General features: G+C 43.0%; 2 protein-coding genes and 2 pseudogenes across 5 annotated transcripts in view; all 4 read right to left on the reverse strand.

Moving 5' to 3' along the window:
- Positions 1–2,759, reverse strand: part of TTC32 (tetratricopeptide repeat domain 32) — a 13,768-nt gene extending 11,009 nt beyond the window's left edge. Inside the window, exon 1 of one of the 3 annotated variants that reach the window (XM_077488826.1) lies at positions 2,680–2,759. Coding sequence is in view for 1 of the 3 variants with exons in the window: in XM_077488825.1 (XP_077344951.1) it covers positions 2,623–2,651 (29 nt within the window). In the remaining 2 variants the exon portion in view is untranslated. The other 2 variants (XM_077488825.1, XM_077488827.1) reach the window with 2 other exon arrangements.
- A 7,669-nt stretch (positions 2,760–10,428) lies between these two features.
- LOC143990620 (U2 spliceosomal RNA) lies at positions 10,429–10,561 on the reverse strand (annotated as a pseudogene).
- Positions 10,562–11,625: 1,064 nt separating this feature from the next.
- On the reverse strand, positions 11,626–121,392 carry WDR35 (WD repeat domain 35). Of its 2 annotated transcripts, none has more exons than XM_077488829.1 (29): positions 121,226–121,392; positions 112,971–113,088; positions 110,210–110,281; positions 101,599–101,691; positions 99,087–99,215; positions 96,810–96,943; positions 95,524–95,689; positions 93,662–93,807; positions 90,763–90,888; positions 90,112–90,297; positions 88,273–88,305; positions 87,196–87,219; positions 75,970–76,030; positions 63,767–63,911; positions 63,600–63,669; positions 59,656–59,709; positions 53,053–53,162; positions 51,348–51,558; positions 50,613–50,693; positions 44,604–44,740; positions 38,133–38,336; positions 36,106–36,252; positions 35,463–35,595; positions 33,040–33,150; positions 29,075–29,239; positions 17,954–18,094; positions 17,131–17,287; positions 14,995–15,235; positions 11,626–12,748 (listed from the first exon to the last, which is right to left on the reverse strand). In XM_077488829.1, the coding sequence occupies exons 1-29, from the start codon at positions 121,247–121,249 to the stop codon at positions 12,601–12,603; spliced, it is 3,567 nt and encodes a 1,188-aa protein (XP_077344955.1). In that variant the 5' UTR covers positions 121,250–121,392; the 3' UTR covers positions 11,626–12,600. The 2 variants fall into 2 exon arrangements, with proteins under 2 accessions (XP_077344955.1, XP_077344954.1); XM_077488828.1 differs by having other exon boundaries at positions 11,626–12,751; positions 121,226–121,391.
- On the reverse strand, positions 110,321–111,564 carry LOC143989957 (uncharacterized; annotated as a pseudogene).
- Positions 121,393–144,179: the final 22,787 nt, after the last annotated feature.

Genomic DNA, 144,179 nt, shown 5'->3' on the forward strand with positions numbered 1-144,179 from the left:
TAAATCTTCCATGGTAAGTACTGCCCATACCGGTGCAAAATAAACAATAGTGCTCTTATATAAACACCATGTGCCACATCAGGCTCCCAAAACCTTCACCCTTCAACACAAAGAAGTAAGGCATGTATTAACCAGACACTACAAACCCTCAGCTCCTTATTCTTAGTACACGCGGGCTGAATGCCAGGCGACATCAGCCGACACTCGTATGTCTCTGTCAGACATGCATGCTGGAAAAACAGCTCCCAAATAGAGCTCTCACCCAATGGCAGACAGCGCTGAAAGTAGTGTTCTGGTGGGCGGGGCCGCCCCCGTCAGAACAAAATAGCTTAGGATTGCTGTACTAACATTGGGTTGTTAGTGCAGCCACTCCAACCTGAGTGAACAGTTTTTTTTTCCTTCAACCTAAAAAACTGATAGTGTGTACCAGGCTTTGGGTTAGGGCCCCTTCAGCCTCCTGTCCACTGAGGTCTCTATTGGTGCACTTGCCAGTACCTCCAGGGGTGCGGTTCCTTTAGGATCCCGAAGCATCCATGCAGCCATTATGCACTGGTCTGTGGTGCCACTTGGGAAGCTAAACCAGGTTTCTTTGCTCATGTCTCTGCCTTTGGGTCGTTCTCAGAGCCCTACATTGCAAATAGCACTCAGAAGAAGCTCCTGGCACTGGAGGTACTCCGAGTGCAGCAAGAGAGACCCCTACTTTTTTCATGGTCTATGAAAACTTAAATAAAGAATTAATAAAATAAATAGGTAAAACCCATGCTATTTACAAAACTGAGTAGCTGAAGAGTTATTAAACCCACATATATAACAATCAGAACCATCTCGCTTTCTATTTAAAGTGTTTTTTAAATCAGAATTTTTTTTTTTAACCTTAGCCACTTGGCCTCCGGGAGATTTACCCCTTGACCCATGATCAGGCCATGTATTACTTTAATAGACAATTGTGCGATTGTGCAACATACCAAAAATAACATTTGTTCTCCCCCACAAATAGAGCTTTCTTTTGGTGGTATTTGATCACCTCTGTGATTTATTTTGACTATAAACAAAAAAGTGTGACAATTTTGAAAAAAAATTAAAAAACTATATTTTTTACTTTCTGCTATAAAACATATGCAATAAAAAAAATCAAGTTTCTTCATCAATTTAGGTTCTCCTACATATTTTTGGTAAAAAATACATGTATATTGATTGGTTTGCGCAAAAGTTATAGCGTCTACAAACTATGGGATAGATTTATTTATTATTATTTAATTTTTTTACTAGTAATGGCGGTGATCAGAAACTTATAGGGTGACTGCGACATTGCAGCAGACATTACACTGACACTTTTTGGTGATCAGTGCTAAAAAATAGGCACTGTCACTGTACTAATGACACTGACAGGAAAGGAGTTTACATCAGGGGCGATCAGTGTTAACTGTGTGCCTAGCCAGTGTTTTAGTACTGTGGGGGAGGTGCTTGTACTAGGGGAAGACATGGAACCATGTCCCTGCTTTGCAGAGATACAGGATCCAGGTCTTCCCTCCAGTCAGAATGGCGATCTGCCTTGTTTACATAGGCAGATCGCCATTCTGCCTGTGTGCAAGGTGATTGGCAGGTGCCAGTGGACATCCAGTCTGCAGTACCCACCGCTGAGCTCCTGCTGTGTCCGATCATAGTGGGAGAAACCTGCTGGTGGCGGGCATGCATGTGCCCTACCTGGAAGTGCCAACACACCTTTATTTATATGATCCAGTGTTCTGTCAACAGAGCAGTAATTGCATATGTCGACGACTGTTTTCACAGAACACCGACAGCGTATACACTGCTAACCAAGAACATGGCTGCCTCCAAGGCGGCGACAATTTTTTTTACTCCTTAGCCGATGTTCTGTCAAAACAGCCAACTCGTGTACCGTAGTGTATATGCTGCCGGGTATGTGACAGGCCCTCTTTATACCATATAAGTGACAGGTCCTCTTTATACCATATAAGTGACAGGTCCTATTTAAACCATATAAGTGACAGGTCCTCTTTAAACCATATAAGTGTCAGGTTCTCTTTAAACCATATAAGTGTCAGGTTCTCTTTAAACCATATAAGTGACAGGTCCTCTTTAAACCATATAAGTGACAGGTTCTCTTTAAACCATATAAGTGTCAGGTTCTCTTTAAACCATATAAGTGTCAGGTTCTCTTTAAACCATATAAGTGACAGGTCCTCTTTATACCATATAAGTGACAGGTCCTCTTTATACCATATAAGTGACAGGTCCTCTTTAAACCATCTAAATGTCAGTTCCTCTTTATACCATCGAAATGACAGTTCTCTTTATACCATATAAGTGCAGGTCCTTTTTATACCATATAAGTGACAGGTCCTATTTATACCATATAAGTGACAGGTCCTATTTATACCATATAAGTGACAGGTCCTCTTTATACCATATAAGGGAAAGGTCCTCTTCATGCCATAAAACATCCATTCCACACACTGGGGTGAATAGAGGAAGTGAAGGAAGAGACAAGCAGAGCCATTCCCAGGATCTGGTCTTCATACCCGGCAGCAGGAATCAGTGACAGTCGGATGAATACTATGAACACATTGTACAGGAAGTCCATACAACGTACACACATACCCCAGAGATCCCTTTACAATGGTATCCATGGAAACACACAGACCCCCCACAACTTACGCGACTATGCCCGACAGCGCAACCTCATGACGTAAATGGCTTCGGGAGGAGCACGCCTGACCACGTGGGAGGCGGGACTTTTAAAGAGACCGTGCATGTAGTGGAGAGACGCTCTCTTTCCATTGTAGTTATGATGATGAGCTGTAGGACTATGGGCTGTTATCCTTATGGAGGTACGAATAAAGAGAAATAAATATAAACAATACCAGTGTATATATATTATTTATTTGTGATAGTTATGTACTCGTTCCCAGACACATATGTGCTCCTCTATGGCCACTTGCAGTGACTTGTTTTCTGTGATGTAGTATATACCAGCTGTGTATACAGTGCGGCTCCATGTGTAAGAACCCTGAGAAGAAGAGAGCCCACCAATAATCAGATCCTGACACAGACCCCCACTAAGGTTTTCTTCACATCTATCTATGCTGGCAATGTGTGTGCTTTCCTGACACACACAAACCTGCTGCCCTTTATCAGAATTACCTTTTAAAGTGGTAGTATACCACACCGGTTTTTTATTTTTTTTAAACCCTCAATGTAAAGGGATAATGTGCTAGTATGCGTCACATACTAGCACATTACAAGATATTTAGAATGCCGCACTGTCAGCACTGACAACTTGACAAGTGCTTCCATCTTCACCCATCTTCCAGGTTTGTGGCCTTCAGCCATCTGATTGGCCACACCATGATGATGTCACTCCTGCACATGCACACGCCACACAGGACTCAGTGGCCGCGGTATGGATTCTGGAGGGATGGCACGGGTATATCGCCCCTTCAGAGCGCAGTGACATCATCAGCTGCATGCAGTGTGAATATCTCCTAAACCGTGAAGGAGATATTCATAGTACTTAGAGGTAAGCCTTATTATAGGTACACGTTTACAGAAAGGGTTTATTGCCACTTTAATTCTTAAAGTGGTTGTAAACCCTTACAAACCACATTGACCTACAGGTAAGCCTAGATTAAGGCTTACCTGTAGGTCCAAGCAATATCTCCTAAACCTATATGGTTTAGGAGATATTTGCCCGAAAACGAGCACCGCTGTCTACGGCGCATGCGCCGTAGACAGCGGCGCGCAGGTGCACTGGTTGCGGCAGTTCCAAAAATGGAGCTGCCGCATTTGACGACTCCCGTGTGCATGCGCGGGAGTGGCGGCTTCGCTGAATGACAGCGGCGGAGCTGCGAGACGCCACCAGCAAGATGGATGCGGCGGACTACAGGGGACAGCGCGACTTCGCTGGCTCCTGTGTCAGGTAAGTGACACATAATGGGCTACTATGCGATGCATAATAGTCCATTATGCTTTACCTTTGCAGGGAAAAAAAAGAGGAAGTAAACTCATCAGGGTTTACTTCCTCTTTAATGGCATCCATTTTGAGAACCGGTACCCAAAACTGAACTGCATATTCCAGGTGAGGTCTTACTAATGATTTGTACAGGGCCAAAATTATATCTCTCTCTCTGGAGTCCATACCTCTCTTAATAAGAGAAAGGACTTTGCTCGCTTTGGAAACTGCAGCTTGGCATTGCATGCTATTATTAGGCTTATAATAAGGGCCATCTTTAAATATTGTTTGGATCCTGGGAAAGCATTTTCTTTCCACCTCTGCATCCTCCGTCCACCTCTGTACTCCCCCCCGTCCACAGCTACATCTGTATCCTCTGTTCACAGCCACCTCTGTACCCCACCCCCCTTGTCCACAGCCACCTCCGTCCACCCCCCGTCCACCACCCCCCACCCCCCGTCCACAGCCACCTCCGTACCCCCCCCCCCCCCTTGTCCACAGCCACCTCCGTACACTCTCCCTGTCAACAGCCACCACTGTATGGTATCCTCTGTCCAAAGCCACCTCTGTACCCCACCCCTGTCCACAGCCACCTCTGTATCCCCCCCATCCACAGCCACCTCTGTATTAAGGTTGCCACATTTTCTTCAAGCCAAACCCAAACACTTTAGCAGCCTGGGACACCTTTGGGTGCACCCAGAAGAGTAGTAATGTGGTGCACATAGTGTGCCGCAGCCAACATTAATTGTGGTCAAATTGCTATTGCTGACATCATCAACCTGCATTCCAGTAATGCTGAACCTGCCCCTAGACAGCCGCCCACAGCTCCCAGATGGCAACAGACTTGTGTGCGACTATCTTGGTTACCTGGGAAGCCACAGCCCAGTCTGAATAAAGTGTCCAGGTTTCAGTCCGCCTGAAACCCGGACTCATGATTCAAAACCCATACTTTCCAGGGGAATCCCAGACAGGTGGCAACCCTACTCTATATCCTCTGTCCACAGCCACGTCTGTACCCCCCCCCCCCCCATCACCAGTCACCTCTTTAGCCCCCCATCCACAGCCTCCCTCCCTTTACAGTTCTCACTGCTTCACAAATCCACACCCTCCTTCTCACAGTTCTCACCCTCATAGCAATGCTGCACTGTTATGTGCGTGTGCGCTCTTTTACCAACACACACAGCGCAGTCCCCACTTATAAGATCTGTAGAATACAGCCAGAACACTTCACTCTGTTCTGTGCTGTCCTATAGAAGTCTGAGATGGGGGCAGGGGAGCAAGGAGAGCCACTCTGCCTCACTCCCTGTCAGGACAAGCCGACTCTTAGCCCTTGTACACACGGTCGGACATTCCGACAACCAAATCCGTTGGATTTTGTCCGAAACTGGTGTTGCATACACATGGTCGGACAAAGTTGTCGGAAAATCCAATTGTTCAGAACGTGTTGACGTTATTTCGTTACGACGGGACTACGTTCAGGCTAGTAGCCAATAGCTTTGGTCTAGAAATTTGATCGGAGCATGCGTGGCACGGATCGTGTTGTCGGAAAATGTTATAGCCCAGCTCTAAAACTTTGTTGGTCAGATATTCCGACGGAAACAGTCCGATGGAGCCCACACACGTTTGGATTATCCGACAACACGGTCCGATTGGACATTTTCCATCAGAATGTCCGACCCTGTGTACAAGGGCTTACACATACAGCGTGCAGCTGTGCTTCTCCCCTGTCAGTGTGTCTGTTCAGGTTACCTGGCCGGGATAGAAAACGGGGGAGTACAGTACAGCTGTATTTGTGACTGCTACACCGGGAGAATTATTTGAGGGGAGCACAGTCTTCAAGGGTAGCTGCTTTGGGGGCCCCTAACAATGACAGGGCCCTAGGCAGCTACCCCTTTTGCCCTGTGGTAAAAACAGCCCTTCTTATACCAAAACTCCCCAGATCCTGCTCCACCATTAATTCCCCCAGTTGTACTCCACCTTGTTTGTATAATGCAGTGATGGTGAACCTTGGCACCCCAGATGTTTTGGAACTACATTTCCCATGATGCTCATGCACTCTGCAGTGTAGTTGAGCATCATGGGAAATGTAGTTCCAAAACATCTGGGGTGCTGAGGTTCACCATCACTGGTATAATGCATGCGTATTCTTAGCCTCCAAGTCCCGTATTTATTGGCGTATAACACGTACTTTTTTTCCCCTTAAAATCTGGAAAATCATGGGTGCGTGTTGTACGCTAATCCTCCGCCGATTGTGAGGTCTTCTGCGGCTTGACAAGGCTGCAAATGACACTGACAAGGCTGCATTGGTGGGCATTTAAATATAAGTTTTTTTCCTTAAACTTCCCTCCTAAAAGTTTTTTTCCTTAAAATTCCCTCCTAAACTTGAGGTGTGTGTTATACGCCAATAAATGTGGTACATAAATTTACATTTATCAACATTAAACCTCATTTGCCACATAGTTGCCCAATTAGACAGAGCATTGAGGTTGGCTTGTAAATTGGAGACATCCTGTAAGGACGTTATTCCACTGCATAGCTTGGTGTCATCTGCAAAGACAGAAATGTTACTTTTGATCCCAGACCCAATATAATTTATAAAGATATTAAAAAGTAAGGGTCCCAGCACTGAACCTTGGGGTACACCACTGATAACCTTAGACCATTCACAGTATGAATCATTAACCACTACTCTCTGAATTCTGTCTTTTAGACAGTTTTCTATCCATTTACAAACTGATCTTTCCAAGCCTGTGGACTTTACCTTACACATTGAATTGTGTCAAATGCTTTTGCAAAATCCAAGTCCATGTCCACAGCCACTTTCCATTGTCCAAGGTTTTACTTACCTCCTCATAAAAAGAAATCAGGTTTGTCTTACAACTATTGTCTTTCGTGAATCCATGCTGTCTGTTGCTTAAAATATTTTCCAGCAAGAACTCATCTATGTGATCTTTTATTAAATTCTCCAGTATCTCCCCAAATATGGAAGTTAGTGTGCTTTCACACTGAGGCTTTGGGGGGCGTTGGCGGTAAAGTGCTGCTATTTTTAGCGGCGGTTTATCATCATTTTAGCTTTGTTATCCGCCCGCTAGCGGGTCAATTTTAACAAAGGGTTAAAAAAGGGTTAAAACCACCCGCAAAGCCCCGCTACAGTGGCACTTTGCCGGCAGTGATACCCATTGATTTCAATGGGCAGCGCTGCAAAGATGTTGCTTGTAGGACTTTTTTACCGCCCTGCAAGCGCACCACCACCGTGAGAGGAGAGGCTCCATAGCTGCCTCAATCATAACAACAGGTGATAAAGAATAAAATGTTTATTTGTGAATATATGACAATTGGTTACAACAATTTCTGTTTTGGTTAACGTTTTTAAAATAATATATAATACAATTGAATTACTTCTGATTTTGCACATAAAGATTTGTTTTCAAAATATTTTAAAACTACAGTTTAAAAATTGTACAATATAGTGCAATAGTAGGCTTTAATGGGCTATTGAACACATGAATCTCTCTGTTATTCATATTCTTTCACAATTCAGTTGAAAGTTCAGAAAACCTTGGTCTAGATCACCAGTGAGTAAAGATGACAAGTGAATTTTGAGTGCCTTTTCACATACTCTGTGCCACTGCAGTGCTTTAAAAGAGAATTGTGGGATTAAAAAAAAAAAAAACAATCATACTGAGGTGGATGCAGCATCGGTCTGATGCTGCATCTGTCCCCCGCCCCCTCTAAGACAGAGAACTGAGCAATCAAAGACCGCTGATCACTCAGTTCTCAGTCAGCAGTGACTTTCAGTTACTGACTCTCCTGCTCTGCCCCTCCAGCGCTGACTGGAGCACCGGGCTTTGCAGTGGGCGGGAGCAGCTAGCTCAGGTTTTCAGCAGCATGCTGAGAGGCTGAATCAGCTGCTGCTCAGGTATCTGAGTGGATCCTGACATTAAAGTCAAGATCCCTCTAGAGTCTGAACCAGCTGAATGACATCAGCTGACAGCAGGTCAGCTTTGGCTCTACTTCTCCTTTAATATGCATTTTTTTAGATCAGCTAGTCATTGCACACGGGCTGACCGCATATTGCACCGCTCCAGCAGAAGCCATCCTCCAGGAACATTACAGTGTAATACAGTATTGGGAGCCCTTCTGAACTGCATTGTTCTACATAATGCCAATCAGTTGGCCAATTCTGGGGTGTTACTGGAAGGAAACATGTCCCTGTGTCAGCGGTATGACTGGAAGGAAGAAAATATTTCCCTGTGGCAATGCTGTCACTGGAAGGAAAAAAGGTCATAGAATCCTTGGTGTCACTGTAAGGAAAAAAAATATTCCTGCATCAATGGTGTCACTGGAAGGAAAAATACATTACGTGGGCTGCCAATGCACTGCAATAGCCAAAAAAAAACAATGCATGCTTTATTGGGTGTTATGTTAATGCACCAACGTAAGAATGGGCCCTGAAGCAAAGCCACGATTTGCACATTCATGTCAAAGCAATAGGTTGGAATTAGTCCCCACCTCCTCAGCAGCATATACTTGCCTTTCCTTCACTTGCCACTCCACTTAATGCTAGGAGCCAAACAAAAATGCCCAGTACCCTGTGTATGTTATGACTTCATACTTGCATAGGATTTTGCTTTCATTCCTAGCAACTAAACAAGCAGTTGGGAGGGCAAAGACGTTAAGTATATGTATCTGTGGAGGTCTATTAACATAAGTGACACTCAGCTTGCAGATCGCAGCTTTGCTTTATTTGATTACAGGTAAAAAATTACATACAGGATCTCAACGCTTATGCATTTCTGCCCAGTGAGAGCCCATTAGTATACAGTGCTGTATCCCGGCAGTGGCATATGAACTTCCCGTCCCACTATCGGGAACAAAATCAAGTCAGGCTGAGCGAAGCTCAGTGCATTGGCTGGCAGGAGCCACGTCGCCTACCGCAAATCCACATGGAGTCTTATAACTGCATGGGGTACAGCAGTGGTGAGGTTTTGTCTACATGTGGAGGTCTGCATTACAGTGAACCTGTTCATGAATAGTAGTCCTCCATATATAGGGCAGATCTGTATGCTTCCACCCTCATCCAAACAAAGCAGCACTTACAGAACTTTGTGAGCACTGTTCCTCTCTTGGTAAGCTCTCTATGTGCCTAGTACAACAGATCTGTATATGAATTTAGTAAAGAAAATATGGAACAGCAGGCAAAAACTCAGATTACTTTCAAATAAACTGTACAAAAATAATACAAAAATGTGTTCTTGCCGAAATCCAGTATATGTTCCTTGTATAGTGCTTTGTATGTTTTTTTTTTTATTATGGTCAAGATAATCAAAACATATTTTTTGTCATGTAAATATGAAATATGACATATAATTTGTTAACCAGTTTACTTTTGTGTGTTGCTGTGAATGGCCTTCAATAACAGAAGTTAAACTACACCACTTTTTGATTGAAAAAGCCTATGGTGTGCAAAACAAACCCAAAAACTTCCACCCGGTGCCAAAAACAGTGGACACACATCAAGAGTGACACACAAAAACGTGCAACGGGTGTCTGCTGTCCTCCACAAGGAAGGACCTTACCCTGATCCCCTGGGGCGTTAGGCTCCAGACGGGGACTGAGGTACCAATACATGGCCCATCCAGCCAAAGCCGGACGACCACCTTTCTCCGGAAGGTCTGCCGAAACAGACCCACCCAGGTACTAGGGTAGGGGCTCCCCCGAAGGGAGACCCCCCAAAGAGAGGGCGAACCAAGCCAGAAGGCCTATGTCCACCCTCCCACAAGACTTTCAGGATAGGTCCGAGGACTGACACCCTACTCAAACGTGCAAGTGACAACACAAAACGTGACAAACCACACAAATAAAATAAATAAAAAGTGGGGAAAGGGATAGTGAAGAGGAGAGTGAAAAGGTGGCCATTGTGCAATACAATAGCCAGGCCCTCCGGCCAGGAATCAAAAATTCCTCTGGTCCTAGCCAAAAGGCCGGGCCCTAGAGGAAGGTGTGAAAAGTGTGTATACGGTGAAGTGTCCGTGGTGCCAGACTTCAAAGTGATAAATCACAGTGATAGTACGGCACCCCTGAACTGCCACTTCAGGGGCACATCACCATAGGCTTTTCAAAAGAAGCATCCCCGACCCCCCAGCCCAGACCACAGCAGCCCCCACTCCAGCCAGAAAGGCATGGAGATCCAGGAGCTTAGTGAGACCCTTTGCCATCAGGCCTCACCCTCGCTCCTATCACTCCTACCTAATTACATTCGGGAAGTACAGGCCGCCCCCCTGTTGGAAACAGGGGAACAAACATTCCCTCCCGAAAAACTGACTAGAGCTAAAGCTGCCCCAATCCAGGCCAGAAGGCCAGGGTCCCCTCCCCTGGCACCGACCAGTGGTTCTCCATCCCCATCAGAAGGCTTCCCTTTCGGCCTACGAACCGCTCCGGGTCACCTTTACACCAGCAGGTTTTGCATAGCAACCACCACCCCTGCTCCACCTCGCCGTAGAGCAGGGACGGAAGCAAGCGCCACCTCCTGGTAACTGATAAGAACAGATACTACACTTGATCTTAGCCAAAAGGCCGAGAAGTTAAACTACACCACTGAACTATTTAAAGCTGAGCTCCAGGTTTTAGTGAATTTTAAATAGTTTGTTTGGACCACGCTGGTCCAAACAAACTATCTACTTCACTAACAGATGCAGCAGCTGTGAGCACTGAACCTGTGTGTAGCCTCAGCTACATACAATATACAGCACTGTGTGCCAGCAATGGTATACAAACTTCCTGTCTCACTCCTGGAAATCGAGTGGGACTGAGCACTGCTTAGTCATTCATAGGAAGTTTTGTATTCCATGAATGAACAGAAAGCTTTCTCTGATTGGCTGCAGTGGGGATTGTGACATCATCTGCCCACCTCTCTTCCTCAGTCAATCAGAGGAAGCTTTGTATTTATTCATAGAATACAAAAGTCCCTGTAAATGGTTGAGCTGCGCTCAGCCTGACTTGATTTTGTTTCCAAAAGCGGAAAGGGAGGTTCACATGCTACTGCCAGGACACAGCACTGTATACTACTGAGGATTCATACAGTTTACATAGCACAGCCACTGTATCTGTTATTGAAGAAAAAAGTGCGTTTGGACCAAACTATTTAAAGTTCATTGATACCTGAAGCTCTGCTTTAAGAGCATGGATGGATCAGCTTCATCCTGCTGTGGTTATAGGACTCCAACTGGGTTTTTTGTTAGAATGAGACAGTTACAAAGTGATCACACAGTGCTGGGTTTTCTTTTTGAGCTGGCCATACATGGATCGAAATTTAGCTGGTTCAGCAGAGACTGACCTAACTTTGATCCATGTATGAGCAGGGAGGTTGTACAGAAGTTGATCGGCAGATTGACTTCTGTGAAATCACCCTGCCAGATTTCCCCTGCTCAATCAGAGCTGAAGACTATGACCTGCAATGCTGAACAGTGTATTCTAATGGTGAATTACCCCCCCCCCTCCCCCCCCCCCAAGCTGTCAAAATACAATAGCTCAGTGGGGAGCATTTCACTATTTACATGAAGTGTGTGGGTGGGGGAATCAAATTAGGTTTGAAGAAAAAAAAAAACGATCATCTATAGGCTGCTTTAAAAAGACCAGAATGCTCTCCAAAATAAGTGTCATTATTTGCTTCCCATATGAAATGTTTATTTGTAAAAGCAAAGATTTATACAAATAATGAAAAAAATTATACAAAACGGTTTATAAAATTGTAAAAGAAAAAAACAAAAAAATACAGTTTCCCTTGAAAGGACAAAGAGAACCCTTACTTAGTTACAGAACTATGGCAGTTAGCATAGAGATTCAGTAATCCTCTTCTGCAATCACAGCCATCATCAGCTTTACACAGCGAAACCCTCTGCCACCATTGCCAAGTCTTTCTTCACACCAACGGAGAACTCGTGGGGGAGATTTACTAAAACTGTAACAGATTCTGCTGCAGCTGTGCATAGTAACCAATCAGCTTCGCCTTCTAGGTTTTATTGTCAAACCTTTATTGAACGTGATGAAAATAGAAGCTGACTGGTTACTATGCACAGCTGCAGCAGAGTGTGTGTTCCAGTTTAGTAAATCTCCCCCATAGAGTGCAGTTAATGTGTAATGTCTGTACCAGGTGTTGGGGTACTCCAGCTGACTGATTTCTTAAGTAGCCCAAGTGCTCTTAAGGGATACGTTTGCCTTTTAGAATTTTACACCCATATTTAGGGTGTAAAATGTAACATATTCCAACACACCTCTCACCCCCTTTTTTTTTTTTTCCTTAAAAGGTGAACTTATCCTTTAAAAATACATTTTCTGTGCTTAAAACTTCACGTTGACATGCTCCTACAGTGTGTTATTTAGGCTTTCACTGTGTTTTTTTTTTCTCTGATTAAGAAACAATTAAAATGAAGTAACTGCCTAACCTAAAGAAAAAACTGTCATGTGAAAGTAATATAATAATAAATACGTATTAGGAATATTAATGTACATAGTAGGTATGTTTAAATTGACATCCCAGCGGACAACCTTCCTACAGTGATCAGGGGCAGACTATCAGCATATAGATTTTATTTATAATATATTTACACTGAAATGTCTCATACATTTTATGAAGTGGAGCTGTGGCAGAGAGGACAGAAGCTGTATGCAGCAATCTCTCGATCTTGAACGCCGTGCTTGCAAACGCTGCACATCCAGAACTGGTATTCTGTAATGGGTCTCCCTGAAGCAATGCATGTTGGCAATTTTCCTTCACTGCTGTAAGAAACAAACAAAATGACTTAAGAATTATTTATATAATAAATATCATAGTGCCTTAAAGATTACCTCTAAGTCTCCAAGGTAACTATGCTTTTGGTCGCATTAATTTAAAAAAGGGAGGATCAGAATCCCAAACCAGTTGTCGACTAGGCTCTTCTGCCTGAAGCTCATCCCCCAAACACCTAAAGGTTCATGTCCAAATACCCGGGCATACAATCATGGGACCAGCATCTACCAGATCAGGCCAGCAGTTTTACTGCTACAGGGCGGCACCTGTGCACTGATTCACATATACTGTATAAATGTGATGCAACACTTCCGGGAAGGGGGCACGCATGTGCGCCGCAAAGCTCCCCGCTTACGCTGTGAATGCACACAGCAGAAGCCGAACGGCAGATGCAGGGTACTCAATGTCCTCCAGCACCCACGATCCTTAGGCAGAGAGCCAGGATGATGATCTGCCTATGTAGGCAGATCATCATTCTGACAGGAGGAGAATGGATGGAGTTTACGTCCCTGCAAAGCAGGAAATAAATTAAATTTCTTGCCCTAGTGAAAGCACCACATGCAGTTTAGCAAAACACAGTTTTAGCTAGGCACAGTTAACCCTTTGATTGCCCCTGATATTAACCCTTTCCCAGCCAGAGTCATTAGTACAGTGATAGTGCATATTTTTTTTAAGCACTGATCACTGTATTAGTGTCACTGGTTCCCAAAAAGTGTAATCATATTTTGTTCTGTATATATGTTTGTTTATTAATACACCAGGAGGACATTGTTTAGCCCATTTGTACTTCCTGGTAATATTATGTACACTGTGTAATTTATGAATAAAAATTGTATATTATTGTGTCCATTTGTGTCCAGAGTTGATGGTCATTTAAAATCCCACCCATTCAGGGGGAAGCCTTTTTTTGATAAGTATATAGGGATTGGACCACTTCACCGTTATTTGACCCATTTTCAGTTCTTTTCTCGTTTAAAAAGTGTCAGAATGTCCGCTGCAATATCACAGTCCCGCTATAAGTCGCTGATCGCCACCATTACTAGTAAAAAAATAAAATAAAATAAAAATCCCATAATTTTTAGACGCTATAACTTTTACACAAACAAATCAATATATGATTGTTGTTTTTTTTTCTAATATGTAGCAGAATAAATAGTGGCTTAAATATATGAAGAAATTCGATTTTTTTTTGGATATGTTTTATAGCAGAAAGTAAAAAAATATAGCTTGGACCCTGAGGAGGGATCCCCCAGATGCGGATTGCAGGACTGGCCGGTGGTGGTCCCCCCCCCGCCTCTTTTTCTTTCCCCTCTGCTACTATACTCTTGACTATGATTTCTCCTTTGGTTCGGCCCCTCTGGGTATCTCACTATTCTCTTGATATAATTATTAAGAGAAAGGTATCAGAAAAGAAAAAGGAAAACAACTGTGCGGGATACGGAGACTTCCTAGCCCTCAAAATCAACGGCATGCACCACACTGTATGTGTTTGGACCATTGAGGCAAGAGATCCTGTATTTGGAGGATATCCAATGTCAATTCAATATTGTTGTGGTTTCTGTATCACCGTATTTAAATAAAGAATTGGAAAAATATATATATATTTTTTTCAAAATTGTCGATTTTGTTTTTTATAGCACAAAAAAAACACACACACAAAAAAAAAAAAAAAAAAAACACACGCAGAGGTGATCAAATACCACCAAAAGAAAGCTCTATTTGTGGGAAAAATTTGTGGGAACTGCACAATTGTCAGTTAAAGTAACAGTACTAGTATTGCAAAAAATAACCTGGTTATGAAGGGGGGGGGGGGGGTAAATGTTCCAGAGGTCAAGTGGTTAAGGCTAATTACTCCAGCATCCCCAACAGGCATGCTTGTCTTCAAAAAAAAGTGAAACTAGTGATTCCTGCGAGAATCCATAAAAACATATTTTGAGTTTCATGCTTGAGGTGATAGTAGCTGCATTAGTGCAGTTGCAACAAGAACAATTGAGTACTGATACCAAAAACTATATTAGTGCTGCTTGGACCTTGAAGAAGGGGGTACACCTCAAAATCTTTTCCTGAAAATTTTAATGTTAGTGCAAATAAAAAAATGTATCACAGGACAGTACTCAATTGTTCTTTTGGCATTTCATAAAATCAATAGGAAAAATGTTTGATAACCCGTTTCTAGTTTCTAAATTTGAACTATTCGTAGGATCCCTGTGTTGATATCACATGTCATACGAACCGTTCTGGGAGGACATCCGTCTCAGGATTCCGGCTATCTTTTGGACTGTGTTTGGTGAAGATTTCCAAGGCAAGGTCTTCATATTGCTGTCTTTGCTCAGGGCTCAAAGTCTCTAAGGATTCCAGTTTAATAAAGGCCTTGGAACAGGTACCAAATGCTCTGTTAGCACAGGCACAGAGCGCCAGCAAGGAATAGATCTCCACAGCAGGAATAATATCTTCATAATCTCTTAGGTATAAAGCTGGGAATCATAAAGACAAAAAGGTAAAACTTGTGTGCACCAAACAGACTCAACTCTGTTCCCAATATCCTATACCAGGGATATGCAATTAGCAGATCTCCAGCTGTTGCAAAACTACAAGTCCCATCATGCCTCTGACTCTGGGTGTCATGCTTGTGGCTGTCAATGTATTGCTATGCCTCATGGAACTTGTAGTTCAACAGCTGGAGGTCAGCTAATTGCATATGCCTGTCCTATACTGATGACAAAATGAAGACAATTGTTTAACCCCAAATTTTAAACTTTCTAGGTTTGTTCCCTACATTAATAAGAAGTAAAACCATTATTCCAGATATGTAGTAATCATAACTCCCAACTTTTTCGATGGGAACAAGGGATGATGAAAATGTATGTAGGCATAAGGCAACCCCCCTCCCCTTGCTATGCCCCCTTAAAAGAGATTTATAAAGAAAATATGATTAGCTAAACCCACATGCTTTTTTTTTTAACCACTACTATTCCTTTATTCTGGCTTTTGACATTTACAGATGCAGCAATTTATAAATTGGATTAAAGGTTTAGCACTGGGAAACACTTTTTGAAAGATAAATAGTGCATTTTAACCCTACAGATCAGACCAAAATTTGAAGAAAGGAGGGACATTGTTCCAAATCAGAGACAGTCCCTCAAAATCAGGGACAGTCCCTCAAAATCAGGGACAGTTGGGAGCTCAATAAGTAGCTAAAATTAGCACTTTAATGTGGGCCTGTTAAAATTCCTAAGTAAGTAAACTGCTATAAGGCTAGGTTCACACTATAGCGATGCGGGAACGCCGCAAATCCGCTGCGTTTTCCCGCATCGCATGACTCCCGCCGGCAGTTCACACTGCCCTATTGCGGACTGCTGGGAGTGTCAATGAAATCTTAATGACACCCCCAGATCCGTCCGCATATCGCAGTGCGATCTGCACACTCGCACAGGAATCGGATCGCATGGTGTGAACACCCATGCGATCCGATTCTGCTGCGGACCAAAAAAGGGTCCCGTGCGAGTTTGCTGCGGGAGCGATGCGAATTCAGCCATACTATCTGTATGGCTGAACTCGCATCGCTACAGAGATCCGATGTGATTTGCACTGCAGTGCGGTGCGAATCACATCCGGATCTCCCCCCGGCAGCAGTGTGAACCCAGCCTAAAGGAGCTATTATACTCACACAATGTGTCAGGGGTTCAAGAGTCTGACACTCTCAGAAGTGTTTAATGCTAAAAACACTGACAGAGGTTGCAGTGCTGAATTGAAGGATGATTGTCAAAAAGGTCCACCAGGGAGGGGAGATCTCTTCCATTGCAGGGACATTCTTTTAGGACTTTATCATGGAACTGACAGGGTCACTATAAATTACACAACAAATTAAAGTGATGCCACTTTTCTCCAAAGCATCATAAATAGCTACAGCTCCTTGTTCCTTTTTTTTTTTTCCCCCCAGACATTTTTTCATAACAGTTTGAACTTCCCATTCAACAAAAAGCCTTCTATATGAACCGATTGAGACCAAAAGTGCCAATTACTCCCATAATTGGTAATTCAGTTTTGGGTGAATGATGGTGGCCTTTATTAACTGAATTCTATATGGTTTAGTCAACTCAAGAAGACACATATCTTCATATGAATTCTTGGGGTCTACACAAGGAAATCTCTTTCCTATCTGCTGCATCTGCTTAATAGGGAAATAAGCTTGAATAGACACATTCACAGAATGGCAGCGGGATGAGGAACTCTAATTCCACTGCTCAAGTCAAAGAGATGCAAAAAGCAACTGGGTGCCTCAATCCGTGGCTATCCAAAAGTTAAACACACAGTAATCTAGATTGTTGAATAGCTTATCTGTAGTAAGAAATATCCAGTCCAGACTCACCTGTCCTCATGGCAGCATCTACATAGCCTTCATAGAGCTGCCTGTGAGCGAGCAGGAAGAAGTGATAGGCCTCAGCCCCTCTCCAGGCATTGTCAATTATCCGATTATCAGACAGGAGACTGTCTTCCTCTAACAGACCAGCCAGTGCCGATGTAGCCTGAAAAGCAGTAGGCAAAATTACATGGAACGCCCAGCATTATATGACTGGAATCTGCTTTAAAGCACAGCAAAAGAAACATACGATAACTGCAGTGCAGTCTTATGTTCATGAAATACCTAAATTTCAGTGTTCTGTTTTCCAAAGTGGATATTTTGTTGTTTGGCATAAACATAGAAAAGTAATACTGGAAAAAACAAGTGGTCCATCAAGGCTATGCCTTTTTGTTCTGTAATTTTTTTTTACCTTTGTGCCCGAGTTTAGATCTATGCTTGACCCAAACATCAATTACTCTTTTAATTCGCCGCTAGCGGCCGAAGAAAGGCACCCGAAAAGCTCCTGCAAAGTGCTTCGGCAGCGATGCCCATTCATTTCAATGGGCAGGGGTGATTTGGGAGCCCTAAACTGTTCCAAAGATGCTGCTTGCAGGACTTTTTCTAATGTCCTGCAAGCGCAGGGCTCCAATGTGAAAGCACTCGGCTCTCACACTGGGGAAGCGCCTGAAAAATGCCTCAGTGTGAAAAGGGTGTAAAACTTTCCACAATTTCTCAAAAAGTAAACCAATCTTGGTAACTGTGTTTTGTCATAGGAGTTTGCATTGCCTGAACTCCAGGTGTTTTAATTTTACCTTTTGCCATTAGTCTGAGCAAATCAGGATTATCATACCTCAGTCTGGTTTCCTTTCTGCTTTCCTTTCTGTGTTATCTTCACGTGTGTATGGTATTGCTCCACCAGTAATGCTGCCAGCACATACAGCTTCTTTACACGGAGCGGCTTTGTTCGTTTCTTGGCCTCTTCATCAGCAATCTGGAATACAACACAATAACAGTTACTGAACTACAAAGGATCACTGACAAGACCATTCATTGCTGATTTCCAGTAACCTCTATGACTGGGAAGATAATGTATTGAGAAGGTTGCTGCCTCTACACTCACATAATCCCATTTTACTAGAAGCATGTTGGTGATGCTTTGCAATCTATAAGTGGGTGAATCAAACCAAACTCAATATTTCTTGCTTGGAGTTTCCTTGCAAGTGTGGGGCTGCATTTCTGCAAATGGAGTTGGAGATTTGGTCAGGATCAATGGTGTCCTCAATGTTGAAAATACAGGCAGAGAATTATCCATCATGCCATACCATCAGGGAGGCGTGTGATTGGCTCCAATTGTATTCTGCAGCAGGATAATGACCCCAAACATGCAGCCAATGTCATTAAAGTGGATCTTCACTCCCCTAGTCAACACTGATTGTTTAAACACTTCAGCCCCGGAAGATTTGGCTGCTCAATGACCAGGCCATTTTTTTTCGATACGCACTGCGTTGCTTTAACAGACAATTGCGCGGTCGTGTGATGTTGTACCCAAACAAAATTGACATGCTTTTTTCCCCACAAATAGAGCTTTATTTTGGTGGTATTTGATCACCTCTGCGGTTTTTATATTTTGAGCTATAAGCAAAATAGCAACAATTTTGAAAAAAAAAAAACACATATTTTACTTTTTGCTATAATAAATATCACAAATAATAATAAAAAAAAAAACTAAAACACTAATTTTATTTCCTCAGTTTAGGCCAATATGTATTCTTCTACATATTTTTGGTAAAAAGAAAAATCGCAATAATCGCATATTGATTGGTTTGCGCAAAAGTTATAGTGTCTGCAAAATAAGGGTTATATTTATGGCATTTTTATCAATATATATATATATTTTTTTTCTTACTAGTAATGGCTGGTGATCTGTGATTTTTATTGGGACTGCGATATTGCGCACTTTTGACACATTTTTGAGACCATTGACAATTATACAGTGGTCAGTGGTATAAAAAATGTACTGATTACTGTATAAATGTCACTGGCAGGGAAGGGGTTTACACTAGGGGGCGATCAAGGGGTTAAATGTGTTCCCTAGGTGTGTTCTAAGTGTAGGGGAGATGGGACTGACTAGGGGAGGAGAGAGATCGGTGTTCATACTTAGTATGAACACACAATCTCTCTCCTCTTCCCTGAGAGAACCAGGATTTGTGTTTACACACACAGATCCCGGTTATCGCTCTGTCACAAGCGATCGCAGGTGCCTGACGGTCATCGCGGCCACCGGGCACTCACATCGGCTCCAGGCACATGCTGCGGGCGCTTCCTACAACGCCTTAAAGGGCCAACATACAGTTTTGGCAGTTCGCCCAGGGGAGCCAACCTGCCGCAGTGAAACTGTGGTGGCCAGTCAGGAACCGGTTAATTCTAAAGCTGCTATGAGTTGTAAATGGAGATAAAAAAAAAAAGTATATCATATTTACTTGTTTTAAACTTTTTTTTTTTTTTTTTCATTTCTTCAGTTACTTCCTGGTTTCTTACCTAGGCAAATTACTGTATTTATCGGCGTATAACACGCACATTCATTTTAAGAGGGAGGTTTCAGGGAAAAAATTGCATTGTAAGCAAGGAACTTTGAAGCAAAAAAAGTCTGTGTCCATCTGCAGCCTAACAGGTGCCATCAATGCCCATCTGCAGCCTCACAAGTGCCATCAATGCAGCCTCACCATTGCTATCAATGCAGTCTGATCAATGTCCATCTGCAGCCTAGAGGGGGCAGGGAGGGTGGTGGGATGAGCGCCGACAGATTGCATACCATGAGAATCTCCTATGATAGACAAAACACTGGTCCAATGGTGGCCCAGAAGAAGGGACTTCCTATTACAGAGGCCGCCAAGTAAACAAGAGATTCTCACTGTATGTAATCTGACCGCACTTGTCTCTGACCCTCCCTGTCCCCTCTGAGGCAGCTAAAATTGTAGTATTGGCGTATAACACGCACATGCTATTTGCACCCAATCTTCATGGTGAAAAAGTGAGTGTTATACACCAATAAATACAGTATGTCGTACATCCCAGTAGTCTTCACTGGAAGGGGGGGGGGGGGTTCTCAGCTTAGCACACTCTCCTGCTTGCATGCTTGAGCTAAGGGCAGGAGGATTCCAGGAAGTAAATCTTACATGAATCATTTTCCCTTACTCAACATGGCCACGGCCAGAACTGCTGGGGGGATTTCAAAGTGATTTCTCAACAAAATAAATTATAGAGACATGAATGGGTGGGGGAATTTGCTTTGAATATTAAAAATGAATTAAATAGTGTTTTGGTTTGGTGAAGATTTGCTTTAACAGCTATCTTCAGCATAAAGAAGAACAAGGAGTCCTGGAAGTGATGGTTTGGCCCCACAGAGCCCTGATCTCAACATCATGGAATCTGTCTGGGATTATATGAAGAGACAGAAGGATTTGAGATGGCCTACATCCACAGAAGATCTGTGGTTACTTCTCCAAGATGTTTGGAACAACCTACTTGCTGAGTTCCTTACAAAAATTGCATGCACGAGTACTATGTGTACCTAGGAGAATTGGATGGTGGTTTGAAGCCAAATGGTAGTCACAATAAATATTGATTTGATTTAGTTTTTTTTTCTGTAGTAAACTATTAAAATATAAATTTTTAAAAGCATTCCTACTTTACAGCATTTCATTATATATATATATATATATATATATATATATATATATATATATCACACACACACAGGATATAAAAAGTCTACACAAAATGTCAGATTTCTATGGTGAAAAAAAATGAGACAAAGATAAATAATTTCAGAACTTTTTCCGCCTGTAATGTGAAACCTATAAACTGTACAACTCAACTGAAGAAGTAAAAATAAAATAATGTGGTTGCATAAGTGTGCACACCCTTTATATAACTTGCGCCGTAGCTGTGTTCAGAATTACACAATGACATTCAAACTGATATTAAATAGGAGTTAGTACACACCTGCCATCATTTGGCATAAAAGGCATTAACCCCAAATAAAGCTCAGCTGTTCTAGTAGGTCTTTCCTAACATTTTGTAGTCGCATCCTACAGCAAAAGCCATGGTCCGCAGAGAGCTTCCAAAGCATCAGAGGGATCTCAAAAAAGGTATCAGTCCGGAGAAGGGTACAAAATAATTTCCAAGGCATCAGACATACCATGGAACACAGTGAAGACAGTCATCAAGTGGAGAAAATATGGCACAACAGTGACATTACCAAGAACTGGACATCCCGCCAAAAGGCTGAAAGCAACATTAAAGGAGCTGCAGGAATATCTGGCATGTACTGGCTGTGTGGTAAATGTGAGAAGAATCTCTTGTATTCTTCATATGTCTGGGCTATGGGGTGGAAGGATGTTTTGGGTGGCTTGAATATTTTTCTTAGCCCGGCCTGTGTTCAGGTTTGTTGAACTTTTTGGCCATAATTCCAAAAGATATGTTTGGCGCAAAAACAACACTGCACATCATCAAAAGAACACCCACAGTGAAGCATGGTGGTGGCAGCATCATGCTTTGGGGCTGCTTTTCTGCAGCTGGAACAGAGGCCTTAGTCAAGGTTGAGGGAATTATGAACAGTTCCAAATATCAGTCAATATTGGCACAAAACCTTCAGGCTTCTGCTAGGAAGCTGAACATGAAGAGGAACTTCATCTCTCAGCTTGACAACAACCTAAAGCATACATCCAAATCAACATAGTTACTGTACATAAATCGTGAGGTTTAAAAAAGACACAAGTCCATCCAGTCCAACCCGTGTGTGCATTTATGTTAATAATAAATTGTATATCCTTGTATGTTGTGGTCGTTAAGGTACCCATTTAGATGTTTGTTTCAATTATCAATGCTCCCCGCTGATACTACTGCTTGTGGAAGAGAATTCCACATCCTTACCGCTCTGACAGTAAAGAACTCTATGCATTTTGTGATTCAACCACTTTTCTTCTAATTCTAGTGAAAGGCCACATGTCTTTTTAAATTCCCTTTCACTAAAAAGGTTGTTCCCTATGCTAGGGTCACCAGTACGGTATTTGTACATCGATATCATATCCCCTCTCAAGCGAGGATAAGTTCAATGCTCGTAGTCTTTCCCAACAGCTGAGATCCACTAGTCCATTAATTAGGTTTTTTGCCCTTCTCTGGACTCTCTCCAGTTCCAGCACATCCCTTCTGAGGGCTGGTGCCCAGAACCAGACAGCATACTCCAGGTGTGACCGAACCAGAGTCTTGTATAGTGGTAAAATTATCGTTTTATCTCTGGAGTGAGTCTACTTTTTAATGCATGCCAATATTCTGTTTGCTTTGCTAAGCCCATTTACTAGGACCACCAGGTACTTTTCCATTCTAGATTCCCCCAGAGGTTCTCCCTATAGTGAGTGAATTGCATTCATATTTTTGGCACCCAAACGCATTATTTTACATTTTTCACCATTAAACCTCATTTCCCATGTAGTTGCCCACCCCATTAATTTCTTTAGGTCTTCTTGTAAGGTTTCCAAATCCTGTGTAGAAGTTATTGCCCTGCTTAACTTTGTATCATCTGAAAATACTGAAATTGAGCCATTTAGCCCATCCTCAAGGTCATTTATGAATAAATGAAACAAGATTGGTCCCAGAACAGAACCCTGGGGGACCCCACTTTCCACACCGGACCATTCAGAGTACTCCCCATTTATCACCACCCTCTGGACTCACCCCTGTAGTCAGTTTTCAATCCAGGTACTCACCCTATGGTCCATGCCTAAAGACCTTAGTTTGTACAGTAAACGCTTGTGGGGAACTGTATCAAATACCTTTGAAAAATCCAGATACACCACATCTACGGGCCTTCCTTTATCTAGAGGGCAGCTCACCTCCTCATAGAAGGTTAATAGATGGTCTAACAAGAATGATTCTTCATGGATTCATGCTGATTACTGCTAATGATACCGTTCTCATTACTGAAATCTTGTATATAGTCCCTTATCATCCCCTCCAAGAGCTTGCAGACTATTGATGTTAGGCTGACAGGCCTGTAGTTCCCAGGGATATATATCTGCCCTTTTTAAACAAAGGAATGGCTTCCCCGGAAAAAGTTTTGGAATGGCCCAGCCGGAGCCTCGTAATCTGACAGATTTGGAATGTTTTTGCAAAGAAGAATGGGCAAATATTGGCAAGTCAAGATGTGCCATTCTGATAGACTCATACACAAAAAGACTGAGTGCTGTAATAAAATCAAAAGGTGCTTCAACAAAGTATTAGTTTAAGGGTGTGCACACTTATGCAACCATGTTATTTTATTTTTACTTCCCTCCACCTAAAAGATTTCAGTTTGTTGTTCAACTGAGTTGTACAGTTTATAGGTCACATTTAGCCTAGGATCACACGACTGCGATGCGATGTACTGAGCATTTGATCCATTTTTTTTTCTTTAATTCTTTTTTTAGTTAAGGCTGCCTTTACACCCGTCTGCTCTAATTGCATTGAATTAAGACACTTCCTCCATTTAAAACACACCAAAACAGACTAAATATTGCAGCTGCGTCTTTTTTTCTGACATAGAGCCTAGGTTCACATTGATGCAATTTGACATGTCAAATCACATGCCGGATCGGTACGGGCTTTGCGGCTCCGCACTAATTCCCAAAAGTAGTTCCTGTACTACTTTTAGCGACTTCGGGAGGAGATCTGTGCAGGAACTCGCACAGATGTCTGTCAAATAGCCCCCTGAAGTCGAACTGCATGGCCGGGATACAATTGTGCGAGTTCAGCTAGGCCTGCATGATTTCTAACCCGCAGCAATGTGAACCTAGGCAGAACACTACAATGCAGATGCACTGTGGAAGTGCCTTGGGGTGTCAGCAAGTGTAAGGTGTGTTACAATGCAATGGTGTAAAGCCAGCCTAAGCCCTTGCACACACGGTCGGACATTCCGAAAACAAAATCCGTCAGATTTTTTCCAATGGATATTGTCTGAAACTGGTGTTGCATACACACGGTCGGACAAAGTTGTCGGAAAATCCGATCGTTCGGAACGTGATGACGTTAGTTCGTTGTGACGGCACTACGTTCAGGCTAGTAGCCAATAGCTTTGGTCTCGTAATTTGATCTGAGCATACGTGGCACTTTGTCCGATTGGAACTCTCTACAAACGATCGGACAAAGTCCGATCGGATCATGTTGTCGGAAAATTTGATATCCAGCTCTCAAACTTTGTTGGTCAGATATTCCAATGGAAAAAGTCCGATGTAGCCCACACACGGTCGGATTATGCCATGTGTACAGGGGCTAACATTTAAACCTGCACCAGAATTATTTCAGTTAGGCTCTAATCATTCGCTCTGGGAACTTTTTATCTGCAATGCTTTCACACATATGTGTATTTAGTTGTTTTTCTGCCTGAATGGCACCTCAACACACTTTGCTAAATGCACTCAAACAAATGTACCTGTGTGCATTATGGAACATTAGCAGCCCATTCAAAATAAAGAGGATGCCTTCATACAACACATGTACAGTAATGCAATGCATCAACAATGGTGTGAGGGGATCCTAAATGATGTTTCTTTTACTTGCCCGGATACACAATTCAGCGCTAATACACACTACATGCCAATTTTACCCTGAGCAGGAACTTTTATAGAGGTCACAAATACATATTCCAACAATACCTGTTTAGACAACCAAGGAACAATAAGGAAAGGTGCATGTATACCAAACCACCACTAGATGTCAGCACTTGTTAATTTTATGCTCAAAGTAGAATATGAAGCGTTCCTTTAGAATCTGGTTTGGAGAAACTAACAAGATCATTCACATTAAGAGCCCAGTCACACTACATGGATTGGGCTGTATTGATTAGTGCAAGCCTAATTGAATAACAAGCAAAAATCTATTGTTTTTAGTAGTCTCAGTTCACACTATCGCATTGTGTTGGTGCGCATTTCTTGAAAATGGAACCTGCTGCATTTGACTGTAGCAAAACATGGTACAACATGTTACAAAGCATCAGAGTGCATTGCAATGCATGTTAAGGAAAGAAAAACAATTTACGTTGTCTCCTGATGTGAACAAAATAGCCTGCACATCAATAAAACGCATATAAAAAATGTCAACTCACGTGCATTTCACTCGTATCAACACGAGCTACATGCAATGGACATGGTGTGAATCCACATGTGTAGAGACATGTGCTGATGTGCATACAGTATGCAGACTACTTTTGCTGACCTGTTTTGTAAAAAAACTAAATAGGATTTTTATACTAACCGTAAAATGTTTTACAAGTCCATTTGGGGACACGGGAAGTCTTTAAAGAAGAACTAAACTCTCCTATCCTTTACAGCCGAGGAAGCTGTCATCTTAGCCTCTGTTTGAGCTGCAGTTGCCATGTTGCTGCATGTGATCAGCTGTGAAGCCACACATTTAATGGCCTGACCTTTCAGTTAAAAGCTAACATAAGCCTCCTAGCAATTATGACAGTTCTCATTCAAGGAATGGATTTAACTGTTCTGGAAAATAGTTAAATCAGTGGGTTTAGTTCCGCCTTAGCCTTTGGGTTATACTGCCAGTAGCAGAATGTCTCCTGTAGGTAGCAGCAATATAACCCATTAAATATGTACTGTGTTTGTGTCCAGGGGCGGACTGACCATTGCCACTAGGGGCCCCCATCAGGGTTGCCAGCCTCAGTAAAACCAGGAGGAGAAGTATGTAAAAATCTGTGTTTTTTTTTTTTACATCTGTCTCTGAAATGTCCCTTACCGACATCCTTTTGGTCTAAAAATCCAGAGATTATAGCTGTCCCACCTCTCCAGTACCTTCTCAGCCAATGGAAACATGTCTGTGTATACTGTGTGATTGTAAACTGTGTGTGTGTGTGTGTTTGTGTATATTGTGTGCCCCCATAATGTCTGATTGCCTGGGGGCCCCATAAACTTTCAGTCTGCCTCCGTCTGTGTCCCTCAATGGATGAGAAGAAAGTAAATCGTATTTGTCTTTAATACCTTGAGTGAAAGACCTGCAGCAGGTTGCGCTTCGAATAAAAGCTATAGCAACAAAATAATTTTGATAATATTATGCATAAGGCCAACTGAATCACTTCATCACTACATTGTGTTCATGGACGATGCAAAACAGACAAAGGTTTTATTGCAGTCTAAACAATATTCTCCAATAATACTGCCAATTCCCATCACAATAAATCTCAAAGCTGTTCAGGCACAAAAAAACAAAAACAAAATCTAGCATAGAGGATTTACCTTCTCTAAATGCAAACACTGAAGCATAAAAATCAATGGACCATCAAAGCAGCATCAAGACTGCAGTGTGAAACAAAATGCCAATGCTATGCCAGACAACATTTTATACAACAGTCATATGGAGCAAGTGTAGGATTTGGAATTCGTGCTAGTAAAAGTCCGAACACCATACAAGCAACCCACGCATTATTTTTTATGTACACAAAAGTTATATCTAATTTCTCCCAAGATACAACTTATACAACAATTAACAACTTCCAGTCCCATAAAATCTCTTCTTTGTCGATCTTGTCAGAGCTGTGAGGGTCCTACGTACAATGCAGCATTATCAGTCCTGCATTGCTACTGAGGGGCCCGCCCACAACCTGGAGCATCAAAAAGAAGAAAAGAGTGCCAGCTGCAGGAGGCGCAAGGGATAAGATAAGGGATAAGATAAAGTAAAAGTGTTTTACTGGCACCCTAGGCAGGTAGAAGATACCCTGCCATTGTCTGAGGGTGAGGGGAGGGGAGTGTGGGCAGGTGCTGTACTGTAACATGTTACACCCTAAATATACAGTATCTCCCAAAGTGAGTACACCCCTCACATTTTTGGAAATATTTTATTATATCTTCTCATGTGGCAACACTGAAGAAATGACACTTTGCTACAATGTAAAGTAGTGAGTGTACAGCTTGTATAACAGTGTAAATTTGCTGTCCTCTCAAAATAACTCAACACACAGCCATTAATGCCTAAACCGCTGGTAACAAAAGTGAGTACACCCCTAAGTGAAAATGTCCAAATTGGGCCCAAAGTGTCAATATTTTGTCTGGACTCCATTATTTCCCAACGCTGCCTTAACCCTCTTGGTCATGGAGTTTACCAGAGCTTCACAGGTTGCCACTAAAATCCTCTTACACTCCTCCATGAGGACATCACAAAGGTGGATGTTCGAGACCTTGCACTCCACCACCTTTCGTTTGAGGATGCCCCACGCTCAATAGGGTTTAGGTCTGGAGACATGCTTGGCCAGTCCATCCCCTTTACCTTTAGCTTTTTTAGCAAGGCAGTGGTCATGTTGGAGGTGTGTTTGGGGTCGTTATAAGGTTGGAATACTGCCCTGCGGCCCAGTCTGAAAGGAAGGGATCATGCTCAGCTTCAGTATGTCACAGTACATGTTGGCATTCATGGTTCCCTCAATGAACTGTAGCTCCCTAGTGCCGGCAGCACTCATGCAGCCCCAAATCATGACATTCCCACCACCATGCTTGACTGTAGGCAAGACACACTTGTCTTTGTACTCCTCACCTGGTTGCCGCCACACACGCTTGACACCATCTGAACCAAATAAGTTTATCTTGGTCTCATCACACGGTTCCAGTAATCTGTGTCCTTAGGCCGCGTACACACGGGCGGACTGTTCGTCCAACTTTGTCCGCTGAACAGTGTTTGGGCGGACAGTCCGCTCGTGTGTGGGCTTTCAGCGGACAGTTTCAGCGGACAGTTTGACGGACAAGGTTTTTCGGAATTTCCGAAAAACTGTCCGCTGAAACCTTGTTTCAGCGAACAGTCCGCTCGTGTGTAGGCTTGTTCGTCAAACAAAGTTGCGCGCATGCTCGGAAAGGATTTTCACGCCGAAAGTTATAATGCAGTGTATAGGACGTCGTATTTTTCGTCCCGTCGTACGTGCCGTTCACGTCATCGCGCACGGTTTCAGCAAACTGTTCGTCCGTCGTGTGTGGCCATGTCCGTCCATGCTAAGTTTGAGCGGACTGTTTGCCGAAACTGTTTGACAGACAAAGTTGGGCGAACAGTCCGCGCGTGTGTACGCGGCCTTAGTCTGCTTGTCTTCAACAAACTGTTTGCAGACTTTCTTATGCATCAACTTTAGAAGAGGCTTCCTTCTGGGACGACAGCCATGCAGACCAATTTGATGCAGCGTGTGGCATATGGTCTGAGCACTGACAGGATGACCCCCCCACCCCTTCAACCTCTGCAGCAATGCTGGCAGCACTCATATGTCTATTTCTCAAAGACAACCTCTCAAACACGTGCACTCAACCTCTTTGGTTGACCATGGCGAGGCCTGTTCTGAGTGGAACCTTTCCTGTTAAACCGCTGTATGGTCTTGGCCACCATGCTGCAGCTCAGTTTCAGTGTCTTGGCAATCTTCTTATAGCCTAGGCTATCTTTATGTAGAGCAACAATTCTTTTTTTCAGATTCTCAGAGAGTTCTTTGCCATAAAGTGCCATGTTGAACTTCCACTGACCAGTATGATAGAGGAAGAGAGATAACACCAAATTTAACACACCTGCTCCCCATTCACACCTGAGACCTTATAACACTAACGAGTAACATGACACCGGGATGGGAAATGGCTAATTTGGACCCAATTTGGACATTTTCACTTAGGGGTGTACTCACTTTTGTTGCCAGCGTTTTAGACATTAATGGCTGTGTGTTGAGTTATTTTGAGGGGACAGCAAATGTACACTGTTATACAAGCTGTACACTCACTACTTTACATTGTAGCAAAGTGTCATTTCTTCAGTGTTGTCACATGAAAATATATAATAAAATATTTACAAAAATGTCAGGGGTGTACTCACTTTTGTGAGATACTGTAGGTATAACATGTTGCAAAGGTGAACTTATCCTTTCATCTCCATGTATTAAAGGCTGCAGCTGACCTAACATGGTGTCATTACATACCTTGAACAGGAGCTTAGCCGCTTCTAGGAAGTGATTAGCTTTGCGGTAAAGTTCAATTGCATCCAGAGTTTTGTTCTTTTCTAACAAATGGGAGGCATATTTGGCAAGCAGTGATCTTATTTCTTTCATGTTGTGATTTTTGGCAAGCTCAACAGCTTTATTCCACTGTAAGAAAGAAGCCAAAAGTGTGAAATATAATTCATATTTTCTCTCTGAATTTAACAATGGAGCTATAGTTATGCGATAGCATGTTATACAGAAATCAAATACATGCAGCTGGTAAACTTACAATACATTCAACCATTCCCAGTTTTACACATTAGCCTTCTTAAAGTAGAGGTCCGAAATAAACGTACCTAATCTTAAACCTGTTCCCACCCCTATTCAATGCCCCTTTACCTAACTAGCCTGTAAAAGGCTGAGTATACTTCCTTTAAAGAGAGGAAACATATTGGTTACAATAAAGCAACACAGACAACTTGATAAATAAAGCTGGATATACAAATATAGTTTTTGTCTGTTCAGTCTGCAAACCGAACAAAAAAAAAAAAGTTATATATTTCTTCATCCACCCTATGCAATCTGAATGGAAAAATCTCTCCCTACAGCTATTATATTCTGACAGCCTGCCCTGACAGCTGTCAAAATACCCAAACAGCAGCAGCATTGGATTGTATCCACGCACTGTTTAAGTAACAATTCTCCACCTGACTTTTTTTCATTTTTCAATTAAGGGATGTAGGAAGGGAGGGGATTGACAGGGCCACCCACTGATGGAATATGGGCCAGTTCATCATAAACTGGCCAAAATGTGTTCAGGATACGGCCAGCTTAAAGTGATTGTAAACCCTAGTCTTTTTTTTTTTTTTAAATAACAAACATATCATACTTTCCTCCATTGTGCAGTTCTAGGAAGCTCAGTGTACTGCTGCATCTTCTCCCCCAGCTCTTAAGAAGTTAAGAACAGAGGGAATGCGATCAAGTATTAAAAAGGAGGGGGGTGGGGGAGGGTTTACAATCTTTGTTTTTTTATATCAATGAACACAAAAACACAAATGTTTTGCCTTTCATTTTTATTTTAAATTGAATGTGTTGTTTTACAAGGGGATAGTTTACACTTGCTACTGTTTCAAGCAGGATGCTGCCTAAGACATTCTCTACTTGCTTGTTTTGGAAATGTTTTGCTACTACCTTAAAGCACACATTTCCTGATCTCAAAAGGCCTTAAAGCGGTATTAAAGCCTGCATTGCGATTTTTATCTACAGGTAAGCCTTTAATAAGGCTTACTTATAGGTAAAATTAAAATCTCCCAAACAAGAACCCCTTAGGAGATATTCACCCTGGGTGCCGCCACTGACATCACCGGCGCATTTGTTCTGAAGGTCCAGCATCCTGATGGCCGACATCATCGTGGCTCCAGCCAATCACACAGCCGGAGCCAGTGAACCCGGAAGAAAGACCGGTGGAAGAAGTCAGCCCTCTCAGTGGTGACAGCATGGCGCTAAAAGGGCTTCGCTCTAAGATAAGTATTTCATAATGTGGTAGTATGCAATGCGTACTTGCACATTATGCCACTGTCTTACAGGTGTTTTTTTTTTAATACTGTGAAGAAAAGAGAAAGAGGCGCCTCTGGCTGTAAAAATTATATTTAATAAACACTCACATAGTAAAACTCTACACCCAGAGGCACCTCTCTCTTTTCTTCACAGTATTAATTGGGAACCCGTTTCAGTTTCCACTGGATGGCTGTCGTTTTTGGACTGTTGTTTTACCCCCCAATGAAAAATTATTTCCTTCCTTTTCAGAAAAATACTTTTTGAAGAAATAATTTTTCTGTCCCCCCCCCCCACCCCTCCTTCTCCATTCTCCGTGTGTACCATATTGACTTGATTACACTCATAGTATTGTCATTTCTTTTTTAGTATTATTATTTTTAAAATACTGTACATATAAAGTTTTTTCAATTTCTTGAAAAAAGCGGTAGGCGGGTGTGTGTTTTTATGAGTGCCATAATATTTGTATATGTTTTTTTTTAAGCCAGCCACAGTTTACAACTGCTTTAATAAGCTATTTTTCTTTCTTTGGAAAACAGATCAACTGATAAACTACTCAACTCTACAGTGCGTGACAGGTATATTTAAGAAATAAGGATTTAGCACGTCGGAGCTGCTGGAGGAATTTTACAAGTGGTTGATTAGCACCATTTAGTCCTAGAGGAAAACAGCTGTTTTACCATACATCAATCTATAGGCACAGAGGAGACATTCTCTCCATCCATGAACATAGAAATACAGAAGAGCACAACAGCGGTCTGTCCTGTGTTGACAATTCTAGCTCCCACTTCTTGTGTTTGCAAACACAACATAAAGATACTCAGAGGAAAGGGCACCAAGGTCTACACACAGCATGTCTATGTGACCTCCATGCCAATAGTTTAACTTGCAGGTCATAAAGTTCATGAAAGTTTGTATACAATAAAAACAGTCTGTGTGCTCCTATATTAGTAAAAAAAAACTGAAAAGGAACACGGCTGTTACTGGAGGGAAATCTTCCACCATAGATGTAGGGTAAAAATTACCCATAAACATGGACACCTGTTGTACCATTAGCAGGTGAATGTTAAAGTGTATCTATACACAAGAATAAAAATGTAAAATAATGCCTTTAAAGAAGTCCACCTTTTTGAAAAAAAATTATAAATGCACATTTTTTTTGCAGGTAAAAAAATTAGCGTTTAGAATTTTTTTTTTTTTCTTTTGGAGCCTGTAAAGCATTGCACCAGTGATCAGAAGATCACTGCTGCCATGCAGGTCTCCTTCAGACCTGTGAGTAAATCTGTATGCCATACATCCCATATGGGCAGGAAGAAATGAATGAACTACCATGGCGCTCCACAGCACCGTGGTTTTTCTTTGAGAACTGCAAGACAACAATCGCTAAGCATGTCAGGGCCTGTAGTTCATTCACACAGAGAGCCGTGTGAATAAATGATGTGGCCACGTGGGTGGAGCCCCGCACGGCTGTGTTGATTTTAAAATTAGTACTGCAACATTGGGAACATGTTACATGTTCCATCCTAAAAACAGGTGTAACATGTAGCATGTTCCCACAGGTGAACTTATTCTTTAACAGTCCCTAGATGTAGTCCTTTCCCATTATCAACACCGCTAATGAATTTTTTTAATAAAACCTGTTTTCAATATATACTTTCTTATGGACTCAGTGACATCATCACATGCTCTTTTTGCTTCTTTATGGAATGCAGGCAAATTATGGCTGCTGTGAGGGGCTATATATAGCTTTTTGAAAAATATCAGAGCACCCTGCTCTTGGACGGGTTATGCAAATATCAAAATGCCATGATGAATGTCAGTTTCTAGAAGTGCATACAGACTGTCCTAAGTAATGCCAACATGTGATGCAGACCCCCTATTACTGAAAGAACCAAAATCTAGATAGTAAGCTCCTTGAGGGCGGGGGCTGATGTGAATGTATAACATATATGTAAAGCTCTGCATGAATTGATGGCGCTATACACGTACCTGTAATAAATAGATAAATAAATCAAATGAATGAAAATGGAAGGGCCAGTGACAGTAAGGCTTGGGGACAAAGTGCTAGATGATGCAGGACATATACCAGCCTGGAAATAAGGGTTTTATCTGACTTGCTATAGCTTCTAATGCACACTATGGGGGAATTTACTAAAACATCTAGGTTTTATTGTCAAAGCTTAACTAAATAGGTCGAAGTTAGAAGCTGGTTACCATGCACAACTGCACCAGATTCTCTGTGCTCCAGTTTTAGTAAATCCCCAACCTCCCCTATGATTATCTTACAGTGTGCAAGGAAGGATGGAGTTCAGCTATAGGTAAATAGTGAGGGTAAGAATGAAGATTTAGAATCTCAATAAGCAACAGATTACAAAACTGTATCTGTGTACTGCTATGCAACTACTGCTTACCTGGTTGAGGTGCATGCATGCATCTACAGCTGCTTTTGGCATGTTACACTTGAGGAAGGCGGCTACAGCCTGCTCACACATTCCTACTGTCAAAAACATGCGAGCAATGTCCTGGACAAGAACAATAAGAAGCAAATGCTGATCACATTTATGTAGTAACCAAATGACAAAATCCACATTTTTCATATAAATTATCTATTAGGGGTCTATGCTGTCAATATAAAACTTTGTCAAACTATTAAAATACACCCACCCACAACCACAGTTAACTCATTCGCTTTGTTCTTACACCAATAACTTTACAAAAAAAAATTAGCTTTTATGTTGGTGGATCTTTCGTAGATGATTGCAGTCTATTGTACTGCCAATAGATTACATTTTTAGGTGAGAATTCTACCAGCAATGTCTTTCTGCACCTTCTGTATCTGTGTGTCCCAGTCTGTCCCTGTTTGTTTGTCTCTGTCTTATTCAAGCTATTCAAGCATAGGCTGCGATGTGAACAATGTGAATTACGTCACTTCCGGGATCGTTCATTGCAGAGGAGATCAGGAAACAGAAACTGGAGACCCAAGAACCCCAAGTACTGAAGGACAACGCAGCACCTCCCTGGTGTTGTAAAAATTATCGGGCAGCTCTACAGCCACCTGGTGTTAAAAAAACACCAAGCTCATGACTTCTAATGCAGCCGTGAGCTTGTTTTAACCACTTATATACCAGGCCGTTTATAAATGTACCTTAGTAGACAAGAGGTTAAAGTGGATCTAGTGTCAAATATAAATTTTAAGGTTAATAGCATGTGGATCAAGTAATATGGTTGGACTCACTGACCTATAATGAGGTAGAACTAAGCTTGTCTTTTGCAAGAAAAATCACATTTTAGTTTTGAATCCAGGGATGCTTGTGCATTTATGTATCAAATGTCATTTCCCAGGTTTGTGATTATAAAGGATAAACATTTTATTTTTCAAAAATAACAAACATGTGATACTTACTTGCTCTGTAATTTGTCTGCACAGAGCAGCCCCGATCCTCTTCTTAAGTCCCACTCCTGAATTCCTTGCCTCTCCCCCATCCTCAGCCGAGTGCAGCTTGTTATGGGTGGCACACGTGGATGCTTGCTTGCTCCTGAACCGACTCCATATGCCCCCACTCCCTCCCCACTGGCTGTGATTGACAGCCGCAGGAGCCAATGACTCCTACTGCTGTGTCTGAGCCAACGGGGAAGGAGAGAGCCAAGAGAGCTTCTGCTCTTGTGCACATTGCTGGATCAAGAACGGCTCAGGTAAGTATTCAGGAAGGAGGGGAGGCTCCTTGCAGAAGGTTTTATTTTTTAGCTTAAAGCGATAGTTAAGAGCATTGCTATTAAAAAAATAAAAAAATAATTGGGCCCAGGGCAGTTTAAGTTCTAATGTGCTAGTATGCATCCCATACTAGCAGTTTTTGACAGACTTACCTGAAAGCAAAGCCCTCCAGCAGCGTGCTGTCACCGCTGAAGGTGCTTCCATCTTCACTCTCCTTTCCTCTGGGTTTGCAGGCTTCGGCAATATGAATAGCCGAGTCGGCGATGATGTCATTCTTGCACACGCGTGTGGGAGTCACCGGCTGCATCTAAATTAAATATCTTCTAAACAGTTCATGTTTAGGAGATATTTACTGTACCTATAGGTAAGCCTTATTATATACTTGCCTATATATAAAAAATCATAAAGGGTGTTTACTCCCACTTTAATGCAGAAAATGCATGGGTGCTCAACACGCGGCCCTCCAGCTGTTGCGTAACTACAAAACCCGTCATGCTCCTAACTGTCAGCATTGCAATATCTCATGGGAATTGTAGTTCTGCAACTGGAGGACCACAGGTTGAGCACCCATGCATTAAAGCAGTGATCATCAACCCCCTGTCCTCAGGGCCCACTAACAGGCCAGGTTTTATGTATTACCTTGGGGAGATGCAGACTAGAATACTGCAAACACTGAGCAGAAAATGATATCACTTGTGATGTAATTTCAGTTATCTTTGAAAACCTGGCCTGTTAGTGGGCCCTCAGGACAGGGTTGATGACCACTGCATTAAAGTAAAAAAACTTCTGCCTTTAGAACCACTTTAAGCATATTAGAACATAGAAGTTCTGTGGGCTTTATAAATGCAATTGACCTGAGCACCATGCATTTACATCCCCTATACATTTATAAGTTATAGCAATGTATACATGGTGATTAAAGCTTTTTTTCCAGAGATTGTCCTACTTTTTGGTAAAACTTTGTGTATCAGTCCTGCTTGAAACTTAGGCGAAGGGGGTACATCCAAAAAAACTTCCTGAAAATTTGAATGTTATTGCAAATAAAAAGAAAGCATCTTAGTACTGTTTTGTAGCAATGTACATTATCCTATATACAATGTAGCAATTTGATGATAAACTTACAGGAAGCAATTTATGGTTCTCTGGTAAGGAATTAGCTAAAACCTCAAGTCCGTCATAATCTTCCAACATGTAGTAGCATTCTGCCAATCGTTCCTGATTCCTGCCCTGTATATAGTACTGTACAGCGTTCAACCTACAAACAGAGAAATGTCAGTAAGACATAATGCTAATTGAAGCCTCAAGACTATTTTCTCTTTATACTCCAGACTCGCTCTTCCCACTCTGAAGCCCTGTGCTGACATAGATGGGTAATGGGCTACCCCCTAATCGCAAGGGTCCTCACACAGACTTGCTCCAACTTTGGGCTCAGGCACATAGGTAACGAACATTGGGTCTGGTCCCCTAAAGCATTGACACACAACCTAGAGGGCAGTAAGTAATGCACCATTCAATCAGAGATGTGAAAGTCATCCATAAGCACCACTCTTTTTAGCAATTAATAAAGAGACCCTTGTACCCTTGATTAGTTATTGATCATTTAAGTGTTTGCCTAAGAATGAACATCATCAACAATGAAGGATAATATAAAGCACAAAAATATCTATATATATATATATATATATATATATCATATATAGTTGTATACAATTGAAAATGGACTTCTGTAAAATAGTATAGAAATATCGTATGTACCCATCCATACCATTTTTGTCTGTCTGCAAAGTAGTCACCAATGGCATTGTAGGCCTGTTCTAGCAGTGCATCGTCTGAGTCCCCGGCACCCGTTCTGAGCAACTGCAGCACTCTGAACCAGTCACCCAACTTTATTCTTAGACTGATGGCAAGATCTCTGTAAAGAGTATTAAAGTTTAGCTCAGCAGCAAGTCATATGCTGTTCATATAAAATTACAACTGGAAATTACCAAGAATGATTATGTAAAAGATTCTTTATGGAAGGCAATGCAACTTAGACACTTGGGGTTTATATACTAAAGCTGGAGAGTGCAAAATCAGGCTCACTTCTGCATAGAAACCAATCATCTTCCAGGTTTTATTGCCAAAGCTTAAATTAAACAAGCTGAGGTTAGAAGATAACTGGCTACCATGCACAGCTGCACCAGATTTAGTAAATCTACCCCTGTGTGGCATATAACTGGGGAGAAGTCCAGTCTCTCGCTGACCCTATGGAATTTGAGAAATTATGGGGCATGGCTTGTCCCAATCATATCATATTTTAACTCATCCGGCCAATCTTCCTCTCCCGAAATATCTAAATGTGAACGAGGGCTGCACATGACCTTCACTGAACATCAAAGTGAATTAATTATCCAAATGGCCCATAGGCCATAGGTAAAATCAAGGAGATAGGGTACAAAATGTAAACCAGATGGTACAGGGTCCTAGCGACCTTACACGGGTTGTTTGCCCAGAGCTCTCGATTATGTTGGAGGTGCTGCAAAGAGGAGGGTACCATGCTCCATATCTCCGGGTCCTGTCCAGGCCTTGCTGATTTCTGGGCACAAGTTTGACACTGGATCCTCAAACTGACATACAGATGCCATCAGAGGCACAGGCTTTACTGTTACATTTAACACCGATGCTGGGGTATAAACGCTCCTTATTACTACATATACCAAATGCGGCAAAAGCTTGCATCCCTCTGTTATGGAAGCAGCAGCCACACCCATCAGCCTGTGGTTCGCTAAAGTTAATTAAACCCACCAAATGGAATCGCTTGTAGCATCGGCCAACCATCAGGCAGAACGTTGCTGTAAAACACGGTTCTATTGGAGTGAGTTCACTTGCTCTTCTGAATATTGAGAAATTGTAGGTTCACCAATGTAATTAGGGGCTCTGGATATCATGGTGGTTCAGGATGATATCTTCTTGTGGGAACCCAGATCTTGCTCACTTCCCATCACCTCTTTCTTCTCCTCCCCCTTCCCCAACAACCTCATCCTCCCCAGGACTTGGTCCTGGTGCCTGATTAGCTATGGTGTGTCCTAGGTGATATCCCTTTTGAACCACCTTGTATAGTGTAAGCTATATATGTTTTCTCTTTGACCCATTCAGGTATTGCCTGAGAGATACCCATTTCAGTACTGACAATTGGCTATGTCAGGTGAGGAGCACTGGTGTGACAACCTATATATTGTTTTGTTGAATTTGTTGAGAATCTCATCTCTAGTATGTTTTGTTAAAAAACACAAATAAAGAATAAAAAAATAAAATAAAATAAAACTCACAAGACCCCTTCTACTAACTTGGCCAGACAAGCTTATCAGGTACTCTGATTTACTTTATTTTTATTACTGGGGCCTGACTTCATTTGACTTGAAAGCTAAACTCTCCATTACAATATTAAAAGAGAGCTTTAGTGGTTTATAAGGGCATTGGACCAGGCAGCTGACGAAGCTCAACCATGTGTTAGGGAAGAGTCAGAATCCAGTAAACACCATAAGTGAAACTGAGCACATGAGGCTTTTCTAGCTAATAAAGGTAATAGCAGACACACTGCACACTATTTACTTATTAATACATTGCTTATTTCAGAGAACTAGATAAAATGAGGACAGACATTCATGGTGGATGAGAGGGTTTATAGCAGGAAATGAAATAAGGTCATGCTGTAATAGAATATTTTAGCCATGAAGGATCAGATTTTGTTTAAGATTTTAAGATTGTTGTAGCATATTAATGCCCTTTTTTCCTACAGTTTTCGTATCTCACCTCCTGTCCATATCCAAATACATCCTCTCTGCTTCCTCAAACCTGCCAAAATAAGCAGACACCTCTGCTTGCTTCATGGGCTCACTCTGTAGATTGCCCAGTCGCTTCACAAACTCTATGCCTTGGTAGTCTTTACAGCGTACAAATGCTTGTTCTGCAGTTTGAAGATCCAGTTTCTGTAGGGCAGCCTCAGCCAGTAAGCGCCTGTAAAATGCAAATTCATGTAAAAATGTTATTGTATTCAGCAATATAGGAACACCATACGTTTAAACCTCTACAACAGATAACAGTTGAATCACCGAAACTGCGGACAAAGCCTTCTTATAAGGGATAAATAACCTGTTTGACTCAATACTTTCTGGATAAATTTGAATTAGAGCTATTGAGCTCTGTAAACAATGCTCAATTAGTCTAGAGCAGCCTCTCGCATCCTGGAAGAACCTTTCCAATAAGGTTTAGAAACTGTGGAACCTCTGCTTATGTTATAGCTGTGTCTGTGATTACGTACTTGAGAGTCAAGAGCTGAATCCATCGGTCCCATGTTGCAGGCTCTACAGCATGACCTTAACCCCCGGAACTATCAGGTGGGAAATCAATCTGCCACTGCTCAAGGAATCCCTAGCAACTTTCAACTGAACCACAGGGTTCCACAAAACCTTGGTTGAGAAAGGCTGGTCTAAAAGTGCTGTAGAGAAGCGGATTGTCCTGCACTGTTCAAGATTGATGCTGGCAAACAGGACAGAGAGAGAAGCGGCTTTGCAGGACTGGTCATGAATATTGAAACTAGCAGGGGGCAAGCCTGAAGAACCCTGCATATTAAGGTAAGTAATACTCTCTATTACATTTCACATAGACTAAATGAGCATTAAAACCTGAATATATGGGGTTGGGGAGACACCTGTTTCCTTTATGTAGGCTGCTTAAAAAGACAAAAACAAATTATATATATATATATATATATTATATTATATATATATATATATATATATATATATATATATATATATATATATATATATATATATATATATATATATATATATATATATATATATATATATATATGAAAATGTCTAAAGTTTTTGGATATCTGCCCCAGATACCCATATGGCAAATGTAAACCTTTTTAGGCCATATCACCAATCAGATTTTAGCTGAATATAAATGAAAGAATCTGATCATGGCTCACAGCTCAACTCTTCATAAATCGGACTTTCATACCATCTTGTAATGCTCATGTATGCACCTATGTGCAGAGTAAAGTTACACTATTTGGTGGGGGAAAATCCTGAATTATTAATTCAAAAAAAATCTGTGTTTATACCTTAATGTAAAAATGTTATTCTTTCCCTGCTAATAAGAGGGCTAAAGTCCCGGACTGAACTATAGATTTACTGCTGAAATGGTTTTATAGCCTGGGTAGCACCTGGACATAAGGTGTCCATGTAACAAAAAGCAGCTTTGTGGCAGTGTTTATTTTCATGAAATACATTGCTGCGTATGATTAGGGCTTCACATGACATTCCAGCACCAGTCTAGACCTCAGTGTATCTGACATTCCACACTGCTCTGCTGGAAGTAACACATACAGTACAAATCCCCTCTCAGCCAGTTCTGCTCATTACAGCATAAATCATCTGCTTAATCCAAGAACAATGCCATAAATTACTCAATGTACAGCAAACTGCTTTCAGTTTTTCATTACCCAAAGCAAATCACTACCAGGAAAGCAGATGAACAGACTCCAAAAAGGAACCAAAACAAGTCAAGTCTTCTTGGCCTGGAGAATTAAAAAAAGCCAAGCAAATGATAAAGCGGAGGCTTGCCCATAATGGCCAATCAAATTCCAGCTGTCCAATTCTCGATGCAAGTTAGAAAGTAAATATAAAGATTGTATTACTAAGGCATGGAACTGGCATTACTTCTAAAAAGAATGACGAGTATTCTAATAATAACGTTCTGATGTGCAGGGAATGGAGATTAGACCACCGATCTCCCTAACTAGAAGATATCCAAACTTTCTAAACAAAGGGCCAGTTTACTGTTCTTCAGGCTTTAGGGGTCTGGACTGTGCTAAACAATGCACAAAGCTTAGTAGTCAGTGGGAGCAACAAAAAAATGATATAGTGCCTGTGGTCAGTAGGAGGAGGAATAATGCTCCATCAATGATATCAGTGGGAGGAATACTGACTTCATCATTGGTGTCAGTGGGAGGAATTATGCTGCATTGTTGGGGTCAGTGGAAGGAATAATGACCCGAGTCACTGTGGTCCATAGAAGGAATAGTGCCTCATCATTGGTATGACTGGGAAAAACATTGACCCATCCTTGGTGTCAGTGGGAGAAATAGTGTTCCATGATTTATATCAGTGTGTACAATTATACCCCATTGTTGGTGTCAATAGAAGGAATAGTGCCTCTTATCATAGGGAGGAATAGCACTCCAAGGGCCAGACAAAAGCAAGCATATGGCTTGTGGCCCACAGTTTGGAGACCATTGCTTCCTACTATACTGTAAATGCCTCTTACTTTTTGTATTGGAAAAAATGGTGAATCGTTATAACAGTATGTAGGTTATATCACTTTCATTTCTGTGCCCCTGGGCAGATTTCTCCTCACTTCTACTGACAGTTTAGACACTGGGACAGGAAGTGAGGAAAATGTCGCCAAAAGAGACAAAACAAACAAACATACAGATGCACCTTTTTCTACATTTTGAGTATAAAAAAAGCCACATAAAGTCAACGTGTTATAACATAGTTCCAGCCTGTCACTGTACTGTATTCCTTTACTCTGCCTGTTGATCTCCATAAGTCCCTTGTCCATGTTTGCCATGTTTCTCTCTGTTGTATATCATGTGCTCATATCCTTTGTACTGTACAGTCTGTACATATGCAGCACAGATCTAAGCTTAGCTTATCCCAGATATCATGTTTCCACTTGAGGTCTTAAATAGGGCCTAGTCCTTATTTCTAATGCCATACATTGGATGCTTTTTCAAACCACAATTTTAGTGTTCTGAGTGCATTTCTGCATACGCGTTTACACACATTGTTTGTAATACCTTCCGATGTTTTTTTCAGTTTTTTCACAGTTTATTACCCACTTGACTTTATGTGCGTTCTGATCCGTTTAATGATGCTGGCCGATCGCCATAATCCCTCTCTAGGTCTTATGAGTGTAACTGGATGCAGGGGGATGGGTACTCTTTGAAAACGTTTGTGTAATATGTAGATCCTAAATTAACAAACTAATGACTAAATTAAATACTATGCACAGTTAGGTCCATAGATATATTTGGACACAGGCACATTTTTTGATTTTTTTTTTAAGGTATTTACCAAAACATTTTCAAGCTATAGTTATATAATGGATATGGGCTGAAAGTGCATACTCTCGAGTTTATTTGAAGGTATGTACATCCAAATCAGAGGAAGGATTTAGGAATTACAGCTCTTAAGATTAGCCACCCCCACCCCCTCCCTCTTTTTCAAGGGGCCAAAAGTAACTGAACAATTGAATCAAAAGCTGTTTCATGGCCAGGTGTGGGCTACTTCGTTGTTTATTCATCAATTAAGCAGGTAAAAGGTCTGGAAGTTGATGCTAAGTGTGGTATTTGCGTTTGGAATCTATTGCTGTGAACATACATTATGCATTCCATGCAAGTGAGACAGGCCATTGTAAGGCTTCAAACAAGAAAGAAATCCATCAGAGAGCAACATTAGGAGTGGCCCCCAATGGTGAAGGAAGGTATTGCGGTCAGCAAGTGTATATAAAACTTGCAATCAGGGCCCTGATTGCATATATTCGTGCCTAAGGATATCTGAGTGCCTCCATGGGGGCACCAATAGGTGACATCCCTGGAGGAATACCCAGATGGTCGACCAAGATAATGAGTCCTCCTAAGCCTTCAAGCCAAGTAATATCCAAAGAAATTAGGTACAGGGCCCACCTTATACTAACATGCCAAATAAAGAACTATTATTCTGAAAATACATGACTGGGTACCAATAGTGGGCATATCACCGGGCTTAATCAAAGAAATGGTCTATATGATAAAACTTCATTGATGCCAGGTGATTTGGTGGCTTCAATCCATAAAGTCTCCTTCTGGAGAATGCGTTTATCCTAGTTGTCGCCACGTGGGTCCTGAAGTATCACATCTAGTACTAGAAATCGCACAAGGGCAGTATTAAATTTGTGATAAAGACCCAGGTGGCGGCTAACAATGGTAATAATTTTGGAGTATTGTGAATAGTATATGTGGTTGTAGATCCGTTGTTTGAACTGGCGGATTGTTTTCCCTACATAAAATGCTCCACACTGGCAGAGCAGAGCATCAAATATACCACTCCTCGCATATAGCAATCCACATGAAATTTTTGGAAGGGTCTTGTTGTCTGGTACCTATGGTGCAAGTGAGTTCAGATATATTGTTTACATACATTAAACATATTTTTTACAGCAATTTGTTTAGATTTTTATTTTATAATTGTAAGTTGTCTTATATGGTATATTGTTAGTAAAAATATTTTTCTATCTAGAAACATTCCAGCTCCTGAAGAAGCGATGGTTATAGTCGCGAAACATGTAGAGCAGAACTGTTTTTAATCTATAAGTGGAATCCCAACTAAGAGTATACCCTCGTGTGGACGCATCTTCAGTATTGTCACACAGGACTGATATCTTGTCTGTATATTAGAGGAAACACAAGTAGTCCAACGCTATATATGTATTGTGATATATATGTATATTAATAAATTAATTTTGTTATAAAATCTATATATGTTCCTTTAACCACTTCCCACCCGGCCAATGCATATATACGGCCGGGTGGGAGCAGTCTACTTCTGATAGGACGTTCCTGAACGTCCTTCAGAAGGAGTGGGATCACGCGCGCGTGTGCCCGCGCAGCGGCGCGATCCCGATGTGCTCGTGTCACCCGGACACGGCACATCTCAGATCGGCAGGAGGGCTCTGTGATTGGCCCTCCTGATCACATGACGGCCGTGTCCAATCACGGCCGTCATGTGATGTAAACAAACAGCCAGTTGCTAGGCAATCGGCTCCTCCTCTCCTCATACAGAAGTCATCGCTGAGGAGAGGAGAGCAGATCGCTGCAGCTGGCTGATGATCAGTGGGTATGAGCTGTTTTTTGCAGCTTTTTACTCACTGATCACAAGTCTAGTGTAAACACACAACATACCACACAGTATAAACACAATGTCCCCACATATGTCCCCAAAACACACATGTCCCCAATCATAAAAACACATGTCCCTAATAATAAAAACATGTCCCCCACATATGTCCCACTAAAATCACATGCCCCAATGATTATCTGCACACATATGTACGTGATCACTTGCACACATATGTACATGATCATTTGCGTACATATGTCCGTGATCACACAAACCAATTATTATACACTTAACGGAATTTTTTTTTACCAAAAACATGTAGCAGAATAAATTTTGGCTTAAATTTATGACAAAATTTGATTTTATTGGATTTTTTTTAAAATAGAAAAAAGAAAATATTGTTTTTTTTTCCAAATTTCTGCTTTTTTTGCGCTTATATCGCAAAAAATAAAAAACGGAGTCGTGAATAAATACCACCAAAATAAAGCTCTATTTGTGCAAACAAAAATGATAAAAATGTCATTTGAGTACAGTGTAGCATGACCACGCAATTGTCACTGAAAGCGCTAGAGCGATGAAAGCTGAAAATTGGGCTGGGAAGGAAGGGGGCGAAAGTGCCCTGTATTGAAGTGGTTAAAGTCCATCTTTCTAAACATTGCAAATACCATATACTTTGTGGGACATGGCACAATTTTATTGTTTTAGGTGCCTTATTGCCACCTACAGGCACCAACAAACCAAACTTTAGAGATATACTGTCAGCCCAGACTCAGCCAAATGCAGCAAAGTTGATTGGAAGGTGCTTCACAGTACAGATGGACGATTCTGGAATATTTTGCAATGGCCGAGTTAATCGCCTGATCTCAACCCAATTGAGCCTGTATTTCACTTGCTGAAGGCAAAACTAAAAAGGCAGAAAGACCCACAAACCAAGAACAATTGAAGACAGCTGCAGTTAGTGGCAAAGCATCAGAAACCCAGGTCTTTGGTAATGTCCATGGGTTTCAGACTTCAAGCAGTCATTGCCAGTAAAATTATTCTTAATAAAATATTAAAAATGAACATTTTATTATATTCACTTGTCCAATTACATTTGAGCCCCTGAAAATTGGGTTGCAGTTCCTAAAATTTGTACTTGATATTTATGTTCGACCTCTTGAATTAAAGCTGAAAGTCTCCACTTCAAAATTAATTTGGATTGTTTTGCTTTAATTTTATTCTGGTGGCATACAAAGCCAAAAGTATGAAAATGTCCACATATATATGGACCTAGCTGTATTTGATAAATATCAAACATTACAAAATGTATATTAACATCTTTAGTTACCAGAGCCTTGGGTGAGGGTTGTCCTCTATAAACTGGGATGCATCCTCGATGCCGACCTTCTCAATTAAAGCTCGGCTGTCTCGCAATGACCGGATTTCAAAATTAATGATATAGTCCTTGTTAGGGTGTTCGGGATCCTAAATAGGAAAACCAACAATGACAATGTTACAAACTGTGTTCTGGACATTTAAATATGGCTTACAAAAGTCTGAAAAAAAACCTCCACAAATCTGTTGAGTAGTTATTTACAAATAAATATGTGAAAAGTGTGGTGTGCATTTGTATTCAGCCCCCTTTACTCTGATACCCCTAACTAAAATCTAGTGAAACCAATTGCTTTCAGAAGTCACCTAATTAGTAAATAGAGTCCACCTGTGTGTAATTTAATCTCAGTATAAATACAGCTGTTCTGTGAAGCCCTCAGAGGTTTGGTAGAGTACCTTAGTGATCAAAAAGCATTACGAAGGCCAAGGAACACACCAGACAGGTCAGGGATAAAGTTGTGGAGATTTTTAAAGCAGGGTTAGGTTATAAAAAAAATATCCTAAGGTTTGAACATCTCACAGAACACTGTTCATTCAATCAACCAAAAATGGAAAGAGAATGGCACAACTGCAAACCTACCAAGACATGGCCGTCCACCTAAACGGACAGGCCAGGAAAAGAGAGCATTAAGCAGAGAAGCAGCCAATAGGCCCATGGTAACTCTGGAGGAGCTGCAGAGATCCACAGCTCAGGTGGGAGAATCTATCCACAGAACAACGATTAGTTGTACACTCCACAAATCTGGCCTTTATGGAAGAGTGGCAAAAAGAAAGTCATTGCTGAAATTAAGCCATAAGAAGTCCCGTTTGAAGTTTGCGAGAAGCCATGTGGGGGACACAGCAAAAATGTGGAAGAAGGTGCTCTGGTCAGATGAGACCAAAATGGAACGTTTTGGCCTAAAAGCAAAACGCTATGTATGGTGGAAAATGAACACTGCACATCACCCTAAACACACCATCCCCACTGTGATACATGGTGGTGGCAATATCATGCTGTGGGGATGCTTTTCTTCAACAGGGACAGGGAAGCTGGTCAGAGTTGATGGGAAAATGGCCAAATACAGGGCATACTTAGAAGAAAACCTGTTATGCTGCGCACACATGGTCGGACTTTCCAATGGGAAATGTTTGAAGTGAGCTTGTTGTCAGAAAGTCTGACCATGAATATGCTCCATCAAACATTTGCTATCGGAATTTTCGGCCAAAAATGTTTGAGAGCAGGTTCTCAAATTTTCTGACAACTTCACTTGTTGTTGGAGAGTCTGATCATGTGTACACAAGTCCGTCCCACAAAGCTCATGCATGATCGGAATCAAGCAAAGAAGCCACACTGGCTATTGAACGTCCTTTTTTTTTGCTCTTTTGTACATCACAGCGTTCTTGACGTTCGGAATTTCCGACATTTGTGTGACCGTGTGTATGCAAGACATGTTTGAGCCAACATCCTTCGAAAAAAAAAAATCCAATTTTTTTTGTTATCGGAAAATCCGATCGTGTGTACATGGCATTAGAGTCTGCAAAAGACTTGAGACTGGGGTGGAGGTTCACCTTCCAGCAGGACACGACTCTAAACATACAGCCAGAGCTACAATGGAATGGTTTAGATCAAGGCTTATTCATGTGTTAGAATGGCCCAGTCAAACTCCAGACCTAAATCCAATTGGGAATCTGTGGCAAGACTTAAAAATTGCTGTTCGAAGACGCTCTCCATTCAATCTGACAGATCTGGAGCTATTTTGCAAAGAGAATGGGCAAAAATCTCTCTCTAGATGTGCAAAGCTGGTAGAGACCCAAAAAGACCTGCAGCATAATTGCAGTGAAAGGTGGTTCTACAAAGTAGTTACTCAGGGGGGCTGAATACAAACGCACGCCACACGTTTCACATATTTAATTGCAAAAAAATTTGAAAACCATATGGTTTTCCCTCCATTTCACACTTTGTGTTGGTCTATCATAAAAAAATCACAATAAAACACATTTACATTTTTGGTTTAACATGAAAACAAAATCTGGAAAATGTCAAGGGGTATGAATACTGTTTGAAAGCACTGTATAATAAAACTCTTTCAGTGGTATATTTTATTGACCAAAAGAAAGTAAATAAAAGAAGTTCATTGATGGGGTTTACATATACCGTATATACTCGAGTATAAGCCGAGATTTTCAGCCTCTTTTTTGAGGCTGAAAGTGCCCCCCTCGGCTTATACTCGAGTCATCGCTGTCTGCCTGCTCGATCAGCGTGTCGAGCAGACAGACAGCGGCCATTCTATTCTAATTCAAAAGCCGCGCCTCCGGCTCCGCCTTCGCCTGTGATAGGCGGAACACTGAATTTCCCAGCAGCCTGTGTTCCGCCTATCACGGACATCCGCTCATCCTCGTACTACGGACGAGGATGAAAGGATGGCCGTGATAGGCGGAACACAGACTGCTGGGAAATTGTGTTCCGCCTATCACAGACAGGGAGGCGCGGCATTTGAACAGGAAAATGGGCGCCGACGAAGAGCGGTGATCCTGGGACGGGACCGGACGGAGGCTTGGCTCGGCTCGGGACGGGACGGGACCGGACGGAGTCTCGGGACGGGACCGGACGGAGGCTCGGCTCGGGACGGGACGGGACCGGACGGAGGCTCGGGACCGGACGGAGGCTGGGGACACAGGTAGGCTGGACACACAAGGCCACACACACACACACACACACACACACACACGGATGGACACACACACAGGGATGGATGGATGGATGGATGGACGGACACACACACAGGGATGGATGGACGGACACACACACAGGGATGGATGGATGGATGGACACACACACACACACAGGGATGGATGGATGGATGGACACACACACACACACAGGGATGGATGGATGGATGGACACACACACAGGGATGGATGGATGGATGGACACACACACAGGGATGGACAGGCATATCTCACCCTCGGCTTATACACGAGTCAATAGGTTTCCCAGTTTTTTGGGGGTAAATTGGGGGCCTCGGCTTATACTCGGGTCGGCCTATACTCGAGTATATACGGTACTTTAAAATGATACACAATAACCTAAATGCATTAGGTTATAGACATTCAGACCAGCTGAGCAGAAACTACAAAATAGAGAATCATTTATTTAAAAATAAAAAGTAAGAATTCTTAGATATAGTAGCTCCCCGTTGCAACCAAACATAATTCACTCTGCTGAAGACAGATCAGCGACAGATAAATGCTAATTTCTTGCTAAGGGTTACTGAACATAAAGTGTATCTAAACCCAAAACAAAGTTTTAATACATTGCAATTTGCAGTTCTTAGCTGCGATCTCTGTATTAGTTTTCTTTTTATTTTCAGAGTTGTTTTCCTTTATTTCCACCTAGTGAACATGCCACTAACATACTTCCAGTCCCTCATGTGAAAATTCTTTCCTTACTTATATATTATATCTATGGAGGATAAAGCATTGCCTCCTAGTGTAGGAAGTGTTTTGGGACTACAGAAAAACATCTCTTTTCTCTCCTCTATACATATAGGGAAGAGGTGTTCTGTAGTCTTTAGAAATAGATGGAAACAAGCACTCTGCTGTACATTCATTTAAAGTGCATCTGTAATATTAAAATATAATTCTATTAGTGAAGGTGGTAGAGAAGGTAGATTAGTTCTTCCACTACAACAATAAAAAAAAAAAACGGTGTAAAAAAAAAAATATAAAAAAATTCATATGGGTACAGTTTTTCATTACTGAGTAATTGTCAGTCAAACTTTCGCAGCACTGAAAAATGTCCTAGTAATGAAGGGATATACAGACAAGTGGTTAAAGACTGTTGTAATCTGGGTGATTCCTATGCTTGCTTGAATTCTTAAAGTGGTTGTAAACCCTTACAACACACTTTGACCTACAGGTAAGCCTAGATTAAGACTTACCTGTAAGTCCAAGAAATATCTCCTAAACCTACACGGTTTAGGAGATATTTGCCGAAAGACATGCACCGCTGTCTATGGCACATGCGCAGTAGACAGCGGCGCGCTGGCGCACTGAGCGCGCCGCCGTCAACGGCGAATATGCCGCGCATGGCGGCTCCCGTGCGCATGCGCGGGAGTGACGTCATCGCGGCTTTGCCGAATGACAGCGGCGGAGCAGCGAGACCCACCAAGAAGATGGATGCTCTGGAACTACAGGGGACAGCGGTGACATCGCTGGCTCCTGTGTCAGGTAAGTGACACATAATGGACTACTATGCGATGCATAGTAGTCCATTATGCTTTACCTTTGCAGGGAATGAAAGAGGAAGTAAACTCATCCGGGCTTACTTCCTCTTTAAGTTCATTTTCAAAACAATAAACTTATTGAAACAGAAGAAAAAATAAAAAAGACCTTTGTAATCCTGTGTAAGTCTACGTGTATAACATAGCAGCTCTAGTAGGATAGCCTCTGATTGACTTCAGGGTCACTCAACACCTAGGTGCATCAATGTAAGTGATATCAGGCTCTCTTACATTGTAAATTCTTTACAGCCATGAGCGGTACTTAAAGTGGTTGTAAAGGCTCAAGATTTTTTTTACCTTAACTACTTCCCACCCGTCTAGTGTACATAAACAGGCCGGGCGGGCACTCTCTCCTTCTGAGTGGACATTCAGGAACGTTCCTTCAGAAGGAGGGGGATCGCACGCAATCCCGATGTACTCGCATTACCCGGACACGGGGCATCTACGATTGCCAGGAGGGCTCTGTGATTGGCCCTCCTAATCACATGACGCCCATGTCCAATCACAGCCGTCATGTGATGTAAACACAGAGCCAATTGCTAGGTAATCGGCTCTCCTCTCCTCACACAGAAGTTGTTGGTAAGGAGGAGAGAGCGGAACGCTGCAGCCGGCTGGTGATCAGTGAGTATGCGTTGTTTTTTACAGCTTTTTACTCACTGATCACCAACCTAGTGTAAACACACAATGTAAACACACACATGTCCCCACAAAATGTCCCCAAAACACGTCCCCAAATAATAAAAACACCTGTCCCCCACATATGTCCCACTAAAATCACATGTCCCAATGATTATCCATGATCACCTGTGCACATCTGTACATGATCATTTGCGTACATCTGTCTGTGATCACACAAACCAATTATTATACACTTAACGGATTTTTTTTTACCAAAAACATGTAGCAGAATACATTTTGGCTTAAATGTAAGCCAAAATTCGATTTTATTGGATTTCTTTTCAAATAGAAAGAAAATATAGTTTTTTTTCCAAATTTCCGCTCCTTTTTCGCTTATATTGCAAAAAATAAAAACCGGAGTCATGAATAAATACCACCAAAACAAAGCTCTATTTGTGCAAACAAAAAGCTAAAAATGTAATTTGGGTACAGTGTAGCATGACCGCGCAATTGTCCTTGAAAGTGCAAGAGCACTGAAAGATGAAAATTGGTCCGGGAAGGAAGGGGGCGAAAGTGCCCAGTATTGATGTGATTAATGTATTCTAAGCATGAAGGCAAAACACTTTCTCTGAGCAGCAGCCCCCCTAATACTTACCCGAGCCCCATCTCAATCCGGCAATGTGCACAAGACTCCCACTCCTCACTGGCTGAGGAAGCAGCGGCAGCCACTGGCTCCCACTGCTGTCACTCACAGCCTGTGAGCCAATGAGGAGGGGGGGCGAACTATGGCTCTTTGTGTGAATGGACACACAGAACAGCATCTCAGAAGCAAGCCTGCATAGGTGCCCCCATAGCGAGCTGCTTACTTTGTGGACAATCGGCAGGGGGAAGGGGCCAGGAGCTCCCGTGAAGAGGAGGATCGGGCTGCTCTGTGCAAAACCAATAAACAGCGCAGGTGAGTATGACATGGTTGTTATTTTTAGTTTTTTAACGGAAACCTTTATAATCACTTTAATGCTAAAAGGTGCAATTTTTCTGGTAAACAATATTAAAATAGATGTGCCCTTAATTTACAATATACAAACCTTTAATAATTCATCCAAAAGAACAGATTTTATTTCCAAATCTTCAAAATTGCAGATATATCCTGACGTTTGTATGGGTTCCTGAAATAAACAACATCTTAAAATAAAAAAATATATATGAAATTGATTCTATATAAAAACTAGAATTATTAATTCCTTTTGACTTGTGTTTGAGGTAATAGTTTGATGCTTAATTGATCAGTTTAAGTCACCAATATACAACAGTCTATTTGTGGGTTGTATGGCCTTCAGAAGAAGTCAGCCAATCAATCCATAAGGCATCAATGCCATATTTGCAAGTTAAGCCTTTAAGACGCCTGCATGTACGCCACCTATGTGCCTAAGGATTACGATTTTACCCAGGTACAGCTAAAAGGGCACCCCTCTACCTCCATACTCTTTATTGGAAATCTGATGGTCTGGGAACCTCTTTTGTATACTCCTCTGTAATGAACGAGAGGCATTTCCAAACACATCCAACGTATTTCCCTTGCAGTCTAAGTTAAGACCTAATGTATTCATGTGTCAGTAGTTTCTTCATCATAGCCAGATAGCCAAATAGATTCAAACTTTGCTTTTAGCTTTGGCAGAGATATCTCCTCCTAATTTCCCCTAACACTCAAAACTAAATTATCCTATGCAATACTTATTGTGTCTGTGTGCTCTTCCTATTCTCATACTAGAATTCTTAAAATATAGACAACAGTTTTTGTGATGCAATTTGGAAATACATGCCTCTGGATCCAGGTTCCTGAAAACATACATCCTGGTTTTCTCCATCATTGCAAATAAGTCTGGATTGTCATTGGCCCACTTCATGTCCCAGACATCCTTGCGCTCAAACTTCAGTTGCTCTCCAATTGTCTGCTGCCCTGTGTCATAAGAGTTCGTGGTCTCCAGATCCAGAAACGTGAGGACTCCAGAAAGATCAATTATAGCCAGGCGGCTGAGGAGACCATCAAATAAACTTAATACAGGACAATACAATTATAATATACAACTAATCACATCATCATCAGGCAATGAATGACAATTCTACATTAATACATGTTTTTTTTTTTTTTTTTTTAACTGCTGTAAGCTAAAAAAGGTATTAAAACTGGGAGTTCATATAGAAGATAAATCAGGCTGAATAATTAAGGTACCCTAATACTTATTTATTCCAGGCAAGATCTAAATTGTGGACACGTTGGTTCCAACACGACCAAATCTGTCTAAAAATGGGGCCATATATATATATACTATAAGGACTGTATTGCAAAGCAAAGAACATTATACTGTCAATTCCCGAAGACATGTCTAAAGTTATATCATATGATTACCTAAACAGACATGATCATACCTACTTTTTTATGTTGTCAAACTGTCTGCAATTAGAAGACCCTTTTTCAGAGCCTCGGCTGACTGCCATTTACAGCAGGGACATATTGCGGGTTATTTACTAGAGGCAAATCCACTTTGCACTACAAGTGCACTTGGAAGTAAAGTCGCTCTTGTTTCGAGGGGGGGGGACAAGCAAGATAAATAAAAAACAGCATTTTAGCTCGTACACGATTGGATGATAAAATCAACAGAGCTTCACCTCATTTCAGAGCATTCCCTCAGATCTACAGCGACTGCACTTTTTAAGTGCACTTGCAGTGCAAAGTGGATTTGCCTTTAGTAAATCAACCCCATAGTATAGTATTTAAACATTTTCTATTGAGGTTGCTAGAACCCTATTGGGTATCTGCAACCTAGAAAGAGAAGAACATCTGTTTCCACCCAGACCATTCTGTAAATGATTCTGGCCACTCAGATCAGACCCAGTTCTAAGGAAGGTCCAAGACCTTTGGATTCTCAATGAGGTTTTATACTGATAAAGGAACGGGTAATACATGTGGGCAAAAGGGATGATGCAGAGGTGCCCATATATTTCTGGAGACCTGTATTCCACACAAGTAGCTAGTATAACTACCTGAAACGTGTCTTTACATCAAATTGTTACAAGCCAGCGAAAAAAGCTGAATTCAGGCTTGGACAAGGAATGCATGCTTCATAAAGTATTAGTTGGGAATGCTTAAGGACAATAGCTCAAGCTAAGGAATTTCAATGACAAGATCACTGCACATAAGTTTCCAGGCTCACTTGCCTGCCACTGCCTTTATAAGGGGTGCAATTTATTTTATTCTATATTTTGAAGAAAAGACCAAAAGGATTAGAACAAATAAACCTCAAAAAGTTGAGCAGGGACAAATCCAGGAGCTATAACAGGGAGATCATTTTACTGGAGTTCCCAAGATATATATGAAGCCATAGAGTTACACTGCCCAGTGGACTCCATTGGTAACTGCTGAAAATTACCCATAAAACTCCTGCTTCTAAAGTCAGCTGTTGAAAAAAAAGGATTGGTCCTGCTCATTAATGAAAGTAAAATGAGGAACAGGTTTAGTACACACACCTGGAATTGCAGTTCAGACTCATCTGATAAGCACGGCAGCTCAGTCCATACTTCTGCACTAAAGCCACGTTGGGTAGACTATACCTATGCACTGCTCCCGACTCACGTGCCTAGGGAACATTGCAAGAACAGACAGCATAGGTTTAATGTGACACAAAACTTTTATTCTCAAAAATCATGTGCTTATACATTTTACTTAGACGTACACCTTTCTATCCATAAAATGTGTCCTGTGGACGCGTTAATAAACGTTACCACTTTGACAGCATCCAGCGAACACTTTGTGTACCTGCTAAATGTTTAACCCAGTTGCCTGACAGTTTCTCCCCACTAACACTTAAGATCCAATTAGAGTGGTTTCTGATCATGTGATCTCCATATCAGGTATGACATTGTCATTGCATACAAGTTTCAGCTTTCATATGTTAGCAGACTAAGGCTTCATGCACACGAGACGCAGATGCAAACGCTGCTGGACACATGTTGAAACCGGCGTTTAGAAACGCGCGTTTTGCCGCTATTTTTACCGCGATTTAGCGGTGTTTTACCGCGTTTTACCGCGTTTGCGTCTAGAAGCGTTTAGTTAAGCTAACATCATAGACCCTCCCCAGCTCAAAAATTAACTATTTCAGCAATTTTGTGAGACGAGAGTGAGTAGCAGCAGCTGTGAGAGCTGCAGTGTACTTGTATTTAGCGTGTCACTTGCCACGGCACCTGCCACAAGTTGTGGATTGTCCACTTGCCACGTGACTTGCCACATCACCTGCCACGTCACTTGCCATGTCATCTGCCACAAGTTGTGGATTGTCCAACTGCCACGTCACCTGCCACAAGTTGTGGATTGTCCACTTGCCACGTGACTTGCCACATCACCTGCCACAAGTTTTGGATTGTCCACTTGCCACGTCACTTGCCACAAGTTGGGGATTGTCCACTTGCCACATCACCTGCCACGTCACCTGTCACAAGTTGTGGATTGTCCACTTGCCACATCACTTGCCACCTGCCATGTCACTTGCCACAAGCTGTGGATTGTCCACTTGCCACGTCACTTGCCACGTCACCTGCCACAAGTTTTGGATTCTCCACTTGCCACGTCACTTGCCACGTCACTTGCCACGTCACTTGCCACGTCACTTGCCACAAGATGTGGATTGTCCACTTGTCACATCACCTGCCACATCACTTGCCACATCACCTGCCACGTCACCTGCCACAAGTTGTGGATTGTCCACTTGCCACGTCACTTGCCACATCACCTGCCACGTCACTTGCCACGAGATGTGGATTGTCCACTTGCCACATCACTTGCCACGTCACCTGCCACGTCACTTGCCACGTCACCTGCCACAAGTTTTGGATTGTCCACTTGCCACGTCACTTGCCACGTCAGCTGCCACGTCACTTGCCACAAGATGTGGATTGTCCACTTGTCACATCACCTGCCACATCACTTGCCACATCACCTGCCAAGTCACCTGCCACAAGTTGTGGATTGTCCACTTGCCACGTCACTTGCCACATCACCTGCCACGTCACTTGCCACGAGATGTGGATTGTCCACTTGCCACGTCACTTGCCACGTCACCTGCCACGTCACTTGCCACGTTACCTGCCACGTCACTTGCCACAAGATGTGGATTGTCCACTTGTCACATCACCTGCCACGTCACTTGCCATGTCATCTACCACAAGTTGTGGGATGTCCAACTGCCACATCACCTGCCACAAGTTGTGGATTGTCCACTTGCCACATCACCTGCCACGTCACTTGCCACGTCACCTGCCACAAGTTTTGGATTGTCCACTTGCCACGTCACTTGCCACATCACTTGCCACAAGATGTGGATTGTCCACTTTCCACATCACCTGCCATGCCACCTGCCACAAGTTGTGGATTGTCCACTTGCCACGTCACCAGCCACATCACCTGCCACAAGTTGTGGATTGTCCACTTGCCACACCACTTTCCACGTCACCTGCCACGTCATCTGCCACAAGTTGTGGATTGTCCAACTGCCATGTCACCTGCCACAATTTGTGGATTGTCCACTTGCCACGTGACTTGCCACATCACCTGCCACAAGTTTTGGATTGTCCACTTGCCACGTCACTTGCCACATCACCTGCCACGTCACTTGCCACAAGTTTTGGATTGTCCACTTGCCACGTCACTTGCCACATCACCTGCCACAAGATGTGGATTGTCCACTTGCCACGTCACCAGCCACATCACCTGCCACAAGTTGTGGATTGTCCACTTGCCACATCACTTTCCACGTCACCTGCCACGTCACCTGCCACAAGTTGTGGATTGTCCACTTGCCACGTCCCTTGCCACGTCCCCTGCCACGTCACCTGCCACAAGTGGATTGTCCACTTGCCACATCACCTGACACAAGTTGTGGATTGTCCACTCGCCACGTCACTTGCCACATCCCCTGCCACAAGTGGATTGTCCACTTGCCACGTCACTTGCCACGTCCCCTGCCACAAGTGGATTGTCCACTTGCCACGTCACTTGCCACGTCACCTGCCACAAGTTATGGATTGTCCACTTGCCACGTCACATGCCAGTCACCTGCCACAAGTTGTTGATTTTCCACTTGCCACGTCACCTGCCAGGTCACTTGCCGCATCACCTGCCAGGTCACTTGCCGCATCACCTGCCACAAGTTGTGGATTGTCCACTTTCCACGTCACTTGCCACGTCACTTGCCACAAGTTGTGGATTGTCCACTTGCCACATCACTTGCCACCTGCCATGTCACTTGCCACAAGTTGTGGATTGTCCACTTGCCACGTCACTTGCCACCTGCCATGTCACTTGCCACAAGTTGTGGATTGTCCACTTGCAATTGCAATTGTTTAAAATATTTTTCTAATGGTTTTTCATCATTTGCAATCATTTTTGAGATTTTTAATGTAAAAAAAAAAAGGTCACCTTTAAAAACGCATATAAAACGCAAACGCGGCTAAACGCGGTAGCGGCGTTTTGCCGCGTTTTACCGCGTTTTGCGTCTGAAACGTGGAAATTTTTGCTTCTGAACGCATTTTTTTGCTTCTGGAAAAACGAGATTAAACGCAACTGCATAAAAACGGAAAAAAACGAGACTGTGTGCATGGACACATAGGATAACATTGAATGAGTTCAGGGGCAGTTGAAAAAACTGTCCAACTGCATCTGAACGCGCGTTTAACTGCGTCTCGTGTGCATGAGGCCTAAGGATGATCTCAGGCGTGTTCGCAAACAGCATGTGCAGAGCTCGCCAGGAAGTCGACACTGGGAGCGCTAATCACAAGCAGTGAGACATTTCCCGATCTCTGCTGCTGAACATCGGGAAATGTCTCACCACTTGTGATTAGCGCTGCACAGTGCCTACTTCCTGGCGGGCTCTGCACGTGCTGTTTGCGACCACGCCTGAGCTCATCCTTACTGCAGACTGTAGATGGTATTACGTCTCTGTTTACTACTGTAACTGATAAATACTATAATTGTAATACATTCATTAAAATGCTAAAAAAATAAAATATATACAGTGTATGCATTAAAATAATGTTTGTTTGTTTTTTGTGCATTTTACTTATTTATTTTGCATAAAAAAGCACAGTTTTTATTAAAACAGTGTACCAAATTAAATCCTTAATGCTCTTAAAAATGTAAGCATTATTTAGGTTGGCAAATTAATCGTAAAGTTATAGCAAACGTTGCTAAACTTTAGCATTTTTATTAAACCATAACTTTTTTTTAGTTTTGGATAGAAGGGGGCTGGATTAGAACACATGTCAGGTTTTTATTGCTCTCTGTGTCCCCGTTAAAGAGCCTTTCACCCTTTCTATTTGTCCTGTTTACCATTATTAACCACTTCAGCCCCGGAAGTATTTACCCCCTTAACGACCAGACTATTTTCTGCTATACGGCACTGCTACGATTTAACTGAAAATTGTGCGGTCATGCGACGTTGTACCCAAACAAAATTGATGCCCTTTTTTTCCCACAAATAGAGCTTTCTTTTGTTGGTATTTGATTACCTCTGCAGTTTTTCTTCTTTTTTGCGCTATAAACAAAAAACACTGACAATTTTGAAAAACTATATATATATTTTTTACTTTCTGCTATAATACATATCCAAATAAATAAATAAAAAAAAACCCACATTTATTCATCAGTTTAGGCCTATATGTATTCTGCCACATATTTTTTTATTTTTTTTTAAAGAATCACAATAAGCATATATGGATTGGTTTGCGCAAAAGTTATAGCGTCAACAAAATAGGGGAATGATTTATGGCATTTTTTTTTTTTATTACTAGTAATGACGGTGATCAGCGATTTTTAGCAGGATTGCAGCAGCTAGATTAGACACTTTTGGCACTTTTTTGGGACCAGTGACATTACAGTGATCAGAGCTAAAAATATCCACTGACCACTGTATAAATTACACTGGCAGGGAAGGGGTAAACACAGGGTGATCAAGGGTTTAAGTGTGTCCTAGGGAGGTGTTTCTAACTAGGGGGGGAGGGGGGGGAGTGGACTGACTGGGAGTAGAGGGAGATCGCTGTTCTTAAACGCTAGGAACAGATGATCACACTGTACTCCCCTGACAGAATGCGGATCCGTTTGTTTACATTGGAAGAGAGGTCGCAAGTGGCTGGCAGACATCGTGGCCACCAGACCCGCGTAACGGCTCCTCCACTGTGCAGCGGGCATGCAGGGTCACAGTGTCCCGTACACGAAATTACGTACAGGTATGTTGATTTGCGCAATAGAGCCACCCTGCTGCAGTATATATGCAGTGGGTGGTCCTTAATTGGTTAAAAGTTAAAGTTAAAGTGGTTGTAAACCCTTACAAACCACTTTGACCTACAGATAAGCCTAGATTAAGGCTTACCTGTAGATCCAAGAAATATCTCCTAGACCTACACGGTTTAGGAGATATTTACTAAAAGACAGTCACAGCTGTCTACGGCGCATGCGCCGTAGACAGCGGCGTGCAGGCGCTCTATCGCCAATAGTGGCATAGTTAGTGGGATATCCCGTTAGTGGCAGCTCCCATGCACACGTGCAGGAGTGACATCATCGCTGCTTCGGCACTGTGAGTGGCCGGAGCAGCGATACCCGAAAGAAGATGGGCACTCCGGACTACAGGGGGACAGCAGTGACAGATCAGAAACAGGCTTTTCCAGAAAAACAGATATGTTCAGGCACCTTGAGATACCTAGTAATAGGCACATCAAAATCACAAGTGGTTACAAGTCAATTTGATATCAAACAGCTAATATCCAGCTACTGAAATCAAGCATTCCCACCACAGAGAATGGCTCAGGTAATGGGCAGATCAGTATCCTCAGCACGGTCACACTTGGCATTCTACAGACTAGGTATTTTCAAGCAAGGGTTCCCAACCAGGATCCTCATGTAAAGATAACCCTTTAAAGTGGTTGTAAACCCTTACAAACTACTTTGACCTATAGGTAAGCCTAGATTAAGGCTTACCTGTAGGTCCAAGAAATATCTCCTAAACCTATACAGTTTAGGAGATATTTACCCGAAAACAGCCACCGAATGCGCCGTAGACAGCGGCGCGCAGGCGCACTGGGCAGGTCGCAGATCGCGGCGATATGCCACAAGTGTCGGCTCCCGTGCGCATGCGCGGGAGTGACATCATCATGGCTCTGGCGAATCACAGCGCCGGAGCAGCGAGACCCACCAAGAAGATGGACGCTCGGAACTACAGGGGACAGCGGTGACTTCGCTGGCTCCTGTGTCAGGTAAGTGACACATAATGGACTACTATGCGATTCATAGTAGCCCATTATGCTTTACCTTTGCAGGGAGACAAAGAGGAAGTAAACCCATCAGGGTTTACTTCCTCTTTAAAGAAAATCACAAATTTTGGGTTGTCCCCAGAAAAGTAATAGAGGGGAAATCCTCCAATGGGGACACTAGCTCATGTGACCTAGGGGTCCCCAAGAAATGCCCTTAATTTTCAGGGATTCCCTATCACTTTCTGCTTGGCTGTGGGTCAGCAAGTGAAGGGAAATCTCTGCAATTGGACACAGATGGCAAAAAAATTAAAAATAAATCTGACAAGGGTTATAACCCTCCCTTACTCTAAAATAAGAAAGAAAAAAAAATGTTTGTTGCTTATAGTTCCACTTTAATTTTATCATTCTATAGCTACTATTCTCTCTGATTCTGGGGTTACTGTTATAAAAAGTCTTCTGCCTTTTCTGCATACACGGCTTCTTTCCTGAGGATGCTAATTTATGTCTAACCATTGTTTTTATACAATGCATTTAATACTAACTTCATTTTTAGAAATATAGCAGAGCAGAGTATTTCTATGCTGAACTGCTGCATAATTCAGACACTACTTCCTACATGTCAAGTTAGCTCATTGTTGCATCACATGGCTTACATATCTCACAATGCATCAAGCTTCCTGCTTATATTGTGGATCTGATGTAAGAACAATTTACATTTCCTTACTAACACTCACTCAGCATTTACATTCTGTTTTCTATCACAACCTTATAAAGCAAAAGGGAGTTAGTCGGTGACAGAATATATGAAAACGGTTATACTTCTATGGCACTTACCACAATTAGGACTTTATCAGATGCAGTTATGCTGCAAATAAGATCCCTTGTAGCCTGAAATATCAAAATACAATAATTACAAGCAGCAAAAAAATAAGAATTAAAGTGGAACTTCACTCTCTCGATCAACTTTGACTATTCTTAATCCTCATGCTGCTAGCATTAGTAAACATATAAGAAAGTATATCATATTTACTTTTTTACATTTTTTTTTTACATTTCTTCAGTTACTTCCTAGTTTTCATGCCTATGCAAATTATGTCATACATTCCAGGAGTCTTCAGGAGAGAAGGAAGGCTGATTGGACATACCGGGGCAGGGAGTTCCAGAGGATGGGAGAGGCTCTAGAGAAGTCCTGAAGGCGAGCATGGAAGGAGGTAACAAGGGAGCTAGAGAGCAGGAGGTCCTGGGAGGAGTGGAGATGGCCATTTGGAGGATATCTGCAGATGAAGTTGGTGATGTAGCTGAGGGTGATGTTGTGGATGGCCTTCTATGTTGTAGTTAGTATTTTGAATTTTATACGGTGGGGTAGAGGAAGCCAGTGAAGTGATTGGCAGAGAGGAGCAGCACTCAGCAATATGCTATATTACCCATGCATGTATATTAATTTTAAGAAACATTTATATTACTATTACTCAGTGGCTGTGACCACCTCATTTAAAGTGCGACTCTTCTTTTTTTTGTAAAAAAAAAAAAACGGACTCAATTCCCCCATCCACACATTTGAGGTGGATGGGTGAATCACTCCCGCTGAGCTAATGTGCTCTGACAGCAGAGACTTCATCTCCATCAGAATACACTAATCATCATCAGCTATAGCTCATCGAACAGCATTTATCCGACAGGCTGGTTGTACAGAAGTCGATTGGTAGATTGACTTCTGTACAGTCACTGCACCCATAAATGGATCGAAGTTTGGCCAGTTAGCTTTAGGTCAGCTGTACCTCTATAGAAACAAAGAAGGATTTAAGAAGCATGTCAAACTTACCTAAATCTAAAAGCATGCTACGTTTGCCCTTTTCCATAAGTGCTTAACCACTTGAGATCCGCGCTATTGCCAAATGACGGCATTAGCGCGGATCTACTTTTCCGGGACTACGTCTATTGACGTCGTCCCGGTTACGAGCGGCCTGCGCGCCCCCTGAGGGGCGCGCGCGTCGCGCTCTGTGATCGGCGAGTCCATGAGACTCGCCTGATCACCGATCCGTGTAAGGGGTCGATCCCGACCCCTTATCACGTGATCAGCTGTCAGCCAATGACAGCTGATCATGTGACAGAACGGAGCCGGCAATCGGCTATTATTCCTCCTCGCGCTGACAGCGCGAGGAGAGAAAAAAAAAGCCGATCACCGGCGGCCGTGATCGGGACATCAGTCCCGATCACGGCCAGCAATACAGCTGACCACCTGCCCCCTGCCAGTGCCCACCTGCCCACCGCAGTGCCATCCTGAATGAAAGTAAGTGCCCCCCGTCAGTGCCACCCAGCAGTGCCCATAGTGCCCACAGCGCCACCCACAGTGCCACCCACAGTGCCATCCAGCAGTGCCACCAACAGTGCCACCCACAGTGCCCACAATCTGCCGCAAAGGTGCTGCACCCCAGTGCCGCCCATCAGTGCCCAGCAGTGCCGCCCATCAGTGCCCAGCAGTGCCACCTATCAGAGCCACCTATCAGTGCCACCTATCAGTGCCCATCAGTCCCATCTATCAGTGGTACCTATCAGTGCCCATCCATGCCACCCATCCATGCCACTTATCCGTGCCACCCATCCATGCCATCTTATCTGTGCCCATCTTTGCCCATCAGTGCTGCCTTATCTGTGCCGATCGGTGCCGCCTTATCTGTGCCTATTAGTGCCGCCTTAACTATGCCTATCAGTGCAGCCTATCAGTGCCCACCAATGCAGCCTATCAGTGCCCACCAATGCAGCCCATCAGTGCCCACCAATGCAGCCCATCAGTGCCCACCAATGCAGCCCATCAGTGCCCACCAATGCAGCCCATCAGTGCCCACCAATGCAGCCCATCAGTGCCCACCAATGCAGCCCATCAGTGCCCACCAATGCAGCCCATCAGTGCCCACCAATGCAGCCCATCAGTGCCCACCAATGCAGCCCATCAGTGCCCACCAATGCAGCCCATCAGTGCCCACCAATGCAGCCATCAGTGCCCACCAATGCAGCCATCAGTGCCGCCTAATCAGCGCACTTCAATGAAGGAGAAAAATGACCCGTTTGCAAAATTGTATAACAAACTATTAAAACATGATTTATTTTTATTTTTTTTGCATCTTTTTTTGTTTGTTTAGCAAAAAATAAAACTCCGAGCTGTAATTAAATACCACCAAAAGAAAGCTCTATTTGTGGGAAAAAAATGATAAAAATTTCATTTGGGTACAGTGTTGTATGCCCGCGCAATTGTCATTCAAAGTGCATCAGCGCTGAAAGCTGAAAATTGGTCTGGGACTGAGGGGGGTTTAAGTGCCCAGTAAGCAAGTGGTTAAAGCTGTGCCTGCATTGCATTAGTTAACTGTTTGTTTTGTCCAGGGGCACACAGAAAGGCTACTTACCCGATCTTTCAATTCTCTGGAAAACAGCGCTCCTTCCCTTCCAGTGGTGGACAGTTCCTGCTGTCCTCATGTCCAGAGCTGGTCAGTCACAAGGCCGCTAGTGCACGGGATGGAAGGAGCAGCAGGGACCGGTCTTGCTCTTGGAGAATCGGCCGATTAGCCAAGTATACCTCCGCTCTCCTCATCCCTAGACAAAACGAGTAGTTAACCTATGCAGTGCGGGCAAAGCCCCACTGTATGGGTAAAAAAAAATAAAAATTCTGGAATTCTTCTTTTAAGCTAAAACTTTCAGCAGGGTAGGTGAGGGCTAAAACAGCTGTCAGTTTTGGGGGTTTTTTTTGCCTTCTGTGTCTCTATAGAGATATTTTGCTTCACGTCCTGTTCTATAGGCTCAACATGAAGTGAGACGGCATCATTTTAAAGTGAGGAAAATTCCCTCTTAGGCAGCTTTCATGGGACTACCCACCCCCCCCCCCCCCCCCTCCTCCTCCTCCCCAAGGACACTGCTAAGTATTATTTTCCTTCAAAAGGCCCACATAACATAACCATAATGCAAATGTGTAAGATCTATAAACTGTTCTCTAAAATAATATTTTATCTTAAAAAAACAAGGTTTTGTGGTGCCCCCCATGACATCTTAAATTTGGTACAGTGGAACCTTGGATTACGAGCATAATCCGTTCCAGGACAATGCTTGTATTCCAAAGCACTTGCATATCAAAGCGAGTTTCCCCATAGAAGTCAATGGAAACAAAAGGTAATTTGTTCTGCATTGAATTCTATTGCATGCAATACCGCATGTGGCCATAGGTGGGGGGAGGGTGCCGGAGAGCCTCAGAAATACTCGGGGACAGCTTGGCTGAACTCGAAAACCCCTCGGAAAGGCTTGGGAACTGAGTATTTCCGAACGGCTCCGAACCGTTCCGAGTGTCACCGACGCCCCCGCACCTCTGGCCAAATGCACTACTGCACACCCCATTAGCTTGAATTCTACTCCTTTTGTGAGACAACACCGTAAACAGAGTCAGGATTTTTTTTTAAAGTTGCTCGTCTTCCAAAACGCTTGTTAACTGCGTTACTCATTAACCAAGGTTCCACTGTATTTTAGTACTGCAGGTAACTGTTGCATGTGCAGATACATGCCAACAGCGGTAGTCAGCCTGTCATCACTTTGTATAGGCTTCCCAGTCACAGTAGTTTGCATGAATCTGTTATTCCAAATGCAGAAATCCACTGTCCAGCTCTAACTGCACTTGTGAATAAGACCAAGTTTTCAGTACACAGTATGTTTTTGAATTCTGTTAAGATGTGCACTTTACAAGAATTTCCACATGCTGGCCCAAGGACTAAGGACAAAGACAATCATTATGTATTTACCACCAATGCTTTATTAAAGTCCATCAGACTGTCACCCACTCCAGCAGGGCTATCATCGATGTGAAACACCCTGCAAAAAAAAAATTAAAAAAATGATAGAACATTTCAACTGCGATCAGCTGGCTATAGTGTGATGCTGTGAATGTTACCATAGTTCAGATGTTTACCGTTCTCTCCCCTCTTTCTTGGTCCGTAACAACTGATTGATTTCCATTGCAGTCAGCTTTTTTGCTACTCTGTACTGCCAGACATAAAAGGCTTCTTTAGATGCCGCTATAACATGGGTTTTGGTCATAGTCACAAACAAGGGCACTGCAGAAAGAAAACAGATTTAGACAAAACAGGAACATTTAATGTGAAAACTGAAGAATGGGATGCCATTCATCGGAGAAGCTGCAGACAAGAAAAGTGGTGATGATGTCACTCAAAAGGATTTGGCTGAACCCTATCGTTACATGCCTGCCTGCTACCATCACAAGCCAAGAAGACAAAGAGTGGTCATGTGTACAGCCAAGTGGGCTGTGCAGAGAAACAGTGAACGCTGCAAACTCCTTCAGCTCCATTCTGCTTCTCCTTTAGCCAACATAAAAGTGATAACAGGGTTCAAGCGCCCACTGATTCACTATGTATATGGACCATACATATGGATCATATATAAAAAATAAAAAAAAAGAAATTTAAAGCGTATATCTGTACGCATGTTTTTTTGTTTTAAAAAAAGAAGAGAATAGAACTCTGTAACTATGTAAGCGTTGTTGGTAAAAAAAATTTCCGTTAAAAAATAAATTCTCTTAATTCCTATTCTGGGGACACAACATACAGTGAGTGGAGATTTCTCCAAAGTACATGTTAATCCCCTCCTATTTGTCATCAGAGCAAGTGTTGCATAGTTACATAGTAAGCCAGGTTGAAAAAAAGACACAAGTCCATCCAGTTCAACCACAAAAAAAAAAAATAATAATAATAAATATCATACAATCCCATATACCCAATTCTATACCCACAGTTGATCCAGAGGAAGGCAAAAAAAACCAGCAGAGCATGATCCAATTTGCTAAAGCAGGGGAAAAAATTCCTTCCTGATCCCCCAAGGGGCAATCGGATTTTCCCCAGATCAACTTTACCTATAAATTTTAGTACCCAGTTATATTATGTACACTTAGGAAATAATCCAGGCCCTTCTTAAAGCAATCCACTGAGCTGGCCAGAACCACCTCTGCAGGGAGTCTAGTCCACATTTTCACAGCTCTTACTGTGAAGAAACCTTTCTGTATTTGGAGATGAAATCTCTTTTCCTCTAGACGTAAAGAGTGCCCCCTTGTCTTCTTTGTTGACTGTAAAGTGAATAACTTGACACCAAGTTCACTATATGGACCCCTTATATATTTGTACATGTTGATCATATCCCCCCTTAATCTCCTCTTATCAAGAGTGAATAAATTCAGTCCCTCTAATCTTTCCTCATAGCTGAGCTCCTCCATGCCTCTTATCAGTTTGGTTGCCCTTCTCTGCACTTTCTCCAGTTCCCCGATATCCTTTTGGAGAACTGGCGCCCAAAACCGAACGGCATATTCCAGATGAGGTCTTACTAATGATTTGAACGGGGGCAAAAAGATCTCTCTCTGGAGTCCATATCTCTCTTAATACAAGAAAGGACTTTGCTGGCTTTGGAAACCGCAGCTTGGCATTACATGCTATTATTGAGCTTATGATCTGCCAAAACCACCAGATCCTTCTCCACTATGGATTCCCCCAGTTGTACTCCCCCTAGTATGTATGATGCATGCATATTCTTAGCCCCAAAGTGCATAACTTTACATTTCTCAACATTAAACCTCATCTGCCACATAGTCGCCCAATTAGACAGAGCATTGAGGTCGGCTTGTAAATTGGAGACATCATGTAAGGACGCATAGCTTGGTGTAATCTGCAAAGACGGAAATGTTACTTTTGATCCCAAACCCAATATCATTTATAAAGATGTTAAAAAGTAAGGGTCCCAGCACTAAACCTTGGGGTACACCACTGATAACCTTAGACCATTCAGAGTAAGAATCATTAACCACTACTCTCTGAATTCTGTCTTTTAGCCAGGTTTTCTATCCATTTACAAACTGATATTTCCAAACCTGTAGACTTTACCTTACAGTTCCGCACACACGGCTCATGTGTATCGAACGCTTTTGCAAAATCCAAGTATATCACATCCACCGCCACCCCTCTATCCAAGGTTTTACTTACCTCCTCATAAAAAGAAATCAGGTTTGTCTGACAACTTCTGTCTTTCATGAATCCATGCTGTCTGTTGCTTAAAATATTTTTTTCCTGTAAGAACTCATCTATGTGGTCTTTTATTAATCTCTCCAGTATCTTCCCAACTATAGAAGTTAAATTAACAGGTCTATAGTTACTTGATAAAGACTTTGTTCCCTTTCTAAATATAGGCACCACATTGGCCCTGCGCCAATCCAGTGGTACTATTCCTGTCATTAATGAGTCCCTAAAAATTAGATACAATGGCTTTGAAATTACAGAGCTCAATTCTTTAAGGATCCGTGGGTGGATGCCATCAGGGCCAGGTGCTTTATCCACCTTTATTCTGTCCAAATATTTCTGGACCATATCACTTTTGAGCCATTGTGGATTTGGGGCTGAGTCACTACCACCCCCATGCTCCTTTGTATACACAGAGCTGAAGATAATATTTAATAAGTTAGCCATCTCTTTGTTCCCAGTCACCCACTTCAGATTATTTTGTAAAGGGCCTACATACCCAGACTTGACCTTTTTATTTTTTACATATATATATATATATATATATATAATATAATATAATATAATATAATATAAAGGCATCCTTTGGAAGATTTCCCCTTGCCTTCTGTTCTAATGAGAAATGTTAAAGGGGACCTTCCTTCACTCTCTTTTTTCTTTGAAATTGCTCCATACCCCCTCCTGTAACACAATTATATTTTATATATATATATATATATATACACACACACACACACACACACACACACACACATACACACACTGCTCATAACAATTAAAGGAACACTTTTTAATCCGAGTATAGCATCAAGTCAATGAAACTCCTGGGATATTGTACTGATCTGGTCAGTTAAGTAGCAGAGGGGGTTGTTAATCAGTTTCAGCTGCTTTGGAGTTAATGAAATCTCTAAGTCACTAGATGAGCAAAAATGAGACGACCTCCAAAGCAGGAATGGTTTTATAGGTGGAGGCCACTGACATTTTTTTTCCCTACTCATCTTATCTGACAGGTTTTTTTTTTTTTTTACTAGTTTTGCATTTGGCTAAGGTCAATGTCACTACTGGTAGCATGAGGCGACACCATGCATATTACCACATTATGGAAGAGAGATCCTTGTTCCTGGACATTTTATTCAGTTTAAATTATGTTTTTAAAGGAATAAAGAGCTGCATAATCATTTTCTTTTATATCTGCCTGGAGTTTAACTTTAATAAGTATCAGACTGTTGTCTATGGATGTGCTGTGACACTAGTAAATAGTAAGGATAAACCTCATATAGGCACCTTGAGCCAGAGTAAGGGTCTGAGTGTCCACAATCCATGGGGGAAGTCAGGGAGAATGGGTGTTCAGTGAGAGAGCAAGGCAAGCCATAAGCTACATCATTTTCTTTCTTTCCGCCATGGGTAAATTCTCTTGATTCCACCATCAACACCGTCAGTGTTGATGGGGAAATCCCTCCTGCAGAGCTATTTTGTTCGGCCAGTGGGGAGCCTTCACTGTTGGCAAAAAACAATGATCACTGCTAGTGGCTACAGCTTCCGGCAGTGATTGCATGCAGAAAATCTGACAGGCTGGTTGTGCTGAAGTCTCTCGAAGAACCAGCCTGCCCATACATAGATCAAATCTCTGCCGGTCCTTGCTGATTCGACCGAGATTTCGTCCATCTTTGGCTGGTTTAAGGGTTTGATTTTTTTTTCCAAAGTCAAAAAGCTATATCAGATTTGCAGGTGATGAAGTGCACAGGCATTGGCTGGAGAAAAGGAAAACACTTTTAGCAACCAATCTTTTGATATGAAAACAGGTGCACTCTAAAATACCCAGTGGATGAAGCATTACCCAGAAGCCCGTTCTCCTATTGGAAGGGGTCATCAGCACATATTTCCCAGGTAGCTTTGCTGAAAGTCAGATCTGTGCTTGTACATGCTAAAAATCATATTGCACTTCCTCTGTATGTCATACACTACAGACAGTGCAGCTTTAAAGAGGAAATAATGAGGGTATTACCGTTGACTTTCTTGTGAAAATGCTAATTGCCTGGCTATCTCTAGTTGTATTTTCCAAGCCAGCATTTTTAGCAGCATAGGTCTTAAATGTCAGTCTCTGCAGTGCAAAGCTGGGGTTTATTTTAGGAAGCAGTGGTGTACATGGACTGAGGTGGGCAGAGAACAATAATAAAACTGTGACTATGACAAAAAAGTATTTTCACTGCTTACAATGATTTACAACGTAACCTCAGAAATCCACTGATCCATGGCAGTTGCCAGAGGAAAAACAAGCACGTTCTACCTGCATTCCCCAGTGTTACAAAGGCTTATTTTCCCAGGTCTAGAAAGAAGGTTCTGAAGCTGCCAATCTTCGAGTTAAAAAGGAATTTTACAGGATGAGGATAAAACAGATGAACACTGAACATTTGGCTGTGTTTACCATGAGCAATGAAAGGTACATTTGTTGGATGTCATAGCAGAACTGGGAGACTAACGGAGGCAGGAGAATGTACATACTGCTATTTACTTTCTATGAAAGGTGAGGGCTTTACAGTATAAATTCTCACTTCTCAAAGACGGCTTCCATTCCAGAGCATTATGTAATAAAAATAGCACCTAGTGAATATTAGGAAAATCTGCAAAACAAGCTGGAGGTTTATTGTAGGTAATGTTCCAATTCAAGATATACTATATGTAAACGTGTGCAATAAACTATTTAAAAAAAAGAAAAAAAAAGGCTGCGGTTTTCCAGTTTGGATGGTGGCAGCCTGCCATGTTGCTGCTTTAAAAGTGTTACTAAACCCAGGACCCTGCATTCACTATACCTGGTCTCCCACAGTACACAGAACATGGAAATAAAATAATTTCAGTGAATCTAAACTGCTAAATACCTTTTCTCAACGACAGTTAACCTCCTGAGATCCGCGCTATAGCCAAATGACGGCTACAGCGCGGATCTACATTGCCGGGACGACGTCTATTGACGTCGTTCCCTTTCCTGGCTCCCCGCACGCTCCCGCGAGCGCGCATTGGGGAAAATCTGTGTTGGTCGTGTGCCCTGGACACAGCCAATCACAGAGCGCTGTAAACGGCCAATCACAGCGGCCGTTTACAGCACGATCGCTGCCTCCAATGAGAGATGATCTCAAATGTAAACATATGAGATCATCTCTCATTGCCGACTGTCTCCTCACACAGAGACAGCGTGTGAGGAGAGAGATTCTGAATTAATTGTGCCCAAACAGTGTACAGTACTAGTTCTAGTGCCATCTTTGCCCACCTGTGCACCATCTGTACACCGCCAATGCTCATCTGTACCCCGCCAGTGCCCATCTGTACCCCGCCAGTGCCCATCTGTACCCCGCCAGTGCCCATCTGTACCCCGCCAGTGCCATCAGTGCACCATCAGTGCCCGCCAGTGCCAATCAGTGCCTGTCTGCAATCGGTGCCCATCTGCCGCCTCATCAGTGCAATAAATCACTGCACATCTGTGCAATAAATCAATGCCCATTTGTGCTGCCTCAACAGTGCCCATTTGTGTCACCTCAACAGCACCCATTTGTGCAACCTCAACAGCGCCCATTTGTGCCACCTCAACAGTGCACATCTGTACAATCAGTACACATCTGTGCAATAAATCAGTGCACATCTGTGCCACCTCATCAGTGCATATCAGTGCCCATCTGTGCCACCTCAGAGCATATCTGTGCCACCTCAGAGCATATCTGTGCCACCTCAGAGCATATCTGTGCCACCTCAGAGCATATCTGTGCCACCTCAGAGCATATCTGTGCCACCTCTGTGCTGGTTCATCAGTACACATCTGTGCCCTCTCATCCATGCACATCTGTGCGATCAGTGCCCATCTGGGCTGCCTCATCAGTGCACATCTGTGCCATCAATCAGTCCACATCAGTGCCACCTCATCAGTGCCCATCAGTGCAGGTTTAGCACACACCTGTGCAGTCTCATCACCACCAGCAGCCAACCATGTCTAAAAGAGTCTTTTCCGCCGAGGCGTACCAAATTCTTTCCACGGCCGACGAGAGCAACGGGGTGCTCTCTTCTTCAGATTCCCTTTCAAATTTGGATTCTGAAGCCGACATAAATTATAAGCCAATCCTTAGTAGTGAAACACTGACTGAATCCAAGGAGGAAGATATCCGGCCCATCAAACGAAGGCGTTCTAGTGAGGCAGTGGAGCCCACCAGCACCGAAGTGCCATCCACCAGCACCGCAGTGCCTCGGCAAGAAAAGGCCAAGTACCAGTGGGGTGTCATCTCAGCCCCAAAGGGCTAGGACCCATGCCGGCCTTCCCTATGCCCTTCAGAACCCCTTGTGGCTTCCTCCTAATTCAGGAGAAGCCAATGTTCCCCCTTTCACTGCCCAGCCAGGAGTCCAGGTGGACACAGAGAATTTTACCCCAATACATTTTTTGAATTTAATTTTTACGGAGGACATGTTGGCGTCAATTGTGGCCCAGTGCAACCTGTATGCACAACAATTTAATTTTGCAAAATCAGACATCTTATTATGCCGTCCCTACGAATGGAGAGACCTAACAGTGGAGGAGTTCAAGGTTTTTTTAGGCCTCACATTTAACATGGGACTCAAAAAAAATATATCAATTGCGTACCTATTGGTCAACCCACCCCCTCCACCACACACTGCTCTTCTCCGCGGTAATGCCCAGAACCAGGTATCTGATGATCATGAGGTTCCTACATTTCAGTGACAATACCCAGTGCCTTCCACAAAATGACCCAAATTACGACAGGCTTTACAAAATTCGTCCAATATTAAATTTTTCAGAAACATTCCCCAAATTGTTTACCCGGGCCAACACATATGTGTGGATGAGTCCCTTATTAAATTTAGCGGCAGGCTTAAAATTAAGCAATTTATCCCCAGCAAAAGGGCCCGCTATGGGCTGAAGGACTACAAATTGTGCGACTAAGCCACAGGGTACACATATTCATTCATAGTGTACGAAGGGAAGGACACCCAGCTGCAGCCCCCTAATTGTCTGGACTACTTGGGATCCAGCGGGAAAGTTGTTTGGGATCTCATATACCCCCTACTGGATAAAGGCTACCACCTGTATGTAGAAAACTTCTACAAATCTCTGCCCCTGTTCCACAACCTTCACTGGAAGAAGACGCCAGCATGTGGCACTGTAAAAAGGAATCGGAAGGGCTTTCCTCAAAGTCTTGTGAATAAGAAGCTGGGGAAAGGAGAAACGGCAAGTCTGTGAAACAAGGAGGTTCTGGCAGTGAAGTGGAGGGACAGAAGGGATGTATACATGTCTTCTATCCACAATGATACGTTCGTGGAAATCCCCAAAAGGAATGGCCCCATAAAAAAAACAAAATGCATTTATGAATATAATTTGTTCATGGGGGGAGTCGACTTCAATGACTAAATGATGGAATCATACCTTGCCACAAGACGGACATACCATTGGTATAAAAAAAGTAGCAATTTATTTTTTTTCAATTGGCCATATACAATTCCTATGTCATTTACCGCAACTCCACCCAAAACCCCAAACGCTTCTTTGGCTACCAGGAGGACGTTTTCACTGCCCTTATTTTCCCGAACGGCCCACCAGAAAATATCCGATCAGATGTTTTTAGTCAACTCTCCGAGCGTCACTTTCCCGATAAAATCCCTCCCAAACCAACAGGCCAAAGACGTCAAAAAAGATGTAAGGTGTGTACCAGAGCAGGAGTCAGAAGAGACACATCTTATTATTGTGCACAATGTCCTTCCCAACCAGGCCTCTGCATAGGTGACCGTTTTCGCCGTTACCATACTTCAATAAATCTTTAGTGAAGTATGGTAAACATAATCCTCAGTTCCTGCCTTCATACACCTTCACACCCCTTATGCCACTGCCTGCTCTGTAACTGACCCTGGCTTGTTATTCGACCACTCTTATGCCTGCCGCTTCTGTACATACCGCTGCCTGATCTGGAACTGACCCTGGACTGTTATTCGACCATGCTTCTGCCTAACGATTCTGTACATACCTCTGCCTGATCTGGAACTGACCTTGGACTGTTTGACCACGATATTTGCCTGCCTCTTGGACTGATCTTGTATTCTGCAACTGGACTAGTGGGATTCAACACGTGGTCTCACATATGTGAGGGGCTCCAGTATAGTTTTTCTGGATGAAGAAAACAATTTTCTTTGTTTTCTTATTCCTAGATTAGGATCTGGAGATTCGTTGGCTTCAAAGAGATTTGGGTGGGAGAAGCCTCTACCCCTATCCCCATTCTGTCCTGAATGAGGCTCTACTTCTGTCTGCTGCCTGTAGGACTTACTGCCCTCATGCCGCACTGACCACACCACATGGACCTGCCTACTACCAGGACCAATATTTTTGGCACTGCTGACAATATCTCTGCACTGACCCTGGACTGTATATGGACAGTATCCCTGCCTGCTGCCTGAAAGATTGTGTTCGCTGTTGCTGACCAAGTCCCTGCCTGCTGCCTGGACCAGTGCTATCCTCCTGTGGATAACTGTGCTTCTAAAACCACAGGTAATCTTTTCTTTACCCTTTGCTCAGCATAATGTATTTGGGGGTGTAATTCTTGGTATGTGCAGGCTATGTGTCCCTGGAACGCCCGGCGGTGTTCCTTGCATGTTGCGCCTCTGTATGTGGCCAGGCTGTGTAAACGTCTCACATATGTGGTATTGCCATACTCAGGAGGAGTAGTAGAATGTATTTTGGGGTGTTATTTTTGCTATGTAAATGCTATGTGTTGGAAATATCTTATAAACGGACAACTTTGTGTAAAAAAAAAAATAAAAAAATTGTGTTTTCATTTTTTTCCACATTTTCCAAAAACTTCTGGAAAAAAATGAACCATCCAAAAGACTCATTATGCCTTAGATTATACGTTGGGGTGTTAGCTTTCCAAAATGGGGTCATTTTCTGGACGTTTCCATTGTCCTGGTGTTCCAGGGCCTTCAAAATTGTAATAGGCGATTGAGAAATTAAATGTGTAATTTATGCTCCTAGAATGCCTGAAGGTGCTACTTCAATGTTAGGCCTCTGTATGTGGTTAGGCTGTGTAAAAGTCTCACACATGTGGTATCGTTATACTCAGGAGGAGTAGGAGGATGTATTTTGGGGTGTTATTTGTGGTATGCACATTCCGTGTGAGAGAAATAAGCTATTACAATGACAATTTTGTGAAAAAAAATCTTAATTTTGCAAAGAATTGTGGGAAAAAATGACAACTTCAAATAACTCACCATGCCTCTTATTAAATACATTGAAATGTCTACTTTCCAAAAAGGGGTCATTTGTACTTTCCTGGCTTGTTAGGGTCTCAAGAAATGAGATAGGCCTTAGTATATCAGATGTGATCTTTTTTTTTATGATTTGCACCATAGCTTGTAGACTATAAATTTCACACAGATCACATAATATGCAATAATTTGGGTTATTTTTACCAAAGATGTGTAGCATTATAAGTTGTGGCCAAAACTTATGAAGAAAAAATTGATAATTTGCAAAATTTTATCACAGAAACGAAGAAAAATTCATTTTCTTTCAAAATTTTCGGTCTTTTTTCATTTATAGCGCAGAAAATAAAAAACCGAGAGGTGATCAAATACCACCAAAAGAAAGATCTATTTGTATGAAGAAAAGGGCAAAAAAATCATTTGGTTACAGTGTTGCATGACTGAGTAATTGTCATTCAAAGTGTGAGAGCACTGAAAGCTGAAAATTGGTCTGGGCAGGAGGGGGGTTTAAGTGCCCAGTAAGCAAGTGGTTAAAGCAGTCTTGTGACTTCTATCAGTGTCTAGGTAAAGATTGTAGGAGGAGATTTCATTCTCCCCTGATTGTCCTATGAGGCTGCAGGACCTTCTGTCTGGACAGTGCTGATTGGCCCTATGATGACCATATGCACTCTCGCAAGAAAAAAAAAAACTCTCTAGCAATATCCACCAAACTGGACATGTGCAGAGTACCATCAAGGCTCTATTCTATCAGATGGATTGGGGACTGTGGAAGAAGGCGAGGATCAGAATAGACAGGATAATACAGCTTTTTTATACAATGCAGAAGATTAACCTCTTAGGTTCCACAGGGAGTATAGCAAGCATGATTTACTGAATATACAAACTGATTTTACTGTTGTGGGTTTAGTAACACTTTAAGTTGATGTTTTCCTAGAGGGATCTCTGCATTAGCTAGGCTGTCATTAACCTAATTTCCCATGCAATAGATTGGACCTCTTTGCATGCATCAGTATGCTTTTAATAATTTGATTCCAGGCCTATTGTTGTTTACTATGCTATTATTGACTATCGGGTTGATTTACTAAAAATGGAGAGTGCAAAATCTGGTGCAGCATAGAAACTAATCAGCTTCCAGGTTACTTTTGTCAAAGCCTAAATGAACAAATTGAAGTTAGAAGCTGATTAGTTATCATGTACAGCTTCACCAGATTTTGAACTCTCCAGTTTTAGTAAATCAACCTGGATGTTCTGATGTCAATTTATTTTCCCCTGAGGAAGAGCAAGTCTTGAAGTGCATCTGGAAATTGGGAAGGAAATTATTTACTGCAATCATTCTGTACGCCTTTCCCTTTGGGACTAAAATATTTTCAGTACTGCGTACAACCTATGTATTCTTGGGCAAAGTTGTTGAACATATATTTACCTCATGGTCTGGATTAAGTATTCTGTTTCTTTCCAATAAAGCTTTGTAATGTTTTCTATACTACCCTGTTTCCCCGATAGTAAGACACCCCCGATTGTAAGACATATCGGGAGTTTCAGAGGGGTCGGCTAATATAAGCCGTACCCCGAAAGTAAGACATATGTCTTACTTTCGGGGAAACACGGGGGTATTGCCGCCTCCCTCTCATCTAGCTGCGCGCCGCCTCCTGCCCACGTCCGCACCGTCCCCCTCTCCATACGTCGCCGCGTCTGCCATTTCCCTCTGATCTTAATGAGCGCCGCCTCCTGCCCACGCCTGAGCCATCCCCCTCTCCATACGTCACCGCGCCGTCCCCTGCACTTGTCACTGCCGCCTCCTGCTTAAAATATGGTAATGCACACAGTATTAATCATACATCAGTAAAACATACACACTGGCATACTGGGGTATCATCTGCTGTATGTAACCCAGTGGGTATCAGCAGGTGTCAGACTGGATTAAATACAGCAGGTGGTACTGTATCACACATAAATCTGTTTTATCCTCCAGTATTCCACTGTTCGTTCTTACCATTTTTCATTGTTTTACATGTTATGCAATGTTGTAACAAGACATTCTTGGCACTTCCTTTTATAAAACTGTTTTGTGGTGAATACAATACTGTTCAGGTTGTTAATAAATGTTAATTTTATGGTTAAAACAAAAAATTCGACAATTTTTTTCCAATATAAGACATACCCCGAAAGTAAGACATAGTGGGGCTTTTGGGGATAAAAAGAAAGTAAGACACTGTCTTACTTTCGGGGAAACACGGTAAGTATGGTGTCTGTTTTTTGTGTCCATTAAGGCCCCTGCAAAAGGATAAACCATTTGTGGTTCTATATACTGTTCATGTTGTTTAGGGTCAGGCACCAATGTAGTTTCTAATCACCACTTCTTGTATATACTATAACTATACTAAAAGTGTATATACTAAAACTATATACTAGAAACAAATCTGAACCTGCCTCTATAGGTGTCCCTGTTCTGAGTACCTGCTGAAGGACACCTGTCATGAAAATAAAATCAAGGCTGCCGTTGCCAACTTCTTATAATGAAAAAAAAATGTTGCCCGATAGTCATGCTAAAGTGTTAGAAATGCTCATAGCTCCTCAGTGTTCTTTGGCTTCCCTTAGAAACATACTGCCAACCCTGCCAAGGGTTTCAAAGACCAAATGGTGTGACCCAACCCATGCTGGAACCATGTTTGGCATAGAGTTACTGAGGACTGTTTACAATGGTAAAAGATGAGAGACACACAGCCAGATGTAAAAAAAAACCTAGCTTTTTCCAAAAAAAAAAAAAAAAAAAAAAAAAAAAAATGGATGATAATGGGAACCTAGAGTCACAAAAACATAATATTTTATTAAATGGATAGGTACTTACATATATCAATATATTTTGAATCCAGAGGCGTTCCAATGGAATTACATAAAACCAGAACGTACTAAAAGTAAGAAGAATACACAGCATCTTAGTATAAATATATATGTAACACAAAATCACACAGTTGGCAGCACGAAAGCTCTTATGATAACAAGTAACCCAGAGCAACCAAACGACAGCAATCTGATCATCATAAAACAACATGTCTGTGTAGATAAAAAATAAAATAAATACCAAGGAGTTTCTAAAGAGTATCATAGACACAGAAATCGGTCTCCTGTCCGTGTGACAAATGTTGCAAAATAAAAAATCAGTGATTTTGTACCACAAAACTCTTGATGTCCAATAGTCCCTAGATTTACAGAACCCTCCTGCCCCTGTACTGTCCGTGTGACTACCCCAACCAACTACAGTTAAATTAATCAACAAGGACAAATAGCAGAAGGAGGGTATGTAACGTTTTCTGCATGGTGCTGCATTTCTGAAAAATGTCCGTGACTCCAGCCAGCTTCTTTTCTACTTCTAAACTTGTAGGATGGGTATCGTTTTCTGTTCTTCTTTCCATTCACTGTACCTTTATCTTCTCTTCTGCTGTCCTTTCATTATATCCAAGTTCTCTTCACTAGGTTCCTGAATCCATCTGTTGGTATTGTTCTTTTGACCCTTTATATGTCTTGATATACACTGATCAGCCATAGAATTATAACCACTCACCATAACAAGACCACCCACCTAATATTGATTACCCTTTTGTTACCAAAAAGCCCTGACCCATCAAGGCATGGACTCCACTAGATCTCTGAAGGTATGGTTTGGTATCTGGCACCAAGCCATCAGTAGCAGATCACCGCTGGCTTGCCTTTTTCCCATAGTGCATCTTGGTGCCATCTCTTCCCCAGGTAACTGACGCACACACCCCTGACCATCCACATAATGTAAAAGAAAACGTGATTCATCAGACCAAATCACCTCATTCCATTGCTCTGTGGTCCAGTTCTGATGTTCATGTGCCCATTGATGGAGCTTATGGCTGTGGACACGAGTCAGCATGGGCACTCTGTCCAGTCTGCAGCCCCTTACATTTAAAACTACGATGCACCGTGTGTTCTGACACTTTTCTATTGGAACCAGCATTCATTATTTTAGCAATTTGAGCTACAGTAGCTCATCAATTGGATCGGACTTCATGGGCCAGGCTCCGCTCCCCATCTGCATCACTGAGCTTTGGCCACCCATTGTACAGTTGCTGGTTTGCCAATTTTTCTTTCATGAACCACTTCAGACCAGGAACATCCCACAAGAGCTGCTGTTCTGGTGTGTTCTCACCCAGTTGCCTAGAATTGCAATTTGGCCCTTGTCAAAGTTGCTTAATTCCTTACACTTGCCCATTTTTCAACACAACTTCAAGGACAATATGTTCACTTGCTGTCTGATATATCACACCCACTTTCAGATGCCATTGTAATGAGATAATCAACATTATTCACTTTACCTGTAAGTGGTCATACGGCTAGTTGATGTACACAAACACTTAAATAATTATACTTATTTAGATTATCTTGCTTTTAGAAACCACACAGACTTTTCAGGTTTTGTGGATACACTGATATGTACAATGACTTTATTTTGTGAACACTCTTTGATATCATCTTAAATCTAGTGACTGGCCCTTCCTATTAAATAGGTTGAGAGATCAACAAATCAATGTAGGTGGCTCGTTACTTTCTGAAGCTGTGCCAATACTTTGGGGAGGTTAGTTCAAGCCTGGTTTAGATTCATTTCCTACAACTCCTCTATTGACTAGGCACAATAACAGAGGGATAATAAATACTGCATGGTTGCATGCTATGATAAAACGTCTAGATAAACAATCATGCAGCCAATCAGTTTGGTTTTCCTGTATGTGGCTACAGTTTGATGGCAGCCAATATAAAATAAAAAACAAAAAACAAAAAAAAAAAAACATAAAACTGCTTTAAAACTTTATTTCCTTTATAAAATTTGTAGAGATTTCGAGCCATATCAACTCACTACACATACATGCTGCATCTATTGTTGCAATATGATTGCACGTTGTCTTTTTTTTCTCATGGTTATTATATTACTCATGACTCACAATATAGCACTCTCTATGTAGCTACTGGATCTAATTTCTGCAGTCATTTGCCAGGTGTGCTGACTATACCACTTGAAATACAGGGAACCACTAGAGAAAATCAACAAACCTTCGAAAGTGGAACCTCAACAATGGTAAAATGTAAAAGGCATCAAAATCACTTTCAGGTTAAAAAGTTACAATAAGCACTAAGAACCAGTTGACACCAGAATCGTACAGGAACATGGTGCATGTTCTCGTGACTTTCCCTGCAGTAGAATGGGCTGAAATCACACAAAAAGTAGTGCATGCCCTACTTTTGAAAAAATGTGTCACACTAAATCCCATGGTACTGCGGTACCATGTTATCTGTTGCCCGCAAGCACGCTGAGTTTGCAATCTGCATTTGGGATGCAATTTATAATGTATTTGCACCCTATCATATCACAAAGACAGTGTGCTTTGAACATGTTGGGGGAAACGTGCACAGAACACGCCTTTCCTGCACTGCGTTCTGGTATAGACTGGCTCTTAATAAAAACATGGCCTTCCATCAAAGAAATTTAGCTTCAGCACCTAAAAGCAGATTTCCAGCTATTTCCATGTTTTAATAAACAGACACTCACTTGTTGCACGATCTAGCGATGTGGCCGCCCAAAGTCTCGGTTCTCTCCCCCACCTCTGCCCAGCGCAGGCATCACTATTGTGGGTACCCATCTGTCACAGCTTGTGGCTTCACAGCCAGGTTTGATTGCACAGCCTGAATGGCTGGGCAATCTTCTGGGACCTGGAACATGTCCCAGAAGATTGCGGGGAGGGAGGGGGAGAGGAGAACCCTCCGCTCGAGCTGCCTAGGCGGCCCGAGTGGAAGTGGGAGCTGGGTATCTGTCAAAGCTAGGTACCCACTCCCCCCCCCCCCCCCAAAAAAAAATGACATGCCAAATATGGCATGACAGGGGGTCAGGAGTGCTTAAAGCGGAAGTTCCACTTTTGGGTGGAACTCTGCTGTAGCCTCCCTGGCGGTATTCCAGAGTCTGGCTCGGGGTGAGATTTCAGTACCATAAGCAGTATTCCCGAGCCAGACTCGGGATCGCATCGCAGGATCCATGTAGGGGTTTACTTACCTTGTCCCCTGGATCCAGCGAGGTCTCCCCGATGTGAGCTGTGAGCCGCCGTGTCTCGCTCAATCTGTGACAGTGCCGAGCTCCGTTCCCTGCGAGCGTTGCGACGCACGGGGACGGAGTTCGGTGCCAAATTTAAAAAGTAAAAACACAGTATAGATACAATATACTGTAATCTTACAGATTACAGTACTGTATCAAATAATTAAACACCCCCTTTGTCCCTAGTGGTCTGTCCAGTGCCCTGCATGCAGTTTTATATTATAAATACTGTTCTTTCTGCCAGGAAACTGGAGATTGTCCATAGCAACCAAAAAAATTTCAATTTACATCAAAAGTGCTTTTAGACCAGCTAGAAAACAGCGATAATAAATTAGAATCACTTGCAGAATTGAGCTATAGTAATTTGTGGGGAAATTCGTCATCAAACACTAAAAGTAATGACAGCGATAATTCTACAACTCAGCACATTTCAGTGTTTTTGATTTGATTACATTATTGAATCATTTTTATTATTATTATTTGTTATAATTAGTTGAAGGCTGGCCGCAGGCCAGCCTGTATTTGTAGGAGGAGCCTGAGAGGGCTATTTAAGCCTCCTCCTCTGTCAGGGCCAGTGTCGTTAGGGTTTCTGAGTGGGCGGCAGCAGAAGAGCTTGTCTGGGGATTGGGCTTGGCGGTTTCTGGGTTGGAGCGACGCCCCCCCCCCCCCGGGTTTCACCGCGGTCACCTGGGTGGAGGTCGCTCTGCCGTCTGCGGGTGTATTTGCAGCCCATGTTCCTGCAGCATGGTTGGTGGTGGTGGGGGGGCGACAGTCCAGCCATCCGTCACCACCCTCCGCTCCCTCTGAATAGCATGCCGCCCGCCCCGCGTTCATGCCAGGGGGGAGCGGGGATGCAGCTGTCCCTTTACCGTCCACTCCTCATGCTCCTAGCTCCCCTAGGGAGCCGGCCGCCAAACCCACGTGGCGGCCGGCTGATTCTCCCTGTGTGTGTGGGGGGGGGCGATCGGCCGCCGCTGGTTATGCTCCCATACACGGCCGTCACCAGGGGCTGCCAAGAGCCCGCCTGATGTTCAACGGCCGCTTGATCCTCTCTCCCCTTGTTCATGTGGCGGCGGGGGAGGGGGTGATCGGCTGCCGCTGGCTCTGCACTCCATCGCTAAAGAGCCTATCTGTGCCGCCCGCCGGCTCCCCTTGGTCCCATGTGCTCGGCGCCGCCGATTCACCTGGGGGGGGGGGGGGGGAGGTGGTCGGCCGCCGCGGCTCCCCCCTCCCCCTCGCATGTGCGGAGGGTCGGCTGGTTCTGAGGGGGGGCGGGGGTGTTCGGCCGCCCGGCGGTTCCTCTCTCCCCGTGCACTCTGGCTGCCTGCTCGGCTGGACCTGCGCTCAGACTGTTAAGAACTGGAGGAAAAAAAAAAAAAAAAAAAAAAAACGCACTCCTGATGGGTCTCGGACATGTGTCTCCTGGTGGGGGGAGGTGGAGATAGTCGGCCTCCCCCTCTTCCCTCGCAGGTACGGAGCACCCGCCGTTGCTCCTCGTGGGGGGGAGGGGGAGATAATCGGCCGCGCCGCCTCCCCTTCCCCCCCCTCGCATGTGCTGTGTTCCGCCGATTCTCCTGGTGGGGGGGGGGAGGCTAATCGGCCGCGCCGCCCCCCCCCCCCTCATATATGCAGTGTTCCCGCTGGTTATCCTGGCAGGGGGAGGGGAGGGTATTCGGCTGCGCTGCCCCCCCCCCCCTGCATTTTTCCTGCAGTAAAGTTTTAGAGCTATGTGCAGATGTGGGGGATAAAAGTTTTGCTTTTCATCCTGAGGTCTTGTGAACGTTTTGGTTCAGAGAGGAGCTAAAATGCTTCACTTAGCGTTTGGAGGTTTCATCCTTAGATGAAGTGCGTTTGGTGACCGTGTTTTGGCTGTGAATACTGGAAGTGGTAATTCTCATTTAAACAGTTGTCACCGGGTGTCCCCGTTGGAGGATTCCCCCTCCAGCTCTTCTTCTAGTGAGACCAGTACATGTTGTATTTTTCATCACTTTCTGACCCGTAATTATGGTTTCCATGGGAAATATTTTAAATCTCACAAACCGCATAATGATCTGAGTCCCTTATTGCTCAAAAAAAAAAAAAAAAAAAAGCAATGTATTACAGATACACGTTAATATTATTTATATTCACAAAGCGTTCTAGGAGACTAGGCAGCTCATTTAAATGATGTTTGACCTGACTAAACTGTAAGTACAATGTGCAAAGGGCACCCGGAGCAATTTCACACATCTAACAATACTCCTGAGCTCCACGGGGTGGGCCTCCTGAGCTCCACGTGTTGGGTCCCCCCCCCCCCAAAGCTCCACGTGGTGGGCCTCCTGAGCGCCGGGTGTTGGGTCCCCCCCCCCCTCTGAGCTCCACATGGTGGGCCTCCTGAGCTCCACGTGGTGGGTCGTCCTCCCCCCTCCCCCCGCCTGTGCTCCAAGTGGTGGGTTTCCTCCTCACCCACCTGAGCTCCTCGTGGTGGGCCTCCTGAGCTCCACATGGTGGGACCCCCCCCCCCCTCCTGAGCTCCACGTGGTGGACATCCCGAGCTCCACGTGGTTGGTCCCCCTCCCCTCCTGAGCTCCACCTGGTGGGCCTCCTGAGCTCCACGTGGTGGGCACCCCCCCCCCCCTTATGCTCCATGTGGTGGGTTTCCTCCCCCCACCCGCCTGAGCTCCACGTGGCGGGTCTCCCCACCCGCCTGAGCTCCACGTGGCGGGTCCCCCCCCCCCTCCACCTGAGCTCCACGTGACATTTCTGTCACAGCGCTCAGTCTAGCATTTCTGTCTCTGCGTTTCTGTGCAGCGTTCTGTCTCAGCATTGCTGTCGCAGCGTTCTCTCTCAGCGTTGCTGTCTCAAGTGTTCTGTGCGGCTTTTCCGTCACAGCGTTCTGTGCGGCTTTTCCGTCACAGCGTTCTGTGCGGCTTTTCCGGCACTACGTTTGGTGCTGCATTTCCATCACGGCGTGCGGTGCAGCATTATTGTCACGGCGTGCTGTGCAGCATTACTGTCATAGCGGTCTGTCCAGTTTTTCAGTCATAGCGTTTATGTCCAGCATGTCTGGCATAGCGTTTCTGCTCCTGGATGTCTGTCGTAGCGTTCTGCCCCGGCATGTCTGTCGTAGCGTTCTGCCCCAAGACTGCTGTCATAGCGTTCTGCCCCTGGACTGCTGTTATAGTATTCTGACCCTGGACTGCTGTCATAGCGTGCTGCCCCTGGACTGCGGTGGCTTCTGGAGCAAGATTTCTTTCATGGCGTTCTGACCAGGATTTCTGTCATGGCGTTTCTGATCCAGGATTTCTGGCATTTCATTTATGCCTCAGCGTTTCAGTTTTGGTTGTTGCTGTCATTGCGTTTTGCCTCTGTTTCTGCTTCAGCGGTTAGTTTCAGCGTTTTTTCTGTCATGGTGTTTTTCATCATGGCATGTTGTGTTTCTGTCTCAGCGTTTTCTGTCTCAGCGTTTTCTGTCTCAGCGTTTTCTGTCTCAGCGTTTTCTGTCTCAGCGTTTTCTGTCTGTGTTGCTGCCAGCATGCCTGTCATGGTATTTCAGACTTGGTATTCAGTCTCAGAGTTTCTCAGAGGGGCATTGTTCACTCATGGCATACTCTGGTAGTCGTTCGTCCTTGTGGATTGTCATGTCCCATCGTGTCTGTGTCATGTTTGTACCTGGGTCAGGTAGCTAGGGCTCACACGTCAGGATCTGTCACGTCTATGGATCCATACGGGCTGAGGTTTTCGTTATTAATTGATTGTTGTCCTCAATCTTCTCGCCCGTATACCATACGTCATACGTTGCATGTTCATTCACCACATCCATACGACTACCCACCACGGTCCGTGGGTACACTAGCCCTGAGTTTTCTGGTAATTGCCTGTCTCTGCACTGCAGGTCACTCGGACTCACTTACCACTTACATGTTGGGTGGAGGGGGGGGGGGGGTCCGTCCGTCAGGTTCTTTTAAGTGCAGTGGTCTTGACTTTTCTGCTCATGTTTCATTCTTAGTTAGGCAGCGGGTATTGTTGTTCTCATGTCTGGTTGTCTGTCATTTCTCTAGTTTGTGTTTCAGGTTGGGCCGTCTTGACATCCATACCAATATCATCCATGCTTGCTATCACTTCCTTCAGCCCGGCCGTTGTTAAGGGCTAGTGGATTGGTGCTGATGTCTTTTCACCACTGGGCTCACCCTTGGGTCCGAAGCAGTCAATAGTTTTTCCTTCAGTTGATGTCCTGTTGTGTTGAGGCCCTGGTTTCTGCCCAGGGATGTATAGTCTCTCTCAGGGCATTTGTTAAGCCACTTCCCCGTGACGGTCCTTGGGGGTGTAGGTTGGGCAGATGTCACAATGGTTTGGATGCCACTCTTGGCTCTGATCTTGTTTTGAACTTATTGCCTGGAGTTCCACTTAGGGACATCAGTCCAGTCGTCTTTTCCGATCCCCAGCTTGTTCCAAGTAGGGGGGGCTTGGGTATGTCTATTATGCCATGGGGACCATTTCCCCAGGAGGGAGTTTGGCCCTCCTTGGTTCAGGTTTCTGTCCCAGCTGTTGGGTTCAGGCTGTAGCATGACCCGATCGTATCCGTTGGGACCTGGGTCCTGCGTCCGGTTTGATTTCTCCAGGTTGACAGTATTATTGCATGGTGCAGGGGCCTTATCCGCTTACTCCGTCACATCCATCAGGTTTCCAGCTTTTCGCACTCCTGCTAGTGGTCTTTTTGCCACTCACCCTCTTGGGGGGGTATGTCTCTGGGCTATTTCATTGGGGTAGTTCATCTTTTGCAGGGGTTTCCTTGGGCCAGGCCTTGTTCCTTTCCCCTCGCGTATTCCTCTCATTTCACAAGCAGTTCATTCTCGGGTCTGGGTATCACGGGAATCTGGCTCAATTCAATCTTTCAGGGGATGTTCAGTTGGGTTAGGGTAGTGTCACAGGTTCGTTAGGGGGTTCCTTCTCATCGCCAAGGCAGGAGTCGGTGTGTTCTTTTGCCATTGCGAACCCTTTTCGGTTACTTGCTGGATACGTACTGCTGCCGTCCGGGAGCACACCTTTATCCGGGATGGTTCATTACCTTCCCTTCTTCACCTAAATTTTGTGTCTTTTTGCCCTCTTCTCAGGCATACTGACCAGCTAGGCCAAGGCACACCTCAGGCCTTGGTTCTTAGGAGTATCGCATTTCCCGCTTGAAGACTCTGACTACAAGTTGAAGGCTGGCCGCAGGCCAGCCTGTATTTGTAGGAGGAGCCTGAGAGGGCTATTTAAGCCTCCTCCTCTGTCAGGGCCAGTGTCGTTAGGGTTTCTGAGTTCCCACCCACCCGTTCCCCAGTTCATACATTCTCATAGTATTTTGTTCTTATTCTTACATTCAGGGTATGCCCTCTTCTCAGGCATACTGACCAGCTAGGCCAAGGCACACCTCAGGCCTTGGTTCTTAGGAGTATCGCATTTCCCGCTTGAAGACTCTGACTACAATTTATAGTTATTTATTATATTATAATTTATTATTTTGTATTTAAAATGTTATCACACCCCAGATGTCTATTAGACTCTTGTTTATTTCTAAGAATTGCAGGCCTACAATAGGACACAGTCCACTGCATCTGGTGTGAATGGACCGCTACCTGACAAAGTGCCCCCTCCAATGACTGCCTCAATGTCCTCAATAGTTCTACCAGGTTTGGCATCTTCTTGAAGGGCCAGCCTGGTATGACATAGCTCCTGCTCATGTGCACAGGAGTTCATTCATCCTGTCACCCAGCAGATGCAGGAATTTTACACATAGATGGCTCAGTGTACATTTAAAAAAAAGCATTGCTGGCAGGAAAGGTGCTTTTTACTGCAAAAGAGACATACTGAGTCTCTTCTGCAATAAATCCTGCCTGTCAGCAAAGCTTTTGAAAGTAAGAGTTTAGTTCACCTTTAAATGTAAGTGCGTCTAAACTAACAGTTTTTTCTTTGTCCCTCTGCAAAGATTCACAAACACCTGTTAATTCTACCAGTGATGTCCACCCCATGATGATTCCTGTGATGGACTGACAATGCTCCTAAATTTGAAACAGTGTTGTCACCTGCATAGGCTGTGCCTTACTGCACTACATTGGGAAATATTCCAAGGGTTGTAGTAATCAGCGTCTTCGCTGCTAATTGACAAGCCTGTAGCTTGTCAATCCGCTGCTGCCCACAACTAGTTCTGTCCACTACTTTTTGCTGCTGAAACTCTCCTATTGTGAGCTGCAGTGCCTGCGAGGGGGAGCATGCGCGGACACAAAGAAAGATTTGGCTCACTTAGACCCCTTTCACACCAGGGCGTTTTGAAGGCGCTATAGCGTTAGAAATAGCGCCTGCAATCCGCCCTAAAAAAGCTGCACCATTGTATGAAGTGTGAAAGCCCGAGGGCTTTCACACTACAGCGGTGCGCTGGCACGACGTCAGGGAAAAGTCCTGCCAGCAGCTTCTTTGGAGCAGTGAGTTTACCGGTTCCTCCACCGCTGCTGCCCATTGAAATCAATGGGGCAGCGCTGTAATACCACCGGCAAAATGCCTCTATTGCGGCGTATTTCCGGCGGTTTTAACTCTTTCTCGGGCGCTAGCGGGAGGGTAAAAGCTCCCGCTAGCAGCCGAAATGTGCCGCAAATCCGGCGGTAAAACGCTGCTAAAAATAGCGGTGTTTTACCGTCCACGCTATGGGCGGTGTGGTGTGAAAGGGGTCTTAGGGAAGGCAAAGAATGTCATTTGGAAATGTGGGGAAAAGACCACTACAGCATAAATAAATCAATTCAAAGTGAAGAAAAAAGCTGCCAACACTCAAACAAAGTTAAACATGAATAGTGAAACAACAGTGTAGCGCTAATATGCACACTAAAATAAAATAGTGCATGTGCCTGAATGCAATACATATAAAAAACAAAATTTTTTGTGTGGGAAAAAAAAAATAAAAAATAGCTGTGCTTGGACACAATTAGTGTATAAATTAGACACAGAGCAGCAGTCTGCAAAAATGTGAAGGGAAGAGCTCTTCCTGTTGAGGTGACACCAAACCAATGGGGATGGGAAACTGATTGCCTGTAGTCACTCTCAGCAACACTTTGAAGGCAAGTAAATAAATACTCTTAGCAACTGGGATGGACACAACATGTACAACAGTGGGTCAGACAGGCTCGAGATCCTATGAGGTCTGGATCAGGTGCTATACACAGGAGGTGGTCAGGCAGGTCCGATGTAGTATCCCCGACTCTCGGTCCCAAGACTCCACGGGCACTCTACAATCCAAATAGATGTCGCCCCAAACAGTTCCTCATAGACTCCAAAAGAACATATGGAAAAAAAAAGGAGGGCTCCAGATAGTGCAGGTCAAACCAGACGGTTTATTGAAATTTGTCATATGTCAGCAATGACACAATAAAAGTGATCACAAAAATGTAAAAAAAAAAAAAGGATAAAAGCAATGTGGTGTACAGTAAATGCTATCCCAACACGTTTCGACACTAGAAGGTCTTCAACTGGGGCAAATCATTTTTTGATCACTTTATTGTGTCATTGCCGACATATGACATGATATATTTCAATAAACCATCTGGTTTGACCTGCACTATCCGGAACCCTCCTTTTTTCTATATGTTCTTTTGGGAACTGTTTGGGGCGACATCTATTTGGATTGTAGCGTGCCCATGGAGTCTTGGTTCCGAGAGTCGGGGATACCGCATCGGATCTGCCTGACCTCCTCCTGTGTATAGCCCTGATCCAGACCTAATTTTTGTGGACTGCTGCTCTGTGTCTAATTTATACACTAATTGTGTCCAAGCATGGCTATTTTTGTTTTTCACACACAAAATTAGTTTTTTATATGTATTGCATTCAGGCACAGGCACTATTTTATTTTAGTGTGCATATTAGCGCTACACTGTTTCACTAAGAATGTCATTTAGCTTTTTTTTTTTTAAATAACAGCAACTTCAGCAATGCCAGGATAAAAGGGAAAAAAAAAAAACAAACCTGTGCTCCAGAGACTGGTGGTCCCTAAAGGTTGGAAAGATGGACAGAAGAGCATTATGACAATAGAAATATAAATACGATTATAACAAAAGCTTAAAAAAGGAAGGTTTCTAGGATGTTTTGTTATTGTTTAATTTGAAAGGGAAAAAAAAAGGTAAAAGCATATTAACAGACGTTAAAGTGTTTCAAAGGCTGATTTTTTTTTTACCTTCATGCATTCTATGGCACTCGTGCGGGTTGTCCCTCTGATACTTACCTAAGCCCGATCTTGATTCCACGATGTGCATTAGAACAGCGGTTCTCTTGGCTCACACACAGCAACAAGAGCCATTGACTCCTGCTGTTGTCCATCATAGTCAGTGAGGTGGGAACAAGGGGCACGGCCAAGACTTGCTCTATGTGTCTTATAGATACACAGAGCGGGGCTCGGTAGAGAGCCCGCACGAGTGCCTCCATAGCAAGTGGCTTGCTTTGGGGGCACTCAGGATGAGGGGGGAGCCAGGAGTGCTGGCAGTGGACTCAAGAAGAGGTGAATTGGGGTTGCACAGAGCAGGTAAGTATAACCCCCTGTACACAGGGTCGGACATTCCAGTGTCTGATCGGACCATGTTGTCGGATAATCCGACCGTGTGTGGGCTCCATCGGACTATTTCCGTCGGAATATCCGACCAACAAAGTTTTAGAGCTGGGCTATAAAATTTTCCTACAATATGATCCGATTGGACTTTGTCTGATCGTTTGTAGAGAATTCCGATCGGACAAAGTGCCACGCATGCTCAGATTAAATTCCTAGACCAAAGCTATTGGCTACTAGCCTGAAAATAGTCCCGTCGTAAGGAAACAACGTCATCACGTTACGAACTATCGGATTTTCCGACAACTTTGTACGACCGTGTGTATGCAACACAAGTTTCGGACAAAATCCGTCAGACAAAATCCGATGGATTTTGTTGTCGGAATGTCCGACTGTGTGTACAAGGGTTAACATGTTTGTTTTTGTTTTTTTCAATTTTGCCTTTTACAATCACTCAGTATTAATAGAAACACTAAAGGAAAGATTCAAGATACAGATTTTACCTTAATTCTGTTAAGATCTGAGTCATTGTCATCCTGTAAAGAAAAAAAAAGAAGAAGAATGTAAGAACACAAAACTAGAAAACAGCAAACAGAAGAAGTTCATGATTGTTATGTGAAGGACCATCCCTTTAAATGTGGTAAAATACATACAAAATTTTGTAAAATTTGTTATTCTCAATTTATGGCGATTATATATGCGGGGCCTGATAAAAGTACTCCTGAAGAAGCCATCGTTTGGTGAAACATGTAGAGATCAACTGCATCTGTTCCATGTATTGTATGGTCATTCTTGTTGATTCTTAGATGTTTCTAAATAAAATTTTGATATATTTTTATATATTACTTGTCGCTGTTGTGTTTTGGCACCTTAAAAATCCCATATTTTGTTCTCTTGTTATGTATTTAAAGGATTTCAGTTAAAGAAACCATAAAATATATAGGATTTTGTACTGACAGCACACACATTTCAGAAAAGGGGACATAACCTAGCAACATATAGGTTGGAAGGGGTAATATTTAAACATGTAAAAAAACATTTTTGTCCTACCGCCTGGTGTTAAAGGTAATTGTAAAACCTCACCTTGTAAAACAACCCAATCAGTTTAAAATATAAATAAAAAGGCAAAATATTTGTGTGTATAGATATGAAAAAAAACATTATAAATACCCCTTTTCACTTTTTTTTTTTTTTTAGAAGTGATCACATTCTCCCTGTTCTCAGCTGCATAAGAGCGGGGGGAGGGGGAAGCAACACTACACTGAGCTTCCCAGTGGAAGGGTGTGGGACAAGTCTGATCATTGGAGGAGAGCAGGCTGAGTTCCCAGCACAGAAAGGGAACTGACTAAGGTGGGTTGTCATACCTAGTTTGGTCAGTTTTTATTAGGAAAGCAGAGGGACTGGCAGGAACACCAGGGATTTTACACAAAAGAGACAATACAAAGAGAACAGGATATGTTTTTATAAGGCAGGCACATATCATATACTCTATGCAATGCAAGCACATCATGGCTGTTGGGAGGGGCTAGCAGGGTGTTGTACATAGCACCCTGCAAGGTAGCATGCTGGCTCTTGGGAGACTAGCAAATATCAAAATGGCTTGATTGAAGGATGTCCACCCGGAGAAGTAGATGTTTCATGGTGGCTACATTTGCATGCAGACCACCCTAGGAAATCTTGTGATGCTGAGCCTCCATGGCTGGTAGAACTGAAATCCAATGAATGAAAGGGGTAGGACAGGAACAGCCAGACTGGGGAGGAAAGGGTTAAGGCGTCTTCTAGCCAGGAAATGAGACCACCTCTATCTGACATGCTGCAGCTTCCAATGTACATACCCTGGAATTCATAAAGGCTGGTGCAGACAGATTTCATGAAAGTGATGAAGAATGCGTGAAATTTAGGTACCTATCTAGAACTTGAGCTTGAATTTAGCTCATGCTGCGCCACATTTAGAATGTACTCAAGACACTTTTGAAAAATCTGTCTGAGCCAGTTTTTTACTCTGTATGCCAAAAGAGAGTTGGTGTTAAATAGCACAACTTTTACATTTGGCGCATTCACTGCGACACAATGTAAAAAGTGGTGCATTTTAGAACTTCCTGAATTTGGTGCACAAATCGCTGTCAGAAACAAAAGTATTGCAAATGATTCATGAATTTGGCGCAATACATCAATGCCAGAAAAGTGGCGCAGCAGCTTTCTTGAATTCCCCCCATAGTGTTCTAATGCTCACAGTGAGCAGTGAAATAAGTGTAAACTATTTCCGTACAGCAGGGGATCCTGTACAACTGTGCAAGGCTGATGGGAAGGTTGGAGTTCAGTTTAAAAAGCAACAGACCAACCTGGGGATGGTTTTCATCAGCCTTAGTAGCGAGAATGCAGAAATCGCCAAATGTGGTCACAGATATCAGGCTCTTTACATACTTCACAAACTTCTCGTTATTCTTGGTATCCCAGAAAACCACACAATACTCTGGACGATCAGGTCTTGTGTAAGCATATACAACAGTGTTAGAGCAAAAGCCCCACTGCAAGGAAAAAAACAAATAAACAGCATGATGGTAAAAAATATATTTAATGTGACAATTAAAACATGCTTTATTTGTGCACAAATCACCAAATTTCCCATAAAATTAAATTCTCAGAGCCCATTCATGCCATGCTATCGGAAAATATCAAAGAATGCAGTCAATAATCAAATATGATAATAACCAATAACACCAGATAATTGTACTGACAGGGATTTGGTTTATTAAACCATGTGTGGCCAAATTATAGACAAGGAAGCTCATTGAACACACAGAGTTATTAAAGGAGTTGTAAAGGCAGAAGGTTTTAATTTTATCTTAATGCATTCTGTGCTGAAGAAGAAAGTGTAAAGCTTCACTGGTAATAAAAAGCTGGCAGAAGGTGCCAGTATATAATAGTTCTATAAATGTAGGTGTCATATGATGTTCCCATGTGTAACTCCATGATTGAATTACATTTCTTACCTTGTAATCTGGTCTAATGTTTGCAAAGTAAATGAATGAATCTACAGCCAGTCCGATTCTCAACCCTCCTCCTTCCCAGGACACAGCAGACATTTGTTTTCCCGGAACCTTCAGGGTACGTAGATGCTTGAGAAAAAAAATGAATAAATAAAATACAACAGAAATTGTTCTCTCTCATAATTCCCACTTCTACAATTGGCAATTTGCAAATGTAAGCATAAAACGCTACCAAAAAAAAAAAAAAGCCTATAATTACCTAGCCTGTACTGTGTTTTTATACCCCAGGTTTCTGAATGCCATCAGCAGGGGCAAACCAATGTACATGAAGAAAACAGGGGAGGAATTTACAGTGCTTTGAAAAAGTATTCATACCCCTTGAAATTGTCCACATTTTGTCATGTTGCAACCAAAAACGTAAAATTTATTTTATTGTGATTTTATATGATAGACCAGTGATTCTCAACCAGGGTTCCTCCAGAGGTTGCTAGGGGTTCCTTCAGCAATGGGGAATTTCTGCCACTCAGATAAGTTCCCACCGACACCATTGATCTTTTTAACTATCTGTAAGGAGGTAATTCTTCCCAATGACAAGTGTAAGGACCATTTTTCCCACTGACCATCACACTATTGTATCATGAGTTGTAGATTTCTAATTTTTAGCAGGGGTTCCCCGAGGCCGGAGAACCATTTCAAGGGTTCCTCTGTGTTGAAAAGGTTGAGAAAGGCTGTGATAGACCAACACAAAGTGGCACACAAATGTGAAGGGGAAGGACAATGATAAATGGTTTTACATTTTCTTTACAAATAGATGTGTAGGGCTGCAACTAACGACTATTTTCATAATCGATTAATCGGCCGATTATTTTTTGATTAATCGGATAAAATCATATTAAAAAAAAAAAGGACAAAAAAAAATAAAAAATATGCAATTTCTCCATTTATTGAAAAAACTGAGTATTACACTCAAAATGCAGAATAAAACACCAAAGATGGAGTAACACTATCTCCCCCCCCCCCCCCCCCAATAAAATGCAGCTTACTACAAGCATAAAAACATAGTCAGCATATCACTGATGATTTGCGCCAAGCTCACCATCGACAAACAGACCACCGTGATGAGTCCCGGGATGACGCCTATTGGCGCAAATCATCAGTGATATGCTTGTAATAAGCTGCATTTTATTGGGGGGGGGGGGGAGATAGTGTTATACCTTTTATTTAAATAAACAATGTGGCTGTGCCGAGCAAGTGGAAAGGCTTAGCTAGGATTAGATAATAACTAACTACTATCTAATAGATAGTAGTTACCGTATATACTCGAGTATAGGCCGACCCGAATATAAGCCGAGGCCCCCAATTTACCCCCAAAAAACTGGAAAACTTATTGACTCGTGTATAAGCCGAGGGTGAGACATGGCTGTCCATCCCTGTGTGTCCGTCCATCCCTGTGTGTGTGTCCGTCCATCCATCCCTGTGTGTGTGTGTCCATCCATCCATCCATCCATCCCTGTGTGTGTGTATTCATCCATCCATCCATCCCTGTGTGTGTGTGTGTGTGTGTGTATTCATCCATCCATCCATCCCTGTGTGTGTGTGTGTGTATCCATCCATCCATCCATCCCTGTGTGTGTGTGTGTGTATCCATCCATCCATCCATCCATCCCTGTGTGTGTGTGTGTGTGTGTGTGTGTGTGTGTGTGTGTGTGTGTGTGTGTCCGTGCAGCCGTGTGTGTGTGTGTCCAGCCTACCTGTGTCCCAAGCCTCCGTCCCGAGCCGCCGTCGTCCCGAGCCTCCTCCGTCCCGTGCCGTGCCTCCTCCGTCCCGTGCCTCCTCCGTCCCGTGCCTCCTCCGTCCCGTGCCTCCTCCGTCCCGTGCCTCCTCCGTCCCGTGCCCCCTCCGTCCCGTGCCCCCTCCGTCCCGTGCCTCCTCCGTCCCGTGCCGTGCCGATGGATCGCCGCTCCAGGATCGCCGCTCTTCTCGGCGGCCATTCTACAATTCAAAAGCCGCGCCTCCTTCTCCGCCTCCGCCTGTGATAGGCGGAACACTCAATTTCCCAGCAGCCTGTGTTCCGCCTATCACGGACATCCTCTCATACTCGTCCGTAGTATGAGAATGAGCGGATGTCCGTGATAGGCGGAACACTGACTGCTGGGAAATTCAGTGTTCCGCCTATCACAGGCGGAGGCGGAGAAGGAGGCGCGGCTTTTGAATTTTAATGTCCGCCGTCTGTCTGCTCGATACGCTGATCGAGCAGTCAGACAGCGGTGACTCGAGTATAAGCCGAGGGGGCACTTTCAGCCTCAAAAAAGAGGCTGAAAATCTCGGCTTATACTCGAGTATATACGGTAGTTATTAGGTTAGATTAGCTAATATATGTAGTGGTACCTGCTTAAAAGAAGTTTTGAATGAGGGCAGGTGTTGTAAATTTTTCTGTGACCCATGAAAAAAAACGAACCCCGTCACTTCCAGTGCGGCTCCGTCACTGAAACAGCTGACGGCGGCCCTTTACCGCGCATGCGCCACTTCAATGCTATTAACAGCGCATGCGCAGGATATTTCTTTAGCGGTGGAGAAAAATTATGGACTCAAGCGGACTACAGTGGACAAAGCCATCAACTAAAATTAAAATGCCAGGGAAAAGAACATAAAATTAATGTTAGCAAAAAGGAAAACAAAAAAAATAAAAATAAAAAAAAACAGCAAATGTGCTTGGATTTCCATTCTATACATAGAAAAAGAGCAAAAAGGATCAAAAAATAATTGAAGTAAAAAGACACCCATGTGCACACCCACAACGATCAATCAAGGCTTAGTTTCACTCTCAAGTTGACCTGGAAAATAAGAAATCAGATCTGCCACAGATGGCATTCTCTTTGATAAGCATCTAAATAATAATTACCTCTCCAAATGGGGTGTAAAACTGTACAATATTGACGTCCTTATCCTGAGTAGTGGCTCTCTGGGAGCCTGCTATAGCCAGGACACTTCCACAGTGATTCCACTGTATGCTGACTACACTCATTCCAGTATCAATCAAAATTGGGTCTAAAAAAGGAAAAAACACATTTGGGTAACACTGAGAAATTAGCAATTTAACAGTAATCAATGTATTTATTTAAGAAGACCTACACTTAAATGATGACATGCTAACAGTCTTTCTGAGATAGCGAAATAAATATTAGACCGCTTGCACACAGCAGCTTGAAAAAGTTCAGTACAGCTTTTTTTTTTTTTACTGAGCTAAAATACAGCCCATTTAATTGTAATTGCCTATGCACAGAGATGTCTAAACAAACGCTGTGCTTGTAATTTATGCCTCATGCGTGCAAATATGCATAAATGCGTGCAAATGCCCATTTATATATTGCGCAGAATGAGAATGCAAGAATAAGTTTTTGCGCATATACTCGAAAATGCGCATAAATACACGCAAATACATACAAAAAAAAAACATCGGAAAAAGTAGAAGCTCAAACAGGCGTATTATATGCAAGAGGCCTTAATGGAATATTAAAGCAGAGTTACAGTCCCCCAATTCAATTTTCTTTAAGACTCCACTCTAACTTGATCCACTCTATATGCAAGCTTTAGTGTTATTCATGGAGTCCTTTTTATTTGTTTGAAATTATTAAAAGTACATGAATCTCGGAAGCAGGCAGGGTCCATCTCCACTGTGGGCATCTGAAGCCCTCTTCTATTTATTTCCGGGAATCTGTGCAGCTGGCTACCCAGCATGCACCTCCTGATCTCGCGCCTGCGCAGTAATGTCACCGTGCGGCGCGCCTTCCTCCTGAGCTCTAACACGTTGCTATAGCGGCGCCGGCGGACGTTCCCGTCAATCATTGCGAGATCCCGTCACTAGGCGATTCACAAGGACTCCTGGGATACATGATGCTGCTATCCCAGGAGCCCTTGCCAATCGCCTAGTGACGTAATCGCCTAGGCGGATACTGCCGGAAGTGCAGGAGAAAGAAGGTAATTAAAAAAGGTATTTCCTTTAAAAAAAAAAAAAAATTTAATTTCCATTGCGAAAAGGATGCTCACAGGGGATACCATAGGGGAGGAAGTGTAGAAAATGGGTGGAACTCCGCTTTAAAAGAAAGAAAGAAATTTCCTAGAGAAAATGCTGAACTAAGCTCTCTTCAGAACTAAACAAACAATGCAAACCCTGAACAGTTTGTCATGTAATCTCTATGAAAGGGAACCATCAGCCAGTCAGAAGTCTGATTGCCCTTTTAATAGGAATCACATGACCAAAAGCCAAACAGCATCTTCTCCAGGAAAGGTAAGTATTTCAGCCCACTAATTTCCCTTTAATTTTAAAAAGGTCATGGCAACCACTTCAAAAATTGAAGGTAACAGTACAGAAAAATCAATTGTTTTAAATGCTTACTTGCAGTGTTTTTTTTTTTTCCCTTTCCATATTCACTTTCAATGTGCCTCTGTAATTGCTAGAAAATCTGACCTAGTGCAGCATCTCATTCCTTGTAGGTCATAGCCCTCCCCTCTTTTAGGTGTGTATAATTACTGCCAGTGCTGGCCATCTGTGACCAGTCACTTCACTGGGTATATGTAAGGGTTGTACACTTCAGCCAAAGCTAAATGTTGTTTTCATTATTTAACCTGAACTAAACCCATAAGTGCCAGTTGCAGACTGGTTGTCACCAGGATCTGACCATACTGGATATATACATAAATATTCATCAAAAACATGTGGTCAGTTCACCCAGAACAGTGAAATATAACATAAGATTTACTTACTTTCATCATTCTCATGCCTCATTATCTGGCATCTTCCATTGTCAAAACATATAGCCAGAGAGGGGCAATCTGGCTCCACATATCCTTTATTGCCTGGGTACCAATGCATTCCAGCAATACTCAGAGGACCAGACACATTGACCAAACAGCTCAGAACCATTTTTACCTAGGAGGAGAGACACGCAGTATCTTTATATTAGTTAAGTGACCAATTACATGGCTTTTTAAATTTCTCCATTTTGTTTCTCTAACTCAAATAGCCACAATATAAAGATTTTTTCACCGGCAATGGTTCTAGAGCATCCTAATTGTTAGTATTATTACTACAGGCATTTATACAATACTGTCATTTTACACAGTGCTTTACATACTGTACATTCACATCAGTCCATGCCCTCATTGAATCCAGGTATACAATCTAAGGTCCCTATCTCACATACATACACTCACATAGTAGGGCCAATTTAGCCAAAAGCCAATTAATCTACCAGCATGTCTTTGGAAAGTGGGAGGAAACCCACGCAAGCACAGGGAGAACATGACATGCTAACCACTAACCCACTCTGTTGCCCAGTGAATCATTTGTATATCATTTGTAATTTTTTTGAAAGCCACAAACTACCTCGGCATAGTTATCCTTTAAAGTGGAAGTTCAGTCAAAACTTAACTAAGTGCAAGCTTACTCCCACCCTCATTCTAATTCTATTCTACCTACCCTGTAAAAGGAAAGATGCCTATACTTACCTATCCTTAATTCGCTCTGGTATGGTCACGTGATCTCTCCAGCGCCAGTTGTCAGTGATCTCTCCTCTGCACTGAAATGGCTGCAGATCCTGTGTGATAGTGTTACCCATAGGCTTACTATGGGCCATCCATAGTCAGCTGCCCCCTCTCTACACTGATGCCGCTGCTGGAAGCCAGTCATGTGACTGGATTGGAGCGACTTCAGAAAAGCTAAGCATAGGCATTTTTCCTTTTAAAGGGTAGATAGAGGGTAGTCTTTAAATACTTCTGCCTAACAACACTAGGGTCACTGGTTTGAATCCCAACCAATGCACTAACTGCATAGAGTCTGCATGTTCTCCCTGTGCCTACCTGGGTTTCCTCCATGAACTCTGGTTTCCTCCCATACTCCAAAGACTTTCTGGTAGGTTAATTGGCTCCTGTCTAAATAGGCCCTAGAATGTGTATGCATGAATGTGAGTTAGGGACCTTGAGGGCAGGGGGTGATGCGAATGTACAATATACATGTACAAGTGCTGCATAAATTGTCTCTTGTTACTTACAATGAAATTTCCCTGGTTATCATAAAGATGTATTTCTCCATTTGCCATGCCAAACAGAAGGATTTTGCTGTCTGGGGACCATGCAACATGGCACAACTGTATCCCTTTCAGTTCTTTGCCCCAAATTCGATTTCCTGTATGAAGCAAAAAGCAGTAAGTTATAACAAAAAGGTAATAACTCAATATCACGGCATAGGACAGTACAGTATTTTACACAAATATTGTTTAAAATACAAATGAAAGTAAAACAAAAAAAGTAGATTTCCTTTCTCTTCCTGTCGGGATAGAGCTACAAAAGTACAGTTACCAGCTGATGATGTTAGAAATTAAATATCTCTTATTCCAAAAATGTATCTAAAATGAAAAAAGTTGTATTAGGCTAAAATATGTCTTCTAATAAACGCATGAAAGGTCTGAAATAAGAAACTCAAATAAGGTGGATACAGAAATATAATTTGATCTCTTTCTAGTGTTTCCATGTGTAAACCCCTGGAAATGTGTTGCAGTCTCTGGGTGGATTCAGAGTTGATCATGTACAGTATACAATAGGGCCATGTAGGCAATGTTAGGAGCTTTTCGCACTGGGTACAGCTGCAGAAAATTAGCAACTTCTAAACTACCTTGAACCAGGAGGTGTATTTGCCACCACTGTATGTATGGTACAAATAGGCCAATGAATCCAAACATATACAATGGAACAGGGTAATTTAGAATCATCCCATCACATCCATATGCACTGTTTGTATTATAATACAATCTTTAATACTTTTGGTGCAGTACTAGCTTCTCTTTGCCATATCCAAAAAGCACAGCACTAACAAATGTTGAGGTTGACGTTATACCCAATGGTAGCCTTCTGAGGTCCCCTGATATGACATTTCATGAATTACAGATTGTTGCAATTTGGGCATAATTATGTGACAGTCCCACAAAGTATAACCACGTATGACTAACTTCAGAAAATTCTACGGTTTCCCCAGGGTTCATTTTTAAAAAGGTCAGACATCCAAAGCTCCCGGGAATCGTCGGGAGATCTCCCAGCCAGGCCTGTCATTCAGCCACAGACAGAAGACCGAGCAGGTCTTCTGTCTGTGGCTGAGTGACAGGCGGATGTGATGACGTCCCCATCTGTGTGAGGAGGAGGACTGTAAGCCCTTGTACACACGGTCGGAGATTCTGACGGAATGTGTCCTATCGGACCGTTTTGTCGGATATTCCGACTGTGTGTGGTCTGCATCGGACTGTTTCCGTCGGAATATCCGATGGACCAACTTTTCCAACTTGCCGGTAAAATTTTCGGACAAAATGCTCCCATCGGACATACTCCGATCATGTGTAGCCTACTCCGACGGACAAAGTGCCACGCATGCTCAGATCAAATTCCTAGACCAAAGCTATTGGCTACTAGCCTGAACGTAGTCCCGTCGTAACGAAATAACGTCATCACGTTATGTACAATCAGATTTTCTGACAACTTTGTCCGATCGTGTGTATGCAACAGTTTCAGACAAAATCCGTCGGACAAAATCCAACGGATTTGGTTGTCAGAATGTCCGACCGTGTGTACAAGGGCTAACAAAGTCCCGTCTCCTAGATAGACAGAACACGGATCCAATGATACATTGAATCAGTGCAATGTGAATCATAAGAGGCGGAAATTTGTTACAGTTGCCACCGAGAGTTTCAAATCCGTTTCAGAGCGCTGTGTGATCAAGCTGTTATTTCATGGGCACTGGTAAGGCTGCATTCAATTGGCACTAGAAAGGCTGCATTTAATGGTGGGGGGGGGGGGGGGGGGGAGGGGGCGGCGTGAAGCGTCACCTCACTGGAATGAGTTTGCCACCTCCCTGAAATTAATTTCTGCAGGCTGGGATGTCTGAAAGGTACATATAGCTTTCTCATTACCATTGTCCAGTGTAATTTCACCTGCCCAGACATTTCTCCACAAGGTAGATGAGAAATGCTTCAGTGTACCATACAGTATGTACAGTCAGGCACCAAACAACATGAGCACAGTTTACACATTCAATTCCTGTTCACAATAAAAAAGAAGAAATTGAATCTGTCAGGCACAGATTTTCCAACAATCCACTTCTAAAACACAGAAGCACTCTGGGAAGCCCCAAATCAGAGGCCTAATCAACGCCAGCAATGCTCAAATCAAAGTGTGTATGGCCACCTTTACAGTCCACAGAATCTACAACACTCTGATTTGCTTTGCAGATGCTATAACCTATGATCATGGTCAGAGAAAACTCTATAGAAGCCTGTTATTACCATCCACTGAACCAACAATAACAGCTCCATCTTCATAAACGATACAAATCTTCTGGCCATCGGCGTTCCAACTCATACTGCGCACAACTGATTTGTTCCGATTATTGATCATCTCTTCATACCAGGAGCCTGCAAAGAATTTTACAGTTTATTACATTTATGAGGAAGTGAATAATACAGCACAAATATTCTTTGTAAGAAGAACAATAATCTAAAAAATATTAAAAAATTGTTGAAGTCATGATAAATGTAATTTTTTTTAACACAAATTACATGTGTTGCAAAATAACTGACAGACAAATAAAAAAAAAAAGAAAAGCAGAATGTGAGCACAGTCACATTCCATTACAAAATATAGGGTAGCTTCCATCCATGTAACAGTTATTACTTGTATAACATAGCCGAAAAATAAGTAAGCGATTATCTTCACAAAGGGTTTGCAGAAGTCTAAAGCTGGAGATAACCCCTGCCGGTATCGCTAGAGTCTGTAACAGGGGTAGGCAACCACTAGCCCTCCAGCTGTTGTGGAACTACATTTCCCATAAGGTATTGCAGGGCTGGCAGTTACAATTACTCCCAGAGGCATGATGGAACTTGTAGTTCTGCAACAGCTGAAGGGTCCCAGGTTACCTACCCCTGGTCTATATATATATCATCATAGCATGTGGAAGCTCCAGTATAACTGGAGTGCAACAAAAACCACACAGTTAACAATCACATCATAGCAATAATCAGCCTTACAACATCAGAAAGGCAATGAACACAACTATACCGGCTAGTCTGATACCGGTCTTGGCCAATAGCAAGCTGAGAAGATACCCTCATATGCAAACAGGAACCATATTTTATCTCAAAACGATAATTAGCATTGTAGCAACCTATAAGAGACCAGTGAGAAGGGGGCTAGGCCAGGTGCTGCAAATCATGGCTCCCACACATTATAAAATTTATTGGGCGCCCCCTATTTCAATACACCTGTTTTCAGGAGAGCATACTTATGGTGCCAATATTAAAGCTTTACTCCAGCCTGATTTTTTTTTTTTTTTTTTTTTTTAGTTTTGCATAAAGGAAAAGGGTTATACCCTCAGGTAAGTTTTTATTTGCTTTCTGTGCCCTGACTCAGAGATTTTCCTTCACTTTCTGTCCCTCTATGAAAAGACAGAGTGAGAAATTTTTCCAAAAGAAATATAAAGTAATAAAAGCACCACATAGCTTGGAGAAGGGTTCGAATCAATGTTATGCCATGTACACATGATCAGATTTTCCGACAACAAATGTTGGACGTGAGCTTGTTGCCTGAAAGTCCGACCATATGTATGCTCCATCGAACATTTGTTGTCGGACTTTCCTCCAACAAATGTTGGCTAGCATGTTCTCAAATTTTCCGCCAACAAAACTTTGTTGTCAGAATTTCCGAGCACAAGTCCGAAGCACAAAAGTTCACGCATGCTCAGAATCAAGCAGAAGGAGCCGCACTGGCTATTGAACTTCCTTTTTCTTGGCTTATCGTACGTCTTGTACGTCACCACGTTCCCATGTTCGTAATTGTTGGCCAACATTTGTGTGACCGTGTGTATGCAAGACAAGTTGGAGCCAACAACCTTCCAACAAAAATCCATGGTTTTGTTGCCAGGAAGTCCGATCGTGTGTACGGGGCATTAGGCTTTCACTGCTGTCACTATAAAGCATTCCCTTCACTTCCTGTCCTGGAGACAAACTTAAAGTTGTAGATGGAGTCGGGCATTCATTTTGACTTACCCATAATATGAAATGACTGAAAGCCCAATTTAATTTAGATTTTTGCAGTGTTATGTCTCTTATGTCTATGGGTACCAGCAATCTAGAGCCGACACCTCCAGCAAATCAAAACTTGGGCAACAGTGTTCGGTCATACTGGATATTTCCAACTGACCATGATCATTTCCTTCATGATTAGGTCTGCATTCACTAGCTAAACTAGAGTCTGGAAGTACCTACAAGTCAGCATTGGCAGCTAACTTGTTTCTGTCGTTAGGTTTCCTTTAATATAGTAGTATAACAAGTGTAAAATATTAATAATCGAAATATGAAATTTAGTGATATAGCCATTTTGAAAAACTGTGACAGAACAATCTCGGAACACTAGACTCCATGCAGCCTTCTACTGTAGAATCAGTTTAACCAACACTGCTAATGATTATCAGCAATCTGCATGAATTTAAAATGTGAGAGTCTTCTGTATATCACTGTGATCTTTCAGAAGCAGAGAACTTGGGAATCGATAAAGCCCAGGTGCCAAGTAATAGGGGCCTGAAAATGTACTGCTACTCATCAGTGCTCCAGGTTCCTGATGGGTGCTTAATGCCCCATATAAGCCTGACTGGTTCCTGAATTCTTCATGGATTTGCACCTTTCTTATCAACTTATCCTGTTTAGATGTGGCAGAACAGTGCAATAATGTCAAGCATATACAGGATTGCTAGGATCATTTGCTCATGAATGTCCAAAATGCACCATCACCACTAGTTTTTACCTTTGTACAGCATCCATACAATAATAAGTCCATTCTGATCACTGGTAGTTAATTTCTGAAAATGTTCATTCCATGTCACCACTTGTACAGATCCTGCAGCAGAAGTGGAGAGAGTTTAGAATGTCAGATCCTAATATATACGAATCTCTTCAAACCTTGTCAAAATCAATTGAAGTATAGTCAGTTTGAAACACAGTCCCTTTGTATCTCTTTCATCCACATTTGTCCCTCATTTTGGTCTGATCTATATACCGTAGTTGTATATAAATGCACTATTTATGTTTCAAAAATTGTTTCCCAGTGCTAAACCTTTCATCCAATTTCTAAATTGCTGCATTTGTAAAATGTCAAAAGCCAGATCAAAAGGAATACTAGCGGTAAAAAAAAAAAAAAAAAAAAAATAAAAGATTTTTTAAATACAGCTTACCTGTAAAATCCTTTTCTTTGAATACATCACGGGACACAGAGCAGTTATTCATGACTATGTGGGTTATACGTTACCTCTAGGTGATTGGACACTGGCAACCGATAGCAAGAAGGTTCCTCCCATATAACCCCTCTCATACGGGAGTTACCTCCGTTTTTCGCCAGTGTCTTCAGGTGATGGTCACGAAGTGAAGCTCTTCAAAATTTCATCAATTGAGCGTCCCAGTGAGGACGTTGTAATCGGATCTGTTCGGATGGCACGCAGCTAAAGGAATGGTACCCGAGCTTCGATGCATGAACAAGGTTTTGCTTGTAATGTGTCCTATTTAGGCGCTGGACCCTTTGGATAGTGGTATTCTGGTCATTATCTTGCCCAAGATAACCCAAAGGGTGCTTTACAGGCCCAAGGGTGTGGACCCCAAGATGGGGGAAGATTGGGACTGACTTCTTGGATTCTCAGTTTTATAGCAAGCAATGAAGAGTCCCAGGAAATACGGGAGGGATCTCTGTGCCCCGTGATGTATTCAAAGAAAAGGATTTTACAGGCAAGCTGTATTTAAAAATCTGTTTTTCTTTATCATACATCACGGGACACAGAGCAGTTATTCATGACTATCTGGGATGTCCTAAAGCAATGCATCTGAGGGCAGGGATACACAGCTTAGACAAGTCCCAACTGTCCTTTGGCCCTATAAGGCCACCTGCAACACGCTATGACCAAAGATTGTCTCTTCTCGAGACCCGACATCCACCTGATAAAATCTGGTGAATGTGTGAACTGAAGACCAAGCGGCTATCCTGCAGACCTGAGCCAAAGACACCTGTCGATGCACTGCCCACGAAGCACTAACCCTCTAGTGGAATGTGCTTTCAGGTCTCTCGGTGGAATACTATGCCTCCACTCATATGCCTGAATGATAGTTTGGCGAATCCACCTTGAGATAGTTGAAGTTGTAGCTGCCTGTCCTTTCTTAGGACCCTCAGGCAGAATAAAGAGAGAGTCGGTTTTCCTGTATGGGGCTGATGCCCTTAAGTAGACTTTAATAGCCCGTACTACATCCAGCGAGTGGAGTAACCTTTCTTCCTTAGACCCGGGATTTGGAAAAAAGGAGGGCAGAATGATATCCTGATTCAAATGAAAATTGGAAACTACCATTGGCAAAAACTCTCGACGAGGACGCAAGACTTCCCCTGTCCTGGTGCAGAATCAAGTAAGGTTCTCTGCATGTAAGGGCGGTTAGCTCCGACACTCTTCTGGCCGAAGTTATGGCCACCAAGAAGACTAATTTCCTGGTCAATAGGACTAAAGGAATCTGTTTAATAGGCTCAAAGGGAAGATACTGAAGGACTGACAGTACCAAGTTCAAGACCCAGGGGCATAAGGGGGGCTTAATCGGTGGTCTTAGGTGCGTCACTCCCTTAACAAAGGTACGCACCAAAAAATGGGCTGAAATCGTTCCTTGGAGAAAAAACAGATAAGGCCGAAATCTGACCTTTAATTGTGCCCAAGGCCAATCTTAAGCGTACACCTGGCTGAAAGAAAGCAAGGATCTTTCCAATTGTATACTTACGAGGGTTCCAACCTTTCCCTTCGCACCAGGAAATGTATGATTTCCAAACTCTGTAGTAAATGGCCCTGGAAACCGGTTTCCTAGCATTTATCAAAGTGGACAAGGCTGCACCTCTAACCCTGCGGTCCTTTAACACCCTGGCTTCAATAGCCAGGCCGTCAAATTCAGCGACCATAAAGCAGGATGGAATATTGGTCCTTGGGACAATAGATCTGGGCGTAACGGAAGGAGCAATGGGTCCCCTACTGCCAATTTCACAATTTCCGTGTACCAGGACATCCTGGGCCAGGCTGGGGCCACCAGGATCACTGGTCTTAGTTCCTCTTGTATCCTGCGCAGCAGATGCGGCAGGATCTGAATTGGAGAAAAGGCATACAGCAGGGAATACTGGTGCCAAGGAGTCACCAATGCGTCTGTCCCGACTGCAAGAGGATCGTTGGTTCTGGACACAAATCTGTCCAGTTTGGCATTGAACCTGGATGCTAGAAGATCCACATCCGGGGTCCCCCAATGCTGACAAATCTGGAGAAACACCTCGGGATGAAGGGACCAATCCCCTGGCAACAACTTTTAGTGACTTAAATAGTCTGCCTTCCAGTTGTCTACCCCCGGTATTAATACCGCCGACAGAAACGGCACATGCCTCTCTGCCCATCTTAATATGTGATCCACCTCTTTCTGAGCCACTACACTCCTGGTGCCCTCTTGGTGGTTGATATAAGCAACCACTGTGGAATTGTCGGTTTGAACCTGGACCGGGAGACCCTGCAGCTTGGTCGTCCAGAAATGCAGAGCTAGTCAGGCTGCCCGAATCTCCAAGAGATTGATGGGCAAGGCCCTCTCTGCTTGAGACCACTGTTCTTGGACCGACGCTTCCCACAGAACTGCTCCCCAGCCCAGACGGCTGGCGTCCGTGGTCACAACTTTCCAGGCCACTGGTGGAAAGGATTTTCCGATCTTTAAATTGCTGGTTTTTGACCACCAAGTTAGGCTCCTTAGAGTCTGTTGGGACAGGACCATAGGATGATCCAAAAGTTAGAGTGGTTTTGTTCCAGGCCTTTAAAATGTTGCTCTGGAACAACCTGGAGTGGAATTGAGCATAAGGAACTGCGCTGAAAGACGCAACCATTTTGCCCAATAGCCTCATACAAAGGCGAACAGATAGTTTTTCCTCTTTTCATCCTCCGGACGAGTTCCACTATGGAGTCGATCCTTCCAGATATCCTAACACCGCAATTCCCTGGGATCTTAGGACCGCCAATATAGGGGCCAGAATTTTTTCGAAGACCCAAGGAGCCGTGGCTAAACCGAACTGCAATGCGACTAATTTAAAATGTCGCCCTTCTACCGCGAAACTGAGAAACCGTTGATGCGGCATGGAGATGGGCACATGAAGGTATGCATCCTTGATTTCTATGGATGCTAAGTAATCCCCTTTCTTTAGGGAGTTTACCACTGAGCGAGTTGATTCCATACGGAAACTTCGGAAACAGGTTGAGAGATTTGAGGTCCAAAATGGGCCTTACCTCCCCATTCAGTTTCGGTACGGTGAACAGGTTTGAGTAAAACCCTTTGAACCTTTCCCCCGTGCAGGACCTCAAATGATTACTCCCTGCTTTTGCAGATGCTCTAAGGCTAGGAGCAGACATTTCCTTTTCTCTGGTTCCACTGGAACCCTTGAACTCAAGAATGAGTTGGAGGGAACTCCCGAAACTCGATCTTGTAACCTGATATTATGATGGAGATGACCCACTTGTCCTGAACCTGTTTTATCCAAGCATCCAAAAACAGCCAAAGTCTTCCCCCCACCCATAAGAGCGGGGGGCGACCCTTCACAGGTTAGACTTAGAACTGGGCTTGTTTGACCTTTGAGTCCAGGGTTTTTTCTGACCCTGCATTTTTTTAAAACCGGACTGTTGAGGCCATACATACCGATTGGGAGAAGAAGAACTAGGTCCTGGAGCACGGGGAATCTTAAAGGAGGGTCACTTATTCTTCCTATTAACAGGGAGCAATGCGCTTTTTCCACCTGAGATCTTTTGGATATACTTATCAAGATCTTCGCCAAACAGGCGTTCCCCATGAAAAGGAAAAGCTGCAAGAAGCTTTTTGCATGGTGTTTCGGCCGACCAGCTTTTTAGCCACAAGACCCTGCGCATATGCACGGACAGAAGTGCACAGCGAGACATCTGTTGGATTGCATCTTTTAATGCGTCTACTGCAGAGCACAAGGTGTGAGGGAGCTCCGATAAATTCCTCGGTAGCTTCTCATTGACAATGTAGGTTCCTGACCAATTTTTTAACACGATCCTTTAAGGACTGGCAGATGCCAATAGCCGCTATCGCTGGCTGAATAGCTGAACCAGCTACTGTAAAGGAGGCCTTTAGCAAGATTTCTAGCTTTTTATGGGCCGGATCCTTAAATACCTAGGCGTTATCCACCGGGCAGGTAACATTTTTATTTACTGAAGAAAATTACGGCATCCACCAGAGGTGTACCCCACTTCTTCTTGAATTTCTCCTCCATAGGATACAAGAGGGGAAACCTTTTTGGAGGTAAATATATCCTGTCAGGATGATCCCAATCTGCATAGATCACCTGTTCTAATAAAGGATGCACAGGAAATGCCTGAGAACCCTGCTGAGGTCGAAGAGAACCCAAAGTAGAACAGGAGGGTAATTTAAACCCAGCTCAACCCATCTCCGTCAGAGAATGGACAAATAATTTTTGGGAATGGGAGGCTGAAAATGGCTCGTCCGAGCTAGACTCTCCCGTTGAAGAGTCCTCAGGTTCTCCTTCTTCCCAATACTTTGCAACCAGATCCTCCTCCCACTCTGGGTCTGGGTCCCCAGGCCCTGCCTGGTTATTAGAATCCTGATGCTCAGATGTCTCGCCATCATGATCAGGTTCTGGAGAGGGAGATCTGTTACGTTTTCTCCCTGCTTGTGTTACCGAGGCAATCATACCTGCTATTTTACCTTCAAGGCCAGATAATGCGGATGCCAAATCAACTTTAGTAACATAAGCCGAGGCAGGGACACCAGTTGTGGCCACAATGCCTGACAAATGCAATGGTTCAGCCAAGCCAGAAGCTGCAGGACCTTCAGGGGAAGCTGGGATAATATCCTCAAGAGTTTGATCTCCTGCTTTTAAAGGAGGTAATCTTAACCCTGTATTGGTCTTGCTCCCTGTTCCTCTTTTCCTGGAAGACATTGCTTACAAGTATGGGAGGAAAGTACTCCCTCTGAGCTTCTAAGGCCGCGTACACACGGGCGGATTGTCTGTCCAACCGTGTTTCAGCGGACAATCCGCTCGTGTGTGGGCTTCAGCGGACTTTTTCAGCGGACTGTCTGACGAACAAAGTCTTACGGAATTTCCGAAATTTTGTCCGTTCAAACTTGGTTTTGTCCGTCCAAACTTGGTTTCAGCGGACAGTCCGCTCGTGTGTAGGCAAGTTGGACGGACTAAGTATGGCGCATGCTCAGAAAGGATTTACACGGCCGAAGGTTGCATTGCAGTGTATAGGACGTCGTTTTTCTAGTCCCGTCGTACGTGCTGTACACGTCATCGCGCACGCTTTCAGCGGACTGTCTGCTCATCGTGTGTGGTCAAGTCCGTTCATGCAAATTTTGAACGGACTGTCTGACGAACTTAGTTGGCCAGACAATCCGCCCGTGTGTACGTGGCCTAACTGTAATCCAGTATACAGCAGCTATTACAAAGCCTGCAGACTCACGTGCCCAACAAGCTCTATGCCTCCACGCACACACCAGGTGAACTGCCTCTTTTTAGAGGTTTCCAAATGGCGTCATACGATCCACGCGGTAGGCGTGGTATCCGAACGTATAGTGGCGCCAAAATATGTTGCATGCGAGCCTGGAGAGTGCCGACCGTACGAGGCGAAAATCCCCTCAACGGCGCACGCGTACAACCGTACGGCAAAAGCATGCGCGTTCGTATGGCAGCAGCGTCTCCGCATGCGACAGCGTTTCATCATTATAAAAAACACAGCATGGAGACATTCTGTAACAGCTTTGAAAAGACACAGTCAGAGGGGAATACAGCAATCCCAGAGGGAGTACTCACCAGTCCACGTTGCAGGACCTGAGAAGCCAGGCCCAATCTTCCCCCATCACGGCAGGTAGTGCCTCTGTGGACCTTCAATGACCGGGTCCCCTATCTTGGGGTCCACACCCTTGGGCCTGTAAAGCACCCTTTGGGTTATCTTGGGCAAGATAATGACCAGAATACCACTATCCAAGGGTCCAGCGCCTAAATAGGACACATTACAAGCAAAACCTCGTTCTTGCATCGAGGCTCAGGTACAATTCCTTTAGCTTCGTGCCATCCGAACGGATCCGGTAACAACGTCCTCACTGGGACACTCAATTGACGAAATTTTGAAGAGCTTCACGTTCATGACCATCACCTGAAGACACTGGCGAAAAACTGAGGTAACTCCCATATGGGAGGGGTTATATGGGAGGAACCTTCTTGCTATTGGTTGCCAGTGTCCAATCACCTAGAGGTAGCGTATAACCCACATAGTCATGAATAACTGCTCTGTGTCCCGTGATGTATGATAAAGAAAGAAGCACTATTGGGTTTAACTAATCATTTTTTTTTGTATAATTCTCCTTCAAAGTGGTTGTAAACCCTTACAGACCACTTTGTGCTACATGTAAGCCTATATAATTAGGCTTACCTGTACCTACCCAGGATATCTCCTAAACCCCTGTATTTGCATGTGCCAACTTCATTGGCACATGCGCACTGACACAAACTGAAGCAACGGCATGTATGTGCCGTTGCTTCAGTGAGTGTGCCTTTACCACGTGCATGCACAGGAGTGACATCATCGCGGCTCCGGACAATCACAGCACGCAATACCCGGCAGAGATCCCCAGAAGTGATGTCAGCCACAGGAACGGCATACGGGCACCGCAGCGAAGGCTTCGATCTCAGGTGAGTATTACATAATGAGCTAGTATGCTATGCATACTAGCTCATTATGCCTTTGTATTGCAGGTGTTAGTTTTTTGTTTGTTTTTTAAGTGGGTTTACACCCACTTTAAAGCAACATGGCAGAGGGCTGTGTCCTATGCCTATATTTTCTAATAGGTGTCCCACATTCCCATTTCAAAAAGTTGGGAGGTATGGGAATAATGTAGTATAAATCAACCACAGGCTTTTAAACCTCATGGGAACTTCACAAGATAATATCCCAGATAAAGTTTCCAGCTGTATTTATTTATATAGGACTGTCAATTTACATATATATTATACATTTATATCAGTCGCTGCCCTCAAGGAGCTTACAATCTAAGGTCCCTAACTCACATTCATACACACACTAGGGACAATTTATAAGGGAGACAGTTAACCTAGTATCATGTGGAGTGTGGGAGAAAACCAAAGTACCCAGAGGAATGTACACAAAGACACAGAAAACATGCAGACTCTATGCATATATTGTTATGGCCAGAATTCGAACCAAGGACTCTAGTGCTGCAAGGCAGAAATGCTTCCACATACACACAATCAGAATTTCCGACAACAAACGTTCGATATAAGCTTATTGTCGGAAATTTCAACCCTGTGTAGGCTCCATCGGACATTTTCTGTCGGAATTTCCGACAACAAAAATTTCAGAGCCGGATCTCAAATTTTCCGAGATCAAAATCCGGTCGGAAATTCGATTGTGTGTACACAATTCCGACACACAAAATTCCATGTATGCTTGGAATCAAGCAGAAGAGCTGCACTGGTTATTGAACTTCCTTTTTCTAGTCCATTCGTACGTGTTGCCGATTGGAATTTCCGAAAAAAAGTTTCAGCCAACATCCGTCGGAAATAAATCCACGGTTTGGTTGTCGGAAATTCCAATCGTCTGTACACGGCATTCGAGTTTTCGCCACTCCTACTACAACCGGGGGGCATTGACTCTCCTCTTGTTGCACTTTCTATATTGGTAAAAGAAAAAAATTAAACATCTAGGGCATAGTAAAACCACTTCTAATGACCAACACAAATCTAGAAATCTTGGAACTCATGAAGGCAACAATCATGGACCAAAATGTTGGACTAACCCCGTCAGTTCACAAAAAATTACACATTGGATGCTTTAAATGTTTGGGTTTTTTCGCATGATAAGTTTTTTTTTTTTTTTTCCATAAAACATGGAATGGTTCTTTCTCTGCATTAAATGAGCATTTGAGTAATAAAAGCCTTCATTTTTTTATTAATTAGCATTTTATTTCATTAGTCTATTTATCTCTTCGTGGAATTACTCTTCATAGACACTTTCAGTCACTGTTAACACCAGAAGCTAGTACTATTTGACGGGGGTAACACTCTCTGCAATTATCTTTTACAATTTACATTTACAAAACACAGCAAAAAAAAAAAAAAAAAAAAAGATACTATATCAAAAAGGTAAAGACACTCTAATTTAGTTATGTGACTGCAATTTTCAAATCTAATTGGAATGAACTGAAAATAACTGTCACTTATTTGTGAAAATAATCCTTATCCTAGTGCATTGGGAATTGAGTTTTACATGTGTTATTCTTGTGTGGCTTGGCGAATATATGTTTTGCTATTTAGATCTTACCGCTGTGTCCCTCCAGAGTCTGATTCATGGAAAGATTACTGGGAGCAGCAAGGCCTTTTAACTTTGAATCATCTGGAAATAAAGAACATATATTCAGAGTAGAAGTACAATTTTATCAAACCAGTAGATTCCTGTTCCAGGAATTCCACACAGAATGGGATAGTTTCGGCACAGGGGATCCAGCATAATAGAAGGGAAAGTAAGTGTTAGAATGGCAGCGTGGGAGAGTAAGTGTGAGTGAATGTGGGAGATTCAGGGAGGGTTCATTTGAGTTAGTGTAAGGGTTAATATGAGGGTTACTCTAGCTGTGAGGGTTACAGGAAGGGTTAATGTTAGTGCGAGGGTTATAGGAAGGGTTAATGTTAGTGTGAGGGTTACAGGAAGGGCTGGTGTTAGTGTGAGGGTTACAGGAAGGGTTGATGTTAGTGTGAGGGTTACAGGAAGGGTTGATGTTAGTGTGAGGGTTACAGGAAGGGTTAATGTTAGTGTGAGGGTTACAGGAAGGGCTGGTGTTAGTGTGAGAGTTACAGGAAGGGTTAGTGTGAGGGTTACAGGAAGGGCTGGTGTTAGTGTGAGGGTTACAGGAAGGGTTAATGTTAGTGTGAGGGTGAGGGTTACAGGAAGGGCTGGTGTTAGTGTGAGGGTTACAGGAAAGGTTAGTACTAGTGTTAGGGTTAAAGGGAGGATTTATAGAGTGGGTTATAGGAGTGGTTAGTGTTAGGTTTAGAGTCATTGTTAAGGCTACAGGTAATGTGAGGGTTACAGGAAGGGTTCAGTGTTAGGGTGTTAGAATTAGAAAGTCAGTGTAAAGTTCAGCGTTAGGGTTACAATAAAAGTTAGTGCTAGGGCTACAGGGAGAGTGAGTATGGAGTTTCTAAGACCCCTTTCACTCTGAGCCGCGGCCGCTTTAGTGCTGTTTAAGTGGTGCTTTATGGCCCCTAACGGGGTGCTTTTAACCCCAAAGAAGGGGTTAAAAATGCTTGTGTTGTGATGCTTTCAAAGTGCTTTTCAGGCGCTTTGGAAGCACTGCCCATTCATTTCAATAGGCAGGGCATTTTGGGAGCGCTGTATGCAGCACTATCAAAACACCCTAAAGATGCTGCTTGCAGGACTTTTCCTAACGTCCCACAAGCGCACCGCCCCAGTGGCAAAAAAACACACTGAAATGAATGGGAGGCGGTTTTCAGGTGCAATTTAGAGGCTATTTCTAGCGCTAAAATGCCTGAAAACCACCTCAGTGTGAAAGGGGGTCTCGTTATTTAAAAGTCAAAGTACAAATTTCCAGAATCAATACCAGGAAAAAGGGAATAATGTTCCAATGTTTTAGACTGTAACAGTCTACCACCGCACACCATGTTGACTTTGTAATCTTCCCATCTAATGTTTTCAAGCCTGACTTCTAAATGTAAATCACAAATTTGATTACAAAAGAATTGATTTGCTGCTCAAAGGGTTAACAAGTAATACAGCCATACCTGTGATACACCACTGCTGGCTAAATAGCAATGGTGTATGAGGTGTATTACTTGTTAACCCTTTGAGAAGCAAATCATTCTTTTGTAATCAAAGTCAGGCCTGATAACTTTAGATGGGAAGATTACAGAGTCAACATGGTGTGCGGTGGTAGACTGTTACAGTTAAAGTGGTTGTAAACCCTTACAAACCACTTTGACCTACAGGTAAGCCTAGATTAAGGCTTACCTGTAGGTCCAAGAAATATCTCCTAAACCTATACGGTTTAGGAGATATTTGCCCGAAGACAGGCACCGCTGTCTACGGCGCATGCGCCGTAGACAGCGGCGCGCAGGCGCACTAAGCGTGGCATTTCCAAAAATGGAGCTTCCGCGCGTGTCGGCTCCCGTGCGCATGCGCGGGAGTGACGTCATCGCGGCTCTGCCGAATGACAGCGGCAGAGCTGCGAGACCCCACCGAAAAGATGGATGCGCCGGACTACAGGGGACAGCGGTGACATCGCTGGCTCCTGTGTCAGGTAAGTGACACATAATGGGCTACTATGCGATGCATAGTAGTCCATTATGCTTTGCCTTTGCAGGGAATGAAAGAGGAAGTAAACCCATCAGGGTTTACTTCCTCTTTAAAACATTTGAACATTATTCCACAGTTCTGCAGATACCATTATTCTACTCCACCATTAAACCTACCCATCTCTTTTCTTTAAGTTCACTGCAAGACAGCTTTTAACTTTCACCTGGCATGTGGTATTTTCAGGTATCCACACTAGCTGAATCAAAAATGATTACGATTATGAAAGAATACATAGATTCATTAAAAGCTGTTTTATGCTGTATATTTGCTTGTCTTTACACTTGCCGGACACAGTAAAACAGACGGATGTTCCAGAAGGTGATAAATTAAATGTCTTCCAAGGAGATCTGTCAACACCTTCTGCTCCGGAGGAGCCTGGATATTACTACCAGGCAGAACAGAATGTACAGAATCTCTGTACAGATTTGAAAAAATATTGACCTTCCACAAGTGTTAGCCTCAAAAAGTCTTTGCTCCTGTTTTTCCTTCCTTTCCCAAGTGATAATATTCTGTGCCCACAACCAGTGAACACTCTCCAGGAACATCCCTGAATAAACGGCTCTGCCTTGTAGGATCATCCCAATTTACTTACATCAACATACCCTTCAGGCTAATATCTGCTTCCAGGGGAAATGATACTAAGTAAACTCCAGCCGCTCAGACCTAAACTGAAAGGATTCCTTAGTGAAAGACAGAAAAGACGCCATTTATTTACCTGATTGCATTTCCAGCTTTAAGACTTTCAGCAATCCAGATTCTCCTCCACATGCTATATAACCTTGGTCTTTGTTCCAGGATATGCATTTTAGCTGGATATTATTGGGAATGGCGATCTGAAAGAGAGTGAGGTATAATGTGTGAATACTTATAACATGCATACAGTTTATGAAAATGCCTAATTATAAGGAGTACCAAATTCCTTCTAATATATCCGTAATGCTGCGTACACATGAGCGGAATGTCCAACAGAAAAAGTCAGACGGAAGCTTTTCAGCATATATTCCGATCGTGTGTATGCCTCATTGGAGTTTTTTTTTTTAACAAAAATTCTGACGGACCTAGAAGTAGAACATGTTTTAAATATTTCCAACGGAACCAATTCCTAACGGGAAAACCACTCGTCTGTATGCTGTTCCGATGGACAAAAAAATAACGCGTGCTCTGAAGTACAAGACGGAAGCTATTGGCTACTGGCTATTGAACTTTCTTTTTCTAGTCTCGTTGTACTTGCTGTACGTCACTGCATTCTTGACGATCGGACTTTGGCGTGATCGTGTGTACGCACGACAGTTTCAGTGGAATTCTCTCGGAACTCCATCGGAGTTTATTCCAATGGGAAAACCGGCTGTGTGCATAAGCATAAAACCAGACAAAGTAGGACTATCTTGTTACAAACAGAATATTTCTTACGGATATCTTGATTAGAACTTAAATCATTTTATTAACAATAATCTTTTTGTATAAACAAAGGTAAGTACACATTACAGATTTGTAATTGCATTGAACCCCTATTTAAGGTGACACTAAACAATATTCTTATGCCCCGTACACACATGCGGAATTTCCGTTGGAAAAAGTGTGATTGGAGCTTTTGGTTGGAAATTCCGATCGTGTGTATGCTCCAACCAACTTTTTCTGTCTGAATTACCGCCAGCAAAAGATTGAGAGCAGGTGCTCTATTTTTCCGTCAGAAAAAGTTGCCATCGGAAATTCCGCTCGTCTGTATGCAATTCCGACGCGTAAAAGACCACACATGCCCGGAAACAATTTGACGCATGCTCGGAAGCATTGAACTTAATTTTCTCGGCTCATCATAGCGTTGTACATCACCGCGTTCTTGGCAGTGGAAAGTTCAGAGAACTTTTGTGTGACCGTGTGTATGCAAGCCAAGCTTGAGCGGAATCCCATCGGAAAAAGCATCCAAGATTTTTCCAACGGAAATTCCGCTCTTGTGTACAGGGCATTAGTCTCCACAAATAATCCATACATATCCAATACTCAAAGCGGAGTTCAACCAGTTTTTTTAGTTTATTAAAAGTCATCAGCTACAAAAAGGATAGCTGCTTACTTTTAATAAACAGACACTTACCTGTCCCATGGTCTAGTAACGCAGCCACCCAGAGCCTTGCTCCCCTCCCCCTCTTCTCCTCGGTGCCGTCATAGCAACTGTGGGCACCCGGCCGAGACAGATTACGGCTTTACAGCCGGGTGTGCACTGCGCATGTGCGAGTCGCACTGCGCTCTGCTACTGGCCAGCCGATCTTCTGGGACCTGAGTTGTGTCCCAGAAGATCACTGCCAGGGATGGGCCGTCTAGGGCGAAAGGAGGAGTCGCCTAGGCAGCCAAGAACAGGAAGGAGGAAGTGGGACAGGAAGTCCCACTTAAGAGAGGGTACACACCCCCCCACCAAAAAATGACATGCCAAATGCGGAAGTTGGCTGTATAATGTATTTACTGGCAGAAAAAAAAATGATTTACTATCCAAAGTTAAAACAACAAGGGCAGAAGATTTCATAGTCGGGAAGTTGAAAAAAAATGACTGAAGGTCCACTTTAAGCTTTCCCAGTTTAGGTGGGTACCATAACCACTGCCCCAGGTTTCCTGTTTCAAGGTGACTCCTTGCCTTGTAGCATCCTATGGAGCCACCCTTGCATGCAGGGACCAGAGCTGTGTTCCCTTACAGTGTCCATCAATAGGAACGCACAGTCCTATAGCCTAGGATGGCAAAACACTCCCCTGCTCTACCATCTTCCTCCTCCCTTCTCCAAGCTAACAGACTGGCTAGAGCAGGGGTGCCCAACCTTTTGAAGAATGAGGGCCACTTAAGCGACTTGGTAACCAGTCACGGGCCACAAAGAATGGAACGGGGGCGGATGACAGGTCCGTGTCCGCTCTGCATATGCAGAGCGGACATGGACACAGCCCACTCTACTCTATGGGCCCTTCAATCCGATCACCTTCTGTTTTTTTTTTTTCCCCCATCGATCAGATCGGAGGAGGTGAATGGAGGGTCCAATTGGGTCAGACCGATCGTTTAGAAAGGGGCCTAGGGCTGCTTTCACACTGATACGCTGTGATTTACCCACACCACGGGTGCAGCCCAGTGTGCCTGAGGCTTTCCTGCGGGTTGCTGCACTTTGCCATAGACTTCTATTATATCCTGCAAGTGTGGTGTACTTTCTGAATACGCACCAAACCAGCAGCTATTAGAAGAAGTCTATGGCTCAGTGCAGGTAACCCGCAGGTGAACTGTGCTGCACATGCAGATCAATTTAAAAGCACCCCAGTAACCACTGAAGAACAGATATGCCCACATATATGCTGCGATTTTAGTAATAAAATTACCTTTAATAACAGTCTTCATTCAGGTATTACCAGCTGTTGCTGTCCCAGGCAGAATGCGTTTTGTATCACTCCACCTGTGACTCTGGCGCTATACAGGAAGCATCGGCTTATGCTGCTCTGTTCCGCAGCTTGTTTCCTTGTTTCGATCTGGGCTTGCCAACCCGCCATTCCACATAAGTGGGTCGCGGGCCACCATCACAGGGCTCCACGGGCAACATGTGGCCCCCGGACCACAGGTTGGGCACCCCTGGGCTAGAGACTGCACTGTTAACCCTTTCCTGTGAAGAACAGATGATCAGAAAAGCAGCATCGAGAGAGCAGCATTGAAAGTTGTACACTGTAAATGACGGGTTAAAAATATTAACAGATAGTTTACTGAGGAATGTTGTTGGTTTTTTTTTGTGCTCAATGTGTTAAACGCAAAATGCTGAAAGTGTAATACTACTTCGAAGGATGATAGAGATTTGTTAGAATTTTTTTTTTGTTTCTATTGACATGTGTGTCCCTTTTACTCAAAATGCCCATGTTACCCCAAATCATCCACAGGCGATGCTTTCAAAGCCTTTCTATAGGTTATCAGTTTAGAGTTAAAGCAGAACTAAACTCAGCGATTTAGCGGCTTCAAAAAACAGTTATATTCCAGGCATGCCGGCGCTGCTAACTGTCACATTTACTTCTGTTTTCAACCAAACTGTCAAACCATTGCTGGAGTCATAACTGATCACATGTGCACCATGCCAGTTACAGATCAAACAGATCGGAAAAAAAATGGAAAGCAAGGTGAGAGCCCCGGGCCTTGTTTATACTGTTCTCACATGTGCAATACCTCTTGTCTTATCTCTGCTGACCAAACAGATCAAACAGAGGCAAAGATGGCAGCTTCCTTGGCTGAAAAGGATGGAAGGGTTTAGATCCACTTTAACCACTTGCCGACCACCGATATACATTGGCACAATGGCAGAGGTGGGCAAATAGGCGTACCTGTACCTCCCATTTAAGAGCCGGGGCTAGCAGGCGCACGCGTGCCACCTACAGCGTGACCATGCCCGCGGGACCGGCGGACTCAATGTCCACCAGTCTCCCAGCAATCGTGTCACGGAGCCTCAAAACGGTGAAGTGCCTATGTAAACAAGGCATTTCCCAATTCTGCCTTGTGTCATGACAGCTCGCTGTCATGTGAGTTGAAGCCCATCCCCCCCACAGTTAGAATCACTCCCTAGAACACACTTAACCCCTTCATCTGCCCCTAGTGGTTAACTCCTTCCCTGCAAGTGTCATTTACACAGTAATCAGTGCATTTTTTATAGCACTGATCACTGTATAAATGACAATGGTCCCAAAATAGTGTCAAAAGTGTCTGATGTGTCCGCCATAATGTCGCAGTCCCGATAAAAATCGCAGATCGCCGCGATTACTAATAAAAAAAATGAATAATAAAAATGCCATAAAACTATTCCCTATTTTGTAGACACTATAACTTTTGCGCAAACCAATCAATATACGCTTATTGCGATTATGTAGAAGAATACATATTGGCCTAAACTGAGGAATAAAATATATTTTTTTATATTTTTTGGGGGGATATTTATTATAGCAAAAAGTAAAAAAATATTGAGTTTTTTTCAAAATAGTTGCACTTTTTTTGTTTATAGCGCAAAAAATATAAACCGCAGAGGTGAACAAATACCACCACGAGAAAGCTCTATATGTGGGGAAAAAAAGCACATCAATTTTGTTTGGGTACAACGTCGCACGACCGCACAATTGTCAGTTAAAGCGTCTCTGGTCAGGAAGGGGGTTAAATCTTCTGGGGCTTAATCAGTTAATCGTAAGTTATGCCCCAGAATTATTGTTCACACTCTGGCAGTGGTACCTCATGTGTGGAGCAACTTATGTTTACATACATGCATGTGTTTGCATCTGGGTTTTATAGGAGGCTTTTAAAAAAAAATATTAAAATTAAAGTAGATGTAAACCCAAAGTCATCCTTTCTAAACTACTGCCATAGTGGTTATCTATAAGGATATACATGCCTCCTGCATGTATCTTTACCTGTCAAATGTCTCCCCTCTGTCTGTTATGAGACCCGAAAAACTGCATATTCTGTGGGAGGGTCTATTGTCTGGAGCTCAGTGGGTGGAGTCACGATGTCAGTAGACTCCCCACCCATCTCTACACTCCCCTTGTCAATATGCATATTCTCCTGTGTATTTCTTACACTGAACCTCTGCTATGATCTCTAACATCCAGTGAAAAGACAGGAAAGTTACCACATGACTTCAGCATGCCCAATTATGCTGAGGTGTGGATCAGCCAATCCTGGCATAGCAGCAGGAGTGGGAGGGAATTAAAAAAATAATGCATGTCTCTTAGGCCCCTTTCACACATGCGGACAGTATGTCCGTATTTCATCCATCCGTTTGCGGATGAAATACGGACATACATGCATTCCTATGGGATAGCGGGTGTCTGCGGATGAGCATCCGCAGACACCCGCTATTGTCCGCCTCCGCTATTGTCCGATTCTGCAGACGGAGGAAAATCCTATTTTACTATCCGTCTGCAGAGCGGATCGGATGAAGACGGACAGACGGTCCGTCTTCATCCGATCCCCCATAGAGGAGAGCGGAGAGCCGGCAGGGGCGGTCCCGGCACAGTGTGCCGGGACCACCCGGTTATCTGCCGCCTCAGTGGGGACAACGGAGCGATCCCCGCTGAGCAAGTGAATCATCACGGGGCGGATCATTACTGATCCATCCCGTGTGAAAGGGCCCATAGGCTAGTGCACAAGATATGTAAATCACCTGTCACTCACAGCAAGGGGGAGGATTTGACAAAGTTTTTCTCTGTCAAGATTTATCTGACTGAACAATAAAAGAGAATTGCTCAGAGCTGGATTAACTCTTTGTGGCAAGACTGGGCTCATATGATAGGAAATCTTATACTCTACATTATGACATAAAAAAAAAAGAAATTTGGGTTTACATCCACTTTAATTTTATTAATATGTAACACGTTTTATTTTAATTTTAACTTTATTACTATCACAAGGGGGCTAACCAGCACAAATGTGCAGGTGGCAGGTCCTCTTTATGGGGACATTAGGGGTCTAAAAGACCCCTGATGTTTCCTCTGCCCTCCAAAGATTGGGCAGTGGATGTTCCCGTTCTCACTGCTGGGTCATTTTACTGTGGTCCTAGAAGAACGAGAGAGCCCAGTAACCACTATGGGTGGCCCCAGGGGGCCCATGGTATATTCCAGGTACTGTAAAGTTATCAGGCGGCTCTAGAGCTGCCCAGATCACTCTTACTTAAAAGTTGAACACCAGCTTAAAAAAAAAAAAACAATCACCAGCTTCTGTATGAAAGGACATCTGTCCCGAAGAGGAAGAGCCTCAGTGCCCACAGTATGTAAGTGCCAGCAATCAGTGCCACCTATCAATGCCTACCAGTGGTGCGAGCGCCTCATCCGTGTGCCGATCATTGCCCATCACTGCCACCCATCAGTGTCCATCACTGCCAGCTATCAGTGCCCATCACTGCCACCTTATCAGTGCCCATCAGTGTCGCCTTACCAGTGCCCATCAATGAAGGAGAAGAACTACCCGTTTGCAAAATTTATTAACAAAATATAAAACGGTTTTGTATTTTTTTTTTTATTTCATCATTTTAAATTTTTTTAACAAAAAAAAAAAAAACCCAGAGGTGATCAAATACCACCATAAGAAAGCTCTATTTGTGGGGAAAAAAATTATAAAAATGTCATTTGGGTACAATGTTGTGACCGCGCAATTGTCATTCAAAGAGTGACAGCGCTAAAATGACAATTGGTCTGGGCAGGAAGGGAGTTTAGGTGCCCAGTAAGCAAGTAGTTAAGCCTGCGTTACAGGCAGAGACAAGAAGATGATCTGCATGCATGCGACAGTCCCCAGCAATGATCTCGCTGTGTATGGAGCATGAACAATCATACTGCCAGAGAGACTGGCATGGCTGCATTGGACAGCTGGATCTTTGGACCATTATTCTGCTTATGGCCGATACGGCAGACAAGAAGCGAGATCATCTGGATCTTCTCATTACTGCCTCATAGGCTAGAACAAGTAGAGCCAATCACAGGCATGAAGAGGGAACATGTGCACGCCCGATAGAAGAAAGCCACCAGTAGCTCCAGTCATTCCTTGTTAGTATGCGCTCCGAGGAATCCGCCGATCAGGAAATGTCTCATTACCTGTGATTAGCGCTGCGCAGCATCAGCTTCCTGGCGGGATCGTGGAGCTGCAAACACTCTGCCTGACGCCTGAGCTCCTCCTTACTTGTTAGAACTCCAGGCAGATAGAACAGCAGGGCTGGAGTACAAGAGAAGGAAGCAGTACAAGGGGCCAATCCATTCATATGCTGACCAGAAGCATGCTGATTGGAGGAAAGTGCAGAGTGATAGAGAGATGAGCTCATTGCTGTACTGTTTCTCCTTTCACTATCCAGTCACTAGCTGGGGGCGGGTCCAGGATGACCTGGGCTCAGAGGAAGTGAAGCTGGCCATCAGACTAGCTGCGAAAAAAAAAAATAACTACCGCTGGGACCTCTCTGGACTGAAGGTAGATATTGCAGTGAAAGTGGTTTATGTTGTTATCTTTTTACTGGGTTATTCTTTTTTTTTTTTTTTATCTTGATATTCTTGACTGGAGGTCTGCTTCAGATTTGTTTGTCATGCAAGAATGGCAAATAGCTGAATTGGACCCAGGATCTGTCTCCTGCAGTCAATGCACAGCAGAGCTCAGACTGGGGGAGGGAGAAGCAGTGCGAGGAGCAGTCTTACTGCAGTGCAAAGGGCTTACTGATAGGAGGAGAGAGCAGAATGACAGAGAGATGAGCTCATCAGTCTACTGCAGGGGTAGGCAACCTCTGCCCTCCAGCTGTGGTGAAACTACAAATCCCATCATGCCTCTGCCTCTAGGAGCCATGCCGGTGATTGTTAGGGTCTTGCAATGCTTCATGGGACTTTTAGTTTCAAATCAGCTGGAGGGCCGAGGTTGCCTACCCCTGGTCTACTGCTTCTCCTTTCACAGTCCAGTCACTAGCCGTGGGCTAGTTCAGGATGACCCGGGCTCAGAGGAAATGTATGAAATTATGCTGGACATCAGACCGAGGCCATCTCGCTGCAAAAACAAACAACTGGGGTGGGGACTGGATTGGACTCTGGACTGATAATAAATATGTTTTGTTATGCTTTCTTTAACTGAGCTATTTGTTTATCTCAGAAGTTCTGCTTTCATTTGTAATGCAAATATTTCACGTACCAGAGTTAGACTTTTGCAATCCCAGTACAGCAGAGCTCAGACTGGTGGAAGGAGAATCAGCACCAGGAGCTTAATTGCTGCAATGCAAGGGGCATGCTGATAGGAGGAGAGAGCAGCAAGATGTGCTCATCACTGCGCTGCTTCTCCTTTCACTGTCCAATCACAGGGACAAGACCCACAAGCGTTACTGACCTGCAGCAGATAGAAAGCTCTCCTGCCCTGACAGAGCTGTGCAAATTGTAAAACTGGAAGGACAGAATTACACATTGCTTCCCTTCTATATCTACGTATGTGTCTGTCTGGAGTTCAGCCTTCCCCCCACTACTCACCTTCTTGCTGAGGTAGATGAACATTGCTGCACACAGCAGTCCCCCCGGCCCCAATCACTGGAGGTTCCACACATACACAGTCCTACCCCGGGGTAACTAAGAAGCCGAGTCCTCCCGTCTCCAGGTAACCGAGGTCCTTCCCCGTCCGCACGTCACTTCCCGTGTAGAATGGGCCAGCGAAGCACCTGGGAACATTAAACACTAGAGTCCGAACTACCGCTAAAAAGTGTCTGCGGCGCCACGCCTGGTTCTGCAGGAGAGCGGCCATAATGCCATATACCACCCCCTTTTATTTCCCACGTAGCGGTCTCCAACAAAATGGCTAAATTTATGTGGACTTGTCACCAAAAGCTTTTGGTTGCGTTTCACAGATGCAGAATTCGATTCACAGGTACTGGGAAATCTGTGAAAGAAACCGGCGAAGAGATTAATGTCAGTTATAATTTCTAATTCTACAGTGACTTCCTCTTTCTGTGTGATTTTCAAAACATGTTGTAACAGAAAATATATTGGGAAGGGCTCCAACTGTATAACACTATAGGATTGTAAAAGACCTGGGAAACCTTTGGGTGCTCCAAAGAGAATAGTAATGTGGCATGCATGGTGCCTCCTCACCCCCCTATCAGCCCCTGTTCTGAGCTACATTCCTGTCTGAATGTTGTGCCTGGGTTTCAATTGCACTGAAAGCTGGACACATAATTCAAAACCTGAACCGTCCGGGTGAATTGGCAACCCTAGCACTAAGAACCCTTTCACATTGGGTCGTTTTTGCAGGCGCTATTGCGCTAAAAATAGCGCCTGCAAACCAAACTGAAAGATCTGCTGCTGTGTCTCCAGTGTGAAAGTTTTCACACTTGAGCGGTGCACTAGCAGGACAGTAAAAAAAGTCCTGAAGGCTGCATCTTTGGAGCGGTGAAGGAGCAGTGTGTATACTGCTCCTGCCCATTGAAATCAATGGGGCACCGCGGCTATACCGCAGAGGCGCTTTGTGTGGTTCTTAACCCTTTCTCAGCTGCTATCGGGGGGGGGGGGGGGTAAAACCGCCCGCTAGCAGCCACATAGCGCCGCAAATCCGACGGTAAAGTGTCGCTAAAAATTACCACAGACGCACCTCCTGCACCAGCATGAAAGGGGACTAATGAAGAGGAAAAGTGAGCATGGTCGTATTATGCAGAATATTGGATGTGCCTTGGGGCTCATTCATGCCACATGCACACAAAAATGCACAAATACGGGTTAAATCTGTATATTTTGAATGCATTTTACTGTAGATTAAACTGTGTTTTTAAAATGCGCTTTTTGCATATGTATTGCAAAAAATAAAATGTTTTGCTTATGTCTGTACAGGCTACATCAGTGCTCAAAGTACTTTTTTCCTTACTCTTTTTTTTTTGGTATTACATTGACACAATAATGAGTAATGAGTATAAAGAAGGGCAACAAAGCTAATAAAGGGTCTGGAGGATATTAGTTATGAGGAAAGAGAAAAATGTCAAAAGCTGCGCCACAACCCCTGTTAACTGACCACACCAATATAAATAATGAATAAATAAAAATTTGATATGTAAATAAATGAATATAAATAATGAATAAATAGATAAATAGTTCATATATCAACAAGTAAATTACATTAATCCCACATAAATTAATAAGGAAAAAATTGTAAGTCACAGTTCATCAGCCTAAAGGAAAAACAGGGCTTATAAGATAAAGTCCTCTATAAATGTTCCTTTAAGGACGCCACAGTGAATCCACACGAAACACGAGACTGGTGGTTGAATATCCTCTATTCTCAAACCTGTGTACCATGAGTTTGGCTTCATTCTGGAAAGTTTCAGGTGTGCTACAAATGCGTTTTAAGTGCAAAAATTAACCAAAGGGAACCCCTCTGATGGTATGTCTGGGGTGTGCTGAATCTGCCCAGAGCAGAGTATTGTCTGCAGTGGGTTTCCTGTACAAATTCGTGGACACCCTGCCATCTACTCTGGATAATTTTACATCCAAAAACTCTATGGTGTGAGTATAAAGGACACCTGTGAATGTCAAATTATGGTCATTGTCATTAAAATATTCAAGCCAAGTATTCAGATCAGCGTGCTCATCCGACGTGATGAACAACAGATCGTCAATGTAGCGACCGAAAAATGTGGTGTCCCTACGACGAGGACTGTCATGTCCAAAAATGCCGGACCTTTCCCACCAACCCACATAAAGGTTGGCTAGGGAGGGTGAAAAAACTTTGCCCCCATAGAGGCCCCGCATTTTTGGAGATAATGGTCCCCGTCGAACATGAAAAAAATGTGGGTCAACAGATAATCTAGAGATTGAATGATAAACTCCTGAAGTACCAAAGAAAACTTCCCAGATCGTCTCAGGAACCATGAAACAGCCTGAAGACCTGGGTGGTGCAGAATACTGGAGTACAAACTCGCCACATCGCAACTAATCCACCTGAATGAAGAATTCCATTCAAAGTTATTAAGTTTACATAATAGCTGTTTTTCGTGTCCCTGAGATATCCGGACAAGTTAACCACAAGGGGTTGCAGCTGACTGTCTATCCATTCCCCTAGATGCTCATTTAAAGAACCTATACCGGCCACAGAAGGGCGCCCTGTAAGCAGTGTTAATCCTTTGTGTGCCTTTGGTAGATGGTGAAACACTGGCACGATGGGATATTCGGGAATGAATAGCTCTTTGTCTGCTTGGGAGAAGATGCCTGCTGTCACTGTTCTATCCAATAGTGTGGATAGTATCTTTTTAAAAGCCTGTGTGGGGTTGGATTTAAGTCGTTGATAAGTATTGGTATCAGATAATTGGCGCAAGGCTTCCTCCTTGTATGCTAAAGAATCCAAAACCACCACACTACCTCCCTTATCTGCACTCCTAATTACTACACTTTTGTCAGTGGACAGTGTTTTTAACGCCAATTTTTCAGCATGAGTGAGATTTTAGGGAAAAGATACCCTCTGACTGCTACGTGCAAGGTGAGTCAGATCCCTCTCCACCATACTTTGGAAAAGATCCATATCCTTTCCCCTAGACTCCACAGGGTAAAAATCAGATCTAAATTTAAACACAATATCACTATGAATATCTGTGGGGTCACAGGGAGGAGGACTGGATTCCTCTGCCAAATCAATTAAGTCTTGTAACATACAGACATCAATAAATTTCACAGGTGAAGAAAGAGGAACAGACTCACCCATATTGCAGGCATCATAAGGAATCAAAGGGTCCTGTGGAGTGGACTGGAAAAAGTGTTTTTTAAGAGTTAAAGTCAGTGAAAATCTATTAATGTCCAGTATTGTCCCAAAGGGATTGAAATGCCTGCTAGGACAAAAATTAAGACCTCTGGATAAAAGGCTGATCTCCTCATTCAAAGTTATTTTCAATGTATTAACCACATTAAGTGCTATTTCCTGGTTTTGCCTCGTAGTGTGTAATGAGTGTCTTTTGTGGTATCGGTGTCTCTTACCACCCCTCCTGGTTTTTTGATGATAGAAGACTTTTTCTTTTTCTTGGTTTGTAATGACCCGTGAGGGTTTCCTGGGCTTTGATTGTTGATCGGTCTATCTCTGTCTGTATGCACTACAGGTTCAGTGGATCGATCGAATGAAGAATCTGACATAGTGTGTACAAAGGTGTCATCTCCAGGATCTCTCTCTTGATCAGAGAAACTGACCTGTTTAGCTCAGTTCTCGCGTGGTCTGTTCTGAAAGAATTGTGGTTTCTTCCAGACATAAACTTTATTGTTCTCATAGTCAGTCTTATCGCGGAGCATCTTGCCACGCTTACCATCTATGACGGACTTCTCAAGTTTATCCAATTTATTATTCAGCCGTGCATCCAGATCTGTAAAACCTGCATGTGATTGCAATGCTGTTAATTCCTTTTGTATTGTAGTAATATCTGTCTGTAATATTTCCATTTCTTTTTTCCTGGAGGAGACAAGTATGTTCATGAGTTTAAATGAACATGTATCCAGAGCATCCATCCACTCCTTCTAAGGCCCCTTTCACACTGACGTTCCGTTCAGGCCCGCCTGTCAGTTTTTCAGGCGGACCTGAACGGGTGCTCCATAGAGCTCTATGGAGCGTCGGATGTCAGCGGTGACATGTCCGCTGACATCCGACCCGCTCCGATCCGAAAAAGTGTGACGGAGGAAAAAGCTATTTTTCCATCCGTCTGCGGATCGGATCGGGTGACGACGGGCACTGCGGTCCGTCGTCATCCGATCTCCCATAGGGGAGAGCGGCGCTGTGACAGGTCCGTCCCTGCGCAGTGTGCAGAGACAGACCTGTCCTCTCCCTGCTCAGCGGGGATCGGCGGAGTGATCCCCGCTGAGCAAACGGATATCCACGGGGCGGATCAGAACTGATCCGCCCCGTGTGAAAGGACCCTAAAGCTGATCATCAAAAACATCTGAATAGGGAAATTTCTTGATGCATAAACCCCGTGGTATGTGGGTCAGGGATATATATTCAAATAAGAAGTTAATGTCCCAGTAGGCTCGAATTTCTCCTGTCATCAGATGTTCATGTTTTCTAAATAAACGTATAAGTGCAATCCCATCATCGTCCAGTGATTGCATTGCATGCGTTTGTGAGGACTGTTTTAAGGGATTATGGCCTAATGCAGTAAGGGTTCTGCTTTACCCACCTTCCGCTGTGGATGTGGTAGGGGCGATGTGATCCATGATTCTATAGAAAGGGATGTCTTAGGCTCCAAAGTCAAAACTGTATTTATAGTAGGAGATCCTGGTTAATAGCTGTAATCCTTAATCCAGGAGGAACACTGAGCTGGTGGACAGGAATATGTAGAATCCAGAGATTGCAATTGATAGAAAGGATGAACCACCGCTCTAAAGTAATCCTCGAGTACCAAAGCTCTGTCTCCTATTGATGAGCCCCAGGTGCTGACCATTACACATACCATGAGCAAACAAGCAGGACAAAACTCTGGATAGCCGCACACTGGAAAAAGACTTGAAATCCCATTTTTAATTGAAACAACGTGGGTCACATCAAAACAAAATAAAAAAATCCACAGCAAAAGGAATAACAGGGTACAGGTAAACTGACGCGTTTCGCACCGTAATCAGTGCTTACTCATAACTAACCATCTTTCAAGCAAATATATAGCATAAAACATAAAAAGAGGCAAGGCATATCACATAATTGAAAGATTGAAGGCAATTACATACAGCTGAATCGCACTTGCAATTAGATCCTAGCATGTGCTGCAAAGCAGTGAAAATAATCAAGAAAACTTGAAAGAAAGCAAAAAAGAAAAAATCTTTTTGACCAAAATCTAACCAAAAATTAACTCTTAGTGAAAATAGGAATGATGTAAAAGATGCTGCAGGCATACACCACCTTATACAAGTGTGTATGTCTGTATGAAATAATGAAAATATTCAATTTTATCCAAGATCAAAAATGATTAAATCCCGTGCAAGAAAAAGAGCAAAAATAAAATAAAAAATTAGAGTGGGTGGAGGATATAGACTTAATGATAAAAAATCAAACACATACACAAAGGGACCCGTGGAAATGTTAAATATATGTATAAATAACACAGGTGGCACATGTATAATCAGTATATGGTGTCCTGTGAAAAAGCACATCCGTGAGTGTGTCATGTGAAAAAAAAAAACGCATACGTGATGCTTTTACATCAATTCAAAATAGGCATGAATATAATGTGTAATATATGAATCATGTCCTGTGAAAAAGCACGTCTTGGAGTGTGTCATGTGAAAAAAAACACGCCCAGCGGGGTCTCCTTAATGCGCCCAAAATAGCGGTGGATCTCGCCCGATGACTTGGTTTGGGGGGTCCCCTTTGTCGCTGCTCTGGTCCGATGCTTCCTGGTTAAGCTCATACCGGTAAAGAAGCGTGCATTTGCCGGGGTATGAGGCCGTCAGCCAGGAGCTCTGGAAGAAAGCTGCCGCACTCGGCCATGCCTAAGCCACGCCCCCATTATATATTTTTTAAACAGAGGCCCAAGAGAATAAAATATTAGCTGTTGCAATTTATGTCACATGATATTTGCACAGCTGTTTTTCAAACACAATCTTTTTGGGAAAAAATACACTTTTTAATGAATTTTGGTGAACACAAATACAATATAATGCCCAATTTTTTGGTATAATATAAAAACCATAAACCTTGTGTAAATAGATACCAAACATGTCACTTTTTACATGTATAGCGACAAACTAACATACATTAAATTATCCTAAGGCGATGCTTTAAAAGCCTTTACAGGTTACAAGTTTTTTTTTTTTAACATAAAGGAAGGGTCAGGTTACAAGTTTAGAGATACACAGGAGGTCTGGTACTTGATATATTGTGCTTGCTCTGACATTCACAGCGATACCTCACATGTGTGGTACAATGGGCATAGCATAAGGGGTTGCAGGGGTCACAATGGCAACCCTGTCCCTAGCTCCAGGGGGCCCCAGCAGCCTCCCTGTCATATTATCATATCCTTCACAAAGTCCAGCTCTGACCTGCCATAGGGCCCCACAGCCATGCTCCAGTACTGGGTTTCCATTTTGCCTTCCACAATTCACACCCCTCCAATCTCATTGGCTGTGAAGCATTTCCTGAATGGAGAGGAGCATGAGGTAAGTACAGCCCAGGATGGGGAAGTGTCTGTGCTGTGTGCTGGCAACATGGAATGATAACCGTGCTTAGCGAGGCAAGAGGAGGAGACTGCTTCTGTCCTATAGCCATGATGGGACTGTCAGGAATCCGTCCGTCCCGTACGATCGACTTTCCGTACGCGCACGCGCATTCGTGCCGCGGGTCGTCGTGGGCACGAGCGTCTTCCAACGCGCGCGGGTGCACGTCGATCGTATGTGCGCGCGGTACACGCACGCACGGACGAGCGTTAGCTCGATTGGCGCCAGTGGCCCTTTTTAAAGGCGCAGTTACAGTGGTCCTGTGCTGTCTCGTCTGCAGCTAGTGCCTGAGAATACCTGTTTACCTGCCTGCTACCTATCTGATATCTGACCCGGCTCCGTCTGACCTTGCTGACCTCTCCTGCTCCGACCCCGGCTTGTTTGACCCTTCTTGGACTGATTTCCTGTTGCCGAACCCTTGCTTGCACCTGATACCTCTGCTGTCTCCTGCCTGTATCTGCTACCTTGCATCCAGAGGATCCATCCATCCTGATCCAGTGGCCTGCAGCCTTCTGCTTCCCTGCTACAGAGAGTTCCTGCTTCAGAGGATCCTCATCTCCTGACACCTGCTGCTGCACCTGGCTGGACTCTCCTACCCCACTGCGCTCCGGTCTCCCTGTTCCCATTCCAGTGAGACCAGAACCAGAGCCGTAAGAGAGGTCCCCTTCCACCAAGTCAGACTCAATACCCGAAGTTCTTAACAGGGACCTTCATGTGTCTTCTAGTCACCAGCTGGGATACTCTGTACGCCCCCACTCGGGGATGTCCGCTTACCCCACTTCCCTGACAACTGGGGAAAAGACATACACCTCCGGGAGGTGACCTTCCCCCAACACCTTCCAACAGTCACAGAGAAACCTTCAGAAATTGCTAAAACAAATCCCTTAACATCTCATCAGGGGGCCCCTGAAGGGCTACAGGCTCCAGATTTTATGTCACATGGCTTTGCCCTCCCAGATCTAAGTTGGACCCCCCAAAGCCCCCTGACCACCCCTCTGCCCTGGATACTATGCCCGGCTGCTGAGCTCCTTTCCCATTACAGCACTCTATACTGCTCCTCCTCCGCAGGGCTAAAATCACATTCCTAAACAACACAGCCAGTTATCCATGATCTCCACAGGGTGTATCTGCCTACTGCAACTACACTGCCGTTCTGACCAGAGAATTTTGCAAGTCAGAAGGGCAACATAAAAGCCAGAAACACCCTGTGAAGACTGAGAGACTGCATGTAAAGGAATGTGATTTAAGCCCTGTGTAGTGTGGGGGGTGAACTGTATACAGTGCTGAGATGAGAAAGGAGCTCTGCCAAGTGACCTGCCAGGGATCCCTGTCCTCTGATTCTCCAACAGTAATCCCTGTCCTCTGATGTAAAGAGGAACTTAAAACTCTTAAGCCACTTTGGGTATCTTGGCATGCAGTGGGTGTTTCTGCACGCACGGTTGAAGTGGTGGGTGGTAATGAGGGGGGGTCCAGGTCAACTTTTGCATCGGGGCCCACAAGCTTCAAGCTATGCCTTCTGTGGTGTGATCGCTATTTACATAAGTATGCAGGACCTACATGCATGTTTACATTTGTGCATGAGCATGGGTGTATGGGGCGCTTACATTTATTTTTTTTTGGATCAACTTTATTGCTATCACAAGGGATTAACAATATTAATGGGCTGTGACATATCCAGTTTTTAAGCCCATATCTCTCCTTTGGCCTCCAAAGCATGTGATCAAAGCAAGATCAGTTTGACCAGATGCTGTACAAGCCAGTAATGGCTTTTAATCAAAACAAAAGTAATGTAACAGAAGAGGGGAAGAAGCTCTTTCACAGTGATTGCACTTAGAGCAGTTATATCGGTACTGTGCTCTCCGATGGGACAGGAGAGCCTGGTAAAGGTGGAGGGAGTCCTCCTTGTTCCATCTGTAAAAATTATCAAGAGGCTGTAGAGCCACTTGGACCATTTTTCCCAAATAGCGAAACGCTCAGAGAAAAAGGATAATACCAAGACCATTGTTGTAGCTGCACTAATCCTGATCCTTGCTGAACTTGAATCCATGTATGACTGGCTTTAGTTTGCCTCTGTAGATACCCTGTGCTGTTATTCCAGGTATAACAGGCCTCTGTGCACAAATGGCATCCCACACTGTGTATTTTTGGCCCAGGGATGACATCTAGCACCGTGTGTCACAGGCCCACAGATCAGGTGGCACACCGGATATGGCAATGGCACACCCATGAAAGGAGGATGGGAAATGGGAAGTCCATTATAAAACATTTTTATAAGATATGCCTGTAAGGGTTAATCCTGTGTCTAGGGTGGTCCCTTCAACCTCTCAGACCTTAGATCCAATGTATTGTATAAATTCAGATATATCTGGAATCAATTCTCAAAGGACAAATAAAACCACACACACACCATGGCGTCCTTCGAGAACTAATTGTATTGAGTTATTACAAAGCAATTGATATAGGATATTTTACGTCATACAGAATAAGACATGCGCAGTAGACATCAAGACGATTACAGCTGGTCAAGACAAAAACGCTATTGTTCTTTGTTCTAAGCTAGCTGAATTAATATAAGAAAAGATACATAATTCCTTCTGTAGCTAAAAGATGCTGAGAAACAGTGTGAAGGTTATAGATAAGTGTGTGAGAACACACGAGTTAGAAGAATCTCATGTTGAGACAGTTATCTGAGAAGTTAAAGGGGTGTTCAAACTGTACATATTGTGAAATGGAAGTTTGTGAATATTAAGATGGCTGACAGAAACAAGATGGATGCTTAACATAACCTTTCAACCCCCTCTTAAGTCATGGAATGACTTCTACAGATCCGCAGCCTCCTGAAATCTACGGTTCTTGCTACGTTTGTTATATTCTTTTACATAAAGCTGCAGATATTGTGTATATGCGTGAGAAGGTTGGTCGGGTGTAGTACACTTGCTAATACAAAGTAGAATAAGCTTGAAAATCAGGTAGCCTATCAATCCTAACAATAGTACTATGATAATCATAATCACTATGTCCTTTAACCATGAAAAAATTCCACCTAAACCCAAACTAGAAAAGGGGTTCCATCCATAATTACCTATGTCCCTTGCTTGTTTCATTAATTCATTTACCTGTGTTCGGTGTTGATTAATAACATCATAGTAGTCTGGGATTTCCAGGCTGGTATTGTGAAACCATGTACAACATTCATAATCTTGGGTCATTTCGCATAAACCTGTCAGAGCTGCACTCATGCTTTCAATAGCTAATTCGTGTAACTCTAGTTGTCTTCTAATTGCTTTGAGCTCGACATTGAGTAGTCCTATATCTTGGGAGTTTTTTTCCATAACATCATTTATTAAACTAGTGTAGTTATTTAAGTTGTCCATCATGGTTATGCCCCATCCTGTCCAGGATGGAAACCATGTCCATGACTTATCTGAAGTAGAAAACATAGGTGGGGCTTCTCTCTTGTATTTATAAGTTAACCTATGTACTGGACTTGAAGTAACTTGTATGTGATGTTCCTGATTCTGGCCTAGGGCTGACATGACTGGTATCAACTGTGCTAAATAACACCATCCTTTCTCTCCTGCGGGGATCCATGGGTAACAAATTTTAGCACAGCATACATATGTATTGTTTCCCAATGAAAAACTTCTTAGAGAACTACGTTGGGGCTCAGTTCCAGCCTCAAATGCAGCACTATCAAGTTTACTCACAAGTATCCAAGAGGTTGTGTTCCTGTATGTAGTAAGTTCACTAATGGTGTTGTTAAGGGATTGATTTTTGTAACTACACATATGACCCATGATAATGTTACTGGTGTGGAAGGGAATACCCTTTGAAATGTTAAATACAGACTTGGAACACATACCTATTCCGTTGGATGTATTGCCTAACTGAACACACCACTCAGGTTCATGTGTCTTTCCTAAAGTGTAAAACATAATACTCTGATTGCGGTACCCTTCCGAGACATTCTTAATACTTAAGACTAGAGTATTTTCCAATAATGACTTGAGGTTTAGAGGGACAGCTAAAAGTGGGATTTTAGCAGTTTCTGGGTGCAACTTACTACAAATCCAGCATTTTTCATATCCTGACTTTCTAGCGTAAGCATATTTAAATTTTAACAGTAACATTTTTCCAGAAAAACTTGTTTCTTTGATCAATTCATTAGAGACATCTCTTTTACTGCGATTTCTGAGGTGAAAGTCAGTATGGTTGGTGTGTATTTCGCTTTTACCACATATGAGTTTCAAGGCACCTAAGTCTTCAGGATGAAAAATACAGTTAGTTATTATCCACACTGGGACAAAGATCAGAAGTAGAAACATCACCAGAAGGCAAAAGGCCTTCCCAGAAGTCTGTGGTGAAATGAGTGACATCACTGTCCTTTATGTCTGTGCTTGTCTTTTGAGGACTTAAAACACCTGCTTCACCTCTTTTCAGCCTTTCTTGAATTCCTGGGCTTAGATCAACCTTCTTTGCTCTGCTGGCATGGATCCAAGTAGGACTTTCCTCTGTAAGGATGGCGGTCCTGGTGACGGCTACCACTTTGGTCACTGGTCCGAATGGAACCTCTTGCGGCTTTCGACCTTTCTGAAGCCTCTGGACCACAACTTGATCACCGACCTGGAACGGGTGGGTTGGTACCTGTGAAGAAGAAGGAGAGGTGCGAGCAACTCTTCTTTCAACAATATCAAGAGTTTCAATCAGTTTTTTTACATATTCCTCCTGTATTTGTTCCAAATCACCTTTCTCTACCATCAAGGGATGATTAGCCCACGGTGTGGGGAATGGCCTACCCATGAGTACCTCAAAGGGGGAATAACCCGTCACACTGTGAGGGGTCATTCTGATTTCAGCTAATACAGCTGGGAGAACTTTTTTCCACTTGCCAAAATTCCCACCCGTAGCTTTCCTTATCCTGTCTTTAATTGTTCTATTCATTCTTTCTACAATTCCTGAACTCTGTGGATGGTAGGGGAGGTGAAATTTCCAGTCTATTTTTAGTACTTTTACAAGATCTTGGCATATTTTAGCTGTGAAAGCTGGGCCATTGTCTGAATTTATTTGCAATGGACACCCCCATCTAGGAATAATTTCCTGTGTGAGGATCTTCACTACAGTTTGTGCGTTTTCATTGTTGGTGACAAAAATTTCAGGCCAGCGTGACATTATGTCCACGATAACCAAAAGATATTGTTGTTTCTTTCCTTCTTTGGGCATATGTGTAAAGTCTATCTGTAAATGGGTAAACGGTGTTGTTGGGTACTCAAGATGTTCATGCTTTGATTTCTTTGGGTTTGTTGGATTGTTCCTAATGCAAGTGACACATCTCCTTACAAAAGCTTTGACTAGATTAGGTAATCCTGCAATGAAAAAATCTGCATCTAGAAGTTCACATGTGGCATGCCATCCCTTGTGACCCAGTCCATGGTATTGTGCAATGAACAGGGGGGCGCTAGCAACAGGAATACACGGCTTCCCCTTTTTGCAGATTAATCCTGTTTTAGGATCCTTTTGTACCATCCCATCACAGTTCCATTGCGCAATATCATCAGGGGTGGCAAAAGCCTGTAGTTCCGTGAGCCAATGTGTCTCTTTCAGGGAACATGGCTGAGGTGTTAGCATGGGCATTTGAATGTTTGCCTTTTGTGTAGATGCAGCTTCTTTAGCTATTCTGTCAGCTAGTGCATTACCTTTGGCTATATCAGTCATTTGGCCTGTATGTGCCTTACAGTGCATGATAGCTAGTTTTGAAGGCAACTGAATTGCATCTAGTAATGCTGTGACTAGGTCAGAGTGTGAGATGCTCTTTCCATCTGCTGCCACATATCCTCTGCGAAGCCATATTACACCATGGTCCCAAACCACACCATGAGCATACCTGGAATCAGTGTAAATGTTTACCTCTTTTCCTGCAAACAGCTGGCATGCACGGGTTAATGCTATCAATTCAGCAGCTTGTGCAGACTGATAGGGTATTGGATTGGCCTCCAGGACAGTATCCGGCAGTTGGACAACAGCATATCCTGCATGATAGACATTATCACTTGGTCTGCTGCAAGAGCCATCAACAAAAACTGTTTGTGCAGTAGGAATTGGTACTGAAAGCATATCTGCTCTAGGTGAAGTGTCCTGATGTATTGATTGTGTACAGTCATGAGGTGGTGGTAAGTCATCCTGTTCTCCTTTAAGACCTAATAAGGCATTCAAAATTGGAGCTGGGCCAGAGTTTATGTTTGAACTTTTTATTTTCAGGTTTGGATTGGACAGGAGGATGACTTCATACCCACTCAATCTTTGTGCTGACATATGCTGAGTATGTAAAGTTTTGAGGAGTGTGGTAACGCTGTGTGAGGTGTATAAAGTAGTGTTATGGCCCAAGGTAAATGGTGCTGCCAACTCTGCAACCATAGAACAAGAAGCCAACGCTTCAAGCTTCAACGAGACAAGCAGGCATGCCTTGCACCTGTACTGGAACCACCTTTGAGAAAAAAGCTACAGGGCGCAGTCTCCCACCATGTTCCTGGGCCAGTACTCCTGCCATGGTTCTGCAATTTTCCCTAGCAAACAAGTGAAACATTTTGCTAAAATCAGGGAGGCCGAGGCTCGGGCTGGTAACCATTGCACTTTTCAACATGGTAAAAGCATTTAACATTTCATCAGACCATTTTACAATATCAGACATTTCAGAGAGGGTTGCTTGTCTCAATATATTGTCATAGAAAGAACAGTCAGGTATCCATTGGCGGCAGTAACCAATCATTCCAAGAAAGGTTAGCAGGTCTTTCTTGGTAAGTGGGCGGGGCAGACCCACTATAGCAGCAATTCTTTTGTGACTGACTTTCCTAACTCCCGGAGACAGCACAAACCCTAGGTACTCAACCTCCTGTTTACACCATTGTAATTTTTTCTTAGACACTTTGTGACCACACGTATGTAACCATTTCAATAAGGATAGGCTATCAGCTCGGCAGTCCTCCTCTGAAGAACTACAAATCAAAAGATCATCAACATATTGCAACAGTACAGAACCATGAGGGGCAGTCCAAGGCCTGAGGGTGGCTTGGAGTACTATAGAATAGACCACAGGTGAGTCTATATATCCCTGGGGCATTCTACACCAGGTAAACTGGCGATTGTGTTGGTCAATCGACACAGTAAAAGCAAAGAGTGGCCTTGTCTCCTTGTCTACAAGGACAGAGAAAAAAAGCATTCTTTAAATCAATCACAGTAAAACATTTGGCTGTTGCTGGAATGGAGGACAGTAGAGATGGAACATCAGGTACAATGGGTGCTATTGGGACTATGAGGTCATTTATGGCCCTCAAGTCCTGTACAAATCTGAAGGAGCCATCCGGCTTCTTTACAGGGTTAACAGGTGTGTTGTATGGAGAAAAAATTTCCTCCAGGATTCCATCCTGCAGAAACTTTTTCACCATTGGCACTATGCCATCCATCTTTTCTTTAGAGAGTGGATACTGTTTGTGATAGATAGGAAATGCACCTTCTTTGAGAGTGGCCTTGTATGGTGTGCATGAAACAAGTCCTACATCCAGATCTGATGTAGACCAGACCTGGGGGTCTATATCCTCAAAATCTTCTTCACTATTTTGTTGTGACAGCATCAATGAACCTGGTTTGCATGCTACTATAGTGATTTTATCTGAGGAAATGTCTAGACCTCCTTCTGAGTTGGTTCTAATTGTGATTCCTAGTGGCACAAACAAGTCTCTTCCCAACAAATTTACAGGACACCTTGGTATTATCCTGAAAGAATGTGTGCATATGGTGTACCCTTCATCATCTTCTATTGGTAGGGGTGGAGTCCTATATGTTTTTGTCAGTATCCCATTAATTCCCAAAGAGGGTTCCGCTGGTTCCCATTTGCCTCTGAAATGATCTTCACAAATAGTACTCCTAGTGGCCCCGCTATCAACGAGATAGGGGAGGAGTCTCCCATTTATTGAAATAGCAACCATTGGACTGTCAGTGAAATCATCTGAGACAAAAGGAAAAGCTGGGACACTACCCTCCGGGCCCCATCATTGTTGTTGATTTCCCCATTTGATTGGAAATGTTGGACCTTGTTGGATGGATGCCTGTGGTTGTTGTGTCTGGTTAGGGACAGAGCTGGAATCGGGAGTCTGAGAAGGGGTGGGGTGAGGACACTGACTCACCCAGTGATCCTCAGCACCGCAATTGAAACATCCATTGTTTCTAGAGCGACTCATCCCTCTTCCATTTCTGCCTTTAAATCTGCCTCTAAAATTTCCTCTGCCTCTAAAGTTCCCCTTCGTATTCCCTTGGAAATGTTGTGTGGAGACATCTTTCTGTGAAAGAGCTTTGCCAAAGTCAGTTCTAGAAAGTGTTGACCATTCAGTAATCATTTGTTTGACTGGGACCACTAAATGGGGTTTGAGATTACCCAGGAAAGTCTGGATCAATAATGGATCCAAAGTTGTCACAATACCCAAACTGGCTTTCTGTCCATCCTGCCATATGAACCACCTAAGGGTTAACTAGGCATTGCTCAGTACATTTAGTGTTCCTATGAAAACAAAACAATTTACTTGCTTGACTGCCACCTAGCGGTGCAGACAATCAGACAACGGTGTGAATCAGACAATTAGACAATACCTCAACTTAGATTCCTTTACCAAAAAGAAATCAGTACTGTCCGTGATACTTTTTTGTACTAATACAGCTACAATCACTTCAAGACTGTAACAGAATAAATTTGGAACAAGTTCAAGAGTATTTCAGATACAATAAACACACAATCTTGCTCATGGACCTGCTGTTTTGTTTCAGACAAATTTAAATCTTCTATGAAATTAACTTTGCAATGTAGATTAATCTGTTTACCTTTCACAAAATGGCTTTACCCAAATTGTAACTTTTTAACCTCCAGGAATACTACTCACCAAGTATGCCTTTTGGTCCTGGAAACAAAATAGCAGTCCACATATACACACTCAGCGCAATTCATTCAGCGTGATACTTTTAAAGCAAAGCAGTTATACAATCATACACAAAGTTTACACAATACATTGATCATCAGTCACCAGTTCTGTCCCGAACAGAACGAAAACTCTAGAGTACTCTGTAAATTTTTCTAGGTCCCCAAAACCTATTCTTCTAAGATCGCCAAGATCTTTTCTTTTAAGGTCACCAAAACCTTTACAAGTGTCCCCAAAACACTATATGACCCCCAAGGTCATGACCGGTCAACTTATGTATACTTATGAGAGGTTCTATAACCCAACAGCAATCTCTGTGGGATGGAAGCCAAGTCACACACCTGACACCTGGACTCCGGCAAGTCAATTTCACTCAATAAGAATAGAATTCACTTACCGAGCCGTTAAAAGTAGCAGCTTTCCACGTCCATTAAGGGTAAATAAACATCCATCCCGGGACGAGCCCTCAGTTCTGTAAGGGTTAATCCTGTGTCTAGGGTGGTCCCTTCAACCTCTCAGACCTTAGATCCAATGTATTGTATAAATTCAGATATATCTGGAATCAATTCTCAAAGGACAAATAAAACCACACACACACACCATGGCGTCCTTCGAGAACTAATTGTATTGAGTTATTACAAAGCAATTGATATAGGATATTTTACGTCATACAGAATAAGACATGCGCAGTAGACATCAAGACGATTACAGCTGGTCAAGACAAAAACGCTATTGTTCTTTGTTCTAAGCTAGCTGAATTAATATAAGAAAAGATACATAATTCCTTCTGTAGCTAAAAGATGCTGAGAAACAGTGTGAAGGTTATAGATAAGTGTGTGAGAACACACGAGTTAGAAGAATCTCATGTTGAGACAGTTATCTGAGAAGTTAAAGGGGTGTTCAAACTGTACATATTGTGAAATGGAAGTTTGTGAATATTAAGATGGCTGACAGAAACAAGATGGATGCTTAACATAACCTTTCAATGCCCTTTTCAGATGGACATTCCAATCAGGTCCACATATCAGTTTTTTAAGGCTGACTTGATTGGAAGGTCCATTCATCCCTATGGACAAGCAGCTCTACACAGACTTGTGTCCATTGACACCCGCCTACTTCTGGGTTCGATCAGGCCCTTAAAAAAAAAAAGGGTAGAGGACTCTCTCTTCAGTTTAAGGTGAAGCAGTTCCTACTGAACTGTGCGAGATTCAAACCATGTATGGGCAGGCTGATTGCACCCAAGCTTATTGATCGATCCACTTGGGTACAACTAGCCTGTTGGATTTTTCATGAGATCATTGCCAGAGGTTTAGCAATAATCACTGTGGCTCGCCCCACGAAGAGAACACGATAGCTCCCGGGGATGGATTCCCCCATCAACATCAGTGTTCATGGGGGAATGCACCTATATTCTTTCCTGCAACCGCAGGTTGAAAATCTAATCATCTATGGCTGGCTTAACAGTCATCGGAGTTGCACCTGCTCTGACTAGATGCTACAAGGTTGGAATCAGACCTGTGTTCCGGTGCATTGTGTTTAGAACGAATAAAAGAAAAAAAAAATCTTACACACACTATTTATTTTTATTTCATTTTATTAAATGTTTTGCACAATATAACAATAAAGTATATACATAATTTCTTCTGCCATGATGCACCACAATGCATGGTAGTGCGTTAAACTGCATTGTGTTGAATTGCACTGCATGTGTGTTGGAAGTGCGTTGGGTCAATGTGTTGGGGTACCATTGACGATGGATGGCACTGCAACACACTGATGCTTGTAACGTGAATTAAAAAACATAGGTTGCAGTAATGCACATTTACCACAACACAAAGGTGTGATTTGGCACTAAAGCATGGCAGTTCATAGAACAATCCAAAACACAAATTTCCCCAGCATACTTACCAGCTAGCCAGCATAATATAAAGAAAAAAAGGCTGAACTGTTTCCGCAATTTACATTGGATGCAAATATATGTGAAGCCGCACTGCCACGTCAAGGCCCCTCTGCAAAGTGCGGTCCCTAACTATAACGTTTCCAAATTGAGAAATATATAGCAAGAAATAAATTGAGTGTCTAAACTAGTTAAACATTTTTAAAAACAGAAGTTTTTGTTATATATTTGCATTCATAAGTGAAGCTACATAGAGCTCCCAGGAATCCCATTGGATCTTCCTTATGGCTTGTGCTTGGTCACAGTGAGACCTCGTATGATTGGGATTTCTGTGTCCCTCTAATGTAATGTTTCCAGGGTATATGCCTGTTAACCCTTAGGTGCTCGTAGTGATACTGGTGTTAGGTTTAGAAAGTCTGTAGCACCCGAAAAGATTATTTCCACCTATTGTGAAGAAAATGTCATATTGTTCCAGCCACTGTTTTATTGCTGGTTTGATAGTACCAGAAAAAAAAAGAAAAAAAAATGGCCTCCAACCTCCCCTTATAGCCAGTCCAACACACACCTAAAAAGTCAGCCTCCAACCTCCCTCCTGCAAAAAAACATGTCTCACTCCTTCTGGAGCCTAAATGGTCCACCCTTCTGGAGCCTTAATGGGCCATTCTGCTGAAGCCTGAAAGGCCCACCCTTCTGGAGCCTTAATGGGCCATTCTGCTGGAGCCTGAAAGGCCCACCCTTCTGGAGCCTAAATGGCCCACCCTTCTGGAGTCTGCATGGACCACCCTTCTGGAGCCTGAACGGCCTACTCTTCTGGAGCCCAGGGGTCAAGTCCTGGGGAAAAAAGTGTGGGAACTCCACTCCCCCACCAAAAGGAACACATCCCTGAATATCATTCACTCATGGACCTTTTTCCACAAGTAGCTCTTGACGGTTCATTATTAGTCACACTATTTATAATATTAGACAAAAAGTCCTGTTGGTAGCCTTTCTCAAGAAACCTCGAGGTGAGAACTTCTGCCTGTTAGAAATTCTCCTATCTCTGAACAATTACGTCTTAGTCTAATATATTGACTTTTCGGAATCGACTTGAGCCAAGGAGCTCATTACAGGTACGACTTAATGAGCACATTACCAATATACTGATTGGATTTCCGAACCATTCTGTATCCAAACACTATTTGGTGGTGCACAATAAGGATCCGTCCAAAACGCTCTTCCTAGGAATAGATAAATTCAAGCCTCATTGGCGTGGAAGTTCCTTGGTGAGGGAGATTTCAAAGCTTGAAATGGCTTGGATCCACAGTTTAAAGTCATATGCCCCGCATGGGTTAAATATTGACACTGACGTTAATGCTTTTATAGATAATTCTTGATTTTATCAAATTTTTCTTGATTCTTTTGATGGTTACGGAATGAGGTTTATGTAATCTGTACCTCTGTTATATTCTTCTAAACTCGTTCTGAGATTCAGGATAGGCCTTGGGTGTGTGAATTATGTTATTATGAATTTATGTGGGTTTAGGTTTCCTGTTGGGGGACTATATAATCACATTATTAATTATATATATTTTTATAGTTATTTTTATGATGAAATTTATTCACTAATTCATTTAGTACATCAATATATAATTAAGGTTATTTATTTACAGATATTAAAATATACCATCATCACGTTGGGTTTCATATTTATAGTTGTTTCAATAATTATGAATAATATTGCTCTATTGATTATGGGTATACATATATATTTATAGCACTTATATAATGGATATTCACATAATATAATATTAATTGTTGTGTGACATCTGATTCAAATCACACTATTATATATTCATTTTTGATTAGGATATTGATATATGCAAAATATTAAATATCTTAGGTGGGTGCGGGGGATCCACTTTAAATATTTATTTATTTACATCATTTATTTAATTTCTAATTATAAGTTATATATGTAGATTTTTTTATTTAAATTTATATATACCTTCTGGGCCTTCACTAAAAGTGAGATTTATAATATATTAGATTCAATGCGATCTTGGACCATATAACTTCTAATATCTGGATTGGTATATTGTTAATTCGGTTCAATGATCGCGTTCAACATGCGATTGTTTCTAGATCTGTTGCTCACCTAATTTGGGAAAAGATAAAGGTTTTTACCAGTAATCAAAATGGCGTCGTCAGCCGGATCTTGCATCTCAGAACGAGGTCTGGCTATAAATGGTGGTGCGTCGCTGCGCTGCCCGTTTCCCATTGACAACGTCATCTATGACAAAAGGCGTCTGGGAAGGCACGCAGTGACACCACGTTATACGAGGGGAGGACGGGCTCCCGAATGCTGGCCGGCTTTTCGATTTTTTTATGCTGTTTTTAATGGATGTCAAATGTAAGTGCAATTGTCCATATACTTTAATAAATTGTCCAAGAGGGTTTTACACTATGAGGGCTTCCTCTTCTTTTTTGAGCCATTGATAGTGCTATTTGGGATTGCTGATCGTGGGAGTTATTAATGTGACGCTGCTACATATTGGGGATAACTGATCCATGAGCGTCTGATGTATGGAGAAAGACACAGATGATTCATTATTTAAGCTGTATTTGGGTTTCTATCTGGTAAGCGCATTCCACTTCTCGGTGACGGGCACTGATTTGCTGTTTCGTGTGGATTCACCGTGGTGTCCTTAAAGGAACATTTATAGAGGACTTTATCTTATAAGCCCTGTTTTTTCCTTTAGGCTGATGAACTGTGACTTACAATTTTTTCCTTATTAATTTATGTGGGATTAATGAAATTTACTTGTTTATATATGAATTATTTATCTATTTATTTATTCATTATTTATATTCATTTATTTAATTATCAAATTTTTATTTATTTATTTATTCCTTATTTATATTGATTTGGTCAGTTAACAGAGGTTGTGGCGCAGCTTTTGAAATTTTTCTCTAGTCTATTTTAGTGTATGTATCCCACTTAGAGCTATGGCCTTTATTTCGATTTTTGATTATTTTTAGTTGTTATTCCTGAGCGCAGTTCATTTTTTATTTCTATAGTTACGAGGAAAGGTTGTGATCACTGAACTTATTCTCTCTGGAGAAGAGACGCTTGAGAGAGGATATGATTTCAACATACAAATACCATACTGGTGACCCCACAATAGGGAGAAAACTTTTTGCGGAGGGAAGTTTAACAAGACTCGTGGCCACTCATTAAAATTAGAAGAAAAGAGGTTTAACCTTAAACTATGTAGAGGGTTCTTTACTGTAAGAGTGGCAAGGATGTGAAATCCTCTTCCACAGGCGGTGGTCCAGCGGGGAGCATCGATAGTTTCAAGAAACTATTAGATAAGCACCTGAATGACCACAACATACAGGGATATACAATGTAATACTGACATATAATCACACACATAGGTTGAACTTGTGTCTTTTCTCAACCTCACCTACTACGTAACATGTTTTTGTGTGGTATAAAAAGACATCATGTCTTCATTTGTATGCTGTGGACAGAGCACATAGAGATAGAGCTGCACGATTATTCGTCAAGAATCGTTATCGCGATTTTTTTCCCCATTGTGATCTTGAAAAAAGCGTTTCACGATTCTGTCTATGCAAAGAATTCTCTCTACTCTTCTGTAGCCACAGCTGTCAAAAGAAAGGAATAAAAAATCCGGGCAGTCTGCCAAGAATCACAACATTCTTTGGCAGTGAACTTAACTAGAAACATTGTAACAATTTGACAAAGGAAAAGACTTTGTGTGTAGGTTAGGAAAGTTTAGACACTAAACCTTTTTCTGACATTTGTTGGTTTCAAGTTAAAATATATATATTTTTTTGCTAGAAAATTACTTAGAACACCCAAACATTATATATATATATATATATATATATATATATATATATATATATATATATATTGTAAGGGATCTTCCCGGGGTAGGGTGTGTTTGGACACAGTTCACAGCAGACTTGGAATTTATAAAGCAGATCTTGGCGTTTATTCGTGGTACAAACAGTCCAGCAAACAAAATATACAGCAACACTGTGCTTTCTAAGTACAACAAAAATAAAAGTCCTAGCCCGGCTGGGCGCTTACTAACAGGTTCTGCTCACCTATCTGACACTTACAAACACAGCGTCTTTCACCTGGATATCGCAGGGTGAGTTTTAGCTCCAGCAGTGGCTGTGCTTGCAGCTTCCTTCAACACACAGATTGTTCATTCCCTGGCTGAGAGCAATCACCTGCAGACCCTGCAGAGCCTTTAGCTTCCCAGGCTAATTAGGATCAAAGCTCACCTGATCCCAAACCCAGAACTGGATCGGGGGATGTGGAATGACAGGTCCCTCTACCAAACCTACCTGCCATTCCATATAAACCCAGGCCCGGCAAAATTAAATAACAACTCAGCAGCATATCGCTGCTGAGAAACTGATCCATCCTGGATTTACCATCTCACACTGTGTAGCAACCTAGGTGAGATGTACACCCCCTCAATCACTTCTCCTGTGACATGTCTACAATATATATATATATATATATATATATATATTTTTTTTTTTTTTTTTTTAGTAGAGACCCCTAGAGAATAAAATGGCGGTTGTTGCATTATTTTATGTCACACTGTATTTGCGCAACGGTCTTACAAATGCAATTTTTTTGGAAAAAATTACTTTAAAGAATAAAAAAAAAAAACTAACCAGTATAATGTGAAAGATTTTACGTTGCGAGAATCGTGATCTTTTTATTCTAAGCAAAAAAAATCATGCTTCTCATTTTGGCCAGAATCGTGCAGCTCTACATAGAGAGGTTTTTTTTCACCATCCTTGCGTCCAACTTGTGGTGATTAATGTCGCTCAATACACCTGATGTGAAGTGTGGTTAAAGTAGTTCTAAAGTCTGAGGCTGGGTTCACACCATCGCCGCATCCATCTCACAGCAGGGGTCCGGTGCGTGCTCGTTCACCATTCACCGTTTCAGGTCCGATTTCAGCCCAAATGGGCTGACTTCGGACCTGAAACGGACCAAAAAAGGCACACGTTTTTCCTGCAAAATGCACCGGATCTGTTGCGGAGATACTTGAACCGGCTCCATAGAGAGCCGGTCACATTCTCCTGCTGTGCGAATTGGATGCGGAATAACCACATCCAATTTGCATTTTCCGCATCCAAGTCGCATAGGTGTGAACCCAGTCTAAGGCCGCGTACACACGGGCGGACTGTTCGCCCAACTAAGTTCGTCAGACAATCCGACAAACAGTCCGTTCAAAATTTGCATGAACGGACTTGACCACACACGATGAGCAGACAGTCCGCTGAAAGCGTGCGCGATGACGTGAACGGCACGGAAATTCCGTAAGACTTTGTTCGTCAGACTGTCCGCTGAAACAGTCCGCTGAAACCCACA

This window comes from Lithobates pipiens, unplaced genomic scaffold (genome assembly GCF_037356315.1).
Source record: "Lithobates pipiens isolate NorthernLeopardFrog02 unplaced genomic scaffold, aLitPip1_a1.2 Scaffold_18, whole genome shotgun sequence".
Lineage (NCBI taxonomy): Eukaryota > Metazoa > Chordata > Amphibia > Anura > Ranidae > Lithobates > Lithobates pipiens.

What these genes read in the sequence shown, in the direction of transcription:
- WDR35 (XM_077488828.1), bottom strand. Translation starts at nt 121,249, where the DNA reads ATGTTCATCTACCTCAGCAAGAAG. An exon ending in AAGAAAGAGGGGAGAGAACG is followed by an intron (nt 63,670 to 63,766) that starts GTAAACATCTGA and finishes TTTTTTTTGCAG; the next exon opens with GGTGTTTCACATCGATGATA. An exon ending in AGAACCATAAATTGCTTCCT is followed by an intron (nt 33,151 to 35,462) that starts GTAAGTTTATCA and finishes GTTCTTGTCCAG; the next exon opens with GACATTGCTCGCATGTTTTT.